The following is a 144,179-nucleotide window of genomic DNA, read 5'->3' as shown; positions in this document are numbered from 1 at the left end:
TGGAGTACTAGCTAATTTGATTCTAAAAACAAATCAGATGTTTGAAATTCAAAATGGATTTTATTTCATTTTCACTTTATTAAAGCCCGCTTAATTTTCAGGAACAGTGGCTGTATGTCAGATATTTCTAACCATCACATCAGTTCTGCATTTATTGTTTATATCATTAGTTTCTCACAATTACAAAAATATAGGCCTAAAATAGTTTAAAAAAATCTTTTGAAGTTCATATATCTAGTCAGAGGCAAAAGTGGAATTTTATCTTAGACACTCCCTCTCCAAAGCCTAGCTCTTAGTTTTCATTTTTATACATTATCTCATAAATCATATTTTACTTTATTTATTCATTTATTTATTTATTTAAATTGTATTTTTTATTATGTTATGTTAATCACCATATAGTATGTCATTAATTTTTGATGTAGTATTCCAAGATTCATTGTTTATGTATAACAATACATAAACAGTGCTCCACACAATACGTATATACCCATCACTGGGCCAACACATCCCCCCATTCACCCCCTCTCTAAAACCCTATGTTTGTTTCTTGGAATCCATGGACTTTCATGGTTTGTCTTCCCCAGCAACCCCCTCTTCATTTTTCTCTTCCTCCTCCTAATATCCTCCATGTTATTCCTTATGTTCTACAAGTAAGTAAAACATATAATAATTGATTTTCTCTGCTTGACTTATTTCACTCAGCATAATTTCCTCTAGTCCCATCCATGTTGATGCAAAAGTTGGATATTCATCATTTCTATTGCCTGAGTAATGTTCCATTATATATATGGAAGACATCTTCTTTATCCATTCATCCCTTGAAGTGCATCTCAGCTCTTTCCACAGTTTGGCTCTCATGGACATTGTTGCTATGAACATTGGGGTCCATATGGCTCCTCTTTTCACTACATCTATGTCTTTGGGGTAAATAACCAGTAGCGCCATTGCCAGGTCATAGGATAGTTCTATTTTTAATTTTTTGTTTGTTTTCCAAAGTGACTGCACCAACATGCATTCCCACCAACAGTATAAGAGGGTTCCCCTTTCTCCACATTTGGTCCAATCTCACTTGTTTCTTGCCTTGTTAATGTTTCCTTTTCTAACTGGTGTATGGTGGTATCTCAATGTGGTTTTGATTTGAATTTCCCTGATGGCTACTGATGATGAACATTTTTTCATGTGTTTGTTATCCATTTGTATGTATTGTTTGGTGTCTGTTTATGTCTTCTGCCCATTTTTTTATGTCATTATCTGTTTTGTAGGTGTTGAGTTTGTGAAATTATTTATAGATCTTGGATATCAGTGCTTTGTCTGTAGTGTCACTTGCAAATATCTTTTCTCATTCTGTGAATTGCCTCTTTGTTTTGTTTTTTTCCTTTGTTGTACAGAAGATTTTTATCTTGACTAAGTCCCAAAACTTCATTTTTGCTTTTTTGTCCCCCCTTGCCTTTGGAGACATGTCTTTAAAGATGTTGCTGTGGCCTATGTTAAAGAGGTTAGTGCCTATGTTCTCCCCCCAGGATGTTGATGGATTCCTGTCTCATATTGAGGTCTTTCAGCCATTTTGAGTTTATCTTTGTGTATGGTGTAAGAGAATGGTCTAGTATCATTCTTCTGTGTATAGCTATCCAATTTTCCTAGCAGCATTTATTGGAGACACTGTTTCCCCCCCCCCCATTGGATATTTTTTCCTGCTTTCTCAAAGATTATTTGACCATAGAGTTGAGGGTCCATATCTAGGCTTCATACTCTGTTCCATTGGTCTTTGTGTCTGTGTTTGTGCCAGTACAATGCTGTCTTGATGACCACAGGTTTGTAATAAAGCTTTAAGTCAGGCAATGTGATGCCCCAGCTTTTTTTCTTTTTCAACATTTCTTGGAGATTTGGGGTCTTTTCTGGTTCCATACAATTTTTTTTTTAATTGTTTGTTCCAGCACGTTGAAAAATGCCAAGGATATTTTGATTAGGTTGGTGTTGAAAGTATAGATTGCTCTGGGCAGCATATACATTTTAACAATGTTTATTCTTCTGATCCATGAACATGGAATGTATTTTCCATCTTTTTGTGTCTTCAATTTCTCTCATGAGTGTTCTATAGTTCCTAGAGTATAGATTCTTTGCCTTCTTGGTTACGTTTATTCCAAGGTATCTCATAGGTTTTGGTTCTATTGTAAATGCAATCAATTTCTTTAGTTTCCCTATCTACAGTTTCATTTGGTGTATTAGAGAGCAACTGATGGGGCACCTGGGTGACTCAGTGAATTAAGCCTCTGCCTTTGGCTCAGGTCATGATCTCAGTGTCCTAGGATCTGGCCCCATATTGGGCTCTCTGCTCAGCGGAGAGGCTGAATCCCTCCCTCTCTCTGCCTGCTGCTCTGTCTACTTGTGATCTCTCTCTCTGCCAAATAAATATTTGACAGACAGAGAGATCACAAGTAGGCAGAGAGAGGGGGGTAGAGGGAAGCAGGCTCCCCACTGAGCAGAGAGCCCTATGTGGGGCTCTATCCCAGGACCCTGCAATCATGACCTGAGTGGAAGGCAGAGGCTTTAACCCACTGAGCCACCCAGGTGTCCCAATAAATAAAATCTTATAAAAGAAAAAAAAAAAAAAAGAAACTGATTTCTGTGCATTGATTTTGTATCCTGCCACATTACTGAATTGCTGTATAAGTTCTAGAAATTTGTCAGTGGAGCCTTTTGGGTTTTCCACATAAAGTATCATATCATCTGTGAAGAGAGAGAGTTTGACTTCTTCTTTGCCAATTTGAATCTTTTATTTATTTGATGTTGTTGTTGTTGTCTGATTGCTTTTGCTAGGACTTTTAGTACTATGTTGAACATAGTGGTGAGAATGGGCATCTTTGCCATGTTCCTGATCTTAAGGGACAATTCTCAGCTTTTCCCCATTGAGAATGATATTTGCTGTGTGTTTTTCATAGAAGTATTTTATGAAATCGAGGAATGTTCCTTCTATCCCTGTACTCTGAAGAGTTTTAATTAGGAAAGGATGCTATATTTTGTCAAATGCTTTTTCTGCATCAATTGAGAGGACCATGTGGTTCTTTTCTCTTCTCTTACCGATTTGTTCTATCACATTGATTGATTTGTGAATGTTGAACCATGCTTGTATCCCAGGGATAAATCCCCCCTGGTCATGGTGGACAATCATTTTAATGTACTGTTGGATCCTATTAGCTAGGATCTTATCAAGAAACTTGGCATCTATATTCATCAGGGATATTGGTCTGAAATTCTTTTTTTTTGAAAGGGTCTTTGCCTGGTTTGGGGATCAAGGTGATGCTGGCCTCAGAACGTTTTCCTACTGTTTCTATTTTTGGAAAAAGCTTCAGGAATTATTTCTTCTTTGAATGTTTGTTAGAATTCCCCAGGGAACCCATCAAATCCTGGACTCCTGTTTTTTGGGGATTTTTTGGTCATTGCTTCAATCTCATTATTAGATGCTGGTCTATTCAGGTTGACAATTTCTTCCTGTTTCAGTCTTCAAAGTTTATAGGTTTCCAGGAAGTCATCTATTTCCTCTAGTTTGCTTAACTTATTGGTATACAGCTGTTGTTAGTAATTTCTTATTACTGTTTCTATTTCCTTGGTGTTAGTCATGATCTCTCCCTCTTTATTCATAAATTGTATTAATTTGGGTCCTTTCTCTTTTCTTTTGGATTCGGCTGGACAGTAGTTTATCAATCTTATTAATTCTTTCAAAGAACCAGCTTCTAGTTTCATTGATGTATTCTACTGTGTCTCTGGTTTTTAATTTATTGATTTCTGCTCTAATCTTAATTATTTCTCTTCTTGTGCATGGGTAGGGTTAATTTGTTTTTGATTGTTCAGTTATGTGAGGTGTAAAGAGAGTTTGTGTATTAGGAATTTTTCATTTTTTTGAGTGAGGCTTGGAGGCTATGTATTTCCCCATTAGGACCACTTTTGTCGTATCCCTTAGGTACTCGACCAATGTGCCTTCATTCTTATTGGTTTCCATGAATTGTTTAAGTTCTTCTCTGACTTTATAGTTGATCTAATCTTTCTCAAGGAAGACAGTCTTTAGCTTTCAACTATTTGAATTTCTTCCAAACTATCTTGTGGTTGAGTACCAGTTCCCAAACATCTGAAAATATGCAGGGAATAATCTCAATAATTTGCTATCATTTGAGACCTTATTTGTGACCCAGTATATGGTCTATTCTGGAAAAATCTCTATGTGCACTTAACAAGAATAAGTATTCTGTTGTTTTAGGGTGGAATGTTCTGTATGTATCTGTGAGGTCCATCTGGTCCAGTGTTTCATTCAAAGCTATTGTTTCTTTGTTGATTTTCTACTTAGATTATCTGTCTGTTGTTGAGAGTGGCATGCTAAGATTCCCTACAATTAATGAATTATTATCAATATGTCCCTTTATTTTTGTTAACAGTTGACTTATGTAGTTGGCTGCTCCCATGTTGGGGGCATTGATATTTACAATTGTTAGATATTATTGTTGGATAGACCATTTAAAAATGATAGTGTCTTTCTGCATCTTTAACTACAGACTTCAGCTTAAAATATAAATTGTCTGATATGAGAATTACTGCCCCAGTTTTCTTTTGAGGTCCATTGGCATTAAAGATGACTCTCCATCCCATCACTTTCACTCTGGATTTATCTTTAGGTTCAAAATGAGTGTCTTGTAGACAGGATATGAATGGGTCCTGAGTTTTTAAAAGTGCAAACCTGTGCCATTTTATGGGAGCTTTTAGGCCATTCATATTGAGAGTGATTATTGACAGATAAGACTTTATTGTCATCATGGTGACTGTGAAGTCCTTGTTTCTATGGACTGTCTCTATATGTCTCTATTCTGTATCACTATTGGGGTCTCTTTTTATAGAATCCCCCCCCTTAATACTTCTTACATGGCCAGCTTAGTGGTCACATATTCTTTCAGTCTGCCATCCTGGAAGTTTCTTATCTCTTCATCTATTGTGAATGACAACCTTGTCAGATAAAGAATTCCTGGATGCCTGTTCTTCTCATTTAGTGACCTGAATATGTCTTGCCAGACCTTTCTGGCTTGCCAGGTCTCTTTGGACAGGTCTGATATTATTCTGATGTTCTTCCCTCTCTATGTAAAGAATCTCTTCCCTCTGGCTGCCCTTAAAATTGTTTCCTTGGTTATAAGATTGGGAACTTTCACTTTAAAATTCTGGGGGGTTGGTTTACCCTCATTGATATTGCATGTGTCCTCTCTGACTCCAGGACATAAACATTTGTTCCATTTCCCAGATTAGGGAAATTCTTACTAGGATTTAGTCAAAACTATCTTTTTTTTTTAATTATAATTTTTTATTTTTTATAAACATATATAGGCCTCTCTCTCTCTCTCTCCATCCCCTCAGGGATTCCCATAATTCTGACATTGGAATGTTTCGTGGAATAATTTATTTCTCTATTTCTGTTTTTAATGGGTTCTAAACTGCTTGTTCCAGGCCCCCTCCTGATCCTTCTTTTCTATCAGTTTGTCTTCTAGATCACTAACTTGATCTTTTGCCTCATTTACCTTAAGTGTCAGAGTATCTATATTAGATTAGATCTCATTGATAGCATTTTTAAGTTCTGCCAGATTTGCTCTCACTCTGTCCTTAACAAATCTATATTGCCATTAATAGTTTTCTCTAGCCTGACTATTGTCTTCATAACTATTACCCCAAAGTCTATTTCTGCCATTTTCCTTAGATCTGTATCCATTGGATGTGTTGGAGAAGCCATTGTCTCTGCATGTTTTCTTTGTTGGAAATTCCACCTCCTTGTCATTCTGTTGAGTTGTGTTTGAGGGGATGTGTAGCTGAAAATATCAACCACAATCCAGACAAGGTGAACCCTGGGAAGTTTTGGAGCAACTGGAAGTCATTGCCAAAAAGAAAGGAAAGAAAAGAAAACAAGAAAAGACACTCAGTCAAAATGAGCCCCATGAGTAAGATTTGTAAACTACAAAAACTAAAACACACTAACAAACAAAAAGACAGACAAAGGAAAAAGAAAAACAAAATAAAAAGGGGGAATGACAGGAAGGAGGTTATAATCTTTCAATGTGAGTGAGGAAGTGTATTTCAGTATTTCCTGGGTGGATCTTGTTATCTTTATTAGAGGACTCAGCTTTCCAGAGATACAGTGAAATTAAAACTGGTATGTTTATAAAGGCAATATTGAACAGGCAGAAAAGGACTATGTGTGTGTATATATATATATATATATACACACACATACATATACATATTATATATATTTATAAAAAAAGAAAACAAAAAAAGTATATGGATAAAAAATTTCAAACAAAATAGTTACTATGGAATATGTTGTATTAAACAGCTAATTGAAATACAAGTAGGTACAAGAAATTAAAGAGGAAGAATTATGAAAAAGAATTAAAAAGAGATAGAGAATTGTATTTAAGAAATACACAGGCTGTGAGGCAGTACTAAGAGCTTAATATACTGTTTTCCCATGGTGTTGGGGTTTTACAGTTTTATGGGGACCCTGTGGTTGTTGTCCTCTTGTTCTTTCAGCTTGTATTCTGGGGAAGGGGCCTGCCACATTGTTTTTCAGTAAATCCTGCTTGGGTGGGGTTGCCCTGACAGGTTTTAAGGGGTTGGGCTCCATGGAAGCCAATTTTTTGGTCTTTTGTTCTCTGGAGCTTTTGTTTTCTGGTGGCTTTTCTGTGCCTTTTCAGAGGGTCAGAGCAAAGTAAACTGTCAGCACCAGGCCTCCACCTCACAGATAAGTCACAGTCTGCTCCTCTCTGAGTGGTCCAGAAAACACAAACTCCCCCTCTGCAAGCCCCATTGAATACCACAGCCTCTCACAAGTGGTGTGCACCCCCAGCCACCATCTCAGTGGTCACTAGAAGCCTCTACTTGTCTGTGTACCCCCATGCCAACAAAACAATGAGTGATACTGGTCTGGGCAAGCCCAGTCCTGGCAGCTGCTGTTCCCAGGACCATGGACTTAAGTCCATGCCAAGTCCTCTCAGCCACATTAGAGGCAGAGGTGCTGCTGTGGTAGAGGTGGAAGCCACAAGCCCTAGGGACTGCTGACTCAAGTTTGTTCCATGTTCTCTCAGACACAAGAAGGCAGTGGCTGTTGCTGGTCCTGGGACCAAGGGATTAGGTCCACACTTACTGCTGCCTAGTCCCACACTTGTCCATTAAGTCCCTTTGTTCTGTTTGAGTACTGTTATCAGTCGCTTCTCATCCCACAGCGACCAGTCTCCAAGCTATTGCTGGTCCCCAAGTGCAGAGCACCTTCATACAAAGGTATTACATTCTTTTCTTTTTTTTTTTTAATTTTTTATTTTTTATAAACATATATTTTTATCCCCAGGGGTAAAGATCTGTGAATCACCAGGTTTACACACTTCACAGCACTCACCAAAGCACATACCCTCCCCAATGTCCATAATCCCACCCCTTTCTCCCAAATCCCCTCCCCCCAGCAACCCTCAGTTTGTTTTGTGAGATTAAGAATCACTTATGGTTTGTCTCCCTCCCAATCCCATCTTGTTTCATTTATTCTTCTCCTACCCACTTAAGCCCCCATGTTGCATCACCACTTCCTCATATCAGGAAGATCACATGATAGTTGTATTTCTCTGCTTGATTTATTTCACTAAACATGATACGCTCTAGTTCCATCCATGTTGTCGCAAAAGCAAGATTTCATTTCTTTTGATGGCTGCATAGTATTCCATTGTGTATATATACCACATCTTCTTGATCCATTCGTCTGTTGATGGACATCTAGGTTCTTTCCATAGTTTAGCTATTGTGGACATTGCTGCTATAAACATTAGGGTGCATGTGCCCCTTTGGATCACTACGTTTGTATCTTTAGGGTAAATACCCAGTAGTGCAATTGCTGGGTCATAGGTCAGTTCTATTTTCAACATTTGAGGAACCTCCATGCTGTTTTCCAGAGTGGCTGCACCAGCTTGCATTCCCACCAACAGTGTAGGAGGGTTCCCCTTTCTCCACATCCTCGCCAGCATCTGTCATTTCCTGACTTGTTGATTTTAGCCAATCTGACTAGTGTGAGGTGATATCTCATTGTGGTTTTGATTTGTATTTCCCTGATGCCGAGTGATATGGAGCACTTTTTCATGTGTCTGTTGGCCATCTGGATGTCTTCTTTGCAGAAATGTCTGTTCATATCCTCTGCCCATTTCTTCATTGGATGATTTGTTCTTTGGGTGTTGAGTTTGCTAAGTTCTTTATAGATTCTGGACACTAGTCCTTTATCTGATATGTCGTTTGGAAATATCTTCTCCCATTCTGTCAGTTGTCTTTTGATTTTGTTAACTGTTTCCTTTGCTGTGCAAAAGCTTTTGATCTTGATGAAATCCCAATAGTTCATTTTTGCCCTTGCTTCCCTTGCCTTTGGCGTTTTTCCTAGGAAGATGTTGCTGCTGCTGAGGTCGAAGAGGTTGCTGCCTATGTTCTCCTCAAGGATATTGATGGATTCCTTTCGCACATTGAGGTCCCTCATCCATTTTGAGTCTATTTTTGTGTGTGGTGTAAGGAAATGGTCCAATTTCATTTTTCTGCATGTGGATGTCCAATTATCCCAGCACCATTTATTGAAGAGGCTGTCTTTTTTCCATTGGACATTCTTTCCTGCTTTGTCAAAGATTAGTTGACCATAGAGTTGAGGGTCTATTTCTGGGCTCTCTATTCTGTTCCATTGATCTATGTGTCTGTTTTTGTGCCAGTACCATGCTGTCTTGATGATGACAGCTTTGTAATAGAGCTTGAAATCCGGAATTGTGATGCCACCAACGTTGGCTTTCTTTTTCAATATCCCTTTGGCTATTCGAGGTCTTTTGTGGTTCCATATAAATTTTAGAATTATTTGTTCCATTTCTTCGAAAAAAATGGATGGTACTTTGATAGGAATTGCATTAAATGTGTGGATTGCTTTAGGTAGCATAGACATTTTCACAATATTTATTCTTCCAATCCAGGAGCATGGAACATTTTTCCATTTCTTTGTGTCTTCCTCAATTTCTTTCATGAGTACTTTATAGTTTTCTGAGTATAGATTCTGTGCCTCTTTGGTTAGGTTTATTCCTAGGTATCTTATAGTTTCAGGTGCAATTGTAATTGGGATTGACTCGTTAATTTCTCTTTCTTCTGTCTTGCTGTTGGTGTAGAGAAATGCAGCTGATTTCTGTGCATTGATTTTATATCCTGACACTTTACTGAATTCCTGTATAAGTTCTAGCAGTTTTGGAGTGGAGTCTTTTGGGTTTTCCACATATAGTATCATATCATCTGCGAAGAGTGATAATTTGACTTCTTCTTTGCCGATTTGGATGCCTTTAATTTCCTTTTGTTGTCTGATTGCTGAGGCTAGGACCTCTAGTACTATGTTGAATAGCAGTGGTGATAATGGACATCCCTGCCGTGTTCCTGACCTTAGCGGAAAGGCTTTTAGTTTTTCTCCATTGAGAATGATATTTGCGGTGGGTTTTTCATAGATGGCTTTGATGATATTGAGGTATGTCCCCTCTATCCCTACACTTTGAAGAGTTTTGATCAGGAAGGGATGCTGTACTTTGTCAAATACTTTTTCAGCATCTATTGAGAATATCATATGGTTCTTGTTCTTTCTTTTATTGATGTGTTGTATCACATTGGCTGATTTGCGGATGTTGAACCAACCTTGCAGCCCTGGAGTAAATCCCACTTGGTCGTGGTGAATAATCTTTTTAATGTACTGTTGAATCCTATTGGCTAGTATTTTGTTGAGTATTTTCACATCTATGTTCATCAAGGATATTGGTCTATAGCTCTCTTTTTTGGTGGGATCCTTGTCTGGTTTTGGGATCAAGGTGATGCTGGCCTCATAAAATGAGTTTCAAAGTTTTCCTTCCATTTCTATTTTTTGGAACAGTTTCAGGAGAATAAGAATTAGTTCTTCTTAAAATGTTTGGTAGAATTCCCCGGGAAGCCGTCTGGCCCTGGGCTTTTGTTTGTTTGGAAATTTTTAATGACTGTTTCAATCTCCTTACTGGTTATGGGTCTGTTCAGGCTTTCTATTTCTTCCTGGTTCAGTTGTGGTAGTTTATATGTTTCTAGGAATGCATCCATTTCCTCTAGATTGTCAAATTTGTTGGCGTAGAGTTGCTCATAATATGTTCTTATAATAGTTTGTATTTCTTTGGTGTTAGTTGTGATCTCTCCTCTTTCATTCATGATTTTATTTATTTGGGTCCTTTCTCTTTTCTTTTTGATAAGTCGGGCCAGGGGTTTATCAATTTTATTAATTCTTTCAAAGAACCAGCTCCTAGTTTCATTGATTTGTTCTATTGTTTTTTTTTTGTTTGTTTGTTTCTATTTCATTGATTTCTGCTCTGATCTTTATGATTTCTCTTCTTCTGCTGGGCTTAGGGTTTCTTTCTTGTTCTTTCTCCAGCTCCTTTAGGTGTACGGTTAGGTTGTGTAACTGAGACCTTTCTTGTTGCTTAAGAAAGGCTTGTACTGCTATATATTTTCCTCTTAGGACTGCCTTTGTTGTGTCCCACAGATTTTGAACCGTTGTATTTTCATTATCATTTGTTTCCATGATTTTTTTCAATTCTTCTTTAATTTCCCGGGTGACCCATTCATTCTTTAGAAGGATGCTGTTTGGGTTCTTTCCAAACTTCCTTTTGTGGTTGAGTTCTAGCTTTAGAGCATTGTGTTCTGAAAATATGCAGGGAATGATCCCAATCTTTTGATACCGGTTGAGTCCTGATTTAGAACCGAGGATGTGATCTATTCTGGAGAATGTTCCATGTGCACTAGAGAAGAATGTGTATTCAGTTGCTTTGGGATGAAATGTTCTGAATATATCTGTGATGTCCATCTGGTCCAGTGTGTCGTTTAAGGCCTTTATTTCCTTGCTGATCTTTTGCTTGGATGATCTGTCCATTTCATTAAGGGGAGTGTTAAAGTCCCCTACTATTATTGTATTATCGTTTATGTGTTTCTTTGATTTTGTTATTAATTGGTTTATATAGTTGGCTGCTCCCACGTTGGGGGCATAGATATTTAAAATTGTTAAATCTTCTTGTTGGACAGACCCTTTGAGTATGATATAGTGTCCTTCCTCATCTCTTATTATAGTCTTTGGCTTAAAATCGAATTGATCTGATATAAGGATTGCCACTCCTGCTTTCTTCTGATGTCCATTAGCATGGTAAATTCTTTTCCACCCCCTCACTTTAAATCTGGAGGTGTCTTCGGGCTTAAAATGAGTTTCTTGGAGGCAACATATAGATGGGTTTTGTTTTTTTTTATCCATTCTGATACCCTGTGTCTTTTGACAGGGGCATTTAGCCCATTAACATTCAGGGTAACTATTGAGAGATATGAATTTAGTGCCATTGTATTGTCTGTAAGGTGACTGTTACTGTATATGGTCTCTGTTCCTTTCTGATCTACCACTTGTAGGCGCTCTCTTTGCTTAGAGGACCCCTTTCAATATTTCCTGTAGAGCTGGTTTGGTGTTTGCAAATTCTTTCAGTTTTTGTTTGTCCCAGAAGCTTTTAATCTCTCCTTCTATTTTCAATGATAGCCTAGCTGGATATAGTATTCTTAGCTGCATGTTTTTCTCGTTTAGTGCTCTGAAAATATCATGCCAGCTCTTTCTGGCCTGCCAGGTCTCTGTGGATAAGTCAGCTGCCAGTCTAATATTTTTACCATTGTATGTTACAGACTTCTTTTCCCGGGCTGCTTTCAGGATTTTCTCTTTGTCACAGAGACTTGTAATTTTTACTATTAGGTGACGGGGTGTGGGCCTATTCTTATTGATTTTGAGGGGCGTTCTCTGCACCTCCTGGATTTTGATGCTCGTTCCCTTTGCCATATTGAGGAAATTCTCCCCAATAATTCTCTCCAGTATACCTTCTGCTCCCCTATCTCTTTCTTCTTCTTCTGGAACCCAATTATTCTAATGTTTTTTCATCTTATGGTGTCACTTATCTCTCGAATTCTCCCCTCGTGGTCCAGTAGCTGTTTGTCCCTCTTTTGCTCAGCTTCTTTATTCTCTGTCATTTGGTCTTCTATATCACTAATTCTTTCTTCTGCCTCATTTATCCTAGCAGTGAGCGCCTCCATTTTTGATTGCACCTCATTAATACCTTTTTTGATTTCAACTTGGTTAGATTTTAGTTCTTTTATTTCTCCAGAAAGGGCTTTTATATCTCTCGAGAGGGTTTCTCTAATATCTTCCATGCCTTTTTCGAGCCCAGCTTGAACCTTGAGAATTGTCATTCTGAACTCTAGATCTGACATATTACCAATGTCTGTATTGATTAGGTCCCTAGCCTTCGGTACTGCCTCTTGTTCTTTTTTTTTGTGTTGAATTCTTCCGTCTTGTCATTTCATCCAGATAAGAGTATATGAAGGAGCAATTAAAATACTAAAAGGGTGGCAACTACCCCAGGAAAATATGCTTTAACCAAATTAGAAGAGATCCCAAATCGTGAGTGGGGAGAAAGGGGATAAAAAGAGGTTCAAAAAGGAAGAAAGAAAAAAAAAGAAAAGAAAAGAATTTTAAAAAAGAAAGGAAATAAAAAAATATAAAAAAAGAAAAAATATATATATTGGATAAACTAGTTAAAAAACATTAAAAAAGAAAAAGGTAAAAGTTAAAAAAAAATTTACCAGACGGCGAGAAAAAAAACAAAAAATGAAAAAGAAAAAAATTAAATTAACTGCAAGACTAAAAAAAATCACAGGGAAAAAGCTATGAGTTCCATGCTTTGCTTTCTCCTCCTCTGGAATTCTGCTGCTCTCCTAGGTATTGAAACTGCACTCCTTGGTAGGTGAACTTGGTCTCGGCTGGATTTCTTGTTGATCTTCTGGGGGAGGGGCCTGGTGTAGTGGTTCTCAAATGTCTTTGCCCCAGGCGGAGTTGCACCACCCTTACCAGGTGCTGGGCTGAGTAATCCGCTCAGGTTTGCTTTTAGGAGCTTTTGTTCCCTGAGCACTTTCCGTAGAGTTCCGGAGGACGGGAATACAAATGGCGGCCTCCTGGTCTCCGGCCCGGAGGAGCCGAGCGCCCAGGGCCCCACTCCTCAGTGTGCCCTCAGAGAACAGCGCCCAGTTACTCCCGTCTGCCTGACCTTTGGCCGCGCTCTGAGCTCACTGAGCCTGCGACCGGTTCAAGGTAACCCGGAGCTGTGAGCTTACTGTCGGGTCTGTCTCTGTAGCCGGCTTTCCTGTTCCAATTCCCGCAAGCTCTGTGACACTCAGACACCCCCGATCCTTCTGTGACCCTGAGGGATCTGAGGCCATGCTGACCCCGCGTGGGCTTCGCCCCGGTTTAGCCTCTGGAGCGATGTCCCTCAGTGGAACAGACTTTTAAAAGTCCTGATTTTGTGCTCCGTTGCTCCGCCGCTTGCCAGGAGCCGGCCCCTCCCCCCGGGGTCTATCTTCCCGTCGCTTTGGATTCACTTCTCCGCCGCTCCTACCTTTCAGAAAGTGGTTGTTTTTCTGTTTCCAGAATTGCTGTTCTTCTTCTCTTCGATCTGCGGATGGATTTGCAGGTGTTTGCAATCTTTAGATAAGCTATCTAGCTGATCTCCGGCTAGCTGAAGTAGTCTCAGCCTGCTACTTCTCCGCCGTCTTCGAAATGTAGGCTGCCCCAGGGAGCGGCGCAGGGGCGGCAGGTCCCCAGGCGTCCAGACTGTTCTGAAAGATGCTTATTTGCTAATCTGAAAGCATCCATGGGAGGAGAGGAGGCCTGTAATTTAAGACTCATTCAGGGGATGCTGGTGGAAGGACAGCAACTGCACGCTGTCCTCATGCCAGGCTCTAGCAGCCGCCACCATCTTTATAACTCTCAGGTATTACTTTCTAATGTCTCACTTCTGGTGGCTCCCTCCCCCTTCTGTTTATCCTTTGATATCTGTCTTTGCACTCCTAACTCTCTGTACCTCTCCACTGATGATCCTCTGCCCTTGTAGAGATCCAGAAATGTATAGCCTTACATCTCAGACTGATTTCATGGGTTTCCAGAGTGCACTGGTAGATATTTAGCTCAATTCTGAGGACTGGTTGAAAAAGGGTCCCCCATTCTTCTGTCATCTTGCCCTTTACCTCTCATATATCATATTTTAGCAAATTATAGGATGTTATATTTTTGCCAAGTAAGTTATTCCATAATTCTTTTCTCACATATTGATTGTAGAAGGCATCTTCCAGAGATGTTAATATATGAAAGAAGTAAGCCATGTGACTTAGGAATTAATAAAATAATGTAATTAGAATCCAAGACTGAGTGAAGTAATATCAGTTTTATGCACTAAGGAACCAAGTAAAATATATTTAATCATTTTGCTTTGGGAAATAGTTAGTGAGAGAGCAGTTGAAAATATATCTTTCAACACCAAAAGTGATTCACTTAAACACTAAACTCGTCCTTACTGCAGTAATGATACCCTTGAAACTAACTAACCTTGTATACATTTCCATTACATATAAAATTAAGGGCTAAACAAAAATCTTTTTTTGCTTGTTTGTTTTGATTTTGTATTGCAGCAGAATGCTTTAGTAAGGAATAAACACACACTGGTTCCCACCTTCTTCTTTCACCTTAAAACATTAAAAGAAACTCATTTTGTGGAGCTATTATAGAAATTAAGGATACCTGTCCTTAAAAGGAGCTTTCAGACTTAAAAATTACCACCATTAGAAGAAAAGTACTAGATCCACCATTTAGGAAAAAGTGATAGAATTAACTATTTGTGTTTCAAGAGTTAAAAATAGGCCTCTTAAAAAAAAAAAAAAAGACAGGGTATTGATTATTAGTTTGATATTAAGAAGAAAGATCCTACCTCCCCTAAATATGAATGCCACAGTTGAGTCTCAAGATGAGAAATACTTGAGCAGCTTTCCATATGGCACAGTGAAGCAACATAGCGCAAAGTAGACCCTGGCCCAGTAGGATCACAACCCAGGCCATTATAAATGGGCACTAAGAAATCAGATGCAAGACTTTTGGGAACTTTATAAGCCTCTGGATTTGGATGGACTTGTTGATGTTGTTGCTTTTTATTTTTGGTTTGTTTCCTTATTTATTATTTAAGGTAGTCTCTGATCTAAAAGAAAATAATGTTAAGCATCTTAATTTATCTGTGATTTAGGTATTCCATGTGATTTTCATTTAATTTAGAAAAGGAAGAGAAATGTGACCATAATACCAGTAATGTAGAAAAATGACCTTCTAGATACCTTTTTTCATTGGCAGAAAACAAAACAAAACAAACAAAAACAAACAACAACAACAACACACAAACACAGCCAAAATAGGAGATAGATTCATATATTAGAGCTGGTCCTGGTAGTTAGACATGACAATGTATAGAGTGGAAGGTGACAGTAATAAAGAGAAAAGGAAGCAGAGTGAGTCCCAGAGGCTTTGAATAAGACAGAAAAATGAACTCAAAAGTCAAGCAGGGCTAAAGAAGCTGACCCTGGCAGTTAATAATAGAAAGATGCTTTTGGGGTTTTTAGAGCAGGGAGCTCAATAAACTATTTATTTGGTTAAGTTTCAGAAAAAATATCTAAAGCTCAAAATAAATACAGAAGCAGTTGTAGGCATTTGATTTTATTTTCCTTCTCTCTCTCTCTCTCTCTCTCTATATATATATATATATATATATATATAATCAAAACAGAACATAGTTGCCAGATGTGACTCTTTTACTATTGAAAGGGGCTTTTTATCCTGTAGACCATATATGATCTTTGAGTTTGTAGAGCAATTCTACTACACTTTATTTATATACAAAAATACATATGAACGGAAATGAATTAGTGGTTAAATAGAAGAAAAAGAATTAGTGATTGTCAAAATGTTAATATAAAATATAAAAATGTTACATGTTTAATTAAAATGGTCATTTACTTATTTATTTAAGAATTAAGCTTTTAGCACAGAAAAAGTGCAACACAGCACTTGCACAGAAAAAGACAGCTAGATCAATGGAATAAAGCAGAAAACCCAGAGATGAACCCACAGTTTTATGGTCAATGGACTATTGACAAAAGAGGAAAGAATATCCAATGGAAGAAAGACAATCTCTTCAACAAATGGTGCTTGGAAAACTAGACAGTAACATGGAAAAGAATAAAACTGGATGACTTTACTACACCATACACAAAAATAAATTCAAAATGGATGAAAGACCTAAATATGAGATAGGAAACCATCAAAATCCTAGAAGAGAACACAGGCAGTTACTCTTTGACATTGGCCTTGCAATTTTCTTTTTTTCCTAGGTAAGTCCCAGAGGCAATGGAAACAAAAGCAAAAATAAACTATTAGGACTTCATCATGATAAATAGCTGGGGTACCTAAGTATCTCAGTGTGTTAAGCCTCTACCTTTGACTCAGGTCATGCATCACCTCAGGGTCCTGGGATGGAGGCCTCATTGGCCTCTCTGCTCAGCAGGGAGCCTTCTTCCTCCTCTTTCTCTGCCTGCCTCTCTGCCTACTTGTGATCTCTCTCTGTCAAATAAATAAATTAAATATTTAAAAAAAAGATAAGAAGCTTATGCACAGTGAAGGAAACAACAAACAAAACCAGAAGGCAACCTACAGAATAGGAGAATATATTTACAAATGACATATTAGATAAAAAGTTAGTCTCTAAAGTATAGAAAATTTACAAAACTCAACACCCAAAAAACAAGTAATTCAGTTAAAAAATGGGCAGAAGACATGAATAGACATTTTTCCAAAGAAGATATCCAGATGGCCAACAGACACATGAAAAGATGCTCAACATCACTGATCATCAGGGAAATACCAATCAAATCTACAAAGAGATATCACTTCACACTTGTCAGAATGACTAAAATCAACAATACAAGAAATAGTAGGTGCTGGTGAAGATGAGGAGAAAGGGGAACCCCCTTATGCTGTTGGAATGGCAGCAAACTTATGTACCCAGTCTGGGAAACAGTGTGGAGTTTCCTTAAAATCTTAAAAATAAAACCAACCTCTCATCCAGCAATTGCACTACTACATATTTGCCCAAAGGATTAAAAAATACCCATGTGAAAAGATACATACACCTCTATCTTTATAGCAGCATTGTCAACAATAGGTAAATTATGAAAAGAGCCCAAATGTCCATCAATTGATGAATGGATAAAGAAGTGGTGTGTGTGTGTGTGTGTGTATCTTAAAAAGCAGCATAAATTTTGATAGCACACACACTATTTCATATATATAATTATTACTTAGCTATATTACCATACTAATACAGTATTAATATTAATATAAATATTACTCAGCCATAAAAAAGAATGAAATCTTGCTATTTTCAATGACCTGGATGGAGCTAGAGTATCATGCTAAGTGAAATAAGTCAGACAGAAAAAGAAAAATACCATATAATTTCACTCATATGTGCAATTAGAACAAACAAACAAACAATCATAGGGGAAAAAGGGAGATAGGCAAAACAGGAAACAGATTCTTTTTTTTTTTTAAAGATTTTATTTATTTATTTGGCAGACAGAGATCACCAGTAGGCAGAGAGGCAGGCAGAGAGAGAGAGAGGAGGAAGCAGGCTCCCTGCTGAGCAGAGAGCCCGATGCGGGACTCGATCCCAGGACCCTGAGATCATGACCTGAGCCGAAAGCAGAGGCCTAACACTCTGAGCCACCCAGGCACCCAAGGAAACAGATTCTTAATGATAGAGGACAAACTGATGGTTAGCAAAAGGGATTTGGAGAGGGATATGGGTATTAAGGAGTGTAGTTGCTGTGATGAGCACTGGGTGTTGTATATAAATGTTGAATCATTAATTTGTACACCTGAAAACAAACAAACAAAAAAAGGAAAGAAAAAGAAAATGCTAATGTCAAGTGTATAACATGGAAATATAATGCTCCAGAATCTAATATATCTCTGTAGCATATATAGACACTCAATTAAACCTGCTTGAATTTCTTTTTGTGTGAAAAACAGTAATATGGGCCCTGAAATCATGATTTTCCTCATTTTATGATGATTGTATGAAAATATCTGGATACATTCAAAATCAGCAATTTCTGACATCAGAATACAATCTATGCTAACATAGGGATAAAAAGTTATCTATATGGGTTTTAAAAATTGATGGCACTAAAAAACTATTCAATTCAATTTATATAATATTTTAAGTGACTGGAAAAAATATAAAGAAATGAAAAACTCATGATATTTAATATTTGTTTGAAGGCTTGGGAGATGACTATATTTTGCAGGTCTTGTAAAATAGAAAGTTAATTAAGCCAGTAGAAGCCTTATGTAATGAAGTATCTGCTTACAAATAAATGAATACCTTAATGCACCCATCTTTTGTTAATGAAACATTCATTAGGGAATGAAAGAAATCAAGTGTTTAAACAAGCTTAGGAGTTATCCAAACTGGTTTTTTTTCCCCAGCTAGAGCAGCTAAATAAATGATCCAATCACTATATTTTATAAAGCAGATTGCTTTATTCCTGAAATTTCCATGTATTATTTAGGAAGACACCATTTAAAAAATCATATCTGGTCAATTATAATTCATTTGCATATTAATATGAAATAGTCACAAGTTCAGACATGCAACACTGATAACAATACTTAGAAGGATGTTGATGGTGATGCTGAAGTGCCAGAGATGATGATATCTATATCCATATATATCTATATACTTATATATAGATATATATACATATTTAAGATTTATTTATTTCTTTAAGACAGAGAGTACAAGAGAGAAAAGGGAAAGAGCATAGGAGAGGGACAGACCCCATGCTCAACTTGGAGCCAGACATGGGGACTCCATCCCAGGGCCCCAAGATCATAACCAAGCCAAAATCAAGAGTCAGATGCTCAACAAGACATCTGAACAACCCAGGTGCCCCAGGATGATGATATCGATAGCTAATATTTACATGTGCATAATCTATGCCACAGTAATCCTTTGACATAGATGATAGAATAGTTTACTTCGCAAATAAGAAAGTCTGATATAAAGTAAATAAATTGCTCAAAGTTACACATGAAGTTGTTGAATAGGGCTGGAATTTGTACTATGTCTATATGATTCTAAAGCCTGTGTGTTTACCTAAAAACAAATAAAACTACTATAACAGTAATTATATCCCTTTGTTCTCTGGTGATCCAAAGGAAAATTATGCTGCTGGTCTGGTTTTCAAATAACTTTTCTAGTCTGTTTTTTAACAATAATATGATGGGATTAGAATGCCATGAATTCAAGATAGATTCTAAGTTACATATCAAGTCAAAGACTACTTGTGACTGCACATGAAGTTTATAATTCTGTTTTCAGATTAAATATGAGCTAAACTCTTGAGCTGAATTTGCTTTGGTATAAATATTAAGTTATGTTTGTTTTCTAATCGCCTGTTAAATTTTAGTTCATTACAAATTCGATATAGGTAATGTTGTTATTACTACTAGCAGATATTGTTTACTATGTAAGCATATGACCTGACATTATGTTAGAAGCTATAAAATCATTATCATTAACACTAACCAGGATTCTGGGTGCCTGGGTGGCTCAGTGGGTTAAAGCCTCTGCATTGAGCTCAGATCATGATCCCAGGGTCCTGGGTTTGGGCCCCACATAGGGCTCTCTGCTCAGAAGGGAACATGTTTTCTTCTCTCTGCCTGCCTCTCTGCCTACTTGTGATCTCTGTCTGTCAAATAAATAAATAAAAATCTTTAAAAAACAAAACAAAAAACCTAACCAGGATTCATTTTGTAGAAGAGGATATTAAAGGCCTGAGGTTGGTTGGTTGGTTGGTTTTTTGCTTAGTTTTTGTTCTGTATTTTGTTTTCTAAAATAATAACTCAAGATTCTAGAACTGGAAAATGGCAGAGGTAGGATTCAAAGATATTTGACCACAAAATTCTTGCTCTTTAACCTATACTATACATCTTCCTTTAACTGTAAAATGAGTTTCTTAAGGGCCAGCATAATTTTTGATAGAACACACAAACTATTTCACACTAAATTCATTATTATAGAACTTAGTACCACCATATGAGGAAACAAACAGGTGAGAACCAAGAAAGCAGAGAGGACATCAAAGCTTGGAATGGATACTGAGGCCAGCAAAACATACAAATAGGTCATGACATACTTTCTGCTTAAAATCAGTACTAGATTTTCCTTGAAATGAAGGACATAAGAGAGAACAAAATTTATTTCTGTGGTGTTGCAGCAGAACTCTTAAAAGAGAAAGTTTCTAAATAATACCTGAGTTTGATGGCCTTATATTTAGTTGCATGACCTTAGAGTTGTAGACCTTCAAGAAATTGAGTTTCTCACCTAAAATGCAATGGATGTTTTCTGATGTTCTCTTAATATGACACAGGATAATGATGATATGTATTTATAATCAGTTCACACATTTGGTAAGAGTCACTAAGACCCTTCTAGTTCAATTTCATACATGATAGTGAATTCCTTTTGATACCTCTCTGTTGTGCATTAGAGTTGACATTAGTAGATAAAGATTGAGTTTCTAATCTCAACTCTTAACATGACTCTTAACATGAGCAAAGTTTTTAATATTTCTGAATTTTTATTTTTTCTATGAAAAAATAGAGAAGGTGGTAACACTGACCACACTGCATATGCTTCATAGTTTGTACTCTTTCTGATCCACAGTGGGCTCTCAAAAATTGTACCAATTATGATGATGATGATATTGATAATTATGATTATGACTGTTAAGTTATCTGTGAATTACTTATTTATCTGTTTTGGCACTATATTCCCTTCTGCCCAATATTTTTTTTTCTCTGTGCTATAAATTTCTTTCATCAGATTAATTTAGACAGCATAATATCCCTTATATCCTACTTCTTTCAGACTAGCTCCTTTCACCCAAACAATATATAATTGAATTCTTTATCCATTCATTCTCTTCATGACTTATCATCATCAAGTCATTGACACACTTCACTATTCCAGTGCTTAGAGAAAGACTTTCACAAGTACTTGAAAAAAAAAGATTGTTTTTCCTGGGGCACCTGGGTGGCTCAGTGGGTTAACACTTCTGCCTTCAGCTTAGGTTATGATCCTAGGGTCCTGGGATTGAGCCCCACATCTAGCTCTCTGCTCAGCAGGGAGCCTGCTTCCCCCTTTCTCTCCCTGCCTGCCTTTCTGCCTATCTGTGTTCTCTGTCTGTCAAATAAATAAATAAAATCTTTTAAAAAATAAAAAAAAGATTTCTTTTCCAAATATATAATTCCTTTACATCACTGTGCTTATATTTTCACATAAATTTGTCCTACTAATTGCATAATATATATTCTATCTCTCTCATAGCATCACCTTTAATATTCGAATGATGCCATGCTTAACAAACATTCACTGAGGATGCCTGGGTAGCTCAGTCAGCTGAATATCTGCCTTCAGCTCAGGTAAGTCAGTGATCCCAAGTTACTGGGATTGATTACTGCATTGGACTCCCTGCTTCATGGGCAGCCTGCTTCTTTCTCTGCCTCTCTCTCACTCTCTCATGAATAAATAAATAAAATCTTTTAAAAAATCATTTAAAAATATCTCCTTAAGTTGTTTTCAATACATGATAATAGAAAGGACTAAACACAGAAAGGAGTAGTTGGCTTTCTGAGTGAGTTCAGACAGAGAAAGCAAGGTAAAATTATAGAAGTTAATGTAAACTTGCAGGAAAAGGTGCATTGCAGTAAGGACTCTCTCCTGTCTTAACTCAATAAAGACATAGGGGTTGTTTAGGTATCAGAAGATGTATAAGAAAATCTGTTCGATATGAATCTATTTCCTTCTGAATAGGCATAATAAAAACATTTGAAAATTATTTAAAAATTTAAAAGTCAATATATTAAAATTTGCAATATTAGGGTTTTAATATATTTTTATATCAAAATAACTCTATGTTACTTTTTATTATAATTTTATCTGAACTTCTTGGAAGCAAATTCATCAATAATATTTTCAAAATCAACCTTTTCTACTTTAATGTTCCGGAACGAAGCTAGTTCCTAAACTAAAACTAAAACTAGATTAAATGGGTTTTTAGAAGTCCGCAGTTTCTCTTTATTGCCTTAGGCTCTGTTACTGTTTTGCATGGTACTGCTGTGTGCAATCTATTTGGAATTTTTATTTCATTGACTGTGATTTTTTAAATTTATTTCGAACTATTTTAAATAGTGAATTTAAATTATTATTTATCTTGATTTCTGATTTTTAGGGACCTCTTTATTTTATTTTATTTATTTATCAGAGAGAGAGGGGGGAAGAGAGCGAGCACAGGCAGACAGAATGGCAGGCAGAGGCAGAGGGAGAAGCAGGCTCCTTGCTGAGCAAGGAGCCCGATGTGGGACTCGATCCCAGGATGCTGGGATCATGACCTGAGCCGAAGGCAGCTGCTTAACCAACTGAGCCACCCAGGCGTTAGGGACCTCTAATTTTATGCCTGAAGTGAGTTCTGCATTTCTTTCTAGCTCCAGGTCCTTAATTTACAAGAGAACCAAATAAAAAATCCAATCTTGCTAACTGACAATTTGTTAGAGGGATAAGTCAGTAGGTACAGTGAGAGAGGTATTCAATCTCTGGACAGTACTTAGTTGTGAGTTCCTGATATCTGACAAAAATCCAACTTATAGGTAGCTTGCCTAACAGCCCACATATTTTAATCTTCATATTTGCCTTACCTAGCACAGTGACTAAAGAATTATAAGTGATAAATGATTATCTCAGTGTTGAATAAATTAAATTATTTTAACAATTATTGAATAAAGCAATTGATTTATATTGATAGTTCTTCCAGAGCAAAATTGAAGTAGTCTAATTGATGACATTTTTATTTCATAGTGGAACCACAGTAGAAATTAGGAAGAAATAATAACCTTTTTATATTTAAACACTCAATTAGTGTATTTATTTCCAGTTTAAATGGCAAAAATAGTAATCGAACCTGAGGAAATAAGTATCATTTCAAACATTTCATATAGCTATTCTAGGATCTCAGTTTCTTTTCTATGATGAAAACCTCTAATGAAATCATGCAAGTTTTGATTTTGAGAAAGTTATTTATTAATATAATGCCAAACAAAAGTCAATAAAAATGTATCAAATTATAGCATTAAATAATTAATTAATATCTGCATTCTCACAAATAATGAAATTAATTAATATCAAAAACATTAAGTAGTATGGAATTAAACTGTTAAATGAATTACAAATAAATATATTTCTTTTCATGCCCTCATGAAAACCTATTTCCAAAATTTTTGAATTTCAAAATGTTATGTATAATTTATATATATTTGTTATTAATATAAATATATAATGAATATATAAAAATATGTATAATTTTTATATGCATATGTGTGTAGAACTACATATATTTATATATAATATACATGGAAATCATATATAAAATATGTATGAATGCATGTTAATGAATTATGTCATTAATATAGGTGATTTTACTGTGGAAGGCCTTAGTAATTTATTAAATGAGGGTCTAATTTAAAGATCTTCATTTTTAATAGTTGCATGGAGAGTATTTCATTAGTGGACATGAAATTTTGGAAGGTAGCATGATTGAAGTATTACCTTTCTTTAATTATATTTGTATCTTTATTTGAGATAAGATTGATTAGATACTTTTTTGAGCTTTTGTTATATAGCCGGTACATTCTAGAACCTTTATATACTGACTTAAGTACATTTATAAGGAATGAAAAATAGTGAAAAGTAAATAGACTAAACTCAAAACACGGAAAAACAACAAAAAGGGTAAGCTAAAAAGAATACAAAGTATGTAGGGGAAAAATTGCAGATATCTATTTAAATTAAACAAAATACAAAAAGAAAATGTATAATATCAAAATATACTTTTATTTTTCCCAAGTTTTTTTTTTAAGATTTTATTTATTTATTTGACAGACAGAGATCACAAGTAGGCAGAAAAGCAGGCCCTGGGATCGAGCCCCGCATTGGGCTTTCTGCTCAGCAGGGAGCCTGCCTCCCCCTCTCTCTCTGCCTGTTTCTCTGCCTACTTGTGGAAGAATGTGTTGATTCTGGGTGCAGGCTGAAGATTTGGTTTTCTCACTCAGAGGAGTTCTCAGTGGGAAAACAATCAGGGAGAACTTTAGTAGTTGTATGGGGTTTTCCTGATCTGTAAACTTGGTGGGGAATGTTACAGAAACATTTTTATCACCTCATGAAATATATGCTAAGTTTGGGGTTATATATCAGAACATGTAGAGGAATATGCCAATGCTTTCTTTCTTTTTTTTTTTTAAGTTTTCTTATTTATTTATTTGACACAGAAAGAGAGCACAAGCAGGAAGAGCAGCAGGCAAAGGAAGAGGAAGAAGACTCCCTTCTGAACAAAGATCCCCATGTGAGACTCGATCTCAGGACCCTGAGATCTTGACCTGAGCCGAAGGTAGAGCCACCCAGGTGCCCTGGTCAAGGCTTTTTTTTTTTTTAATTTGAGATGGATAGATAGATAATGATGATAATTAGATAGATGGATGATGGATTAGATCAATCAATCGATCAATAGATAGAATGAGAGGAAAAGTCAGATGAGTGGTAAGAGGGAGTGGGAGAAGAAGACTTCCCACTGAGCAAGGAGTCTGATTTGTTTGGGGGCTGAATTCTAGGACCCTGAAATCATGACCTGAGTGGAAGGCAGATGCTTTTTTTTTTCTTTTCTTTTTTTTTTTTTTTAAAGATTTTATTTATTAATTTGACAGAGAGATCACAAGTAGGCAGAGAGGCAGGCAGAGAGAAGAGGGGAAACAGGCTCCCCCCACTGGGTAGAGAGCTTAATACAAGGCCCGATCCCAGGACTCTGAGATCATGACCTGAGCCAAAGGCAGAGGATTTAACCCACTGAACCACCTAGGTGCCCCAGAAGGCAGATGTTTAACCAACATCTATAGGTGCCCTATAGGCTAAGGCTTTCTAAAGTCAAACTGAGTCTAGTTTGCAATGCTTAGATGATAATATGTGGTTGGAAGGAGAAACATTCTTCAATTCAAACACAAAATTAAAGGCAGGAATTTAACGAGTTAAGGTTAAATTTTCCACCAGACAGAGGTGAATATCCCACAGTCTTTCAAGTTGAAGATAAAAAGATGCACCAACTCTTAATTAGGAGACTAGAAATAAACATTAAGATAATAAAAATAAATAAATAGTATAAAAAGTGATGAAGAGATTAAAATTTCAATAAAGCCCAGCTCAACTCGTATCTTGAAGGAATCAGTCCTTCACCATTTCTGACATACACAAATGAGAATCTTCTCTATCTGAAGATGTCATCCAGAATGTTTGCAGCTATTTTATAAAAGAAAGACATCCAGCTAAATATTAACCATTACTAAACATATGAAAGGGAGGAAAATATTAAAAAATTATTTGATCTCTTTTATCACATAAGGTCTTAAAACAATCATTTATGTTATATAAAGTAAATAAATATATCAACAAAATAGATGAAATCATGGAGAATTTCAACACAAATTCATCCAAAACCTTCATGATCAAAACACCAAAGGCACGTAGAAATAAAAGGAAATTAACTTAACAGTAAAAGCTATATATGAAAAAAAAAAACACAGCAAACATCATATTCAATTTAAGATTTTCTTCTAAGATCTGGTCTGCTTCTACTACTTCTCTTCAACATAGTATTGGAAGTTCTAACGAGGAAATTTAGGCAAAAAAGGAAAAAAAAAAAGGAAGGAAAGAAGGAAGGGAAAAAAAAGGAAGGAAGGAAAGAAGGAAGAAATGTATCCAAATTGGAAAGGAAAAAGTAAAATTGTCCCCATTTGCAGACAATATGATCTTATATGTAGAAAACCCCTAAGATTTAAAAAAAAAAAAAAAAAACTGTTATAACTAACAAATTTACTCAGCAAAGTATCAGGGTACAAAGTCAACACACAAAAATCAACTGAATTTCTATACACTAATAGTGAACAATCTGGAAAGGAAATTATGGAAACAATTCTATTTATAATAGTATCAAAAAGAAAATTGTGAATTAATTTAATAAAGATTGTCAAAATTTGAACACGGAATGCTACAAAATATTGCTGAAAGTCATAAAAGTATATATTAAATGACATCATATCTTATGTTCATGGATTAGAAGATAGTATTGTATTCTATAGATGTGATGCAATCCCTCTCAAAATCTCATGACATTTTTTGCAGAAATAGAAAAACGCATTCTAAAATTCACATATAACCTCAAGAGACTCCAAATATCCAAAACAATTTTGAAAAAAAAAAGAGCAAAAACTAAAACAAAAACAAACAAACAACAACAACAACAAAAGTGAAATGATTTATACTTCCTGATTTCAAAACTTATTGCAAAGCTGGAGTATCAAAACAGTGTGGTTCCACCATAAAAGTAGATATATGAATCAATGGAATGGAATAGATAGCACAGGAATAAACCCTCACATCTATGTTCAAATAATTTTTGACAAAGGATCCAAGAATATTCAATGAAGAAAGCACCATCTTTCCAACAGTGGTGCTGGGAAAACTGGATATCTTCTTGAAAAAGAAATAATTTGCACCATTATCAAATACTGTATACAAAACTTAACTCAAAATCACCTAACGCTTAAACTACAACTTAAACCATAAAATTCTTTGAAGAAACCATTACTGTAAAAGCCTCATGATATTAGACCTGGCAAAAATTTCTTAGATAGGACAGCAAAGTCACAGGCAACAAAGGAAAAAAAAAATAGACAAACTAGACTTCATGAAAATATTGAAATTGTGTGCACCAAAAGGCACTATCAGAGTAAAAAGTCAACCCACAGAATGAGAGAAAATATTTGTGAATCAGAGATTATTAAAAGGATTAATATGCAAATAGATAGCAAACTCCTAAAACCCAAAAACAAAAAACCCAGTTCAGAAGTGAGCAAAAGACTTGAATGGACATCTCTCTAAAGAAGATATACACATGGCCTGTAATCACCAAAAAATTCTCATCATTACTAGTTATTCAGAATATGCAAATGAGGAGGATTCAAGATGGCGGAGAAGTAGCAGGCTGAGACTACTTCAGCTAGCAGGAGATCAGCCAGATAGCTTATCTAAAGATTGCAAACACCTGCAAATCCATCGGCAGATCGAAGAGAAGAAGAACAGCAATTCTAGAAACAGAAAAACAACCACTTTCTGAAAGGTAGGACTGGCAGAGAAGTGAATCCAAAGCGACAGGAAGATAGACTCCGGGGGGAGGGGCCGGCTCCCAGCAAGCGGCGGAGCAACGGAGCACAAAATCAGGACTTTTAAAAAGTCTGTTCTGCTTGAGGATATCGCTCCAGAGGCTAAACCGGGGAGAAGCCCACGCAGGGTCAGTGTGGCCTCAGGTCCCACAGGGTCACAGAAGGATCGAGGGTGTCTGAGTGTCGCAGAGCTTGCGGGTATTGGAACGGGAAAGCCAGCTACAGAGACAGAGCTGACAGTAAGCTCAAGGCTGGGGGTTACCTTGAACTGGCCACAGGCACGGTGAGCTGGGAGCGCCGCCAGAGGTCAGGAAGACGGGAGATAATGGGCGCTGTTCTTTGAGGGCGCCCTGAGGAGTGGGGCCCTGGGCTCAAGGCTCCTAAGGGCTGGAGACCAGGAGGCCGCCATTTGTATTCCCAGCCTCCAGAACTCTACGGAAAGCGCTCAGGGAACAAAAGCTCCTGAAAGCAAACCTGAGCGGATTACTCAGCCCAGCACCTGGTAATGGCGGTGAAATTCTGCCTGGGGCAAAGACATTTGAGAATCACTACAACAGGCCCCTCTCCCAGAAGATAAACAAGAAATCCAGCCAAGACCAAGTTCACCTACCAAGGAGTGTGGTTTCAATACCAAGGAGAGCAGCAGAATTCCAGAGGACGAGAAGGCAAAGCATAGAACTCATGGCTTTCTCCCTGTGATTTTTTACACTGGCAGTTCATTTAATTGGTTTTTTTTTTCATATTTTTTTCTCTTCTTCTGCTAAATTTTTTTTTAACTTTTACCCTTTTCTTTTTTAACGTTTGTTAACTAGTTTAATATATATATATTTTCTTTTTTATACTTTTCTTTATTCGTTTTCTTTTTTAAATTCTTTTCTATTTTTTTCTTTTTCTTTCTTCCTTTTTGAACCTCTTTTTATCCCTTTTCTCCCACCTCATGATTTGGGATCTCTTCTGATTTGGTTAAAGCATATTTTCCTGGGGTTGTTGCCATCCATTTAGTATTTTACTTGCTCCTTCATATACTCTTATCTGGACAAAATGACAAGGCGGAAAAATTCACCACAAAAAAAAAAAAAAAAAGAACAAGAGGCAGTACCCAAGGCTAGAGACCTAATCAATATAGACATTGGTAATATGTCAGATCTAGAATTCAGAATGACATTGCTCAAGTTCTAGCCAGGCTCGAAAAAAGGCATGGAAGATATTACAGAAATCCTCTTGGGAGATCTAAAAGACCTTTCGGGAGAAATAAAAGAACTAAAATCTAATGAAGTTGAAATCAAAAAAGCTATTAATGAGGTGCAATCAAAAATGGAGGCTCTCGGGGCGCCTGGGTGGCTCAGTGGATTAAGCCGCTGCCTTCGGCTCAGGTCATGATCTCAGTGTCCTGGGATCGAGCCCCGCATCGGGCTCTTTGCTCAGCGGGAGCCTGCTTCCTCCTCTCTCTCTGCCTGACTCTCCACCTACTTGTGATCTTTCTCTCTGTCAAATAAATTAATAAAATCTTTAAAAAAAAAAAAAAAAATGGAGGCTCTCACTGCTAGGATAAATGAGGCAGAAAAAAGAATTAGTGATCTAGAAGACCAAATGACAGAGAATAAAGAAGCTGAGCAAAAGAGGGACAAACAGCTATTGGACCACAAGGGGAGAATTCGAGAGATAAGTGACACCATAAGACGAAACAACATTAGAATAATTGGGATTCCAGAAGAAGAAGAAAGAGAGAGGTGAGCAGAAGGTATACTGGAGAGAATTATAGGGGAAAATTTCCCCAATATGGCAAAGGGAACAAGCATCAAATTTCAGGAGGTTCAGAGAACACCCTTCAAAACCAAAAAGAATAGGCCCACACCCCATCACCTAATAGTAAAATTTACAAGTCTTAGTGACAAAGAGAAAATCCTGAAAGCAGCCCGGGAAAAGAGGTCTGTAACAAACAATGGTAAAAATATTAGATTAGCAGCAGACGTATCCACAGAGACCTGGCAGGCCAGAAAGAGCTGGCATGATATTTTCAGAGCACTAAACGAGAAAAACATGCAGCTAAGAATACTATATCCAGCTAGGCTATCATTGAAAATAGAAGGAAAGTTTAAAAGCTTCCAGGACAAACAAAAACTGAGAATTTGCAAACACCAAACCAGCTCTATAGGAAATATTGAAAGGGGTCCTCTAAGCAAAGAGAGAGCCTACAAGTGGTAAATCAGAAAGGAACAGAGATAATAAACAGTAAAAGTCACCTTACAGGCAATACAATGGCACTAAATTCATATCTCTCAAAGTTACCCTGAATGTTAATGGGCTAAATGCCCCAATCAAAAGACACAGGGTATCAGAATGGATAAAAAAACCAAAAACCATCTATATGTTACCTACAAGAAACTCATTTTAAACCTGAAGACACCTCCAGATTTAAAGTTAGGGGGTGAAAAAGAATTTACCATGCTAATGGACATCAGAAGAAAGCAGGAGTGGCAATCCTTATATCAGATCAATTAGATTTTAAGCCAGACTATAATAAGATGAGGATGCCCCCTACGTGGGAGCAGCCAACTATATAAACCAATTAATAACAAAATCAAAGAAACACATCAACAATAATACAATAATAGTAGGGGACTTTAACACTCTCCTAATTGAAATGGAAGATCATCCAAACAAAAGACCAACATGGAAATAAAGGCCTTAAATGACACACAGGACCAGATGGACATCACAGATATATTCAGAACATTTCATCCCAAAGCAGCAGAATAGACACACACATTCTTCTCTACTGCACATGGAACATTCTCCAGAATAGATCACATCCTCCATCCTAAATCAGGACTCAACCAGTATCAAAAGATTGGGATCATTCCCTGCATATTTTCAGACCACAATGCTTTGAAGCTAGTACTCAACCACAAGAGGAAGTTGGAAAGAACCTAAATACATGGAGACTAAACAGCATACTTCTAAAGAATGAATGGGTCAACCGGGAAATTAAAGAAGAATTGAAAAAAATCATGGAAACAAATGATAATGAAAATACAATGATTCAAAATCTGTGGGATACAACAAAGGCAGTCCTGAGAGGAACATATATAGTGGTACGAGCCTTTCTCAAGAAACAAGAAAGGTCTCAGGTACACAACCTAACCCTATACCTAAAGCAGCTGGAGAAAGAACAAGAAAGAAACCCTAAGCCCAGCAGGAGAAGAAAATCATAAAGATCAGAGCAGAAATCAATGAAATAGAATCCAAAAAAACAATAGAACAAATCAACGAAACTAGGAGCTGGTTCTTTGAAAGAATTAATAGGATTGATAAACCCCTGGCCAGTCTTATCAAGAAGAAAAGAGAAAGGACCCAAATAAAGAAAATCATGAATGAAAGAGGAGAGATCACAACTAACACCAAAGAAATAGAGACCATTATAAGAACATAGTATGAGCAACTCTACGCCAACAAATTTGACAATCTGGAAGAAATGGATGCATTCCTAAAGACATATAAACTACCACAACTGAACCAGGAAGAAATAGAAAGCCTGAACAGACCCATAACCAGTAAGGAGATGGAAACAGTCATTAAAAATCTCCAAACAAACAAAAGCCCAGGATCAGACGGCTTCCCAGGGGAATTCTACCAAACATTTAAAGAAGAACTAATTCCTATTCTCCTGAAACTGTTCCAAAAAATAGAAATGGAAGGAAAACTTTGAAACTCATTTTATGAGGCCAGCATCACCTTGATCCCAAAACCAGACAAGGATCCCAACAAAAAAGAGAACTATAGACCAATATCCTTGATGAACAGAGGTGCGAAAATTCTCACCAAAATACTAGCCAGTAGGATTCAACAGTACATTAAAAGGATTATTCACCACGACCAAGTGGGATTTATTCCAAGGCTGAAAGGTTGGTTCAACATCCGCAAATCAATCAATGTGATACAACACATCAATAAAAGAAAGAACAAGAACCATATGATACTCTCAATAGATGCTGAAAAAGCATTTGACAAAGTACAGCATCCCTTCTTGATTAAATCTCTTCAAAGTGTAGGGATAGAGTGCACATACCTCAATATTATCAAAGCCATTTATGAAGTGCCACCACAATTATCATTCTCAATGGAGAAAAACTGAAAGCTTTTCTGCTAAGGTCAGGAACACATCAAGGATGTCCATTATCACCTCTGCTATTCAACATAGTACTAGAAATCCTAGCCTCAGCAATCAGACAACAAAAAGAAATTAAAGGCATCCAAATCAGCAAAGAAGAAGTCAAATTATCACTCTTCTCAGATGATATGGTACTATATGTGGAAAACCCAAAAGACTCCACTCCAAAACTGCTAGAACTTGTACAGGAATTCAGTAAAGTCTCAGGATATAAAATCAATCCACAGAAATCAGTTGCATTTCTCTACACCAACAACAAGACAGAAGAAAGAGAAATTAAGGAGTCCATCCCATTTACAATTGCACCCGAAACCATAAGATACCTAGGAATAAACCTAACCAAAGAGGCAAAGAATCTATACTCAGAAAACTATAAAGTACTCATGAAAGAGATTGAGGAAGACACAAAGAAATGGAAAAATGTTCCATGCTCCTGGATTGGAAGAATAAATATTGTGAAAATGTCTATGCTACCTAAAGCAATCTACACACTTAATGCAATTCCTATCAAAGTACCATCCATCTTTTTCAAAGAAATGGAACAAATAATTCTAAAATTTATATGGAACCAGAAAAGACCTCGAATAGCCAAAGGGATATTGAAAAAGAAAGCCAACGTTGGTGGCATCACAATACCGGACTTCAAGCTCTATTACAAAGCTGTCATCATCAAAACAGCATGGTACTGACTCAAAAATAGACACATAGATTAATGGAACAGAATAGAGAGCCCAGAAATAGACCCTCAACTCTATGGTCAACTAATCTTCGACAAAGCAGGAAAGAATGTCCAATGGAAAAAAGACAGCCTCTTCAAGAAATGTCATTGGGAAAATTGGACATCCACATGCAGAAAAATGAAATTGGACCATATCCTTACACCACACCCAAAAATAGATTCAAAATGGATGAAGGACCTCAATGTGTGAAAGGAATCCATCTAAATCCTTGAGGAGAACACAGGCAGCAACCTCTTTGACCTCAGCTGCAGCAACATCTTCCTAGGAACAACGCCAAAGGCCAGGGAAGCAAGGGCAAAAATGAACTATTGGGATTTTATCAAGATCAAAATCTTTTGCACAGCAAAGGAAACAGTTAAAAAAACCAAAAGACAACTGACAGAATGGGAGAAGATATTTGCAAATGACATATCAGATAAAGAGCTACTGTCCAAAAACTATAAAGAACTTAGCAAACTCAACATCCAAAGAACAAATAATCCAATCAAGAAATGGGCAGAGGACATGAACAGACATCTGCAAAGAAGACATCCAGATGGCCAACAGACACATGAAAAAGTGCTCCATATCCCTCGGCATCAGGGAAATACAAATCAAAACCACAATGAGATATCACCTCACACCAGTCAGAATTTCTAAAATCCACAAGTCAGGAAATGACAGATGCTGGCGAGGATGCGGAGCAAGGGGAACCCTCCTACACTGTTGGTGGGAATGCAAGCTGGTGCAACCACTCTGGAAAACAGCATGGATGTTCCTCAAAATGTTGAAAATAAAACTACCCTATGACTCAGCAATTGCACTACTGGGTATTTAGCCTAAAGATACAAACATAGTGATCCAAAGGGGCACGTGCACTTGAATGTTTATAGCAGCAATGTCCACAATAGCCAAACTATGGAAAGAACCTAGATGTCCATCAACAGATGAGTGGATAAAGAAGATGTGGTATATATACACAATGGAATACTATGCAGCCATCAAAAGAAATGAAACCTTGCCATTTGCAACTACATGGATGGAACTAGATTTTATCATGCTTAGCGAAATAAGTCAAGCAGAGAAAGACAACTATCATATGATCTCCCTGATATGAGGAAGTGGAGATGCAACAGGGGGGTTAAGGGAGTAGGAGAAGAATAAATGAAACAAGATGGGATTGGGAAAGAGACAAACCATAAGTGACTCTTAATCTCACAAAACAAACTGAGGGTTGCTGGGGGGAGGGGGATTGGGGGAAGGGGGTGGGGTTATGGGGTTATGGGTGGGGTTGTGGAGTGTATATACTATTGTGAGTGCTGTAAAGTGTGTAAACCTGGTGATTCACATGCCTGTACCCTGGGGGATAAAAATATATTAAATGTTTATAAAAAAAAATTTAGAAGATGCACTTTTCTTTATCTGTGATTATTCTAAATGTGTATTGTTCTAAATAAGACTATTTATATATAATACACAATGTGTATTTTAACTGTATACTGAAGTTCATTAGTTTTTTACTAAAATATGATTATGATAAATTAGCAAAATGCTTGATTAAACTTTATACTAGATTCATGTAAACATTGATTATTCTTTTTAACAGACAGAATAACTTATTATGAGATATAATGATCTGTACAGGTGTTTGGACTTGAATTCTTAAAGTGTGATTATTTGTATGTGTTGTGAAGATATTCATTTACTTACTTATTCATCTCTAACTTTGGCTTTTTGGTCCTGGACAAATATAATTTTTTGAATTACAGATAACACAATATTATGGATCACCTCACACTTCACAAACAGAAATATATGTTGTGTGTATTTACATGGTAATATCTGAAGTACCTGTACTCTAGGTAGTCCCCACCACCAGAAACACACACTCACACACACATCCATAATGAGGCTGTCCCCTTAATATTTGCTGTATCTGAAGATTGAGAATGTGCAAACAGGAAGACGTCATTCTGTTTCAGTAACTATTCTACTGCTCTCAAGAGTTTAAGACGACTTTGAATCCCAACAATATTTTTTGGTAAAATTTTCATTTATGCATCCAAATTTGAAAAAAAATATGGTAGCCACTGTTCTTTGTACTGTTTTAGTATGAGAATAATTAGGTGAATCATTCATGATAAATAGGCTTACACTTAGATATCATATAGAACATAATACCACATCAAGCAAAATATGAATGAGTTTTTATTTATAAGAGAATTATAGGGTTCAGGATTGACTTTCAGGTTTTTCTATGCTTTACTAAAGGTTTATGTAGTATAAATATATTAATTGGTTAAAAGAAAAGAAACATATCTGTAATAAATGGCCCTTCAAAAGATTATAAGAACCTGATCAATCTTCCAGTTGGAGAGCCTCTGGTATGATAATAGGAAAACTATGCCTCTTACATTACAAGAGGTTGATCTACTTTTTCCACATTGTTGAACAAATCCAGCAAGAATAATCTTGAACAAAAGGCAGAATAAACAATCATTTGTGATTTGAATTTCGATCTAACAAATAAACAGCAACCGAAAAATTCCCTTTTTTTTTTTTTTTATGTTCTATAGAGGTTAAAATTGTGCTTTTCCAGATGCAATATATTCAGATAGAATAGTACCTTAAGAAATCATATGAAATAAAAATGCCAATTGTAAGAATAATAAATTTACTCTAACTTTCTGGCTGCTTAGGGCCTGTTTTGCTCACCATTATATTGCTAAAGCAAACCATAGGCCGAGCCAGGTATTAATTATTCAATTAAAGCATACATAAGTATCTTTTGGTAAAGATTCAGATTCCAGAAGCAAAATGATTTAGAGTTAATTAGTAGTTTCTTTACTTAGTATTATTTACTATCAGAACATTGTTTAATTTCCCTGTACATTAAAAGTCAAGCTGTAAAAATAGACATGATGATATAGAGATTCTAAGGTTGTTCCAAAGATAGAGGGACAAGTGGTGTGGTGTGGTGTGGTGGGCTATCAATTAATGATTATTTTGTACACCAACAGGGGTATCATTATCATCATGCTGGGTGACTGGGAGTAACAGAGAGGGCCTGAATGAGGTAGTAATACCAAAACAAAATTTGCCTGTTTCCCTGGACTCCTAAATTAGTGAAAAGTTGAGGAAATGTTTAGAACTGTTCTCAAACTCAACATTTTAATGCAGCTTTATCTATATGACACAAAAACTAAAAGTGTTATTTCAAGAAAAACAGGCAAAGTTTTCTGCTAAAGGAAGTTAAGTATTAAATAAGTAACAACAGAGGAGACTCAGGTTCTAAATAGAACCTAAAATCTCACAATGCATTAACTCAGCAGAAAACTCTCAGACTAGAACAAGGACTCTAAATTTTTTGGTCATTGTACGGAAACCATCTGTCTCTTTAGTCTTCCTGCCACACATGTCAGTCATTCATTGATTTTTTTCTGGTCATCATTATAATTTTGTGATTTGGAAACAATCACTAAATTAATCACATCAAGACTCAGTATTTAAAATATCCTTCCATGTAGTACATGCATAAAGCTTTGTTTGAAGTTTATTTCTGTCATGGAAAGAAGACATTTCAAAGAAAGATATTTACATTTCAAATAGATGTTTGCAATGCCTGTACCTTCTTCAGTCGTTTATAATTCAATCAGTTGGCTATGAAGTGCTGACATTGAAATACAGAAGCAGGAAGTTCCTATTAACTCAACTTTAAAAGTATCTAAATTAAATCTGGCCCTGGTCAGTAATGGATATGCCAACACTCTGAATGTTGCCTGGACTTAAAAGGAAGTTGTTTTAAAATGCCCTGAAGCTTAGGACAAAATATGTTTATACTAACACAAAATAAAACAATCTCAATTCTAAAATTTCATGTAGTATGAATAGAACCCATTTGTTATTTAAAAAGTCACTGAGGGATATGGAGTAAGGGAGTGTAAGTTCTTTGACTACCACAGTGTGCACATTCACGTGAGTGAGTGGGAGGATGAAGAGGTAGTCCCCATTTTGTGAGTTGTAATTAATTATTAAATAATTCAGTAACAAGTCAATGCATTATATGTAATTTGAATATATAATATAATATATGGTAGATATGATATTATGTAATATATGTTATGTGCATGCATATATAAATCTCTCTCTGTATATATATATATATGACATATATGTGTGTATATATATGTCATGCAAATATTTGGAGGAAGACAGCACATGGATTGAGTCTCTTTTTGACAGTCTAGAAGTAAGTTTTTATCCATTTTCTTCAGCTCCCATAATCCATTATGCATTTTTCTAACACAAGGTAGGTATTCAGTAAATATTTATTGAATGAATGTTTGGTACCCTTTTAAAAGTGATTCCAGAGTGGTAGGAAATTATTTTTGCTGATAGGTGACTTGCTGTTTCTATCCACTGCCATGAATAAATTTGGGTAAATGGATATAGAAATAGAATGTTGCATATAGGAAACAATAATTTGGCTGCATTAAAAAAAAAAAAAAGATAAAAAATAATACCCTGAAGATAAGCAACTGCTCAAGGACTCATTTCCTCCCAGTAAATATCAGGAAAATCAGCCCTGTAGTTGAAAGAAATGAGGCAGTACAGGGTTTTGTGAGAAATGTCATCAGTTCTGCAGTATAAAGCGAGCCAATAAAACTAATCTACAAGGAGCTTTTAGATTTTGATTAGATTGTAGATTTCAAGCATTTTGTGAAGTTTTTGTAAAAATAGCAATTGATTTCCCCTCTAACCAAGCAATTTAATCTATGGTACAAGTCACAAAGCCAGCTGTGGGATGGTGGGTTTCCCTGCAGGATCAGTGAGCTAGAAGCAATACACATACCACTAGGCTTCTAAAATAATCATTTGGCAAGGATAATTTTAATAGGCAGGAATAAAGGTTAACAACCTTTGTTAAGGCTCTTTAGAGCCAGAATGGTTCAAGTGCCACATTCATCTCCCCATCCCTTCCTCTTTCAGACATGTTCCATTCTGTGCTAAGCAGAAATTGAGACCAGCAGGTTTCAGTTACACAGTTCATCATGCTGATTCAAATATGCATGTATCCATGCAGAATATATTAAATATAAAGCATACTTTGAGCTCCATGCTAGAAAATGGAAAATGAATTTGAGAAAAGCAGGAGAGCTTATATTAGTGGTTATTTAACCTAGGCAGTGGGGGGAGGGGGAGAAGCTGAACCTGGACTGAGTGGCCAGACTGAGTGGAGAAGTTCCCATTTATAGACCTTGCTCTTTCCCTGAGTTAAGTGGGAATAGTGAGTGGTTAGGTAATTTCACTGGGCTAGAATCTGGGGATATAACTTTGACAGAACAACTCTTTCCCAGCCACTGCTGTGGAGTAGCCCCTTGCCTGGGTTACAGTTTTTCATCAGGAAGACATTTAGTTACAGGTTATGAGGCCTGTGCAAAGGGAGGAAAAATTGGACTGGAAAAGGACTACTAGAGTAAAGATTAGAGAATGGGAGTAGCAGGAGAAGACAACCAACATGAGCAGTGAGTTACACATACCAATCCATTGCAGCCACAACACCACTGATTGCTTGCACCACTGCCTCCTGGGAATAGGGGTTAATCTGCTCTCAAGAGGTCTTGCTGGGTTCTTGGTAACCAGCACTATGTTGGATAAGAAAGAAAACATGTTTTGGTAAGGCAAGACCTTCAGAAAGGTAGGAGCAAATCTACCATGAATTGCCATTGACTCTTGTCTATTCCTGATATTAATTCAATTGCCACTTTGAGAAACACATAGTTATATAAGTCTTTGTTTCTTTATTTAGTAACACAAAAAGAATGACTCTCCTATCCACATTCCTGTACAGAGATATTGACCACTGACTTTATAGCAATTAAAAAAGTTATCATTATTATTATGTTAACCTATTACTTATTGAACTCTTAAAATATTTCAGATATGAGGCACCCAGCTGGATTAGTTGGTAGAGCACGTGACTCTTGATCTTAGGGTTGTGAGTTTAAGTCTCATTGGATGTGGAGCCTTTAAGTGGAGATTGAAGTTGCATTGGATGTGGAGCCTACATAAAAAAAAAATACTGAAGACATTTTTTAAAAATTACAAATTTCAGATATTTCAAGCATTTTATTGGTATCATCTTAATTAATCATAAAAAAACCTATGAGGTAGAGTTATGAATATGTCCATCAATGAAAAAACATAATAATATAAAAATAATGTTGTTTTTCTGTTGTTATGAAGGTATTACAGTCAAAGATATAATTCAAAGCCAGGTGCTATAAGTCTAAATTCCATGTTCTTAATTGTGCTGATGAATATAAAGTAATGAATATAATGCTGAATATAAATATTTTGACATATGCTAAATAAAACCAAGTAAAATGTAGTATCACTTCATTTTTTTTTAAAGATTTTATTTATTTATTTGACAGAGAGAGAGAGAGAGAGATCTCAAGTAGGCAGAAAGGCAGAGAGAGAGAGGAGGGAGCAGACTCCCTGCTGAGCAGAGAGCCCAATGCAGGGCTTGATCCCAGGACCTTGGGATCATGACCTGAGCCAAAGGCAGAGGCTTAACCCACTGAGCCACCCAGGCGCCCCTATCATTTCATTTACCATGAAGAGCAGTATAGTTTTCATAGGATTTTTATCTCCTTTATATGGTAAAATGTTCAGATATTAAAAGTCAAGGGTATGATAATTTTACAGAATTTATTCTACATACTGGTTAATATGTTCACAGCTCCTGATGCTATGACCATCTTCATGCTCTCAGAGACAGAGATTCGCACTGCACCTACCATTGGTGATTCAATGCAGGAGTAACTCCTAAATAGATGGGTGCTTGAAAAGGTGTGTTTCTTCTGAGTTCTTGGTTTATCTTCTCAGGGATATGATGGATCTTTTGTTTTCTTCCTTTTTTTTTCTTTTTTAATTTTATTTATTTATTTGACAGACAAAGATCACAAGTAGGCATAGAAGCAGGCAGAGAGAGAGGAAGGAAAGCAGGCTCTCTGCCGAGCAGAGAGCCCAATGTGGGGCTCGATGCATGGGCTCGATGCCGGGGCTCGATCCCAGGACACTGGGATCATGACCTGAGCTGAAGGCAGAGGCTTTAACCCACTGAGCCACCCACTCGCCTCTCTTCCTTGTTTTGACTACAGGCAAGCTCAGAGCAAATGTTGCTGCTGCCTTCCTTTAGAAATTGTACCTAATTTTATGTAAAACTTTCTTAAATAGTAATTTTACCTTTGTTTTTAAATTAAATTTATATTCTATTTGTTCTTAACCCACATGTATTTATTAATTTATGTACTTATCAAATTAAGTACCTGATTTATTGTCATGAATGTTTTTCATTGTTGAATTATAGTATTGGTTTTTCTCTATGTGCCTAAGATGAGGTAGCTCATAATTAAATAGATATTATTCATCAATTCTTCCTTTAATTCTGGCCTGCCAATATTGAGTGGAAATGTTTCTTTTTTGAAATATTGTTTGTTTTGTTTTGCTTTTGACTACTTTTGACAAATGAGAAAATGTATCTAACTGGCAATCATTCTTATCAACAGAAGCATTTTTCTAAATGGACAATCAGCCTTACATCATTTAGCTCCTTCCAGATCAGTTTCCTGGAGACTATCAGGACTTTCCTCTGCTTCTTCAGATGAAAGGGCTTATCAAGTCCTGGCATAATTCATAAAGATTTTCAGAACTTCTATCAGATTTTTTGCCTTTTAGTATAATGGTCTCTAAATTCTTTTGTATAGCCCAACTACAGCTTATAGCCAAGTTTATGCTGCAGTTGGAGACACATGGAGAGTATAAGCTGGTTGTAGACATAGGTAAATTACAAACATAACAGACTTGGATATAATCCAGAGATGAGAAAAGAGATGTTAGAAGGCACAAAAAAAAAAAAAACTGAAAGCATATTGAATTATGTTGCCAACAGATCTAGTCTATAATGAAATTCTCTTTCTCTCAAATATATTTTCCCCATCAATGCAAAAGGTAAATATTCATTATAAATTTTGATTAATAGGGAATCTAGAAAGAAGGAATAAAAAAACACCCCATATCCCCACCATCCAAAGATAATTCTTAATACTTAATTTTATAAGAATGATGTACTATTAATATCTCTTATTTCTTGGGCCCAAGTAATGTTAATTTAGATGGCCAAGTTTATATACCAGGTCTCTGTTATATTTCACACTGTACTTTATAAGGTATACATGCTACCATAAGTTTGAGTCTGAGTTCATTTATTTTGATTACTGGTAATATAGGTTTCCATCCATTCCCACATATAGTTTATAAACATTTGTTTCCCTCCTTTATCTTTTTAAGAGAAAAGTCTGATGTTTATTAATATCTGGTTTTCCATATTCATTATTATGGCAATCAATAATTCCAAAGTTGTTTGGTATGGTACATTAAAATATAAAGATAGCATTAGTAAGCAGAACTCTCTTTGTTGTTGGCTTCTAATAAAGCTCAAGTATTTGCCATTGAGTAGTGTTTTTCTTAAGATTAGATATTTCATATCCTAGTCTTAATACCAAATTAATGATTTCTTTGACTTTGTGTAATAATCATTTAGATAACAGGATGATATAATGTCATGAAAGCTCAAATAACTTTAGTTTATACATTTTTTAAATAGTTTGGATACAATGTAAAGATGTAGCAAAGCAGAAGAAATTTAACTCATTGCACAAAAAGAGCATTTTCTAAACAAACTAATTTTATTTCTATTTCATAGAAGTCTTGATTTTTTTAAATTTAGATATTTTACAAATTTTAGTTTATCTGTATGAGGCATATTATAAAAATATTCTAGAGTTACTTTATATGAATTATTTATAAAATATACCACATGAATTTTGAATCTTATAAATTAAGTAATATCTTACTATATTCCAGATGAATGACCCAAAGTAATTCAAAAGCTGTATTTACTATCATTAACATAATGTAAATTCACTTGAGTTTCACTTTTATCATTTAAAAAATTCTTTCTGCAGAGATTCCTAAATAAGTATTTTGGAGCAAATTACTTTATTAACCCCGATACCTGAAAAGTTTGATGCTTAACAAAATACTCTTTTTTTATTACCTTTTTTTTTATTAGCATATTATGTATTGTTGGCCCAGGGGTACAGGTCTGTGAATCGTCAGGTTTAAATACTTCCTAGCACTCACTAGTAAGAAAACACTCTTAGCTGTCTCACGAAACTTTTGAAAGCATACCTCTTTCTACTTGTCCTAGTTAGTCAGATTTGACTTACTTTAATAGAAACCATGGTATATCTTTTAATTATGCCTTAAATTATCACTTGACAATTCGTGTTTCAAACCATCTTTCTTTGATGCTGATTGGTGAAAAATGTTGAATTTATAAGCCATTAAGAAGCCATTTTATGATATGCCCTGCAATTAATTAGAAGCCAAGTAATAATAAAATGCAATTAACTCAATGACTACAAGTTTAAAAAAAAAAATCATCTCATGAAAAAGAAAAAAATTAACATAAAGTCAGATGAAGAAATATAATTTTCACTCCAGGAAAGAATGTACAAAAAGCAATTCTCTGACTCCTTCAGTCTATCAATTTTTATCTTCTTCAGCCATTTTAATTAACATATTAATAAATTCTTGATAGATTTAATAGCAAGTGACAATTGCAAAGTACAAGCTGAAATAAAATCTAACACAGCAAATTTGTCACTTGTAAAAATATCATTATTGCTTAGCTGACTATAACTTGCCCCCCATTAAGGGAAAGTTGCTGTTGGGAAGAAAATTTAAGCTTTAGCTCTCACCTATTAAGAAGAATTAATGACCTATTTGCTTAGAAGCCATATATTAGCTCTAGTTTATCCATCCACTGGGTAAATGGTAGACATTCCTTGGTCACTGTGATAGATTTGAATGCAAGCAAAAGCATCAATCAGTGTCGGCAACTGATTAGTTGTTGGTGTCTTTGACAGGGTCTTCCATCTCCCTGAATGAAAGCCAGCTGATTGCTCTCACTGCTCTCTCTTCTGCCATCTCAGCCACTATATTGCATAGCTAATACTGAGGGTAGAAAATTCTGTGTGTCAGCTAACAGTGAATTTTTCTCCTTTGCTATTATTACATCCAAGTTTGTCTCCCACATCGAATTACAGAATGAGGCTGGTCAACAATGTGTGGTAATGTGAACCTTGATGAAGCACTGAGTAGTAATGGGTGAAAACAGTTGCATTTTGATAATAGCATCTGTTCTCCTTAAGGCAGAAAAGTGACATAAAGTGTGCATCTTTAGATGTCATGATAAAAATTAGGTATGTCAAGATTTAGATTTAGTTGATAGTTAAGGAATAAAATATTTTTATATGAGGAAAACATTACCCTTGAGATGAATTCAGGTTCTGTAGTACAATAGTAATTAGCACTAAAGTGATCATTAAATTTATATTCATTTCCTCTTAAAAGTTTGCTCAGGCCAATCTTTCATTACTAAGATATGTTTTCAAACTCCATTATGAAAACTGTAGCTTATCTGTGAGCATGAAGAACAGATGGAGTGAATTTATTTGCAGAAATATTTGAGCAAGTGGAAAAGATATGAATTTTGACTTTCTTGACACTCAGAATTGTCTAGCATATGTGCAGCTCTTGTCACTAAACACAAAGTCAGAAGGAACAGATCAAATAAAATCAGAATTAAAGAGTACTTAATCAATTTTAACTTCTATTTGTACATAGAAGTCAGTTTGACAGTATCAAGTACTAAGAAACCATTTAGATATAATTAAAATGATATTACATAGATTTAATAATAGTGTAATTCCATGTGTTTCCTGTTTTCCTTTATCTATATCTATCATATACTTATGTTCAGTGTTTGAGGTCATCACACAAATAAATATGGACACCCATTATCTTCAATACCAGGAATTACAATTTCTACTCAATAGTATATAACTAATAAAAATAAAAATTGAATACAAGTGTATAGTTATTAATTTTTAAATTTTGTTAAAATCACTTTTCTTCTCAGGAAATTAAAATATTAAAGTTAAATATAAATATGAATAATAAGTGTAAATATCACATAATAGCATTAATCTTAATTTCTGTTTGAATTATATAAACATCTCATCTGACAATTTTTTGGAGCAGGAATATAATATTTACGTATAAATGTAAAGCAATTTTATCAGAACTTTGAAGAGAGAATTCAAAGTCTATGAAGAGTATGAGGCTGATATTGGTCAATGGTTAACTGAGCTGATGATTTCCCAGACTGTGTTATTCAGAAATGATGCATTACCTAGGCAAGAATGTACAAAATATATTAATAATGGACAAGTATAAATTGAAATAATGGGTTACTAATTTCTAAATTTCAAATAATTTTGTGGAAAAATTCTATTTAGTTTAAATGGTTGAGAATCAGTTCAATTTTATATACTTTAAACATTATTTAAATATAAAATATTAAATATTACTTTAAATCTTTAAATTTATCATTAAATATCAATATTATTTTATATATTTATTTTAAATACTATCTTTAAATAAATGTTATTTGATTTAAATACAAAGTAAGCAGATATTTATTTTAAATATTTTACATTTTAAATTTTATATTAAATAACATTAAATATTATCATAGGGGAGAGGGATTTTTTTTTTTTTTTTTTAAATACAAAATCACGGACACTTGGGTGGCTCAGCCAGTTAAGCATCTGGCTTTGGCTCAGGTCATGATTCCAGAGTCCTGGAATTGAGACACACATTGGGCTCCTTGCTTAACAGAGAACCTGCTTCTCCTTCTGCCTGCTCTTGCTGTGAGCACACTCTCGCTCTCTCTCTCTCTCTCTGATAAATAAATAAATCTTAAAAATACAAAAATTCAAAATCAATGTCAGAAAATTTTTAAGAATGTTGCAATATTAGCACAGAATAAAATGTGACTATTCCATGCACATAGTAAGCTGTTAGTCCAAGGATTGTTAGATAAGTAATATCCAAGTTTAACTAGATGTATAGATCAGATTTCACCAAGCTTCAACCTACTAAAATATTCTCTGTTACGACCTGTGTAAGAAAGAATTCTTAACCCCAAATTATATCTAATTACTTACCTTATAATACATAGGCTAATTAGAATCATAATCAGAAATCACTAACTAGGGGCACCTGGGTGGCTTAGTGGGTTGAGCTGCTGCCTTTGGCTCAGGTCATGATCTCAAGGTCCTGGGATCAAGTCCCGCATCAGGTTCCTTGCTCAATGGGGAGCCTGCTTCTTTCTCTCTCTGCCTGCCTCTCTGCCTACTTGTGATCTTTCTCTGTCAAATAAACAAATAAAATCTAAATAAAAAGAAAAAAAGAAAGAAATCACTGACCAGTGAGAAGGAATTTATCTTAGAAAAATTGTTCCAACTAAGGAATTACTTGGCCCATGGGTTAGGGCCCCTCTTCTTCTTCTCTGTGGTCAGAGTGTCTGACTAAAATAGATTAAAAATTATGAAACAAGATGTGGACACACTAAGATCAAGTGAGCTCTCACTTTCAGGAGTTTTTAGCCTCAAAACAGTGATTAACTAAAGTCATTGTTTTTGCTAATATCACTTATCCATAATCAATTAACTGCATCAAGAAACTGTTTTCTAAAAAAAAAAAGAAAGAAAGAAACTGCTTTCTATTTTAAACTAAAGTCATAAATTATAGAATATCCCAACAGTATATGCTACTTTAACATCAATGACTTAGTTAGAGTAAACTTGTTGGAATAAGGGAACAGAGGCCAAATTATGATGAATTGAGATGTGGTAGAGTGATGGGTAGTTTTAGTTTTCTGGAAAGGTGGGTGATGTGGAAATGAGATAGAGATTTTAAATGCAGAGGACATTTATCCAAAAATACCATTTCATTTATTCAACAAATGTCCTAGAAAAATTGAGTGACTATGTGTTAAAAGTAAAAACCTAGATAGAGAGATTAGACTATTAATGAAAATTAATTCAATATGGATCATGGATCAAAATTTAGAATGTTAAAGTAGGGGTTCCTCAGTGGCTAATTGGTTAAGCTTGTGCCTTCAGCTTAGGTCATGACCTCAGGGTCCTGGGATTGAGTCCTGAATGGGGGCTCCCTGCTCAGCGAGGAGCTGCTTTCTTCTCTCCCTTTTCCCTCTCCCCCCACTCATGTTGTCTCTCTCTCTCTTTCTTTCTCTCAAATACATAAATAAATAAATAAATTTCTTTAAAAATGCTAAAATATAAAACTTCTAGAAGAAAACACCAGAGAAAACAAGGGTTTGGTGACAAGATTTTAGAGACAACATCAAAAGCATGACCCATGAAAGAAAAACAAAAAAAGGTATGTTGGATTGTACTAAAATTAAAAACATGGGATCTGCCAAAGTCGTTATGAAGAAGATGAAAAGACAAGTCATAAACTGGGAGAAAATTGTTTGCAAAACACGTATCTAATAAAGAATGATTCATAAAACTCAATGATTACAAGATTCAACACAATAATTAATGGGCAAAAGATCTAAATAGACATCTCATCAAATGATATCTGATGTATAAACATGTGAAAGATGTTCACTTTAATTTGTCACTTAGAAGTTCCAAATTAAAATCAGGCACCCTTACACATTGATTAAATTGGTTGAAATCCAAAACCTGATGATATAACTTTGTGACAAGAATATAGTACAACAGAAGTTCTCATTACTTGCCAGTGGAAGTACAAATTGATAGAGAGACACTGGAAGACAGCATCTTACAAAATTAATCAAAATCTTACTCTATAATTCAGCCATTGTACAATTACATAACTACCCAACTAGGTTGAAAAATTATGCTACCCCAAAAAACCATCAAGAAAACGTTTATAGTGGTAGCTTTTTAATCACCAATAACTGGAAGCAAATAAGATGTTCTTTGGTAGGTGAACAGGTAAACAAACTGAGTTGTATCCATTTAATGAAATACTATTTGCAATAAAGTGAAATGGGTTCTCAAGCCACTCGAGAACATAGATATGTCTTAAATACATATTGATAAGTACAAGAAACCAGTGTTAAAGGCTGTACACCATATGACTCAATTTAGATGACCTCTGGAAAAGACAAAACTATAGAGATGGTAAACAGATCAGAGGTTGACCAAGGTTTGTAGAGAAGTTATTGTAGAAGGGAAATTTTAGAGGTGGAGAAACTATTCTGGGTGATACTGGAATAGTGTACATGCAACACTATGCATTTGTCGCAAACCAAGATAATCTGACTGTACAGAATGGACTTTAAGATTTACCAATTTTTAACAAAATCACTTACTTGGTCAAAGTATCCCAGGATGGAATGGAGAATATGCCAGAAGCATTCAACTGTATTTCAAATATAGGAAACAACCTCAGTGAGGGCAGTGAAGAGAAAAGTTATGGTTCTAAGTAACTTCAGAAATTAATGGAGTCTGTAAGAATAAATGTAAAAATATATGTTTATAGTCAGAATATTCTAGTTGATATAGTTGTTCCCAAGAGTGTACAGGTTAGCAGTTATGAAACTATTTTATATGTATACTGAAATTGACAATTAAGTAAATAGATGGTTAAGTTTAGTTGTTGGAATGGAGTTATAGGTAAACATGGGGAGGAGACCAGAATGACATATATGGTAATGACTTTCAGCTGGAGGTGTCAGCATGAACAAAATTTAGCATTATTAATATAATTATGTGTGGTTACATACTTATATTAAATACATATTAAATATTTATAGATACATGTAATGCAGAGTTTAGCATACATACATGCATACATGAATTTCTTTGCTATATCAATTGAGAGTATCAAAGCAAACATTCCAATAAGAATGAGCTTATCTAATGGCCAGATATTAGTTTCTAATATCATTTACTTACAAAAGGAACTAGGGTTCGTGGACTGATTTTAGGACTAGCAGTGAATATACAAGATAAGCTTGGAGTGCATTATAAGGGGATGTAAGGAAAACCTTTAAAAAAAAAGTAAAAAAGACAAACACATACACACAACACACACACACACACATACACACAATGATGGGGTATGCTAAAGAGTCACAGGAGCAAATGAAAAAGCTCCCAACAGTTAAGCCTGGAACAATATGGGTGAAACAATAACATAGAGTATTGGATTATAGCTCAAAGAATTAGAAATATCTGTGTCAGTATTGACAGAATGAAAGGATTACATACATACCTATATAGATAGAAAAGTAAATGAGTAAATGCATATATAAGTAGAAGAATAAATTAAGATAGAAGTCTCACGCAACAGGTTTCAAAACTATATCTATATCTATCTATCTATCTATCTATCTATCTATCTATCTCTATATATATAATACTCATTCCACAAGATGGTGGAACATAAATTCCCTTCCTTATGTCTGGGCTACCCCCAACACAACTTTATCCTGGAGAAACCTGACAAATACTTCTTCAGCCAGGTAATCAAGGTTAACATATTCAGTGAAATCATGTTAACAGTATATGCACTTGATATTATTTGATGAAAGTGGCAGCTTAATTCTGTGATGATCTTTCTCCAAAAATCTCATAATCCCATTCTAATCATGAGAAAACGTCAGCCAAGTCTCAACTGAGGGACATAAAACAAAATACTTGACCAACACTCCACGCACAGTCAAGGTCATCAAAAGAAGATTAATCATGTATATATATATATATGGCATATGTAAGTAAGTCATTTAATTTTACATAAATACTTATGAATACGAACATATATACACATAATTTATACATATGAAAATAAATATATAGTTCTATATTGAAATTTATATGTATGTGTGTATATATGTATGTATGAGAGTGTCTCAAGTATAGTGATCTCAATTATATTATTCAATAGCTACTTCAGTGGCACAGTTGGTTAAGCATCGACCTTCAACTCAGGTCATGATCTCGGAGTCCCATTTTAGCCCTGCATCTGGCTCCCTGATCAGCAGGGCAGTGTGTTTCTCCCTCTGCTTCTCATTCCACTCATGCTCTCTCTCACTCTCTCTCTCTTTCAAATAAATAAATAAAATCTTTAAAAAAAATAAAGTATAGGGCGCCTGGGTGGCTCTGTGGGTTAAGCTGCTGCCTTCGGCTCTGGTCATGATCTCAGGGTCCTGGGATTGAGTCCCGCATCGGGCTCTCTGCTCAGCAGGGAGTCTGCTTCCTCCTCTCTCTCTCTGCCTGCCTCTCTGCCTACTTGTGATCTCTCTCTGTCATATAAATAATAAATAAAATCTTTTTTAAAAAAAGTATAATATAATTCATGATATGCTAGTTTTGTTAAAAAATAAGTAATTGAATAAATTTAAGTAAGATTTTCAAATGAGATGAACACGTTTTAGAGTAAGGACGATTTTGTCTAAAAAATAATTGGTAAATAAGAAATTTTAAATCATTGAAAACTCTAAAATTCCATTACCTCCTTTGTGGCAAAATAGTTATATTTTTGTTTAATGACAACTTTATAAAGTACCTATAATTTCTTCTAGTATAGTAAGATGTAAATTTTTATATTACCAATTCTTCATATTAAAAAGTTATGGCTGATTATGGGCAGAAGACATGCACAGACACTTATCCAAAGAAGACATACAAATGGCTAATAGACACATGAAAAAATGTTCATCATCTTTAGCCATCAGGGAGATTCAAAACAAAACCACATTGAGATACCACTTTACTCTAGTAAGAATGGCCCAAATTAATAATACAGTAAACAACATGTGTTTACACTATTGGTGGGAATTCAAGTTGGTGCAGCCACTTTGGACAACAGATGGAGATTCCTTAAGAAAGTAAAAATAGAGCTACCCTATGACCGTGCAGTTGCACTACTGGGAATTTACTCCAAAGATACTGATGTAGTAAAAATGAGGGCCATCTGTACCCCAGTGTTCATTACAGCAACGGCCTCAGTTGCCAAACTGTAGGAAGAGCCAAGATGCCCTTCAACGGACAAGTGGATAAAGAAGATATGGTACATATATACGATGGAATATTATGCCTCCATCAGAAAGGACTACCCAATTTTTGTATCAACATGGACAGGATTGGAGGGGATTATGCTGAATGAAATAAGTCAAGCAGTCAATTATCATATGGTTTTACTTACTTATGGAGCATAAGGAATAATATAGAGGACATTGGGAGTTGGAGAGGAGAAGGGAGTTGGGGGAAATCAGAAGGAGAGATGAACCATGATAGACTGTGTACTTTGAGAAACAAACTGAGGGTTTTGGAGGGGAGGTGGGTGCGGGGTTGGGTGAACCTGGTGGTAGGTATTAAGTAGGGCATATATTGCATGGAGTACTGGGTATGGTGCATAAACAATAAATCTTGGAAAACTGAAAAAAATAAATTAAATTAAAATGTCAAAAAAAATATGGCTGATTTTCACAATCATTAAAAACTTGCATTTTGGGGGGGGCAGGGGCTAGGTGGCTCAGTGAGTTAAGCTGCTGCCTTTGGCTCAGGGTCCTGGGATTGAGCCCAACACCACCACCCCCGTCTGTCTCTCTGCCTACTTGTGATATCTCTCTCTTTGTGTCAAATAAATAAATACAACCTTTTAAAAAAGCTCACTTTTTAAAAAAGATTGTATTCATTTATTTAAGAGAGATTGAGAGTGAGTGAGAGAGACTTTTTTTTCAAATTAGCTAAGATAGCAGTTAATAGAGTCAGATTACTCTTTTTGAAATTTAAATATCTGTATAAGTCAGTGAACTCTAACTGCAGTTTTTTCCAAAGATTTTTTATCATGACAAATTTATATAATATAAATGAGTTAGTATGGACTATATTCTACTATTGTAACAATCATCAGTGACTGTGTGGTAAAGTAGACAGTACTTTTGATTTTTGGTTTTTTCTTTATTCATAAATATTATGCTAATTTGTCAAAAATTAAAATGTGAGAGATGATAAAATAAATAACTTTTGCAATGAAGGACTGTAAGTACCAAATTAGTTAAGATTCATTGAATAGTTAAAAATATTTTCCAAGTAAAGTATTATGTAGCTTTTGGTTGTAATGATAATGTAATATTTAATATATATTTCACTTTGAAATAAAGGTAACACAAATATAAAGGCACCATATGTCTGGAAATTTCAGGATAAAAATACATAAAATTTTTTCTACTATTTTCAAAAATACATTAAAGAGTCCCCCTGATGCAAAAATTACAATTATGCCATGAGTTAAATTACAAAGTGTTTTTGTTTTACTTAAAAAGGAAAGAAAATTCACAATTTTTATTTATTATATAAACAAAGTGGCTATATGCAGTTTGGGTCAACCAGAATAATTAGATAAATGAACAAAGAAATATATAAGTATAAAAATATATAAATATAAGTATAAAAATATATAAATAGAAATATGCACAGAGCTATTGCCTATATATAATACATACAAACATATATAATGTAAATTACATAAAGCTATATGTAACTTTATATATTAACTTTTCAAAAATAAACATAAAATATAAAATTCAGGAGTATTTCTAGTTTGTTTGTTAGTTTGTTTGTTTCCAACATTGTAAGTTAGATAACACTACATTTTTCAAACGAGGAACCAACAAATGCTATTCACTAATCTGAGAAGTAAATAGTTTTTACTTTACTAGACTTTATTGCAAGGAGGATGACTATTTTAGTTATATCTTAAACTACCTCTCTGTGATTACAAACTGTATCCTTTGTTCATTTTATGTCCATTAGAGAGTTATTTACTTATTTTGTATTTTCACTGGTCATTCCTACTTTCTTGCTCAGAGATTCAGAGAATTAAGTAAGCCTGTGTATTTAAAATAGAAAGAATCTGGAAAAATAAGAGTGCCTTATTTATCTCCTTAGAATTAATTAAAAAACAAAATCTTGTAATACTATAAGGTATTTTCTCATCTCTAACTCAATTAAAAAAAAAAAAAAAGTGGTTGCTTCCAGGGTGTCTGGGTGGCTCAGTTGGTTAAGCATCTGCTTTCGGCTCAGGTCATGATCCCGGGGTCCTGGGATTGAGCCCCACATTGGTCTCCCTCCTGGGGGGAGACCTTCTGTTTCTCCCTCTGCCCCTCCCACACTCCCTTTGTGTCAAATAAAAAAATAAAATCTTAAAAAAAAAAAAGTGGTTGCTTCCTTGATTTCATGCAGACATCAGAGTACACCCAGTTTTGTGAATCCACACTTTGCCTATATCCTCAGTTCTTTACTCATAATGCTTTTAATTTATCTGTGTCAAGTTTCCGCCAAGGATAAAAAATAAACCCACAGCCCACTATAGAATACAGTGATTATAAAATTGGATCCCTATCCCAATATCTAATGGTTGAGACTACTAAACAATAATAATGTTTACATGAACAAGATATTTAAGCTCTTTAAATTAACCTCTTGTTCAATACTCCATGGGCTATTCAGTTATGGAAGCTATCAAAAGAGTAGGCCTTACTTGATTGGCAGAGAGACCATCAGGTTGGATTGTTATAGCAGAAAGTAAGGAGATTTTTTTAGGAGCAGAAACCTGGGTTCAGTAAATATTTTCATTTAAAGAAGTGAAATATATAAACTACTCAAGTGTACATTGATAGATGAATGGAGAAATATATATATATCCATCTAAAGATCTATACATAGATCTCTATATATATTATAAATATATATATATTATATTATATGGATATCTATGTTCTATATCCATATAGATATCTATATCTATATCTATATCTATCGATCTATAGATTGATAGATAGATCAATAGAGATCTCTAGAGATCTATAGATCGATAGATATCCATATATAATATGCCACATAGATATCCATATATCACAAGGAGATATATATATATATATGATGTATATATTTGCATATATAAAATATATATAATATAATGTAATATATAATATAATATATAATGGGTATTAATCAGTCATAAGAAAAGAATGAGATCTTGCCATTTGCAACACTATGGATGGATCTAGTGGGCATAATGCTAACTGAAATATGTCAGAGAAAGAAAAATACCACATGACTTCACTCATATGTAGAATTAAAGAAAAAAAAGAGAGAAACCAAAAAATAGTGGCTTAAATATAGAGAACAAATTGGTGGTTACCAGAGGGGAGGTGGGTGGGGGATGACCAAAGTGAAGGGAAGTGAAGAGAATTACGGGTACACATCCTAATGCACACAGTAATGTATAGAATTGTTGAATTACTATATTGCACACTTGAAACTATATGACAATGTTGGTGGAACTTAAATAATTAACTAATTTTTATAAAAGGATATGTGCTCTGTAAATCTAAATATAGAGAGGTGATTTTCTTAATATACCATCATGATAAAGATCATGTAATTTAAAAATGTCATTTATTTATTTATTTATTTAATTTATTTTTCCTAGCAAGGGCAATGAATTTAAGTCCTATTGTCTGGGGCATCTAGGTGGCTTTGTCAGCTAAGCGTCTGCCTTCAGCTCAGGTCATGATCTCAGGGTCCTGGGATCAAGTCCCTGTGGGGTACCCTGTTCAGGGCAGAGTTTGCTTCTCCCTCCTGCTCTGATGCTTCCCCTACTGCTTCCCCTACTTGTGCTCTCTCTCTCTGACTCTCACTTTCACTCTACCTCTCAAATAAATAAATAAACTCTTTAAAAAAATGTTATATTGCCTATATTCATGTGTCCAGACATCCCAGAGCATGTATTCATGTGACTTTCAGGCATGATTCGCTTGTACGTTTAAAGAACAAACTAACCCTAAATATTCTCTTCTTGGATTACTTACTGTCTTAATTTAAATGTCATCATTCTCAAAATATTTAAGCTTATTAGTTAAAATTTGAAAAGAAAAATACAAAAACAAACAAACAAAAAAACCCAGAACCCCAAAACAAAAACAGAACAAGTGATAGGACACAAATTTTGCAATTGCCATACAATTCTCTCTTCACCTTCCATTTCACCCTGGAAATTAGATGCCTATATTTTGTACCACAATTTTCCAGAAAATTCTCTTACAATTAACTCATCAAATGTCCATGTGGTTATAAAGCAATATTCAGGTTTATGAATGTGACCTGACATATCTGTTCATAGGATTTTGATTTAGCAAAGGCCGCCTACTTAAGAAAAGTCATTCAGAGATAATTCTCCAGAAACATGAAATTGATCATATCCTTGGTGTGCTAAATAAACTTGGAACACATTGAAAGCCAAAATGAGAGAAAAGTAAAACTGTGATAACACCGAGACAGGAAACATCTCTGTTATATAAAGCTCATACCTGTGATCTGACAGAATATTTTCTGTTTAGTTTTATGAGGTATGTTTTAATTTATATTTATATATTTTATACATACAATTCATATATATTATATAATTTATATTTATATAGAATAAATAATATATTTATATTAAATGTATATTATAATATTTAATTATAAAATATATAATATTTATAATAGATTTTCTCCTAAGTTTTAAGCTGGGAAGCTTTTTATCTATTATTGTGACAAAAAGTGCTTTTACTAGTGATGTCACTACACACTATATAAATGAAAAATTACAAAAAATTACAAATTATAACTGGAGTTAAACTGACAAATAAAATCCAACAGTGATATAAATACTTAAAAAAGTTATGCAAATAAAGAGCTGAAACAAGTCAGGGCTGCATACTTCATTCATTTATTATTTACATATAATTATTCATTTATTTATTCAATTTTTTGATTAATCAATTAATTAATTTGAGAGAGAAAGCCTAAGCAATTAGGGAGGGGCAAAGGGAAAGGAAGAGATAATCTTTTCTTTTTTTAAATTTATTTTAAAGATTGTATTTATTTGAGAATGAGCATGAGTGAAGGGAGGCACAGATGGAGAGGAGAAGCAGACTTCCTGCTGAGGAGGGAATCCAATGTGGGGCTTGACCTCAGGATGCTGAGATCACAACCTAAGCTGAAGGCAGACACTTTAATGACCGAGCTACCCAGACACCCCAAGAGAGAGAAAGGCTCCATACCCAGTAGAGTCCACCCAACACAGGCCTCAGTCTCATGACCCTGAGAATTTGACCTGAGCTGAAGCCATCAGTCAGACACCTACCCAACTCAGCCACTCTGGTGCCTCTACACATAATTATTTAAATATGAGCTATTTAGGAGGAGTCAAGATGGCGGAGAAGTAGCAGGCTGAGACTACTTCAGCTAGCCGGAGATCAGCTAGATAGCTTATCTAAAGATTGCAAACACCTGCAAATCCATCTTCAGATCGAAGAGAAGAAGAACAGCAATTCTGGAAACAGAAAAACAACCACTTTCTGAAAGGTAGGACCGGCGGAGAAGTGAATCCAAAGCGACGGGAAGATAGACCCCGGGGGGAGGGGCCGGCTCCTGGCAAGCGGCGGAGCAACGGAGCACAAAATCAGGACTTTTAAAAGTCTGTTCCACTGAGGGACATCGCTCCAGAGGCTAAACCGGGACGAAGCCCACACGGGGTCAGCGTGGCCTCAGGTCCCGCAGGGTCACAGAAGGATCGGGGGTGTCTGAGTGTCACAGAGTTTGCGGGTATTGGAACAGGAAAGCCATCTACAGAGACAGAGCCGACAGTAAGCTCGCAGCTCGGGGTTACCTTAAACCATCGCAGGCTCGGTGAGCTCGGAGCGCGGCCGAGGTCAGGCAGACAGGAGTAACTAGGCGCTGTTCTCTGAGGGCACACTGAGGAGTGGGGCCCCCGGGCTCTCGGCTCCTCTGGGCAAGAGACCAGGAGGCCGCCATTTGTATTCCTGTCCTCCAGAAATCTACGGAAAGTGCTCAGGGAACAAAAGCTTCTGAAAGCAAACCTGAGCGGATTACTCAGCCCGGCCCCAGGTAAGGGCGGTGCAATTCCGCCTGGGGCAAAGACACTAGAGAATCACTACACCAGGCCCCTCCCCCAGAAGATCAACAAGAAATCCAGCCAAGACCAAGTTCACCTACCAAGGAGTGCAATTTCAATACCAAGGAGAGCAGCAGAATTCCAGAGGAGGAGAAAGCAAAGCACATAACTCATGGCTTTCTCCCTGTGATTTTTTTTCTCTTTTCTTTTTTTTTTTTCACTTGTGATTTTTTTAGTCTTGCAGTTAATTTAATTTTTTTCTTTTTCATTTTTTTTCTCTTCTTCTGCTAAAATTTTTTAAACTTTTACCTTTTTCTTTTTTAACGTTTTTTAACTAGTTTATCTAATATATATATTTTTTACTTTTTATATTTTTCTTTATTCACTTTCCTTTTTAAAATTCTTTACTTTTTTTTTAATTTTTTCTTTTTTTTTTCTCTCTTTCTTTCGTTTTGAACCTCTTTTTATCCCCTTTCTCCCCCCTCACGATTTGGGATCTCTTCTGATTTGGTTAAGCCATATTTTCTTGGGGTTTTTGCCACACTTTTAGTATTTTACTTGCTCTTTCATATACACTTATCTGAACAAAATGACAAGACGGAAAAATTCACCACAAAAAAAAGAACAAGAGGCAGTACCGAAGGCTAGGGACCTAATCAATACAGACATTGGTAATATGTCAGATCTAGAGTTCAGAATGACAATGCTCAAGGTTCTACCCAGGCTCGAAAAAGGCATGGAAGATATTAGAGAAACCCTCTCGGGAGATATAAAAGCCCTTTCTGGAGAAATAAAAGAACTAAAATCTAACGAAGTTGAAATCAAAAAAGGTATTAATGTGGTGCAATCAAAAATGGAGGCTCTCACTGCTAGGATAAATGAGGCAGAAGAAAAAATTAGTGATATAGAAGACCAAATGACAGAGAATAAAGAAGCTGAGCAAAAGAGGTACAAACAGCTACTGGACAACGAGGGGAGAATTCGAGAGATAAATGACACCATACGACGAAACAACATTAGAATAATTGGGATTCAAGAAGAAGAAGAAAGAGAGAGGGGAGCAGAAGGTATATTGGAGAGAATTATTAGGGAGAATTTCCCCAATATGGCAAAGGGAACAAGCATCAAAATTCAGGAGGTCCAGAGAATGCCCCTCAAAATCATTAAGAATAGGCCCACACACCGTCACCATATAGTAAAATTTACAAGTTTTAATAACAAAGAGAAAATCCTGAAAGCAGCCCGGGAAAAGAGGTCTGTAATATACAATGGTAAAAATATTAGATTGGCAGCAGACGTATCCACAGAGAGCTGGCAGGCCAGAAAGAGCTGGCATGATATTTTCAGAGCACTAAACGAGAAAAAAATGCAGCTAAGAATACTATATCCAGCTAGGCTATCATTGAAAATAGAAGGAGAGATTAAAAGCTTCCAGGACAAACAAAAACTGAAAGAATTTGCAAACACCAAACCAGCTCTACAGGAAATCTTGAAAGGGGTCCTCTAAGCAAAGAGAGAGCCTACAAGTGGTAGATCAGAAAGGAACAGAGACCATATACAGTAACAGTCACCTTACAGGCAATACAGTGGCACTAAATTCATATCTCTCAATAGTTACCCTGAATGTTAATGGGCTAAATGCCCAAATCAAAAGACACAGGGTATCAGAATGGATAAAAAAACAAAACCCATCTATATGTTGCCTCCAAGAAACTCATTTTAAGCCTGTAGACACCTCCAGATTTAAAGTGAGGGGTGGAAAAGTATTTACCATGCCAATGGACATCAGAAGAAGGCAGGAATGGCAATCCTTATATCAGAACAATTAGATTTTAAGCCAAAGACTATAATAAGAGATGAGGAAGGACATTATATCATACTCAAAGGGTCTGTCCAACAAGAAGATTTAACAATTTTAAATATCTATGCCCCCTGGGGCACCTGGGTGGCTCAGAGGGTTGGGCCGCTGCCTTCGGCTCAGGTCATGATCTCAGGGTCCCGGGATCGAGTCCCGCATCGGGCTCTCTGCTCAGCGGAGAGCCTGCTTCCTCCTCTCTCTATCTCTCTGCCTGCCTCTCTGCCTACTTGTGATTTCTCTCTGTCAAATAAATAAATAAAATCTTTAAAAAAAAAAAAAAACTATGCCCCCAATGTGGGAGCAGCCAACTATATAAACCAATTAATAACAAAATCAAAGAAACACATCAACAATAATACAATAATAGTAGGGGACTTTAACACTCCCCTCACTGAACTGATCAGATCATCCAAGCAAAAGATCAGCAAGGAAATGAAGGCCTTAAACGACACACTGGAACAGATGGACATCACAGATATATTCAGAACATTTCATCCCAAAGCAACAGAATACACATTCTTCTCTAGGGCACATGGAACATTCTCCAGAATAGATCAAATCCTCGGTCCTAAATCAGGACTCAACTGGTATAAAAAGATTGGGATCATTCCCTACATATTTTCAGACCACAATGCTTTGAAGCTAGAACTCAACCACAACAGGAAGTTTGGAAAGAACCCAAATACATGGAGACTAAACAGCATCCTTCTAAAGAATGAATGGGTCAACCGGGAAATTAAAGAAGAATTGAAAAAAATCATGGAAACAAATGATAATGAAACTACAACAGTTCAAAATCTGTGGGACACAACAAAGGCAGTCCTGAGAGGAAAATATATAGCAGTACAAGCCTTCCTCAAGAAACAAGAAAGGTCTCAGGTACACAACCTAACCCTACACCTTAAGGGGCTGGAGAAAGAAGAAGAAAGAAACTCTAAGCCCAGAAGGAGAAGAGAAATCATAAAGATCAGAGAAGAAATCAATGAAATAAAAACCAAAAAGACAATAGACCAAATCAACGAAACTAGGAGCTGGTTCTTTGAAAGAATTAATAAAATTGATAAACCCCTGGCCCAACTTATCACAAAGAAAAGAGAAAGGACCCAAATAAATAAAATCATGAATGAAAGAGGAGAGATCACAACTAACATCAAAGAAATACAAACAATTATAAGAACATACTATGAGCAACTCTACGTCAACAAATTTGACAATCTAGAGGAAATGGATGCATTCTTAGAAACATATAAACTACCACAACTGAACCAAAAAGAAGTAGAAAGCCTAAACAGACCCATAACCAGTAAGGAGATTGAAACAGTTATTAAAAATCTCCAAACAAACAAAAGCCCAGGGCCAGACGGCTTCCTGGGAGAATTCTACCAAACATTTAAAGAAGAACTAATTCCTATTCTCCTGAAACTGTTCCAAAAAATAGCAATGGAAGGAAAACTTCCAAACTCATTTTATGAAGCCAGCATCACCGTGATCCCAAAACCAGAGAAGGATCCCATCAAAAAAGAGAGCTATAGACCAATATCCTTGATGAACACAGATGCGAAAATTCTCACCAAAATACTAGCCAATAGGATCCAACAGTACATTAAAGGATTATTCACCACGACCAAGTGGGATTTATTCCAGGGCTGCAAGGTTGGTCCAACATCCGCAAATCAATCAATGTGATATAACACATCAATAAAAGAAAGAACAAGAACCATATGATACTCTCAATAGATGCTGAAAAAGCATTTGACAAAGTACAGCACCCCTTCCTGATCAAAACTCTTCAAAGTGTAGGGATAGAGGGCTCATACCTCAATATCATCAAAGCCATCTATGAAAAACCCACCGCAAATATCATTCTCATTGGAGAAAAACTGAAAGCTTTTCCGCTAAGTTCAGGAACACGGCAGGGATGTCCATTATCACCACTGCTATTCAACATAGTACTAGAGGTCCTAGCCTCAGCAATCAGACAACAAAAGGAAATTAAAGGCATCCAAATCGGCCTCGAAGTCAAATTATCACTTCGCAGATTATATGATACTATATGTGGAAAACCCAAAAGACTCCACTCCAAAACTGCTAGAACTTATACAGGAATTCAGTAAAGTGTCAGGATATAAAATCAATGCACAGAAATCAGTTGCATTTCTCTACACCAACAACAAGACAGAAGAAAGAGAAATTAAGGAGTCAATCCCATTCCCATTTACAATTGCACCCCAAACCATAAAATACCTAGGAATAAACCTAACCAAAGAGGCACAGAATCTATACTCAGAAAACTATAAAGTACTCATGAAAGAAATTGAGGAAGACACAAAGAAATGGAAAAATGTTCTATGCTCCTGGATTTGAAGAATAATTTTCATATTGTGAAAATGTCTATGCTACCTAAAGCAATCTACACATTTAATGCAATTCCTATCAAAGTACCATCCATCTTTTTCAAGAAATGGAACAAATAATTCTAAAATTTATATGGAACCAGAAAAGTCCTCGAATATCCAAAGGGATATTGAAAAAGAAAGCCAAAGTTGGTGGCATCACAATACCGGACTTCAAGCTCTATTACAAAGCTGTCATCATCAAGACAGCATGGTACTGGCACAAAAACAGACACATAGATCAATGGAACAGAATAGAGAGCCGAGAAATAGACCCTCAACTCTATGGTCAACTAATCTTCGACAAAGCAGGAAAGAATGTCCAGTGGTAAAAAGACAGCCTCTTCAATAAATGGTGTTGGGAAAATTGGACAGCCACATGCAGAAAAATGTAATTGGACCATATCCTTACACCACACACGAAAATAGACTCAAAATGGATGAAGGACCTCAATGTGCGAAAGGAATCCATCAAAATCCTTGAGGAGAACACAGGCAGCAACCTCTTCGACCTCAGCAGCAGCAACATCTTCCTAGGAACGTCACCAAAGGCAAGGGAAGCAAGGGCAAAAATGAACTATTGGGATTTCATCAAGATCAAAAGCTTTTGCACAGCAAAGGAAACAGTTAACAAAATCAAAAGACAACTGACAGAATGGGAGAAGATATTTCCAAACGACATATCAGATAAAGGACTAGTGTCTAAAATCTATAAAGAACTTAGCAAACCCAACACCCAAAGAACAAATAATCCAATCAAGAAATGGGCAGAGGACATGAACAGACATTTCTGCAAAGAAGATATCCGAATGGCCAATAGACACATGAAAAAGTGCTCCATATCACTTGGCATCAGGGAAATACAAATCAAAACCACAATGAGATATTACCTCACACCCGTCAGAATGGCTAAAATCAACAAGTCAGGAATTGACAGATGCTGGCAAGGATGCAGAGAAAAGGGAACCCTCCTACATTGTTGGTGGGAATGCAAGCTGGTGCAGCCACTCTGGAAAACAGCATGGAGGTTCCTCAAAATGTTGGAAATAGAACTGCCCTATGACCCAGCAATTGCACTAAAGATATTTACCCTAAAGATACAAACGTAGTGATCCAAAGGGGCACGTGCACCCAAATGTTTATAGCAGCAATGTCCACAATAGCCAAACTATGGAAAGAACCTAGATGTCCATCAACAGATGAATGGATCAATAAGAAGTGGTATATCTACACAATGGAATACTATGCAGCCATCAAAAGAAATGAATTCTTGCCATTTGCAACAACATGGATGGAACTAGAGCGTATCATGCTTAGCGAAATAAGTCAAGCAGAGAAAGACAACTATCATATGATCTCCCTGATATGAGGAAGTGGTGATGCAACATGGGGGCTTAAGTGGGTAGGAGAAGAATCAATGAAACAAGATGGGATTGGGAGGGAGACAAACCATAAGTGACTCTTAATCTCACAAAACAAACTGAGGGTTGCTGGGGGGAGGGGGTTTGGGTGAAGACGGGTGGGGTTATGGATATTGGGGAGGGTGTGTGCTTTGGTGAGTGCTGTGAAGTGTGTCAACCTGGCGATTCACAGACCTGTACCCCTGGGGATAAAAATATATGTTTATAAAAAAATAAATAAAATTAAAAAAAATCCTTATCAAAATACTAGGAAATAGAACCCAATGACACATTAAAAAAATAATTCACCACACTCAAGTTGGATTTATTCCTGAAATGCAGGGGTGGTCTAATATTGATAAATCAATCAGTGTGATAAATCACATCAGTAAGAGAAAGGATAAAAACAATATGAACATTTTAAGAAGCATTTAACAAAGTACAACACCCTTCTTGATAAACACCCTCAATAAAATAAGTGTAGAGGAAACGTTCTTCAACATAATAAAGGCCACATATGAAAAACCCACAGCAAACATCACACTTAAGGGAAAAAAAAAAAAAAACAAGAGCTTTCTCCCTAAGATCAGGAAGAAGACAACACTGTCTACTCTCACCACTTTTATTCAACATAGTACTGGAAGTCTTAGCCACAGCAATTAGATGACAAAAGAAACATAAATATCCAAATTGGTAAGGAAGAAGTAAAACTTTCACTATTTCTGGATGACACGATATGTTTATATAGAAAATCTGAAATACTCCTCCCAAAAAAACTAGTGGAACTGATAAATAAACTTAATAAAGTCATAGGACACTAAAATCAATGTGCAGAATCTGTTGCATTTTTATACACTAATAATGAAGCAGCAGAAAGAGAAATTAAGAAAATAATCACATTTACAATTGCACCAAAACACAATAAAATAACTAGGAATTAACCTAACTGACGAGGTAAAAGACCTGTTCTCTGAAAACTATAAAAAGATGATGAAAGAAATTAAAGGTGACAGAAAGAAATGGAAAGATATTTCATGCTCATTTATTGGAAGAACAGATATTGTCAAAATATCTGTGTTACCCAAAGCAATCTATACTTTTAATGCAATTCCTATCAAAATACAAGTAACATTTTTCACAAACCTAGAATAAGCAATCCTAAAATTTGTACGGAATGACAAAAGACCCCAAGTAGTTAAAACAATTTTGAAGAAGAAAAGCAAACCTGAAGGTATCAAAATTCCAGACTTTAAGTTATATTACAAAGTGGTAGCAATCAATACAGTTTGGTACAGGCACAAAAATGGAAACATAAATCAATAAAACAGAAAAGAAAACCCAGAAGTAAACTAGTTAATCTTTAATAAAGATCAGTCAGTTAATCATTAACAAAGCAGGAAATAATATCGAATGTGAAGAAGGCAGTCTTTTCAACAAATGGTGTTGGAAGGGGGCCTCAGAGGCTCAGTCAAGTGTCCAAATTTAGGTTTTGGCTCAGGTCATGATATGATGGGTCATGAGATTGAGTCCCATTTTGGACTCCATGCTCAGTGGGGAGTCTGCTTGAAGATACTCTCCCTCTGCTCCTCCTCCACTCCCTCTTTCTTTCAAATAAATAAATATATTTTTTAAAAAAGCAGTGTTGGCAGAACTTGTCAGCTACATGCAAAAAATGAAACTACCACTTTCTTACACCATACACAAAAATAAATTCAGAATGGTTGAAAGACCTAAATGTAAGACTTGGAACTATTAAAATTCTAAAAGAGAGCACAGGCAGAAATATCCCTGACATTAGTCATAGTAACATTTTTTCTAGCTATGTCTTCTGAGGCAAGAGAAACAAAGACAAAAACATTGTTACTACATTAAAGTAAATAGTTTCTATACAGTGAGGGAAATGGTCAACCAAACTGAAAGGCAGTATAATGAATGGAGGAAGATATTTGCAAATGACTTGTCTGATAATGGGCTCATATCTAAAATACATGGAGAAATGATACAAATCAACAACCAAAAACAAATAATCCAATTTAAAAATAAGCAGAAGATATGAACAGAAATTTCTCTAAAAATACATCCAGAAGGCAAACACAAGAAAAGGCACCAAACATCATTTATCATCAGGGAAATGCAAATCAAAACTACAATGAAATTTCTCACACTTGTCAGAATGGCTAAAATAAAAAACACAAAAAACAATGCATTCACAAGGATGTGTAGAAAAGGAATTCTCCAGTTTTTGAGAATGCAAATGTGTACAGTCACTGGGGAAAATAGTATCAAAATTCCTTATAGAGTTAAAAAAAAACTACTGAACAATCCAGTAATCATATTACTGGGTATTTACCCCAAAACTCCAAAAACACTCATTCAAAGCAATATGCATACCTGTATTTTATAGCAACATTATTTACAATAGCTTAATTATGGAAGTGGCCCAAGTGCCCATCGATTGATGAATGGATAAAAAAGAAGTCGTGTATGTATACAATGGAATATTATTCAAACATATAATGAATGAAATCTTGCCTTTTGCAATGACATTGATGGAGCTAGTGCATATAATGCTAAGCAAAATAAGTCAGAGAAAAACAAATGCCATATGATTTTACTCTTATGTGGAATTTAAGAAACAAAGCAAAGAAGCAAGGGAAAAAAGAGAGAGAGAGACAAACCAAGAAACAGGCTCTTAATGGTATAGAGAACAATCTGATGTTTATCAGAGGGGAAGAGGGTGGGGAGATTGGTGGAATAGATCATAGGGATTAAGGAGGGTACTTGTGATCACCACAGGATGATGTTGGGGACTATTGAATCACTGCATCATACACCTGAAACTAACATAACACATATTTGAATTAAATTTTAAAATTTAAAAATCAGAAAAAGAAGTTTGGAAAGAGTTTATGCCATTTGTTTTCAAACTAAATATACATTACCCTATAACCAAAAGCAATTCCTCTCCTCAGCATTTATTTAAGAAAATGAAGACATAGGTTTACAAAACAAAAACTGTATAAGAATGCTGATAGTAGGTTTATTTACAGTTTCAAGAAACTAAAAATATCTCAGATGTCCACTAAAAAAAATGTTTTAAAAATGTGATGTATTCATATATTCATATATTCATGCATACAGCTACTTGAATAAATCTCTAAAATATTTTGCTGCATGCAAGAAGGCCTATACAAAAGTGTAGACACCATATGATTCTGTTTATATTAAGTAAAGAACAAACGAAACTAAACCTTTGTGAAAAAACACCAGAAAAGCAATTGCTTCTCTAGGGTAAGGTGGGGAATACGTATAAAGCACTAGAGAGAGATTTCTTAGGGATAAAAAAAAAATGTTATTTTTTATAAGGATTTGGGGTACCAGTACCATCCCTGCACTGGGTAAGCAGGTCCCTCCCTGAGACTCCATACCTCAGTACACCCACACTTTGGGGTACCCTTTTAAAAATTATCTGGATACCATGGGTCTAGCTGTACCATCTGAGTAAGGTGATCCAAACCCCATTCTGCATCTGTGTTGAACTTTGTTTTTATTTGGTGGATTTGTGGGGGGTGTTGGGGGACGGGGGAGAGGGGCTGTGCCTTACAATCCTCTACTGACACGTGAGATAGAATTGATAGCCCAACAGTCTCTTGTTGACTTGGACAATGTAATTCTCTTAAAGCCCTGTGGACCTGTAACAAGGTGTGCAAATTGTCCTACTTACCAGAGAGGTATTTCTTTCATATAATTGCATAAAATTGAACAGTTTGAATGTTTCAAACATAATGGTTTAAAATGATTAAATTTGTTTATAGAAAGGTGCCCCACAAATAATAATTACTACAGTCCCATACACCTCAGCTGTCCTTCTGGACATCACAGGTGCTCGCATTCATCAAACTCAGTTAATTCATAGTTAAAAGATATGAATAACATTATTTGTTGATTTTACATGAAAAGAAACCCAAACTTTTAAACAAATACCAGGCTCTAGTTAGTGCTATTCCTGTTAATTATTTAGAGTAAAGTGCACTAATAACTGAAAATTCCTTTGAGGTGCATTAAAAATGATGATGGAATTTTGGATAAATAAAAGGAAAATAGATGTATAGATATATTAATGTAGTGTGTTAATAGAAAGTGGTGGATATGAGTATTTATGGTAAAATTCTTTCAACTGTGCTCTATATTTGAAATTTTTCATTAAAAAAGTTAAAAATAATAATTATAATAAATATACATAAGGATTGAAAAACGTGAATGGAATAGGGATGGAAAAAGGAAGTAAAAGAAATTAAGATGTGTCCATTAAGTTCTGAGATGGGCAGAGTTTAAGATAAGCCCCAAGATTCCTGCTCCCTATTGTACACACCATGTATAAATTCTCCCCTGTAGTGTGGTGAGATCTGTAAATATAATGGTATATAATTTTTGGTATAAGAATACAGATTAGCTGAGTTTGAGTTAATTAAAAGATTATTCTGGGTGAGCCTGGACTAGTCAGATGAGGCTTAAAAGAACATGAAGAGTCAGAGAAAGGAGTTCTTGATGGCCCAGAAGGAAGCAAAGAGCCATATTATGAATTGTCTATGGGGCCATGTGGTAAGGAACTGCAACCTCTAGGATCTAAGTGTAGTATCTGGCTAAAAGCTAGCCTGGATCCAAACACTTTAAGCATACAGTTACAAGGAAATGAATGCTACAAACAATCAGTGAGTTTCAGTGGTTCCTGAACCTCAGCTGAGAATCGGAGCACCAACTGACACCTTGATTTCAGCTTGGCGAATCCCTGAAAAGAGGCCCCTCCTAACCCATACCCAGACATCTGACCTAATAAAATTATTAAATAGTATATGGTGTGGGTTTAAGGCACACATTTTTTGGTAATATGCTGCACAGAAATAGAAAACAAATACAGATGCCTATTGCTATTAGAGTGTCCCTGCTCCAAAGCCATCTCAATGGACGGTTAGGTTGGTTTCTTTTGTTTGTTTGTTTGTTTTGTTTTGTTTTGTTTTTGTTTTTGTTTTTTGTTTTTTGTTTTTTTATTAAATCAATTTATTTATTTTCAGAAAAACAGTATTCATTATTTTTTCACCACACCCAGTGCTCCATGCAATCCGTGCCCTCTATAATACCCACCACCTGGTACCCCAACCTCCCACCCCCCCGCCACTTCAAACCCCTCAGATTGTTTTTCAGAGTCCATAGTCTTTCATGTTCACCTCCCCTTCCAATTTCCCTCAACTCCCTTCTCCTCTCTAACTCCCCATGTCCTCCATGCTATTTGTTATGCTCCACAAATAAGTGAAACCATATGATAATTAACTCTCTCTGCTTGACTTATTTCACTCAGCATAATCTCTTCCAGTCCCGTCCACGTTGCTACTAAAGTGGGGTATTCATCCTTTCTGATGGAGGCATAATACTCCATAGTGTATATGGACCATATCTTCCTTATCCATTCGTCCATTGAAGGGCATCTTGGTTCTTTCCACAGTTTGGCGACCGTGGCCATTGCTGCTATAAAGATTGGGGTACAGATGGCCCTTCTTTTCACGACATCTGTATCTTTGGGGTAAATACCCAGGAGTGCAATTGCAAGGTCATAGGGAAGTTCTACTTTTAATTTCTTGAGGAATCTCCACACTGTTCTCCAAAGAGGCTGCACCAACTTGCATTCCCACCAACAGTGTAAGAGGGTTCCCCTTTCTCCACATCCCCTCCTACACATGGCGTTTCCTGTCTTGTTAATTTTGGACATTCTAACTGGTGTAAGGTGATATCTCAATGTGATTTTAATTTGAATCTCCCTGAGGGCTAGTGATGATGAACATTTTTTCACGTGTCTGATAGCCATTTGTATGTCTTGATTGGAGAAGTGTCTGTTCATATCATCTGCCCATTTTTTGATATGTTTGCCTGTTTCATGTGTGTTGAGTTTGAGGAGTTCATTATAGATCCTGGATATCAACATTTTGTCTGTACTGTCATATGCAAATATCTTCTCCCATTCCGTGGGTTGCCTCTTTGTTTTTTTGACTGTTTTCTTTGCTGTGCAGAAGCTTTTGATTTTGATGGGTCCCAAAAGTTTATTTTCGCTTTTGTTTCCTTTGCCTTTAGAGACATATCTTGAAAGAAGTTGCTGTGGCTGATATCGAAGAGATTACTGCCTATGTTCTCTTCTAGGATTCTGATGAATTCCTGCCTCACGTTAAGGCTGGTTTCTCAACACCATGATACGGTATAAGGAATCACAAGTCCTGGCACAATTGCCTAATACAAGGGTTGAAATTAGGAAATACAAGATGAGCTTAGAGTATGTTTCTATGCTAGAAGCAAGGGTGTGTTTAAAAGATGATCTGAGGGGGTACCTGGGTGGCGCAGTGGGTTAAAGTCTCTGCCTTCAGCTCAGGTCATGATCCTGGGGTCCTGAGATTGAGCCCCGCATTGGGCTCTCTGTTCAGTGAGGAGCCCGCTTCCCCTTCTCTCTCTGCCTGCTTCTCTGCCTACTTGTGATCTCTCTCTCTCTGTGTCAAACAAATAAAATCTTTAAAAAAAAAAAAAAAGATGATCTGAGTATGCCACAACCATATAGAAGTAAGCTTGAAAGGGAGGACTTCCAAAGGGGGAAATATATATATATATTCCATATATATATATATGGAATAATTTCAGCCTCAAAATAAATATAGTTAGTATTATATTATTACCCAACAAATTAAACAGGAAATAATCCATCCATATTTATATAACTCAATCAATAAATTTAAAGATTAATGAGGCATAAAATATATACATATTTTCAAATATCTCTCTAAGAATACAAGCTATTTATAGAATATAAAAGGGTATCTTTTTAATGCAATGGAGAATCCTGGCAGACAATACCTTAATCAAGTGATCAAAGTGAATTCTATCTGCATTGGGACAAATTGTATCCTGGTAGGGTACAATGAGAAGAATCCACTATTATTCTATGATAACTCACTTGTAGTTTCACAAAACCTTGAATCTCATAGTGAAGAAATCTTTAAAAGTAACTCGCTATAAATCACCATTGTATAATATTTAATACATACCAAGACCATGAAATTCAATGAAAGACTGAGAAACTTGTCCAGATGAAGTTTGATTAAAGATGTATGTCAACTGAATGCAGTGATGATTCTTTATTGGATTATTTTACTATAAAAAATGTGAGGGTAATGTGAATGGAGTCAGAGAAATATACATATCACTAATATGTAACTGTTTAATGTCCCTATTTTGAGGTTCCTGTTTTGGTTATGCAGGGGACGTTCCTGTTTATAGAAAATACACACTAGGTCAGCAAATTGTTCCAAATCGATTTGAAAAAGAGTTTTTTTACACTTCTGTTTGCAATTTCCTGTGAATTTGATACTGTTTAAATGATTAAAAATTGGTACATTAAAAAGAGTATAAAAAGGAACACCAAAAACTAGAAAAATACATTTTTAATACATATATATGTGAGAGGACTTATATATTCAGAATTTTAAAGAACTCTTACAAAATCAAAAGTAGGATGGCTAACAACCCTTTTTTTTTTTTTTTTCAAAAGAAAAATACAACAGACACTTCACAGGAAAAGTATTTTAAAAAATCAAATAATCACATGAAAAGTTGCTCAGTATCATTAGTCATCAAGGATATGCAAATACAACAAGGTACATCTAGACCCTCACTACATATCCATAGTGGCTAATAGTTCTTAGAGCTGTCAGTTCAAAGTATTAGAGTGGGTGTGGAGCAATTGTAATTCTCATGCATTGCTGGTTTTATTTTTGGAAAACAATTTTAAAACATTTTATATGTTAAAGTTACACTTGCTATATGACCCACTGATTCCATGTCTAAGATTTACCCAAGGAAAATGAAAACCTGTACACAAATGCCCGTAACAATTTTATTCATGTTAATCCAAACTGAAGAGGGCACAAATGCCCATCAACAAGTAGGTGCATGAACACATTGTTGTGTATTAGTATGATAGAATATGGGCTGACAATAAAAATAAGCACATTATTCATTTATGGAGTTCTTTTTATGAATCTCCAAAACAATGTATTATGTGTACAAAGCCAGAAGTTAAAGAGCTCATGGCGTATGCTTCTGTTTCTATAATATGCTGAAAAGGGGGAAAACAAGTTCATAAAGGCAGACTACAGGTTGGTGTTTGCCTTTGCTGGTGAGGTGGGGTTGACTCTGCTGAGACACAATGGAAATTTTTAGATGTATGGATGTTTTATAAAATGGTTGAGATGGTGGCCACATAAGTTTATATACTTGCCAGAATGCACAGGGAAACTGGTTTATCTTATCTATATAACTCATATGATAATAAAATAGATTAAGTGCTAGATGTTGTGATATAGACTAGACATCAAAATAGATGACATAGGTCATATGGAGTTGGTCATGAAAGTCTATATATTAAAAATCTGTAGCTTTTGTTTTGTCTATTTCTTGACAAGTGACAAACTATGTTGCATGTTTAACTTTGCAGTTGTGAGTTCCCTGCTGGATGCACGATACTCATCATCATTCATAGACTTCATTCTGGGGCTTAAACTTACTCATCAAATGTGATCATCTTTCCATCACTTGACATTAGTGCAAAACTACAGAGGAAACCTTTGTGGAAAGTGGATAGATTTCCCTGTTAATGCAATGATGCATCGGATACTCATGGATAATTTGATAAAGAAAGCAGATTACTTTTTTTTTTTTTTTTTTTTTTTTAGGACTTTGCTGCTTTATCACAATCTGGTCAGGGCTCCTGCTAGTAATGAAAAACCTTTGGCAACAAAATTTGCAGTAGGAGTATTTACATATCCAGATAGCTAGCCTAAGAGCATTTAGATGAAATTAATTTCCATCAGTGTGCATGCTGGAGCATTTATCCTCCTTAAATGAAAGTGAAAATGTGTCAAGGTCTATTGGAAATTTGCCTTTTAGGGTTAGAAAAGCCAACACAGAAAAGGTAATGAATAATATTAGAAATGAAAAATGCATAGCAGAGGATTTGTTAGAATTCATGCAGAGAGAAAAAGAAAAAGAGATACTGTTGTATTTATTAGAGCTTTTTAAAAATATCTTACTTAAGTCCTATAAAATTATTGAATAGAAACTACATTTGGTATTTCATTTCATTATTGTATTTTCATTTAACAAAAATAAAGTCAGTTTCATAAGGATTATGACCAGCTATAGTTTCATTAAAAGTAACTTTTATTGTACGACTATTCTTTTTTTATATAGCAACTGATACTTGTATTATTGTTTCTCCTTTCCAAGCCCTCAAAGCAATTTCTCTTATTTCCTTTTTTTTTTTTTTTTTTTTTCCAAAAGGATGATTCCCTCTTGGTGTCTCAAAGTGAGATAGCTAGAGGCTACTTTCACAGCCAGTGGTTACCTTCGGTCTGCTTGGTTGAGCAGCAGAGATTGGAATTGCAAGCAGCTATATTATTTTTCCTTTTTTGTAGTTTTCCCATAACTGCTGTTCTACCAGAGTGGAATCATTGCTTTCCCTGTCCTCACATGCATCTTCCCTGATCTTATACACTACAACCACATGTCTGACAGCACAACAAAGAAAGCAATAGCAACATTTAACTCCAAATGTTAACTAAATATTGCAATCAAAAAGATGTGAAACACAAGTTATATATACATTAAAAAAAAAAAGCTACGAGAAACTCCTGTCAATCAGGAAAAATAAATTCTTATTTCCTGTCTTGCAAATTCATTTTCTAAGACAGACAATAGCTGCCACTTATTACTTTCATTATATGTCCATGGATGGGGAAAAGGAAGAATTGAAGACAGAAAGGAGTCAGGTTGAATAACATACCACAATTACTGAAGAAAAATGAATAAATAAATAAATAAATAACTGAAAACAACTAATAATTTATCTGGGAGTTTTTAAAAAAATAACATGGTATTTCAATATAATACGCATCGCATCACAGTCACTTCACAGGAGGTAAAAAAAAAAATCCTAATTTATCTTATATGCTGCTCAACTAGACAGCACAATTAGAGTGATTATATATTCAATTTGCAAGAATGTATATGCAGCCCATGTGTCATGGGCACAAATTGATGATACAGAACAAATTACTGGGAACACATCTGAATTCTAATACAAAGCGTTTGGGCCCTGTGTTATTTTTAAATCCATATTTCACCTTAAGCCTAAAAGAAATAGAAAAATAACCCCTTTCACTTCATACCAAGAAAAATGCAAAATGAGAAAACAATGGTTACAAAGTACACAAAATATTTAATTTATAAATATTAGCTGTGGCATCTGGAGAACAGAGACTAAATGAAAAGAAACAATGTCACCAAGCAACAAATTAGTGTAAAGTAGTCTGAAGCAAATAACAAAAAGGAGCAACTTACAAAACACATCTCTCTTCTAATTTAAATAAGGACTCAGAGGTTAAGTTTTTTGTTGCAAGAAAATATCATTGCAGAAGAGGTCTCTTAGAGTAGAAACTCAATCATACTGAAATAAGAGAAATCCAAACTAAACAAGAACCACGACTTCTCTCTTACTCCAAATACCTAGAAACCATTTGTTCTTTTGTGAATATGAACTGGAAGCTTACTCCTGGAAAGCACTATTATTTATGTATTAGATTCATTCATCCAACAGTGCTTTTAATGTTGTTGTTGTTGTTGTTGTTGTTGTTGAGCCAAATAATGTGCTATGTCCTCTGGAAGAATTCTTATACCAGATAGACAAAATTCTTTCCTACATTGAGTTTTTTTTGTTGGAGATTACACTATAATAATACCAAATAACGACCAAGAGAATCTTAAAATTATTCTCAGCTTGATTAAACTTGAGACATGGCTTCTGTCTGCCTTAAGGCAGAGATCTCCCTTCCTTTAGAACATTTACTTTAGAAAACTTATAATTGTAAATTCTTTGTCAGCCCTTTAGAAATGTAAATCTTTTGAAAAGCCTCTTGCTAGTTTTACAATCCAGAATGCTTTTCTCAAAGACCAGGGCTATCCCTTTAAAATGCAATCACCAAGGAAAATAGCACCCTTATTTCCAACTCCCTGGGATGAAGCTAGGATCCTAACTTCTGGGACACTTCTCTAAGTTATAAAACTACCTGCAGTCATGAAGATACTAAAAACTTTACTTTTCTTTTGGGTAAAGCCAATTAGCAAATACACGTGGCTAGAGATCGTCTCATCCCAATGAATTACCAGAAGCTAAAGGAGAGACATGGAACATGGTCTTTTTCACAACCCCTTTAATGAACCAAGCCTTTTGATAACTTGATTATAGACTTTAAGGTCCAGAACTGTGAGATGAAAAATTCCTGTTGCTTAAACCACCCAATTTAGGTTACCTTGTTGCAGCAACCATAGCATACTAATACACAATAATATACATACATCTAACAAGGGTTTTGTGAGAATTATATGAGAGTATAGAAGCATATATGCAGCAACGCTATTAATTTTGTCTCTGAAGTTTGAAACAGGGTGCTCGGCCCAATTCAGTTGTATATGAATACATTAAAATCTATTTAACAACTTAAGGAAAACTAAGGAATTATATACTCAGAGTGGAATTATCATCAGTGTTTAAAAACATAAGAAAGACCTAGGTGATCCAGGTTAACTCCCTGTTACTTAACTCTGAGTTTTCTTTCTGTGAACACTATTTATGATATAATTTATTTTCTCTGATTTTGATAATTTCAGCTGTGTGTTAAAAACAATGATCTCTCATTGAGAATGATAAATAGAGCTACCCTATGACCCTGCAATTGCACTATTAGGTATTTACCCCAAAGATATAGATGTAATGAAAAGAAGGGCCATCTGTACCCAAATGTTCATAACAGAGATGTCCACAATCACCAAACTGTGGAAAGAGACAAGATCCCTTTCAACAGACGAATAGATAAAGAAGATATAGACCATATATACAATGAAATATTACACAGCCATCAGAAAGAATGAATACCCAACTTTTGTATCAACATGGATAGAACTAGAAGAGATTATGCTGAATGAAATAAGTCAAGCACAGAAAGTCAATGATCATATGGTTTCACTTACTTGTGGAGCATAAGGAATAACATGGAGGACATTAGGAGAAGGAAAAGAAAAGTGAATTGGGGTAAATTGGAGGAAGAGATGAAGCATGAGAGACTGTGGACTCTGAGAAATAAACTGAGGGTTTGGGAGGAGAGAGGAGTCAGGGGATGGGTGAGCCTGGTGGTGGGTATTAAGAAGGGCACATATTGCATGGAGAACCAGGTGTGGAGAATAAGCAATAAATTTTGGAACACTAAAAACTAAAATTAAATTTAAAAAATAAGAATTAAGAAAAGGAATGTAATTTAAAGAAAAACTGATCTTAGCTGTATGTTTAAGTCTTTAAAACATTTGCTTTAGTGTTAGCAGTTTGTATAATCAAATTACTGCAAATCACAAGGTATTTACAGTTTTGAAAGAAGACATATTAATATAGAAGAATAAATTACTTAGGATGGAATCCAGAATTCTAGCAATATAGAACCAAGGGTATTCATCACAGTCTTTTCTTACTATCATCAAATTGTGTTATTATATTCAGGATTTTTTTTTTTAATTCTCCATGTATATAAGACTTAAAAAACATTTGTAGAAGTAAATGAATTCTTTGTTCCTGAGATGATATGTTATGGGAAATCTTTGAGTGGTATTGAAGAAGGAGGCCACAAAATTAGAAAAATGACCTTAAAGATGAACACAATGATGAGTATTTGCCAAAGAATATGTGAACATAAACAATGAAAATAAGAGAAGGGAATGAACAGATTTTACTCATTTTCTGAATGAAAATAAGAGATTTCACCTTATCTATAATCATTTTTGAAGTATTTTGATGTTTTTGGAAAAGGAATTTATTATTTGTAATTTCATCAGTCAATGGCCCTTTGATACTCTTGCCTATTGTTACTCTACAGCACTTAGCTGATGACAATAATCACAAATTAATTAAAATCATTCTGATCTTTGGGATTCAGAAAGGAAGAAACAGAGTAGATAGAAGCTTTGATGTAATTAGGCTAATTTCAATTAAATAAACTTTTAATGAATAACCTATTAGAATATGTACAGTGGAATAGTGGTTCTCAGTAAGCATAATAAAATTAAATGACAGCATAATTTCATTTTCTTTTGAAAATGGAGAGAAGTTTACACATTGTTTTAAAAAGGATGCATTCCAGTCAAATGTTTTCATTGTGTTTTGTTCTTCACAAAATCAAAATCCAAAAGTGTTAAGAAAAAGTATATCAAAGTTGAATAGAGTGCCCAAAACGATTATTTAGAATTTAAATGCAAGCAATGTGAGGATTTACTCTCTATGGACAGTGAAGAGAATGCATATTGCAATGTATAAAATGATAAACCTCATGGATAGAAATAATACACTCATGATACTTCAGAAAATGAAAGCTTTGGTTCACTCCTGGAAGTAAATTCAAGATCAACATTAACATACATTCACATTGTAAAATAAACATCTGCATTTCCCTAGAAAATAATTCAGAGTCAGAATGTCCCATAGTAATGTTTATAGACTGTTTCATAGCAATTTATATTACTGCTACAACAATTTGAAAAGTGATTTATTTTATTTATGCTGAAAGGTAAAGATAGAATATAAAAACTTAAGTGATATCTGTGTTCTGCAGAGTGAATTAAAACATGAGTCTCACACACTAATTGATATGCTGTATAATATAATTTCCCACAAATTTAGCAATCATTTGTAATAATCTATGGTCAGTGCCAAATTCCAGCACAAGAACAATTTGTCATGCATCAATCTTTCTTTAATATGTGAAAATAACAGTAATAAAATATTATTTAAGACATGAAAAGAATAATAATAAAATTCAGCTCTATGAAAAGAATAGTGGTTAATTACATCCCATTAAAAAAGGAAATTTTGTATGTTTTAAGTAATTTGTTAGTAGTTTGACTGTTTTTTATAACATATATTGTTTATTTCACTATTATTAGCAAATTACACTAAAAGTTTGAATCTTTAGAATAATACAAACATGTACATTTAGTAAAACTCAGAAGTGTCAAAAAAAGACCTTGGTATTGAGAAAAATATAATAATGCAATTTAAATGGTTTATCATTCTAACAAATATCCTTTATCTTTAGTTTTAATTAATTGGCCATAGAATCTGGTATTAGATCTTTGTGTACTTAAGTGAGTGTATATGTGTGTGTGTCCCAGAAGTTTAAAAATGTAAAAATATGAAGTTATATTGGTTTTTTCTTCCTACATAATTCAGACATCGGTCAATAGTTTACACTTAATCTCTTAGATCTGCTTGTAGATCTGCTGAAAAAAGACAACCATATGTAAACTTTGGCTTTAAAATGTGTATATTACTCTTTAGAGATATGAAACATAGAATATACAAATAATATATTTACATTTTAGGGCTTTATTTTCTCATCAGATCGCAGGGCAATATATTTGCTTATCTTTTTTTAAAGATTTTGTTTATTTATTTGACACACAGAGAGAGAATACAAGCAGGCAGAGGGAGAGGGAGAAGCAATCTCCCCACAGAGCAGGGAGCCTGATGCAGTGCTTGATCCCAGGACCCTGGACTCATGACCTGAGCAGAAGTCAGATGCTTAACCGACGGAGCAACTCAGGTGCCCCAATCTTTGTATATATTTATTAATACACCTCTTTCATTTTTTTCTGAAGATTTATAATGCTTTGTTTTGGCAGAATCTTTGAGCAGTACCAATGTGGAAAAGGTGAAATGGTACATAGGCTGTAAAATATCAACTTAATTACTTTGAATTTTTTAATAATACACTTTTCAAAAACAGATAACAAAATAAATATTTGAATTTTAATTGTTTTTAAATGTTTAAATGTTTATAATTGTTTTAAATGTTTATAAAAGAAGACAAATAGTATTTATTTATAGAGATTAGAATCAATTATTACCATACTAATAACTTTAGCCTTTTATTTTTTTATTTTTTTTAAGATTTTATTTATTTATTTGACAGAGAGAGATCACAAGTAAAGATCACAAGAGAGATCACAGGTAGAGAGAGAGGGGGAAGCAGGCTCCCCACTGAGAAGAGAGCTCAATGTGGGGCTCAATCGCAGGACGCTGGGATCATGCCCTAAGCTGAAGGCAGAGGCTTAACCTTCTGAGCCACCCAGGCACCCCAACTTTAGCTTTTTAAAATATTATTCTTATTATCAAATCGGTATGGAGTATAAAATGATTTTTTTTCTTTTGCAAAATTGAATTCTTAAAGGAAAAAAAAAGAATAACTGCTTTTATTGAATACCAGAGTGAAAAAAACAAAAGCTTATATATTGTTTAATTTTCTAAATTATTATAGGTCCAGGGTATTCCTACATAAATTTTGGCAGTGCAAATGATATATCATGGTCCAATTTAAGAAGGTAAGTGCTTGGATCCTAAGATATTGAAAAGTAAAGAAGTTTAAAAGTTCAAATTACTCTGTTACATGTCTTTAATCTACCATCTGATACATCTTCCATGTAAGCAATTTTATTGTTTAAGGGAAACTTAAAAGAGAATTCATGTCTTCTTGACCTTATCTCTGTCAAACTAAAGAAAACTATGGCACGTGGGTGGCTCAGTGGGTTGTGTCTCTGCCTTCAGGTCATGATCTCAGGGTACCAGGATCGAGCCCCACATCTGGCTCTCTGCTCAGCGGGGAGCCTGCTTTCCCTTCTCTCTCTGTCTGCCTCTCTGCCTACTTGTGATCTCTCTCTGTCAAATAAATAAAATCTTTAAAAAAAAAAAAAAAGAACTGAAGAAAACTGATGATTGTGAAGAAACTAAACCTGGTTTTCTCCTCCATAGAAGTTGAATTAAAATTGTTGATGACCTTTTTCGAGCCCGGCTAGAACCTTGAGAACTGTCATTCTGAACTCTAGATCTGACATATTACCGATGTCTGTATTGATTAGGTCCCTAGCCTTTGGTACTGCCTCTTGTTCTTTTTTTTGTGTTGAATTTTTACGTCTTGTCATTTTGTCCAGATAAGAGTAAATGAAGGGGCAAGTAAAATACTAAAAGGGTGGCAACAACCCCAGGAAAATATGCTTTAACCAAATTAGAAGAGACCCAAAATCGTGAGTGGGGAGAAAGGGGATAAAAAGAGGTTCCAAAAGGAAGAAAGAAAAAAAAAAAAAAAAAAAAGAAAAGAAGAAAAAAAAAAAGAAAAGAAAAGAAAAGAATTTTTTAAAAAAGAATACACCTAAGAAAAATGTAAAAAAGAAAAAATATATATATTAGATAAACTAGTATAAAATCGTTAAAAAAAAAAGGTAACAGTTAAAAAAATTTTACCCGAAGGCGAGAAAAAAAAAAATGAAAAAGAAAAAATTAAATTAACTGCAAGACTAAAAAAAATCACAGGAAAAAAGCCATGAGTTCCGTGCTTGGCTTTCTCCTCCTCTGGAATTCTGCTGCTCTCCTTGGTATTGAAACCGCACTCCTTGGTAGGTGAACTTGGTCTTGGCTGGATTTCTTGTTGATCTTCTGGGGGAGGGGCCTGTTGTGATTCTCAAGTGTCTTTGCCCCAGGCGGAATTACACCGCCCTTACCCAGGGCCGGGGTGAGTAATCCGCTCAGGTTTGCTTTCAGGAGCTTTTGTTCCCTGAGCGCTTTCCGTAGAGTTCCAGAGGACGGGAATACAAATGGCGGCCTCCTGGTCTCCAGCCCGGAGGAGCCGAGAGCCCAGGGCCGCACTCCTCAGTGCGCGCTCAGAGAACCGTGCCCAGTTACTCCCGTCTGCCTGACCTCCGGCCGCGCTCCGAGCTCACCGAGCCTGCGACCGGTTCAAGGTAACACAGAGCTGTGAGCTTACTGTCGGCTCTGTCTCTGTAGCCGGCTTTCCCGTTCCAATACCCACAAGCTCTGCGACACTCAGACACCCCCGATCCTTCTGTGACCCTGCGGGACCTGAGGCCACGCTGACCCCGCGTGGGCTTCGCCCCGATTTAGCCTCTGGAGCGATGTCCCTCAGCGGAACAGACTTTTAAAAGTCCTGATTTTGTGCACGGTTGCTCCGCCGCTTGACGGGAGCCGGCCCCTCCCCCCGGGGTCTATCTTCCCGTCGCTTTGGATTCACTTCTCCGCCGGTCCTACCTTTCAGAAAGTGGTTGTTTTTCTGTTTCCAGAATTGCTGTTCTTCTTCTCTTCGATCTGCCGATGGATTTTCAGGTGTTTGCAATCTTTAGATAAGCTATCTAGCTGATCTCCGGCTAGCTGAAGCAGACTTACCTTAAGAAATAAGAGAATACAAGCAGGCAGAGGGAGAGGGAGAAGCAATCTCCCCACAGAGCAGGGAGCCTGATGCAGTGCTTGATCCCAGGACCCTGGACTCATGACCTGAGCAGAAGTCAGATGCTTAACCGACGGAGCAACTCAGGTGCCCCAATCTTTGTATATATTTATTAATACACCTCTTTCATTTTTTTCTGAGGATTTATAATGCTTTGTTTTGGCAGAAAAATCTCAAATAAACAACCCAAACTTACACCTAAAGTGTCTAGAAAAAGAACCACAAACAAAGCTGGAAGCCAGTAAAAGGAAGGGAATAATAAAATTTAAAGCAGAAATAAATGATATAGAAACACTACCCCCTGAAAAACAAAACAAACAAACAAACAAAACAAAACAAAAACTAAAAAATAACAGATCCATGAAACCAGGAAATTGTGATTTGAAAAATAAATAAATAAAATTGATAAGCCCTTAGCCAGACTTATAAAAAAGAAAAGAAAAAGGACCCAAATAAATATTATCACAAATGAGAGAGGAAAAATAACAACCAATACTATAGAAATACAAACAACTGGATGATTATGAAAATCTACATGCTAACAAATTGAACAACCTGAAAGAAATGGAGAAATTCCTAGAAACATATAAACTACCAAAACTGAAACAGAAAGAAATAGAAAATGTGCCAAGATCAATAACCAGTAAAGGAAATGAATCAGTAATCAAAAATCTCCCAATAAACAAAAGTCTAGGGCCAGATGGCTTCATAAGCAAATTCTACCAAATATTTAAAGAAGTCATACCTATTCTTTTCAAACTATTCCAAAATATAGAAATGGAAGAAAAACTTCCAAATTCATTCCATGACAGCAGTACTCTAATAACAAAGCCAGACAAAGAGTCCATTAAAAACAGAATTATAGGCCAATATCCCTGATGAACATGGATGCAAAAATTTTCAATAAAATACTAGCAAATCAGGGGTGCCGGGATGGCTCAGTGGGTTAAGCCTCTGCCTTTGGGTCAGGTCATGATTTCAGGGTCCTGGGAGAAAGCCCCTCATTGGGCTTTCTGCTCATTGGAGAACCTGTTTCTCACCACCCCCATCTGCCTCTCTGCCTCCTTGTGGTCTCTCTTTATCTGTCAAATACATAAATAAAATCTTTAAAAAAAATACTAGCAAATCAAATACAACAGTACATTAAAAGAATCATTCATCATGATCAAGTGTGTGATTTATTACTGGGCCGCAAGTGTGGTTCAATAGGTGCAAGAGAATCAACAAAAATCATTTAAATAGATGCAGAAAAAAGCATATGACAAAGTACAACATTATCCATGATCAAAACCCTCAGCAAAATAAGGTTAGAGGGAAAATATCTCAACATAATAAAAGCCACATATGAAAAACCACAGCTAATATCTGCAACGGGGAAAAATAGAGCTTTTCCTCTGTAGTCAGGAACAAGACAGGGATGTCCACTCTCACCCCTGTTATTTAACATAGTACTAGAAGTCCTACCTAAAGCAATCAGATAATAAAAATAAATAAAAGGCATCCAAATCAGCAAGGAAGAAGTCAAGTTTTCACTATTTGCCAGATGACCTGATACTCTATATAGAAAATCCAACTCTACCAAAATATTGCTAGACCTGATACATGAGTTCAATAATGTCAAAAGATAGAAAATCAATGTACAGAAATGTGTTGCCTTTCTATATATCAATAATTAAACAGCAGAATGTAATCAAGGAATTAATTTCATTTACAATTTCACCAAAACCAATAAGATACCTAGAATATACCAAACCAAACAGGTAAAAGATCTATACTCTGAAAACTATAAAATAATGATGAAAATAAGTAAAGACGATTCAAAGAAATGGAAAAACCTTCCATGCTCATGGATTGGAAAAACAAATATTGTTAAAATGTATATATTATCCAAAGCAATCTACACATTTAATGCAACCCCTATCAAAATACCAACGTTTTTCACAGAGCCAGAACAGTTTTATAATTTGTATAGAACCACAATATATTCCAAATAGCAAAAACTATATTGAAAAACAAAAGCAGAGTGGAGTCATCTCAATTCCAGACTTTAAGTTACATTACAAAGCTGTAGTGATCAAGACAATATAGTCCTGGCACAAAAAATAGACACATAGCTCAATAGAACTTAAGAGAAAAACCTAGAAATTATCCCACAAGTGTTCAGTTAATCTTCAACAAAGCAACAAAGAATGTGCTGTGCATATAAAGTCTCTTTAACAAGCGGTTTTGGAAAAACTTGACAGAAGCATTCAAAAGATTGAAACTGGAACACTTTTTTACAGCATGCAGAAAAATGAATTCAAAATGGATGAAAGACCTGAATGTGAAACAAGGAACCAATAAAATCCTAGAAGAGAAGAGAGGCAGTAATCTCTTTGATATCAGATTACTCACTTCTTGCTAGATTTGTCTAAATTGAGGGAAACAAAAGCAAAAATAAACTATTAAGACTTCATCAAAATAAAAAGTTTCTGTCCAGCAAAGGAAACAATCAGCAAAACTGAAAATCAGCCTACTGACTCGAAGAAGATATATGCAAATGACACATTAGATAAATATATAAATATCCAAAATACGTAAAGAATTTATAAAACTCAATACCCCCAAACAACTAATCCCTTAAAAATGGGCAGAAGAGGGGCGCCTGGGTGGCTCAGTGGGTTAAGCCGCTGCCTTCGGCTCAGATCATGATCCCAGGGTCCTGGGATTGAGCCCCGCATCGGGCTCTCTGCTCAGCTGCAAGCCTGCTTCCTTCTCTCTCTCTGCCTGCTTGTGATCTCTCTCTGTCAAATAAATAAATAAAATCTTAAAAAAATATATTTAAAATAAAATGGGCAGAAGACATGACACATAAAAAGATGATCCATCATCTGGGAAATACAAATCAAATAGACAGGGAAACATCACTTCACACCTGTCAAAATAGCTAAAATGAATGACACAGGTAGCAACAGGTATTGGGGAGGTTGCAGAGAAAAGGGACCACTCTTCCACTATTGGTGAGAAAGCAAAATGGTGTAGTCACTCTGGAAAACATTACGGAAGTTTCTCAAAAAGTTAAAATTAGAATCATCCTAGGATCTATCAGTTGCACTACTATCTATCCCATACAATAAATAAAATTAAATTTTAAAAATGCCTTGGCCAGGTCGCCTGGGTGGCTCCATTGGTTAAGCATCTGCCTTCAGCTCAGGTTATAATCTCAGGGTCCTAGGTTCCAGCCCTGTGTGGGGCTCCCTGTTTTTCAGGGAGACTGCTTCCTTCTCTCTCTCTGCCCCTTCTTCCACTCCTGCTTATTATAGCTCTGTGTATCAAATAAATTATTAAAATCTTTAACAAAAAGACTTGAAAAAATACATAAATAAATAACAACCTGGGGTTAAAAAATCCATCTTATTTGTATAAGTTAAAGTGTTTATTTTTAAATATCATATTCTGTTACCTATTTGAAAATTAAATATTATTTGAGTTGTTATCTTCAAAAATTGAACCTGTGTGGTTGACTTTAATTAAAAGTAACTAATATATGTTAGCTAACTTTCTCTACAAGTATACAAATCTTCCTCAACTTATGATGTGGTTAGTTCCAATAAACTCATTGTAAGTTGAAAATATCCTAAGTTGAAATTCATTTACTACACCTCACCTATCAAACATTGTATCTTAGTCTAGCTTATCTTAAACATGTTTAGAACACTTACATTAGCTTATAGTTGGGAAAAATCATCTTTATTTATATTATTTATATTATTTCATAATAAAGTATTGAATACCTCATGTAACTTATTGAATATTGTATTAAAAGTGAAAAAAGAATGCTCATATTGGTCTAGAATGGTTATAACTGTATTGGTTGTACACCCTTGTGATCCTATGGCCAACTGGAAGCTGAGGCTTGATGTCACTGTTCAGTATCATAAAAGGGTATCCTACTGCATGTCACTAACCTGGGAAAAGATCAAAATTCAAAATCTTAAGTATAGTTTAGACTGAATGTATATCATTTTTGTGCCATTATGAATTTAAAAAAAATTTTAAGTCAAGCCACTGTAAGTCTGGGCTGTTTGAACTAGAAATACCTGTTATCATCCATATTTTACAGACAAAGAAGCTGAGTCTGAAAGAGTTTCAGTGATTTGAACACAATTTTTAGTTTGTTCCAATTTCAAATCACATGATTTTTTTCGGTGTGTGTGTGTGTGTGTGTGTGTGTGCGCGCGCCTGTGTGTCTTTTGTTTGTTTTACTTCCCAGGCATTAGACCGAGTTGTACTTTCAAAACTGTGTTGAAAATAATTGCTGTTCTAACTATTTTATAGTTTGATATGTGAATAAATTAGATCATGTATAACAGAAATTATGTAAAATTTAAAATGTTTATCATGTGTTATTGCTCAGATTATCCAGGTTGCATTTCTCATGATGATTATTGCAATATTTATAAAATCGGCGGTTTTGAACTTGAATTTAGTTTGGGAAGATGGCTTGTACATACTTCTATGAAAATGTCCAAGGATGATTCTCTAGTGGAGTGTCTAACTGAAAGTTAAAGCACTCATCCAGCTATGACAGGATAATATTTTCTAATATTGCATAGAAACCAAAGGGGTACTCATTGAACAGCAGTCAACAAAAGCACAAGTTTAAGTGACTTCCCTGCCTTTATTTGTTAGACAAAATCATCTTTCATTAGGTACCAGACTTCTTTGTAATTCATTTGCTTGACCCAGATGGTGAAGTCTAAATGTAATTTGCGATATCAGCCTAAATCACTCCATGCTGTTTTGGGTGACTCACATAGGCTATACTATACACAGTTAACAGGAATAAAGCAATACTGAGTTGAAACATTTCCCAAAGAAATGAGCACATGGGGCACACTGGGTTCACAGAGAATTCTCATTAAAACCACTGAACATTTTGCACTGGTAAGGATTTTGGTATTGTGCCTGTGATGTCCATGTTACTATGGCAATAACTATTATCACTTGATGTAATGCAGTTCTCACCTGCAGTGTTTAATAACACTCACCCACATCAAAGAGATGTAATCAGAATTTACTAATTTTTGTAAAACGGTATCAACTTAAATATTCAGTGTAAAGATCTAAGCATTATTTTTTTTTCTCAGTGTACCTTAAAATTTATCTGTGGGACAAAATTCCATATACCCTACAGCATCAATTAAAACTTTACATCTTTGATACTAGTGCTTCTTTGGTCTCCCTTTTAACCGAGAATCTTCAAAAGAACAGCTCTGCGATTTCTGGTCTTATACTTATTTGAGCTTTGCATTCAATACCTTCCATCCTCTGCTTTTCTCTTCTAGAAGAAAAACTAAGAATGCTCTTTTGAAACTTAGAGTGACTTAGTCCACTTTTAAAAATCAAGATAGAAAATTTATTACTCTTGCCATTACATATTACTGTGGGACTAATACACTGAATTTAATATATATCAGGGCATTTAATTTAATATATATCTGGGCAGCTATCTATCCCAGAAAAAAATTATCCTTATAAATTACTAGTGACATTAGTAAGTCATATATTAATGAGCAACATGTATGGAACTCAAATAAAAAGCCACTTTAACGACCCAGTAGGGATAATGTAAAATAAATTAAACAGTTACAATCTAGCATTTGGCTAAGCTGTATTAGGTATAATATATTTATATTTATACTTGATACTTTTGAGCATGTAGTCAAATTTTGAGCATATGTTTATAGATTAGCAAATTAGTAATTATTTTAAGTTTTCCTTATTGTCTACTGCTAGGCATTAAAATATCACTACCAGTTTACAAGTTTATGGCTAGGAACCCAGAATAAATTTCATGGGTGTATAGTAGACAAAGAGATAAGGGGAATCCTAAAAGCCTTACAGAAAGGGAATTTTAAAAAATCTCAATTATTAACATTAGCTCTTTGTCCAACCAACACAATGCCTTTGGGGAAGTCATTTTGGATCTGCTTGCACAACTCTACAATGAAGTTCATCTTAGAAACTACTCACTTGTACCTTCTGGGTTTAAATTCAAGGGTTCCTGCTCATGATATAGTGTAGAACACTGAGAAAACCTAAAGAATGAAAGAGGATACAAGAGAGAATCTAAGTACAGAGTAATATTCACACTTGGTGATGCAATCTAGCCACCAGACCAGATGCAAGCACTGCTAGTAATGTCTTTCCATTTATGTGAGAGACAGAAAACTATTGCTATAGATGTTCTAAGCTCATGGGATGCAAAAGTGGGAAGCTAAGAAGACTATTTCTGTGGAATAATAACAACCAGTTGGAAGGTGGAGGTGATCAGTAGACTTGAAATAGAGAAAACTGGGTGATTTGGCCATTCTGCAACTGTGGTTTTACAAACTATAATTTCATATTTAGAATGAATAATTAATAATTTGAACATTCTTTTAGTTTAACAAGTTCAAACTTCATAAAATGTTAATTTTTTTGCAAGCAGCTCTATCATTTTCTAATAATTATCCTTTAATTTCTTCCTCTCCATTTTATGTATGTATATATGTATGTATGTATGTATGTATGTATGTATGTATGTATGTATGTTTTTTAAGTAGGCTCCATGCTCAACATGAAGCCCAAAATGGGGTTTGAATCCAGAACCGTGAGGTCAAAACATGAGCTATGATCAGCTTAACTGACTGAGCTTCCCAGGTGCCCCTCTCCATTTATTATCTTTTACCCTTCCCTCTTGCTATTTACATTGGTTATAATCTTTGCTATAATGACTAATACAAGTGGAAATGTCAGGTTCCATTCTGTTTCAATTTTCTAGGAGAAAAGACAATTAGTCAAAACTAAGTATAATGTCTGTGTTATATTTTTTGGAAATATTTTATTATAACTCTATGTAATTATATAATACATATGATTGGCCATATATATATATATATATATATAATATGTAAAACCATACATATATGTAATATACATGTGTGTGTGTGTATAAAGAACATCATCATGAATGGTTACAAAGTGAATACATTTGTATAGGTAATCTAATAATTCAAGAGATAGAATATTTTTAGATTCCAAAAGCCTCCTCATGCTATCTTTACAATTCCCTAAATGGAACACATTTTTTGACATTTATACATGTAGAATCATCCACTATATATTCATTTATGTTTTGGCTGTTTTCCTCAATATTATGTCTATCTGAGTCACCCATGTTGTCACATACTTCTTATTTCACTCTCCTCCATTTTAGTATAGTCCTCTACAATATGAATCTATCATATTTTATTAATTACATTGTGTTTTAGGGGTGTTTTGTTTTGTTTAGAGAGAGAGAGAGAGGGAGTGACAGATGGAGAGAGAGAATCTTAAGCAGGCTCCATTCCCAGTGTGCAGCCTGATGCAGAGCTTGATCTTACAACTCGGAGATCATGACCTAAGCTGAAATCAAGAACTGGATGCTTAACTGACTGACCCACTGAAGCACCCCTATTTATTCCATTGTTAACTGAAATATTTTTTCAGTTATTTTCAGTTTGACCCTACAAAAAGAACAAAATAAAATGATGCTATAGGACTTCCAATCATGGGAATTTGGAGAAGACATACTTTTCCTTTTTCCCTACTAAGTACAATTAAATACCCGTACATCAAAATACACACACACACACACACACACAATGTATATATGCATATATATATATATATATGCATATATACACACACACACATACATATATACATACACACTGGACATTATATATATATGATACTAATATATATAATATACTAATAATACTACTAATAATACTAATGCTAATTGTACTTATCTATACATAATACCAATACAAATAATATAATAATACACACACACACACACATACTCACACACTAATAAGACCCTGAAAGGTGAAGAGAAAAAGACAGGTTAATGACTTCAGGATTCAAGGAATAATATAATTGTGATTTCCTTCAGATTTTTTTTGTCTCATGTATCTCAAAACTGGAGATGAAGAAGCTGGCAACCTAGAAATGTATGAATATGAATGCAGACCAAAGGGGGAAAAAAAAAGCCTCAACAAACTGTATTTGCACTAGCTAAAAGATGAAGAAAGGGGCAACCTAAGAGGACAGAAAACTTTAGATAAAAATTGTTCTATTTCAGCATAACATAAAACATTTAAAAGAGCTGTAACCCAATTATTTAACATTTAAGGAACTCATTAATGACTATGTTTGTTTGTAGTGTACAGTGATCTTGTACATTATCAAATGTAAATTGTTATTTCCATTTGCATAACAATAATCACAATAATCATGTACTATAAAAAATGAAAAATTTTAGTTACTAAAAATACAGTCTTCATTGAGTATTGGTTGATGATATTTCCCCAGTGTCTAGCAGAATTACATTTTGGGATCTATGAGAGGCTAACTCTCAAGAAAACGTTGGGGAAGATCATAATAATAAATGCATGATACACTTTTTTAAAGATTTTATTTATTTGACACAGAGAGTGATCACAAGTAGGCCGAGAGGCAGAGAGAGAGGGGGAAACAGGCTCCTGGCCGAGCAGAGAGCCTAATGTGGGCCTCAATTCCAGGACCCCCAGATCATGACCCGAGCTGAAGGCAGAGGATTCACCCACTGAGCCTCCCAGGTGGGTGATACATTTAAATGGCATGAACAGCAAATGGAAGCTTCCTGATAAAAAGCTGAGAAGTAACTGCAGAGCCCTCTGCATGTTCTATTTGTGAACTTAACTAAAGCATGTTGCACTCCTGGAATGCATGTGGCTTGATTACAGCAGAGTTTTTAGTCACATATTCAATTTTAAAGAAAAAAAAAGTTATAGAAACTGTTTTGATGGTGAGAATTTCAATAGCAAGAAGTAGGTATATTTTGGGAAAATGATTTTATGATTTTAAATTACCTCATGAGCTTTGCCCAGAAGTATTAGTTATAAGTCACCCTTATATCCTAATTATGACCAAGTGAAAAATGGTTACTTAAATTGTTAATGTAATCAAATACAAGAAATATATATATTCAAATACATTAGCATTTCTGAGTCCTAACTACCTGACTTGGATTCCCTGAATTAATGTTTATCAGGAGACTCAAACCATGTGTTGATCAGTAGATGCCCTAAAAAGTACAATATTCTATGGTATAATGGAAGGAGTCATGAAGCTAGAATCAGGAAAATGGGACTTATTTCATGATGCAAGACATCCAAATTTCAAAAAGTGTTTTATATCCATGGAGCAGCTATTTCTTATCAGCAAAGGTATTTCTAGAACTTACAAAATTTTAATGGTGACAAAATAAAATAATGTAGAAGTATATTTTATACTGAAAAGTGCTAGATAAGTGTAACATGTTTAACTAGAATGAAGATGATGTACTTCACATCATACATGAGGCGTAAACAATGTTTTTCTGTGTTACTCACACAACGACTTTTTGTCCTAGGTTGTAATGCACACCAAAGATGGATATGGAACTTTAACTAATATAGTAAAAGAAACCCATGCCTACTATATGTCTTGTTGGATAACATAAACAATATTGCATCTGTTTCGCCTGTTTTGATGAATTTGAACCCCAAAAGAGTCAATATTAAAAAGTTAACATGTCTTAGAACTATGTTAGGCAAGTTGCATATAAAAGTATAATTTGATTAATCAGAAGAATTTCCTATTTTTATTTTTTATATTAAACCTACATTTTAATCAAAAGATGTTCTCTGAAATGAATATTGACACTGTTTAAAATAAAATCCTATCACCTAAGAGTGCACATATAAAGTTTTCTTAAAGAGATGGAAAAGCATTCTACATAATATTTTATTTTAACATGTTTTAGTTTTTCAGATTATACTTAGATTATATATTTATATATCTTATATCTATATATAATATATTTCAGATTATACTTATAATGAATTTGTACTTGTATTGTCTCATACACACTCTAAAGATGAAATTTATGGAAATCCCAGTTTTTCAGATTATACTTAGATTATATATTTATATATCTTATATCTATATATAATATATTTCAGATTATACTTAGAATGAATTTGTACTTGTATTATCTCATACACACTCTAAAGATGAAATTTATGGAAATCCCAGTTAGTCAACCATAACAGATATGACTTGTCATAGCCCTGAAATCTCTGATAAAATTTATCCTGAGCTAGCAAAATGGAGATCATGTTTTAGTACATCTGATATTAGAAGCCCATCTTCCTCTAGCTTTGAGCCTGATGACAGATGTATGGAATCACATTTTTAGATATGTGTTTAAGAATGGAAGCAGAAGAAAGAATCTTAAATCCATTTTTGGATGGATTTAACATCCATCCAAACAGGCTCACTTTCAATTGAAAATACCTCTACATTGGAATTCAGAAGTTTCGTTCATACTCCTAATACAACAGCAGTGCTAATGCATTGTACTACACCAGATTTGACTCTATTACTTTATCCAAAACAACTCACTGTGTATTATGGTGCCAGACCAAGCATCTGTAACTTAAAACAAGTTTATAGTTTGTACATGAAAAATTAACACAGAAGTACTTTAATGATTAATTTCTATTGTATGTTTTTTTAATTTAGATTGTTAAAAGTCAGAATATAAAGTCTAGAGTTTCCATTTCAAGTAATGCTGATTTTGGCATAGTAAATTTATTTATTTATTTGGCTAATAAAATATTGGATGAAAATGATATTTTGATAGAAATGCATTTATCATATTCTACTCATTTGGGGAGCAGAGCGACAAGAGTCAGAAAAGTGAAGCTATGTTAGTAATCAAAAATAGAGTTTACCAGATATTTTTATTATTCCTCCTCCACTTGTAGTGTAGAATTGCTTTAAACAGCTCCCTTGTATTTAGAAGCAGTTATAACCTTGGTTCTGGACCATGGCTTATGAGTACAGTGGTACCTGCCATTTTCAACTTGGATACTCAATGTTAGTATGAGACATGTCAGAACTCTCTTTTCTTTTGCCACTCTACTTGTTCTAGGTTAAGGAGATGTATACTAGAGTCTCTGGGAGAGCCAAAATGAAAAGGTAATGCAACCAAGAAACAGACTCTACTTTTTTTTTATTAATTTTTTATTTTTTTATAAACATATATTTTTATCCACAGGGGTACAGGTGAAACAGACTCTACTTTAAACCAATAAGATCTGGGGATTGTTGGGACGCCTGGGTGGCTCAGTTGGTTGGGCGGCTGCCTTCAGCTCAGGTCATGATCCCGGTGACAAAAAAAATAAAATAAAAATAAATTAAAAAATAAAAAATAAATCTGGGGATTGTTTATTATTGACACATAACCTATAAGCCTTGGTTGATTAATACTAGAATTGTAACACTGCTAATAACAGGAAAACTCTACAGAATGTAGCATTGGCTAGAAGTGTGATAGTGACCAGAAAAGGGTATTTTTGATGGACAACAGAATAGCTATCTATGTTATATAGTTATAAGATATTTTGGTTAATAGTATCTCATGATTTGTTTCCCTTCTGATCCTCCCCTTCATTTTTCCCTTCCTTTTCCTAATGCTCTCCATGCTACTCCTATGGAGTCCAAGAAACTGAGATTTACAGGACAGAGAGGTAAGGGGATGAGTTAGCCTGGTGATGGATATTAAGGAGGGCAAGTATTGCATGGATCTCTGGATGTTTAATGCAAACAATGAATCTTTGAACACTACATAAAAAAATAATGATGTACTGCATGGTGACTAACATAACATAATAAAAAAATTAAAAAGAAATATTTGGTCAAAACACCACCTTTGGTAACATGGAAGGTATTTAATATAGTTAGTGAATACTTCAAAGGGAAAAGATTGGAAAACAGAAGTCTAATTGTATATATGGATTGTCATTGACTGAATCTATAAAGGATTGGATGAGTTACATGAGTTATTCTAAGCTAAATAAAGAAAAAAGTCCAAATTTAAGAAATATAAAGGTAATAACAAAAAGAGTAGAGAAATTATAGGCACTTCAAGTTGAGAAAACAGCTTACAACTTGTAAATCTTTGACAAGCATCAAATCAAGGATATAATAATCACTTACATTGTTGAAATCTCAACATATATATGATCAAGATGGCCTTAATGTTAACTTTAGCTTGACTAAACTTTAGACAGTTTTCTTCCTCACGCTAAGCCTTTGACATTCCTATTTTAGAGTACTGGCTTTGGAAAACTTCAGCTGTAATTTCTTTCTCTATCTCTTTGTATGTAAATCTTTTTCCAGCATATTGGTAGTTTTAGAACCCAGGAATGTCTTTCTCAAAGGCCTGAGCCATGTCTTTGAAGTGTAATCATAACCTTAAGTATACAAAAATTTTATTTGTCAATTATACCTCAAATCTGGGGAATAAAGAAATATAGGGCTCCTGTCTTTTGGTATATGTGGGGCAACAGGAGTCTAACTTCAGTAAGCACCAATTAGCAAACAATTTATCTAATCGCATTGACAAAATCTTTCCCCTAATATCCCCCAGTACTTTTCCACTAGCTCAACTTAGTGCTTAAGAACTCCCCCATCTTTTAAGATAAGACTTAGATAATGAATAAGTTGTCAAAGAACTCTTCAGAACTTACACTGGAGAATTAATATGAAATAGATCTTCTTAAATTGATTTGCAGTGCCTATCTTGAAGAACAATGAAGATAGGGACATATTAAGAGTTGTCAGCCAGGGGACCTGGCTGCCTCAGTCAGTGGAGTGTGTGGCTCTTGATCTCGGGTTTGTGAGTTTGCACCCCACATTGGATATAGAGATTACTCAAAAATAGAAAAAAAAAATCTTCCTATTAAGGGGGAAAAAAAGTAACTAATTAACTATCTGGGTGGTTCTTGTTTAACTTAAATTATAGGCAGTACATAGCGTTTTTTGTTTTTTTTTGTTTTTTTTTTTGGTTTGGTTGTTTTTTTTTTTTTTTTAAACCAACAGTAATTATCAAATATATATAAACCATGATTAAAAGCCTTCCTTTTCATTCCAAGTAAGATTTGAAGTTTGTTCATTACAACAGCATAATTTATGTTACCTAGATCTAAGCATTACTTAATATGAAAAAGAAAGAACAGCAAATATGTCTGGATCGTATTTTTAAGAGAGTGGTCCCATGAAACAATCTTTCAAACATAGAATAGCATATTATTTTAAATAGAAGTATAACAAAAATGTTCTGAATAAAGCAGGGTCATTACAACTAGTGATATCCATAACTGAAAAGTTTATCCTTAAGTAAACATTATAATAAAGAGGAAAAAAGATTCTCATCAAAGACTTTTAGAATTATTTTGAAATTCCTCACATCACTCAATTTTTAAAATATGTTTTGATTTAAAGGTAAGAAAAACAATAAATTATCATATTTTAAGCTACAGGAACAATTCCAAATATATAGATGTGTATATATTTAGAAGCAAAACCAGAGTGCTATCATCTAATATAACTACTGTTTTAGAAAAATTCTCCCCAAACTACAGCTACATGTCTCTTTATTTAAATTTATAGGCATGCATTATAGGGGATACTGAACAATAGATCATAAAAGAAAAAAGTCAAATTACAGAGAAGGTGTGGTTACATTCAAACCTGTCTGCATGGTTAGATATGCTACTTCCAAAACTGAAGTATTACTTAGATGTTATTAGTTTCACAAAGCCATTATGCTTGGTATGGCTTTTTAAATTCTAAAATATATCACACCATAAAAATGTGTTTTTCTTTCCCTCCATTTCTCCCAACCTACCCAATATATTCTTGGAACCTACAATTTTAATTAAAAATTAAAGTGTGTGTTTATCTAAGAGAACTGGGGGATATTAAAGACTAACTGTAACCTTTACAGTTTGTGATATATGTAAAGATATATGTAGAAGTATCCCTAAATCCCTTGTATACCTTAGTATAAACACTACTCTAAAAATACATCTTTAATGCAACATATTGATAAACTGATTATAATGATCACTTATTAACTTTTCTCAATGCCATATACAAATTTCCTTCTTGGTTTTTAGGAATGCTACATTTCATTGATATCTGCTTTTGCACATTGAAGAAAGGGAAGCAAACCAAGGATTTTCTATGAGTGTTGAAACATGGGAACATTAGTTAAACTTGGCCAGGTGAATACCCAACTGGGATTTTGTTGAACAAGTATTTATTTTTTTTTAATAAAGAGATGGCAATATTAGATTCTCATCAGCAGTATTAGCATCAGATAATAATGGCAAGATCCTGGCCGAACATTTTTGCTGCTTATCCTCCTTTGATTCCTATTCAGTAGTGGAGCCTGGTCCAGTTAATCAGCCATTCCTTTTCCTAACAATGAAGTAACCCAAATAATACAATACTTATTAAAAATACGTCCAAGAAAAACTAATGTTTAGAGCTGTGCACAACAAAAAGAAATTCAACAAGGCATGAAAAAATAGCTCTGAGTGTTCTCACAAGCAGAATTCCTTAACCTCATCAAATAAATAGCTCTTATAAAATCGCTGATAACTACTTTATCAAAGTGTAGTAAAAAGATATAGTTTCTCTAGCACAGTTATAATTTTACACTTAGTCACTTGCAGTTGTTTAAGCACTCAGAGACCTACTATATAATTCCTATAGTAAGACTGAAAAATCTTTAATTCTTTCAAGATGTCAACACGTAATAGAGTTAGACTCTAGCTTGATCTGTTTATCTCTAGTTTTTTGTTATATCAGGTAGTAAATTTTAACTTACATGTATGTGTTAAAAGGGTGCTAGGTGCTGTAACAAGCAAACCTAAAAATCGAATATGGGTCAAATATGATGGAAGCTTGTTTTTCACTCACATAAATTCTAAAATGTATGTTCCTGATAAGGGCGGGGGCGGGGGTCGTCTATCTTCCAAACAGAGACTCAGGACCCAACTCTTCCCTTCTAGGAACTCTCCTTTCCAAACCCAGCCTGAAGAAGGAAAAATAATTATAAGCCATTATTGTAAAGCCTCTAGGCTCAGGCCTGGAAATGATGCAGCTTAACCTTCTACTGGCCAAATTTCAGCTATATATGGCCATTTCTAACTGTCAACAATCTGGGAAATAAAGATTAGCTGTGTTCCAGAAAGAAGATTGATTTGACGAATAGCCTGCTTATACACTTCACATGAAACTACTGTTTCAATCTACAGTCAGAATGAGCACCATAAAAATGCAAATCCATACATGTAATTCTCTAAACTAAATCTCTAATGTCATTATGTTGTTTTCCGTATGAAGTCTAAACTCAATAACATTATATAGAAAGTTCTGTAAGGTCAAGTTTTCTTCTAAATTGCTTAATCTCATTTCCTGTGCACATTAAACTCCAGTAATTTCAAACTAAATAATTAAACAAATGAATCCACAAATTTTCAAATTTTCAATCTATGTCTCAAATCTGACCTATTGCACATACTATTATTTCAATATGAAATGACTTGATCTTCCTCCTCATCTGATTAACTCCTCTTTATTCTTCACATCTTAGATCAGATTAATCTAATTTAGCAAACATGTATGGATTCCATTCCTTTCCATGATCTCAATTTCTGTTTACTACATATCATACAACCCCCTGTGTAATTAGACAAAAATGGAGCTCTCTCTTCTTCCTGTACACTAAAGAAAGATTCTAGGTTTATGTCTTTATTTACTTGTTTTGATTCCTTAGAGATAGAATTTCACCAGCCAAAAATGAGTCCACAAGCTTTTGTGAATAAAATCAGAAGTATGTTGGGCAAGAACACCACTGAGGACCATTTCTTGGGAAAAACAAGAACAAAAACAAAAGAAAAAGAAATATGTTGGGCAGGGAAAATACCCGTTAGGTGGGTTCTTCCAGGAATACCAAGCAAAAGGAAGCTAATCTCATTGCTCATATGTGGATTATAGATTAAAACAACAACAACAATGACAACAACAACAACATTCCTCCTTATGAAAGCAACAAATTTGGAAGGGCAGGGAGAAGAAGATGGAGAGATCACAATAATGAACCTTATGCATGAGGAAAGAGAAAGTGTGAAGAGAAAAAAAGACATTAGAAAAGAAAAGATTATTGTTTTCCATGTTCTTAGAAGTCTCTTCAAGAGTGAAGGGAGGTAAATATCAGAATTCATGTTTGTATTATGCTCCTTTGAAAGTGAAATCACTCTGCAACTGGTCTACACAGGTCAGGACTTCATTTGAGTTGGATTTGTTCACTTGTCTATCCCATTAGACTACAGGGAACTTGAATTTCGAGTCTAGTGGCTATTTGGAACTCATAAATCTTCACTCAGATTCAAAGTAACAGTCTTTTAAGGAGAACTAATATCATACATGAGAGAACACAAATATATACACCATAGTCTTAAAGCTAGGTAAAGATAGAACTAGATGCAGAAGAAAATATAAAGGCTGACTGCTATGCATCCATTATATGGGAAGTCTATATTCCTCTCTCCCTATTTTCACAGAGAAGAGGGAAATAACACCCTCTTTCCAGAGGGAGTATTAGAAGAATAGCAATCCTATGGAATATTATTGGAAGAATAATTCCAGTCTAGCCCTCTTTCCTCATGGTTTTCTCTTCCTCATGGAAGGACTAATACATAATTGTTGAAATTGAGACAAAGCTCCAGCTTGCATAGCTCAAACATGTTTCAATTATGGAACTGGGGAAATCTGTCTGCAAACAATGTGGTTTCTTTTTGCTCTTATTCTCCTTTCAGTTAGCACTGGGGAATGGCAGGAGAAAATTCTAACATTCCCTTCTGCTTTGCATGGTGCTATTAAGAAAAAAATTAAGAAGCTTATTTTTCTTTGGATTCAAGCAAGACTCTCCAGTCTAGCTTTAAATGTAAGATAACTGATCCTTGGCTAAATCCAGTGTATATAATTTTTATATTTTAAAATGGTGAGGTGAAATTTATGGTTAAGTATGATCTTCAAGCTTCTCCCCAAATTTTAGGTACAAACCCAGAATTTTAAATCAGCAATTATTATTGAGGAGGACCTTTCTACTTTCAGGGGATTATAAAACCTTCCTCCATATCTGAATCTTATGGAGTTAATTATATAATACATTTTTAGTTGCCTAACACCTTTCACCTAAGACACTCAAAATTTGTATGGAAAAAAAAGTCTCTTTTTAATGTTAGGCTGACAAAATTGGACATGCCCTGCTAGACTGAGAGAACAATGTGGCTGAATTGCAATTCTCATTTTTGCAGGCAAAGTTTCTCTCTCTCATGTTAAAAGAATCTCTAATAAGAACTATTATTTGCAATGTTTTGTTGTAATATATTCTAACAGGTTAATTGTAATCCTTAGCAACCAGTTATATCATAGAACAAGGTTAAATTCGTATGATAGTGAGGGATAAATATTTTTTAAAATTACTATGACAGCTTCTGCTTATGAGAGAAGACAGCTGTTATCCATTTTTGCCTTGGAGACAACTACACTCCCAAATTTAAAGAATTTAAAGCATTAAAAATATGTCTTTCATCTCATGTATCACATAGAATGAGAAATTTGTCCAGCTATTCCTCACTCTCTTTCCAATTTCAGATTTTTCCATCTAAAAATTGGAACAATACGCAGGGTGTGAATTGAAATAAAATTGAAAAAGAAACAAGTGCTTTTTCTTCCTATATAGAGGTTCTGAGTTTTATATATACTATAATCTTGTGTGATTATTTTAATAAATCTAAATAAATATTCAAAAATGCAAGATTTGTTGAAATAACTTACTAAATAGTTATGGTGATTGGCTAACAAAGAAATATGAGATAAAACCAAATTTACTGATATAAACTATTAACTTGTATGAAAAAATATTATGAGAAAATTGCTACCTTGGCATCCATCATATTATCAGAGATTATCTGAGAATATAATGATAAAATTCTTTGATGCTATTAGCTAATAAAAGCAGAAATTCATATATTCTTTTAAAAAATAACTTCTCCAACATGAGATATTTGCAAATATCCCAACATTGCTTACATTCCTATACTTTGTAATATGTTAAGACATGTGTCATATAATTATATAATATAGTCAAATAAAATATCACATTTCTATTTGTTTCATTTTTCTATTAAATATATGTTTGCTAATAGTTATGCAGTGCTTCACTCTAGTTGTTCCCACTCACTATAAAAATTATCAAATTGTGTTGGAAAAACTAAGTTTTTGCATTAACTATAAACATTTTAATTTGGTAAAAGAAAAAAATATATATATACATATACATATATGTATAAAACAATAATACATATTATTGTAATATGCCATATCCCTAAAAATTTTAGCTAAAGGGACCGGGACATATTTAATGGTATTTGAAATGAAATGTATTTTAAAGAGAATTTAATAATATGTGTCATCATACCTAAATGTGTCCCACTCTTGGAAAGAACTACCAAAGTTTTATATCAACATCTAAGGGACAATAGGACAAATGACATTACAATAGAGAAATAATAAAATCCAAAGATTAGTTTAAAAAGAATGGTAAAATGAGAGTGTGGATTATTATATAACTGTGATAGCACTGTTAATGTATAATGAGGCTCCTAAAGATGAAGCTGAGCACACTCTAGGTTGATGTTTGGTTGAAAATGGATAATGTACAAAGTGAGAAAGTTTAAACCTGCTTGATATTCTTCTTTTTTTTTTTAAGATTTTATTTATTTATTTGACAGAGAGAAATCACAAGTAGACGGAGAGGCAGGCAGAGAGAGAGGGAAGCAGGCTCCCTGCCGAGCAGAGAGCCCGATGCGGGACTCGATCCCAGGACCCTGAGATCATGACCTGAGCCGAAGGCAACGGCTTAACCCACTGAGCCACCCAGGCGCCTAAACCTGCTTGATATTCTTAATACAATCTCTCATCTATGAAAGCTACACCCTTTATTTGAGAGGAAAGATGAGATTTTGGATTATGTCCATTTGAAATCAGACAAATGCGAGATTGAATATAGGCTGTGCCTTATCACTTAGTTTTCATTAATTCAACAAATACTTCCCAAGCCCCTGCTATATATCACAAACCTATAATTGCAGTCATAAAGTAATTGTGAACAAATCCAGTCAAAATCTTTTTATTCTCTCTAAATGTCATTTCCTCAGAGATTATTGATTGTAATAATTAAAAGTAAAAACTATAATACTGTAGTATAAAATAATAAAACAGCTGTAGCTTATATATGTAACTATTAACACAAACAAAATTTTGCAAGTAAGAATAATGTAGCAGAAAAGGATTTCACACATTCTAGACATCAAACACAAACAGTCAGAGTTAGTTATAAATAAACTTTGCATCCTCAGCACTGTTAAGAATGAACAGCTAAAAGTGAATTGTGGTTAAAAAAAAGTTTACTTTTCAAATATCACAGTGATTTTGACACATTAGCAGGAAAAATACTGACTTGATATGTGTGTTAATAATATGAATAGATGTATGTATATGTGTATGTGTATATACACACATATATACTTATTGTATATAGACACACACATATGTACTTACTGTATATAGACATAGAACATTTTTACTCCATTTCTGTTGTTTGATATATACACTTTTGTTATGCATGGAAGGACAGTAGGTAATACCATTCCAAACCACAGAGAGGTTAAAACGTTTGACAAAGACTACAAAATACACACCCAGTAAATTACAGAGCCAGTGTTTGAATCTAATTCTAATTTGAATCAAAAGTCCCTTTTTCTATATACCTCTCAAACACTAATGATAACTTTGTCATTAATTGACTCTCATATACTTGGTATTGTATAGATCCCACATTTTGGAATGGTCTTAAATGGCTAGAATTGAGCAATTGTAAATCAATGAGAGGGCACAGGAAAATATAAACAAAACATTAAAAAAGACTTGAAAAACTACTATATTACTTTATATATTTAACTCTTTCCTTCCACAGCCAAACACTCCTCTCACCAGGAACTGTGCCACTAGTAGGCTGCCAACATTTTTCCCATCTTACCTTCCGTGTATATTTCTGAGATGCTCATTATATCATATTTCCCTTTACCAGATACTCCTTCAGATATATGTTAAAAAGACATCAAATGTTCAAGTTTTTCCGGGGGGGGGTAATGAATAAAATATATTTTGATTGGTTTGACAAATAAAAATCTGGCTTGTGCAAAGTATTGTCACAAACAGATAACCTTTCCAGAATTTAAAACATGTAGGATGTTAGATATTAAACAAGTAATTAAAAATAAAGTACAGTGACCAATAAAAGAGAAAGAAATGTAATAAAAAGAGGGCATGAACAGAGAGATTTAATCTACACTAGGTAGAAGGGTTTACCAGAATAAACATAAAAGGCAATTAACAATAGGAAGCAGATGGTGGAAGGAAGGAAATCTTCAGACAGAAAAGATATATAAGTTCAAAGGCCCCATGCAATGAAGAAGCATGACACTATTCAGAATCTAACCCTCTGAGCCAGAAGCCCTGACAATGAGGGCAAGTGTGTGGACTTGTAAAAAAAGAAATAAACTAGATTGTTCCAGACTTTGAAGCTATGCTAAAGATTTTGGTCTTAGAAGCAAAGGAAAGTGATTTAAGGATTCTAAAATTGTATTAATACACTTTTGATTTTAAAATACTATTCTGGCAAAAGGTTTGGAGAAATTAATAGTGGATGTGATGGGACCAGTTCAAAGATAATTGCTTTTTAACTCTTTGGGGGAGAAGCATTTTCATGAGTTTTGAATTAAAGTAATAAACATGGAGAAGGCTATGTGTATTTAACATACATAAAGAAGATAAAATAGACAGGACTGCTCATGGATTATCCAGGGGTCATAAACAAGAGAACAGTGTTGTAGGTGAATCCTAGGTTTCTGCCCAAGATAATAAAATGAGGGATAAGGCTATGGTCTGAACTGGGAAGTATGTTTAATTTTAAGTATCATGAGTTTGTATTTAGACTTTAGAAACTCCTGAGGCAGAGTTTCAAATTTAACTTCAGGAAGTGAACAATGAGATGGAGATTAATATACAGATTTATATCTGGGATGTTCTTAGAATGATAACCTTTGGAAGGGAAGGAAGCAGCAGGTCTAGGCAGAGAGATGAAGGCTTCAGAACACACCATGAGGAATATGACACTGGGATAGACCTTCAGAGTTTTTCTGTGTTGGGGGACAGTGGGAAGGCCTTTATACCATTTCCACAGTCTTCTATACAATTGTGTCATTTTATCTCCCTTAGAGTCAATATTTATGTTTTCATGTTCCTATGAACTATCCTGTAGAACAAGTTTCTACCATCTCCCAACATTATGCCATCACATTCAATCTTGAATCCTGGGGAGTGTTCCCACATTAATAAATCCTTAACCAACCTCTTTTCATCTCACCAGTTCAGAATATGGTCCTGGGGTACTCATGGGACCATTGCTGATTCCTGCTGTTTAAATACTACAACTCTTTTGGTATATAGTCCTATGCATGGGTTACGAAGCCACATGACCTTAGTTATCAACATCTGCTGTATCATATTCAAGTAGGGTGTGGGTGTACTACCAATCTCTACTAGGGAGGAGTGAACATCTTCCTCAGGGTTAGTAGGTTCAGGACAATTTGGGAATTCAAGATTTTCGGGTGTTTTCAATCTAGATACTCTTATCCACATGTCAGGGTCACGTTTTCTTCTGTTCTAGCACCTTAATGACAGGACAGCAGGGCAGTATTGGAAGTTTAACACCTTTTGAATTTCTCTAGATTTTCGATTATGATAAGCCTCAAACCTTGCTTTTACCTTTTTAACCCTCAGGCTGCAAAAAATGATAGTCTCTTTGCAACCTATGGAGGAGGCCTTCTGGCTTACTCTTAGCTTTTTATTGCAGATTAATCATGCTTACCCTTTCATTATCTTTTTTCTAAGGCCTTGAATAGCAGTCAATATTAAGAACAAACACCAAATTTTTCTATTTTAAGTATTATTTCCTAGACATTTTTAACCATTTGATACATCACAGCAGTTAATGGCTTCTCCTGCATCAAAATATCATTCCAGTTCATCACTAGGGAAAGTTTTAACATTGTCCTTTGTGCTAGAGACTTTATGAGGTTGCTGGAGTAGGTGAAGGTGTCTTCACTGGGTGAGGTAGGATCTAGCTGTATATTTCTATCCATTTTATAGAACCACAATTAGTATGGATTGCCACAGATTGTGTTCTGTGAGAAGAAAGTTCTAGATAGAGAACCACCTATGGAAGGTAAAGAAAAAACAAAAAAAAAAAGAATTGGGCAGAGAAATAAGTTCCTTTATAATATAGTCTCAGCAGAACAATTCAGCTAACCACTCTGATTGTCTAAACATAGTGATCCTCACATAGGGAGAGTGGTGGACATTATGTCCTCTATACAGATGAGATTTTATGTGAGCTACTCTAGATAGAGGGAAAGATCTTGAGAGTGATGACTCTCTTCTGCTGAATATAGTTTTAAAAGACTAACAGCTAAGAGTTGGTTGCTGGTAGGATTTCTGGGAGTGTATAAGTCTCTTATTCCTAAGGAGCTATCCATCTGGGCCTTACAGTGTCCATTACAACAATGAAGCCAAGTTGGATAAGACAAGTGGCTATATGGATTTGGAATATCAAGAGGTGGATTTATGTTGGAAACCAGTGTGAGTTATCCCTGTACGTTTATCAGTGATGCCCTGACCTATTTAAAACTACCCCAGGAAGGAGTAGAAAGAAAGGACCTCAGTCTAAGTCTCAGGAAGTCAACAAATCAAGGCATATACATTTACAAAGGAGAGGGAAAGGGAAATCTAAGAAGTTTACAATTAATTCAACTTAAATTTAGAGACTTTACTTCTTAAAATTAGACTTTCATTTTCTTAATGATATTACTGTTTAACTCTTTTGAATTATGTGTGTGGGCTTTTAACAATATGAGACTCAGAATTTCAGAAACAAAATTTTTTTTTAAAATGTTATATTTACTTCAGGAGAGATAAGGTTTTATTTGAAAGAGCATGAGTAAGTTTAAAAGATCCTACACATAGAGAATTAGTGCAGAAACTTTCAATGAATGTGAGAAAAACAGAAAAAGAGGATGAATATCAATGCAAAAAAGATTCTATTGTTGCTTCAAATAGTTTTTAAATTATATATGATTTCAAGCCTGAAAAGCTCATTTGGAATCCTGTTCTAAGGTCTTTAGAAAAGTTAGGTTCAGGTCTTAGGGAGTTCTGAATGAACTAGAATCACCACCCATGCTTCTTCAGATTGAAGTAAAAATACAGGTGAAGAATTCTTGTTTAAAGCACATAAATTCATTCTTATTTCACAACCTAATATAGCTAGTTTTAAAATTAAGGAAGGGATATCCTTACCAGATGAATGGGGTTAATGCTTGGTGGACAATGTAAAAAGTTTTTATAATGTATGTTATGTATCTGTCTTTATTACATATACTATCTCACATGTAGAATTTCTTAACTCTTAATTTTAATATATAATATCATATAGATGATAATTTTTTTTTTATTTTTAGATAATTGTCAATTCACACACAGCTATATGGCGTAATTCAGAGAGATTTGCTATACCTTCCACCCGGTTTTTCTCAGTGTTAAGGTCCTGTAACTATGAACAATATCAAGATTTAGAAACTGACATTGACACAACGCACTCATTTTACTCAGATTTTACTAGTATCACCTATACTCATTTGTGTGTTTACATGCATTTAAATTTTAATTTTTAAAAACTTATTTATTTTAGATAGAGCAAGTGGTGAGAGAGGAACAGAGGGAGAGAAGCAGAATCTCCGCTGAGTCCAGAGCCCCATACTGGGGCTGGATCCCAGGACCCTAAGATCACAACCTGAGCCAAAATTAAGAGTCAGTCACTCAACTGGCTGAAAGACCCAGGAGCCCTCATGCATTTAATTTAATATAATTTTATAACATGTTTTATAACATGACACTATGTTTTTACAAGTATGTGTAAATAGACTTTATATCTTGACATTTGATGCAACTATGTTGATTACATTCCTTTTTGAAGAAAAGATGGAAACAAAAATAAACTCCCTGAGAATTTAATGTAATCAAATGATTACAGAGGTGATTTATAAAGCATATATCTAAGAAAAAGGAAAATATAAATCTATATATGCAGAGATATTATTCCAAGGTGACACCTTTTAACTAATACGAGGCATACATGAAAAATATATATTATTTAAATTTTATTCATAATAAATGCTTATATATTTAGCTTTTGTTATTATTTAGCAAATACTACTAGGTAAAGACACTCTGATAGTTATTAAATCACTCCAAACACCTACAAACTCAATAGGAGATAAAAGAGAAAAAGAGTAGTGATTCTAGGTACAGAAAACTGACCACTTCCTGGAAGATAGGATGTGTGGAGAAGTGAATCTGAAGTCACGGGAAGATTTACTTTTCCACACATCCTACCTTCCAGAAAGTGATGTGCCGGCTCCCACAAACAATGGAGCAGCAGAGCACAATTTCAGAGCTTTTAGAAGTCTGCTCCACTGAGGGACATTGCTCCAGAGGCTCGGTGGCGGTGGAGCCCTCACAGGGACAATGTGGTCTCAGGATCCATGGGGTTATAGGAAGACTTGGGTTGTCTGAGTGTAGCAGAGCTGTCAGGTATTGGAGCTGGAAAGCTGGTTACAGAGACAGAGCCAAGTAATAAGCTCTTAGCTCAAGATTACCTCAAACCATGATCTAAGGCACAATTGGACCACTGCTCTTTGAGCATGGAGCCCACAAGTGGCAGATCCAGAGAGAGGATCCTCCCCTGGGAGGAGAAGTGTGGGGCATGCTGTAGGAATCTGCTGAGTTGGCAGATGGGGCTAGGAACCAGATATAGAAATGCTTGGCAGAAGCTAAGTGAGCTCAGAGTGTGGCTGGAGACCAGGGAGACAGGAGGGATTGATTGCTTCTCTATGAGGGTGCACTGAGGGTTGGGGCCCCAAACTCTCAGCTCCTCTGGGCTGGAGATTGGAAGGCCCACCATTTTTGCTCCTGTCCTCCAAAGCTGCACAGAGGGAATTCAGAGAAAAAAATCTCCCAGGCAAACCAAGCAGATTACTTAGCCTGGCTGCTGGTAAGTGTGGTGCAATTCTGCCTCAAGCAAAGACTCTTCAAAGTTACAGCAACAGGCCCTTCCCCCAGAAGATCAGCAAGAACATCCAGCCAAGACCAAGTTCACCCTATCAATGAGAATTGTGGAACTCTAGAGCTAGGGGAAAGCAACACCTATAATTCATGGCTTTTTTTCCTCATGATCCTTTAGTCTTGCAAAGTTATTTTTTTTTCTTAATTTTAGTTTTTTTTCTTATTCTTTTTTTTTAATTTCCTTTCCTCCTTAAACTTTTTTTTAGCTATTTTATCTTAACAATACCTTGAAAAATAATCTCCTTAAATTTTCATTGTTCTAGTCATATTGTATCTCTTCATTGTAATTAACCTTATTTTTTGTATACATATAGCTTTTTTTTCTTTAAAATTTTGGGATACAGTTTCTTCTAATAGATAAAAATACACCCTAAATCTAGCATTGTTCTAGGCTCTAGCCTGATCACATTCTCTCCAATGAACTTTTCCCCAATGAACTTATCTTACCAATTCCTTCTTTAGAATCTTTTTTTTTTTTTAATTTTCATCTTTACAGTCATGTTCCATCCCTTCATCCTATTTATGTTTATGTGTGTGTGTGTGTGTGTGTGTGTGTGTGTGTGTGTGTATTTTCTTCCTTAAAATTTTAGGAGGTAGTTTCTTCTAAGAGATCAGAATACACCCAAAATCAAGTAGGTGGCTCTCTTCTATTCACCAGTCAGATAGATAGATAGATAGGTAGACAGATAAATAGATACCCTCCTTTCTTCTCCAGCCAGTTTTAGGTCTCTTCTGATTTGGTTAGCACATATTTTTCTGGGGTCTTTGAACCTCTTTTATTATTTTATTCTCTCGTTCATATATTCTTAACTTAAATGACAAGGTGGAAAAATGCACCACAAAGAAAAGAACAAGAGGCAGTACTGAAGGCTAGGGACCCAATAAATACAGACATGGGTAATATGTCAGAATTGGAGTTCAGAATAACAATTTCAAGGTTACTAGCTAGGCTGGCTCAAAAAAGGCATGGAAGATATTAGAGAATCCCTTTATGGAGAAAAAAAGCCCTTTTTGGAGAAATGAAAGAACCAAAATCTAACCAAATTGAAATTTAAAAAGTTATTAATGATGTACAATAAAAAATGGAGGCTCTTCTTACTAGGATAAATGAGGCAGAAGATAGAATTAGTGATATAGATCAAATGATGGAGAATAAAGAAGCTGAACAAAAGAGAAACAAACAACTCCTGGACCACAAGGGCAAAATTTGAGAGATAAGTGATACCATAAGATGAAATGATATTAGAATAAATGGGATCACAGAAGAAGAAAGAGAGAGAGAGGAGAAGAAGTATACTGGAACAAATTATAATAGAGAATTTCCCTAATATGGCAAAGGGAACAAGCATCAAAACACAGGAGGCACAGAGAAGTCCCCTCAAAATCAATAAAAATATGTCCACACCCCATCATCTAATAGTAAAACTTACAAGTCTTAGCGACAAAAAGAAAATCCTGAAAACAGCCTGGAACAAGTCTGTAACATAAAATGGAAGAAATATTAGATTTGCAGAAGACTTTTCCACAGAGATCTAGCAGGCCAAAAAATACTTGCATGATATATTCAGAGCTCTAAATGAGAAAAATATGCACCAAGAATACTATATCCAGCTAGGCTGTCATTGAAAATAGAGGAGAGATAAAAACTTCCAGGACAAACAAAAATTAAAAGAGTTTGCAAACACCAAACCAGCCCTATAAGAAATATTGAAAGGGATCCTCTTAGCAAAGAGAGGGCCTAAAAGTAGTAGACCAGAAAGGAAAAGAGACAAAATACAGTAACAGTCACCTTGCAGGTAATATAATTATACTAAATTCATATCTTTCAATAGTTACCCTCAATGCAAATGGACTAAATATCCCCAATCAAAAGAAACAGGATATAAGAATGGAAAAACAAAACAAAACAAACAATAACAACAAAACCAAAATCCATCAATATGCTGCCTACAGGTTATTCATTTTAGACCCAAAGACACCTCCAAATTTAAAGTGAGGTGTGGAAAACAATTTACCATGTTAATGGACTTCAAAAGAAAGCTGGGGTGGCAATTCTTATATCAAATAAATTAGATTTTAAGCCAAAGACTATAATAAGAAATGAGGAAGGACACTGTAGTATACTTCCAACAAGAAGATCTAAAAATTTTATATATCTATGCCCCTAACATGGGATGAGCCAATTATATAAATCAATAAATAACAAAATCAAAGAAACACATTGACAATAATGCAATAATAACATGGGACTTTAACATCCTCCTCACTGAAATGGACAGATCATCCAAGCAAATGATCAACAAGAAAATAAAGTCTTTATGTGACCCACTGGACCAGATGGGCATCACAGATATACTCAGAACATTCCATTACAAAGCAACAGAATACACAGTCATTTCTAGTGCACATGGAACAGTCCCAAAATAGAGCACATCTGCTGTCACAAATCAGGTCTCAACTGGTACCAAAAGATGGGGATCATTTCCTGCATATTTTTAGACCACAATGCTTTGAAACTAGAACTCAACCACAAGAGCAAAGTTGGAAAGAACTCAAGTACATGGCTAAAGAGCATCCTACTAAAGAATGAGTGGATCAACCAGGAAATTAAAGAAGAATTGAACAAAATTAATGGAAACAAATGAAAATGAAAACACAACTATTCAAAATCTGGGGGACACAGCAAAGGCAGTCCTGAGAAGAAAGTATATAGCAATATAAGCCTTTCTCAAGAAACAACAAAGGTCTCAAGTATACAACTTAACATTATACCTAACAGAGCTGGAGAAAGAACAGCAAAGAAGCACTAATCCTAGGAGGAGAAGAGAAATAATAAAGATCAGACCAGAAATCAATGAAATAGAAACCAAAAGAACAGTAGAACAAATCAATGAAACTAGCAGCTGGTTCTTTGAAAGATTGATAACCTCCTGCCCACAGTTACCAAAAGAAAAGAGAAAGGACCCAAATAAAGAAAATCATGAAGGAAAGAGGAGAGATCACAAGCAACACCAAAGAAATACAATCAATTATAACATAATATGAGCAACTATATGCCAGCAAATTTGACAATCAGGAAGAAATGGATGCATGCCTAGAGACACATAAACTACTACAACTGAACCAGGAAGAAATAGAAAACCAGAACAGGCCCATAACCTGTGAGGAGATGGAGGCAGTTGTCAAAAATCTCCCAACAAACAAGAGCCCAGGGACAGATGGCTTCTCAGGGGAAATTTACTAAACATTTAAAGAAGAATTAATACCTATTCTCCTGAAACTGTTCCAAAAAATAGAAATGAAAGAAAAACTTCCAAACTCATTTTATGAGGCCAGCATTATTGTGATACCAAAACCAGACAAAGATCCTGCCAAAAAGGTTAATTATAGACCAATATCCACGATGAACACAGATGTGAAAATTCTCACCAAAATACTAGCCAACAGGATCCAACAGTACATTAAAAGGAGTATTCACCATGAACAAGTGGGATTTATTCCTGGACTACAAGGTTGGTTCAACATCCACTAATCAATCAGTGTGATACATACATTAATAAAAGAAAGAACAAGAACCATATGATACTCTCAATAGATCCTGACAAAGCATTTGACAAAGTACAGCATCCTTTCTTAATCAAAACTCTTCAACATGTAAGGATAGAGGGTACATACCTCAATATTTTCAAAGCCATTTAGGAAAAACCCACAGCGAATATTCTCAATGGGGAAAACTGAGAGTTTTTCTCCTAAGATCAGGACATGGCAAGTTGAACTATCCTTGCACATTCTTTGGATAAATCTGACTTGGACAAATAATTCTTAGTTTACTTTTTTGGATTTGGTTTGCTAATATTAAGCTAAATTTTGTTTTCATAGACAAATACTATCTTCTTGTTGCATGACCTACATAATAGCTGTAAATTTTAAAAAAAAATTTCCATTATAACATTGCTTAGCAAAGACAATTAGTATTAATATATTATTCTCATTGAATAATAGCACATCTGGTTGTTTCAAGCCCATTCATTTTGTGGACTCAGCAAGCTGTAAATAAACCATAAATAAATTAGTGCTAATTTTGAATTAATGATGGAAATAGTAAAACATTGTGGATTTACTCCACTTTTAAATGATCTAGGTTCTACTAGTACTGATTTTAGTGTTATGCTTAAACCTTTTGTTGCTGAAGTTACTAAGGAATAGATTATTAGAATACCTTTAGTGATTTTCCCAACATTTATTCATCTTCCTTCCTTCCTTCATTCCTTCTTTCCTTCCTTCCTTCCTTCCCTCTCTCCCTCCCACCCTCTATCCAGATTTTTCCCTGTCCTAACATAATAATAATAATAATAATAATAATAATAATAATAATAATAGTCTAATATCCCCACATACCAATTTGCTCTACCTGGAAAGCTTAGAAACCAGTCAATTACTTTGAAGACAAACAGTATTTATTCCCACCTTTCTAGACAACATATTTAATTCAGTATTGTTCCAATCTCAGATCACACTTTCACATCTGCTACCAAATCCAATTCTACACTGAATATGAAAATTTCAGTAGAGTTTTCTTGAAATTTTTGAAAAAATTTTATCATGCAATGAAACTCTAAAAGTCAATTTAAAGCCCATACAGTTGAATCCAGTGACAGAATTAGACAAAAACAAAGCTAAACTAAACTAAAAAAACAAACCAAACCAAACAAACAAATTAAAAAAAAAAAAAAACCCACAAATGTTACTCTAGGAATTCAACCTTAAACTTGTTGCCTGAAACTTTGCTTTCTAATTAAAGAGCTTTGATTTAAATAACACCTTTCTTCTATTGACATATTAATCTTTAAAGATTAATTTTTATTATTGAGAGCTTTCAGTACCACGTATTTGGATATTTGTCACCCTCCATTTAAAATCACATTCTCAGTAGTCTTAGGGAAATACCATTTCCCAATGTTCTAATTAACAAGGTTTCCTGAGAGTATATTTATGGATTAAACCAAACCTCTCATTACAAACTTTAAATGTGTTAATGTGTTATTAAAAGATAGATGTCTTTAATAAATGAAGTATAGTATCCATAGAGAGTGGTAAATAACAAAGAAAATACAAAAATTATGAATTGATATTTATAAGTTTCTTGCTGCCTTTGTATTTCATAGTATGATTTAGTGGAAATACTACTAGAATGAAGAATTATCCTGTATTTTAGTTAAAGGACAAAAGAAGAAGGAAGAACTAGAAGAAATATTTATCTAGGACTGTTATGGTAACCAAAACATAAAGAATGTTTTCATTTAATAGCTTAAGAATTTGCTCTGCTTGTCAGGTTTATGACCAGTGTATTATATGTGTGAAATAATCATCTAAGATGCAAGAAGTAAGCATGGTTTTTATTTACTTTAGGAAAACATGGAGGATTTAGAGAAGAACTGTCATTTGGAGTCTTTGGAATTTTATTTATTTTATTTTATTTTTTTAAGATTTTATTTATTTACAGAGAGAATAAAAGAGCACAAGCAGAGGGAGTGGCAGAAGGAGAGGAAGAAGCAGGCCCTGAGCAGGGAGCCTGATGTGGGACTTGACCCCAGGACCCTGGATCATGACCTGAGCCAAAGCCAGACGCTCAACCATCTGAGCCTCCCAGGCACCCATCCTTTGGAATTTAAAACAGTTATTTACACCCATTCTGGAAGGAAGTGTCACAATATTGTGCTGGAGTAAATTACAATAAAGAGTTATCCATTTTTATGTCATTACTATAGTAATTGTTTATATCTAAAAACAAACTATAATGTCTCACATATAAATCTCCCTCATGTTACAGTTCTGTAGCCTGAGTTGGTATCACTGAAAGAAGTCAGTGCTAAGGTTGCTAATGGTCTAAGATGTAGATTGCTTCATACTCCCTTCTAAATTTTCTTTTTGCTATATCTAAGTACTTTACAGAAAAAGAAAATAGCAAGGTTTATTTTTTAAAGTAGACAATTCAAGAACCTAAAACCAGTAGGAGCAGTGACATGTAAAATAAATTTAAAAAGCTTTCCTCTCCTCATAATTTACCAGAATCTTTTGCTTCTTTTTGAATTTATTTAATAGTTTAGCCTAACCTATTGAATTACAAAAGCCCCTGGAGGTTTCATGAGTATTCATGTTATTGTTGTTCAATTTATAATTTTTCAAAACTAAGGAAAGTGTGAAGTAATTTAAAACATTTTCTAGTTTTACTTAGTATATGTAAACACCATGTTATCTATATATTTCATGTCTCAAGAATATATAAGAATGTATTTTTAAATTAATTGGGATATATATGTAAATAAATATTTTATGCATCTGTGTTTTTATATATTTTTTTTAATTTTTTAAAGATTTTATTTATTTATTTCTTAGAGAGAGAGAGAGTGAGAGAGCAAGCATAGGCAGACAGAGTGGCAGGCAGAGGCAGAAGGAGAAGCAGGCTCCCTGCCAAGCAAGGAGCCTGATGTGGGACTCGATCACAGGATGCTGGGCTCATGACCTGAGCTGAAGGCAGCCGCCTAACCAACTGAGCCATCCAGGCATCCCTGTGCTTTTTTTTTTTTTTTTTTTAAGATTTTATTCATTTATTTGGCAGAGACACAGCTAGAGAGGGAACACAGGCAGGGGGAGTGGGAGAGGAAGAAGCAAACTTCCTGCCACGCAGGGACCCTGAGGCAGGCTCAATCCCAGGACCCTGGGTCAATGACCTGAGCCAAAGGCAGACGCTTAATGACTAAGCCACCCAGACACCCCACATCTGTATCCTCAGATGATCTTGTATCTTTGTTATTTGTGTTTCCAGAAGGAATTTATCATGACCTAATGACCCAAAAACAATATTGTTGATTCCTCTATAACCTTTACTACTGCAATTTCACAGTCAGCATCTACCAACCTATGGAATAAATTGTCATGTATCTCAATCCTAGAAAAAAAAAAAATGTTTTCTGTTTGTCTTCAGAATTTCTTCTCTTCTGCCTCTTAATTACTTTTTTTAATCAAATTTTTGTTGTTGTTGATATTGTTTCTTATTTATTAACACATCATTAAAAGTATTGCAAACAGAATAATGCAAGCATTGATAATAGCTTAATAAGAAAAATGGATAAGTAGGCATGAATTTGATTTCATTTTCAGTAGACTTCACTCTGTGTAGAAATAAAGTAAAATGTCATTTTCTTTTAGCCCTATACTGTGAATGTATAACATTTTTTTATAAAAGGATCCATGAAAGACAACACACAACCATTTTACTTTTGGGTTATGTTGAAAGATATATATTTTGCTAATATTTACCTATTTTTAGACTTAAAGATCATCTACATGCAAATAAAGAAGAAAAATATATCGTTAGGTAGAAAAATACATCTTTATTGATTTTATGAAAATTCTAAGGAAATAAGCAAAACTTCATTTATCAATTATTAAATATATATGCATCCAACATCAGGTCAACTAAATATATAAAGGAAATTTTAAATCTAGAAAGAATAGGCAGCAATACAATAAAAATAGGAGACTAAATATCATACTTTCAATAAGGGATAGAACATTACAGACAGAAAATCTATAGACAGCAGACTTGAACAACACTATAGACCAAATGGACCTAACATACCTATAAAGAACTTTCTATTTGACAACAGAATAATTCTTCACAATCACATAGAACACTCTCCAGGCTACATCACATTTTAGGTCACAGATCAAGTCTTAACAAATTACCTAAGCTTGGATTGATGTTTATTCATGGCAATACTCCAAGCCTGAAATTTACTTGTTATGATTACTAACTTATTTTAGGAATCTTCTCTTTTCAAAAATTCCAAAATTCACTGGGAATGGATGGAGACAAAAAAAACTTAGTGGTTTTTAAATAAGCATTTCATAGAGTTCTGTAACTATCTCACTGATGACAATTTCAGTATTATTAAGCAAACAGTGAAAGTACATTTATGTATGATTTCTTAATATTCTTTACAAACATTTCATATCAGGAAATAGGTTGTGCTCCATAAAGATCAAATTGATTGTTGAAGGTTATATTAAAAAGTTGAATGCATTTTATTTTTGTACAATTACATTTGGAGAATCCTACTCATTTGTATTAATAACTAAGTGCTGCCACTGTTATCATTATAGATATCTCTCCACAATTATTGGAAAATTTCTATGAGAATACATATCAACTATAGTGAGGGCTGAATCTGTCTTGAAAAACCTTTGTTCCAAATCCACATATATAGAGTAGTGATGTAGTTCATAATGGCATCGGCAAAACTGCGAAATATTATACATAACAATTAAGAGAGATGGAATGGGTTGAGTAGGTGGTGGTTATTTAAGATTGTATTTATGATAAGTACCAGGTGATGTATGAAATTGCTGAATCACCTGAAACTAATATGACACTATGTAAGCTCATTAGAATTAAAATAAAAACAAAAACAAAATAACATACAACAAGAAGAAGAAGAGGAGGAAGAAGAAGAAGGAGGAGGAGGAGGAGGAGAAGGAGAAGCAGAAGAATGAGAAGAAGAAGAGGAGATGGAGGAGGAGGAGGAGGAGGAGGAAGAGGAAGAAAGAGGAGGAGGAGATGGAAAGGAGAAGTATGTACTTCAAGGTACTGTCAACCTAACCAGTTTAACTGGCTAAACTTTTCTGTCTTTAAATTAGGTTGATTGCAATCAAGAAATAGGCAGAGGACATGAACAGACATTTCTGCAAAGAAGACATCCAGATGGCCAACAGACACATGAAAAAGTGCTCCATATCACTCAGAATCAGGGAAATACAAACCACAATGAGATATCACCTCACACCAGTCAGAATGGCTAAAATAAACAAGTCAGGAAATGACAGATGCTGGCGAGGATGCGGAGAAAGGGGAACCCTCCTACACTGTTGGTGGGAATGCAAGCTGGTGCAACCACTCTGGAAAACAGCATGGAGGTTCCTCAAAATGTTGAAAATAGAACTACCCTATGACCCAACAATTGCACTATTGGGTATTTACCCTAAAGATACAAACGTAGTGATCCAAAGGGGCACGTGCACCCGAATGTTTATAGCAGCAATGTCCACAATAGCCAAACTATGGAAAGAACGTAGATGTCCATCAACAGATGAATGGATCAAGAAGATGTGGTATATATACACAATGGAATACTATGCAGCCATCAAAAGAAATGAAATCTTGCCATTTGCAACAACATGGATGGAACTAGAGTGTATCATGCTTAGCGAAATAAGTCAAGCAGAGAAAGACAACTATCATATGATCTCCCTGATATGAGGAAGTGGTGATGCAACATGGGGGCTTAAGTGGGTAGGAGAAGAATAAATGAAACAAGATGGGATTGGGAGGGAGACAAACCATAAATGACTCTTAATCTCACAAAACAAACTGAGGGTTGCTGGGGGGAGGGGGTTTGGGAGAAGGGGGTGGGATTATGGACATTGGGGAGGGTATGTGCTTTGGTGAGTGCTGTGAAGTGTGTAAACCTGTGATTCACAGACCTGTACCCCTGGGGATAAAAATATATGTTTATAAAAAATAAAAAATTAAATTAAAAAAATTAGGTTGATTGTTCCTCAGGGAAGGAAAATGTTATGAGAAGGAGGGAGGGTTGCTGTAGATAATGTATTATGCATTGGTTTGGTAATAATAAGCACTTCTTTGAGTTTATACTCCCTCAAATTTTGGAAAAATATGGAATAGCTTTAAATCTAGTAAAACAAAATTATGTATAAAAATTATCTAAAACCCCCAGTTATTTCTATCTGTTTTAATATCTGAAACACAGATTTTAAATTTAATTGGGATACATGTAGAAACACATATTTTATGCATCTGTGCCCTTAGATGATCTTGTATCTCTGTTATTTAGAGTTCCTGAGGAAACTTCTCATGATGTAATGAGCCAGAACTAATTCCATAAGCAAGATAAATTCTCTCATTTAACCTGTATTACTTATAACCACCAAAGTTAAATTCATGAGCTGATGTAGTTCTCAAATGCAGCTTTTTCTTAAAGATAGTTACAGTATTTCAAGCAGATAGTGCAATGTATCCAACATATCTAATAAGATGTGTAGTATAATATGAATTAGTAATACATGATATTTTTGTAGTTTGCTTAACTTCATTACCTTTCATCTATAATAAAATGTGAATTCCAATAGCATCTGAATGTGTATGCCTATTTTGATCACTTATAGATTTTTTAATTATTTATTTTTCAGAAAGAAAGAGTACAAGCAGGGGGAGCTGCAGGCATAGCATGCAGAGAGAGAAGGCTCCCTGCTGAGAAAGAAGCCCAATGTGGATGTGGATCCCAGGACCCCAGGATCATGACCTCAGCCAAAGGCAGAAGCTTACTGATTGAGCCACCCAGACATCCTGATCCTTACAGATTCTTACAGCGGGTTGTTAAAATTCATGAGTATACTCTATATATAACTCATCCTTGTATATTTAACTCTATTATAATACATTGTTTTCTAGACACAGATGTTCTTACTGTTTTTACAATTTTTCAAGCATCTTGGAAAACTAAAATACTTAACTGTGAACTACTGTGAAGGAAATTTAGTCAAATTACAATACCTTAAGTCAGTAGGCTGAACAAAACATTTTGCATTCCCACCAGCAAAATATGAGAGTTTTAGTTGTTATATATCATTGTTTGTTATTGGTGATATGTGTGTGTACTTTTACTTCTGTGGCATATCTTATAACTGGAAGTTTCTACCTCATAATCCTTTTTACCCGTTTTACTTATTTTACTCCCTACTCCCATCTGGCAACCACCAGTTTGGGTCTGATGCTGATTTTTGTTTTTATGTCCATTTGTTCTTTTATTTATTTATTTTAGTATTTTATTTATTTAAGAGGGATAATGACTGAGAGAGAGAGAGAGAGCATGAGCAGGGGGAGAAGCAGAGGGAGAGGGAGAAACAGACTCCCTGCTGAGCAGGGAGCATGATGAGGAGCTTGATCCCTAGGATTCCAGAATCATGACCTGAGCTGAAGGCAGACACTTAACTGACTGAACCATCCAGGTGCCCCTCATTTTTTCTTGTAGAGTTCCCATATGAGTGAAATGCTATGGTATTTGTCCTTCCCTGTTTGACTTACTTCATTTAGCATAATACCCTTTAGGTCCATCTATGTTGTCATGAATGGCAGGGTCTCATCACTTGTTGTGACTGAGTAATAGTCCAGTGTGTATGTGTGCGTGTGTGTGTGTGTATGTACATCTTTGCCCATTTATCTATTGATGAAGATTTACATTGCTTCCATATCTTGGCTATTGTAAATGATATTGCAACATATACTTATGATTTAGTAACCACATGCATATATATTTTCCCTAGAGAATTTAAATGTATGTCCACACATAAACCTGTACAAAATATTTATAGCAGACCTATTTACAACTGCCACAAGAAGGGGAAAAAAATCAAATGTTTTTTTGCAGGTAAATGGGAGAAAAAACCTGTGTAGCAATAAAATGTAATGGACTTTCGACCCTTGCAAAAATTTGAATAAATCCCCAAAATATATTGACATGAAAAAAAATAATAAAAGCAATCTCAAAGGCTAAATATTACATAATTCCATTGATGGAAATTTCTTAAGAAGATCAAAGTATTAGGATGAAGGATAAATGAATAGTTGCCAGTAGTTAAAGTTAGTGGTGGGGGGAGAGGGACACTAAAGGAACAGCATAGGGGAGTATTTTTGGTGTGATGGAGTTGTTTAGTACCACAATTATAAGAATAAAATAAACATAACTCTACAAATAAAGGTCAATTAAAGGTCAATTGTATAGTTAATTTAAAAACTTTTAAAAAATCTTAAAAATATAAGTCACTGAGCTGAGACCCAGAGAAGTTATGAGCCTTTCTCTTTTCCATAGCTAGTCTGTGGAAATCCAGTCCTGGAATAGAAGTTCATTGATGAAGAAGCCAAGTTTCTTTCAAATGTATGATTCTCACAAAGAGAATTTCGTAGAAGGTAATATTTATTGAATAAATCCCCTAATATGTGAATTTAGGTATTTCTTTGTATTTAGTAAGCTTTTTAAAAATAATGATGGTGGATGGACTAAAATTATCTTAATGGAAGAATCATGCCTACTAAAAGAAAATGAGGGTTTAAAAAATATTGTACACTTTAATTAACTAGGTTTAATAAGCTTCTGTAGGTGAAAGTTTCTGTGTAAATAAAATAACTAATGTCGGATGTAAGGGCAATCTGACTGTAACATCTGTCACCCCATTGGTCACCAGGATTGACTCCACTGATCTGGGTGGCTACGGGATGTCCCTTCCCTCCCTAACCACTCCATATGCACCCTTCCTGGAACTGCATGTTTGGTCCAAAAGGATGACCTTCCCTGATAGGGGAGGACTCTTTAATCAAGGGTATAGAAGTAGCTGTGCTCCCCAACTAGAACATTCAAACATGCTCTTAAGGTCCATTTGTAGGAGAATGTGCAGTAGTCAAACTTCTAAGGCTCCAGACACATCCAAATTAGACACCACATGTTGCAATCATCATTTTTAAAAATTAATTAATTAATTAATTAACCAATGTCTTCTGTTCTTGGAAAGTGAACTTTCAAACTTCCGATATTCATGGACGGACTGGATGGATTTCTGCCTTTTTCTTTTCTTTTCTTTCTTTCTTTCTTTCTTTGATAATTATTAAATATCTTTGAAGAGTTTTATAATAGATTATAAAAGGTTGAAGGATTAGCATTATTCTTTAACTAAAGTTTTTTCAACTTTGGGAATGCTTCATACACTGCTTCACTGCTTTTTTTTTTCCCCCTCTTTTTCCTCCTAACCTGTCACTTCATAAACCTCTAACAGTAGGTAAATGACAACCTAAAAACATTTCAACATAGATATGATTTTATAAATGTCAACTCAAATTTCGCTGAGACATCTTCTCAAGACCTGACATGAAACCAGTTTCAGTACATTAAATGAACAGGAATAGGAGTAAAAATTGTTTGTGAAGTATATTTTTTCAGGTATTGGTTGTTGATAAAGTTTAGACTGATTTTACTTTTTGAAATACAAGTATGTTTGTCTTAAAAAACAAAATAGGGGCCACAGAAAGTAAAGAAACTGTTTATTGAATCTTAATAGAGACATTGTGCATTAAATATTGAACACATTGATTTCATCAAATTCTCACAATAATCTACAGAAGTTATTTATATATGAAAACTGACAATACAAATTTTACAAAAATTTACTAGATGGGAAAAGATACAGTTGAAAATAGATTGCACTGTCAGATAACAGATTTAACCATTTCTGAGGAACTTCATTAAAATTCAGCATCAGGTTTATATGTTATTTATTTATTTATTTATTTGTTTTCAGCTTAACAGTATTCATTGTTTTTGCACCACAGCCAGTGCTCCATGCAATCCGTGCCATCCCCAAACCCACCACCTGGTTCCCCCAACCTCCCACCTCCCGCCCCTTCAAAACCTTCAGGTTGTTTTTCAGAGTCCATAGTCTCTCATGGTTTACCTCCCCTTCCAATTTCCCTCAGCTCCCTTCTCCTCTCCATCCCCCCATGTCCTCCATGTTATTTGTTATGCTCCACAAATAAGTGAAACCATATGATAATTGACTCTCTCTGCTTGAATTATTTCACTCAGCATAATCTCTTCCAGTCCTGTCCATGTTTATACAAAAGTTGGGTATTCATCCTTTCTGATGGAGGCATAATACTCCATAGTGTATATGGAACACATCTTCCTTATCCATTTGTCCATTGAAGGGCATCTTTGTCCTTTCCACAGTTTGGCAACCATGGCCATTGCTGCTATAAACATTGGGGTACAGATGGCCCTTCTTTTAACTACATCTGTATCTTTGGGGTAAATACCCAGTAGTGCAATTGCAGGGTCATAGGGAAGCTCTATTTTTAATTTCTTAAGGAATCTCCACACTGTTCTCCAAAGTGGCTGCACCAATTTGCATTCCCACCAACAGTGTAAGAGGGTTCCCCTTTCTCCACATCCTCTCCATCACATGTTGTTTCCTCTATTGCTAATGTTGGCCATTCTAACTGGTGGAAGGTGGTATCTCAATGTGGTTTTAATTTGAATATCCCTGATGGCCCAAATGATGATGAATATTTTTTCATGTGTCTAATAGCCATTTGTATGTCTTCATTGGAGAAGCGTCTGTTCATGTCCTCTGCCAATTTTTTGATATGATTGTCTGTTTTGTGTGTGTTGAGTTTGGGGAGTTCTTTATTGATCCTGGATATCAACTTTTCATCTGTACTGTCATTTGCAAATATCTTCTCCCATTCTGTGGGTTGCCTCCTTGTTTTGTTGACTGTTTCCTTTGCTGTGCAGAAGGTTTTGATCTTGATGAAGTCCCAAAAGTTCATTTTCAGTTTTGTTTCCTTTCCCTTTGGAGACATATCTTGAAAGAAGTTGCTGTTGCTGATATCAAAGAGGTTACTGCCTATGTTCTCCTCTAGGATTCTGATAGATTCCTGTCTCACATTGAGGTCTTTTATCCATTTTAAGTTTGTCTTTGTTTACGGTGTAAGAGAATGGTCGAGTTTCATTCTTCTATGTATAGCTGTCCCGTTTTCCCAGCACCATTTATTGAAGAGACTGTCTTTTTTCCACTGTATATTTTTTCCTGTTTTGTTGAAGATAATTTGACCATAGAGTTGAGGCTCCATATCTGGGCTCTCTACTCTGTTCCACTGATCTATGTTTCTGTTGTTATGGAGTACCATGCTGTCTTAGTGGTCATAGCTTTGTAGTAAAGCTTGAAATCAGGTGCTGTCATGCCGTCAGTTTTATTTTTGTTTTTTAGCATTTCCTTAGCAATTCGGGGTCTCTTCTGATTCCATACAAATTTTTGGATCATTTGCTCCAGCTTTTTGAAAAATAAAGCTCATAGCCTTCCCGTTGAGATCAGGAACACAAGGATGCCCACTCTCACCACTTTTGTTCAACATAGTATTAGAAGTCCTAGCAACAGCAATCAGACAACAAAGAGAAGAAAAAGGTATCCAAATTGGCAAGGAAGGAGTCAAACTCTCTCTCTTCACAGATGACATGATTCTTTATATGGAAAACTCAAAAGACTCCACCCCCAAACTACTAGAACTCATACAGCAACTCAGTAATGTGGCAGGATACAGTCAATGTACAGAAATCAGTGGCTATCTTATACACTAACAATGAAAATACAGAAAGGGAAATTAGAGAATCAATCCATTTAGTATAGCACCAACAACCATATGATACTTGGGAATAAACCTAACCAGAGAGGTAAAGGATCTGTACTCGAGGAAGTACAGAACACTCATGAAAGAAATTGAAGAAGACACAAAACGATGGAAGACCATTCCATGCTTTGGATCGGAAGAATAAACATTGTTAAAATGTCTACTGCCTAGAGCAATCTATACTTTTAATGCCATTCTGATCAAAATTCCATAGATTTAGATTTATCATGAAGTGTGACACATACTAACTAGAATTGCATATTGATAGATTGTTAAAAGGTAGACATCATATGCTAACAAATTGATACATCATGTATTTAAATGGAGAATCAGGTTAAATTAATATTATCATCATTTAGGAATAGATAAGATTAGGTTAGTTGGTAAAAAGAACAAGGCACTTAACTTCATGAGCAAGGCAGACAGTGATTATTGAGATCAAGACAGGAACTGTGTCCACTGGAACTTAGCATGAATTTTCTTAATAGGAATCACATTAGCCTAACCACATGGAATATAGCAGGTGATGTAAATCCTGCAGACATGTGTTCTTTCGTCACAGCTTTGAGGAAAGTAGGGGAAAAGTGGGCCTATTAACAATAGTTATATGGATGGTTTGGTAATTAGGTGTATGAATTTAATTTTAAAATAAAAATTTATGGTCAACTTTTTTTGAAATCTATAGGGAATTCTCCCCTTATTCTTGCCTTTTTCAAGTTTATAAAATACATTGACAAGAAACATACATCTCACAAAATACATAAAGGATAGATAACTGGGAAGGAAAACAAGTACAGTAGTCCCTGAAACAATACAAGGGTTGGGGTACTAACCCTCGTACAGTTGACAATCTGTGTATAACTTTTGATTCCCCCAAAACCTAACTACTAATAGACTACTGTTGACTGGAAGCCTTATTGACAACATAAACAGCTGATTAATACATATTTTATATGTTGTATGTAATATATACTGTATTATTTTTTATTATATACTGTATTCTTACAGTAAATAAGTTAGAGCATTGAATGTTAAGAAAATCATAAGAGAAAATATATTATAGTACCATACTGTAAAAAATACATATATTAAGAGGACCCATATAGTTCAAACCTGTGTGGTTCAAGGGTCAACTGTATATTGGATAGCATAATTAGGATCCAACAATATGATAATGTCTATAAATCCATTGATTCTGTGATGAAACATAGGTGATTGAACATATGAAAGTTAACTTCTGAACTTCTGCCCTAAAAACATGTACCTAAAAACAGGCGTATGAGTCTGCAGGCCATCCATCTTTCTCCATTTCTGAAAAAGTTTGTGTAAAGTTTTTCTGATTGCCTTAACATACTGGAAAAATTCATCATTTGAGCCATCTGCATCAGGAGTTTTCTTGGGAAAAAAATAAAATTGTAGACCCTACAACTTCAGTAATATGGAGCTATTCAAATATTTATTTCTTTTCTATTTCTGGTATGTTTTATTTTTTAGTGTTTTGTTTTGTTTAGTCTTGTTTTTTTAGATCTAAGTTGTCATATTCTTGGGCATAAAGTTGTCATAGTTTAGAAAATACAGTTGTAAAAATTGTGAGTCACTGGACATGTCTGTATGACAAGAAACATCGTTCATGATAAGGCAGAATTGTGATTTTCAATTAAGCTTGAAAAATAATGTGGTTAAATGATAAACACTGTTATATGGAGAAAAAAATAAATTCTTGATATATGTCCATCTCATTTATAAATAACGAAGGATTTTTTAATTCAAAGTAATATGATCTTGTGTTTATTTGTCCTATATTTGTAGTTGTCCAACCATATCATTTTTAACTGTTAGTTGATAATATAGAAACAGTCAAGCATTAGATGGCTGGTTCAATATAGTGTCCTTTAAATAACAATTTGGAGACTTAGATTTTTTTTGTTGTTTTTAACTAAAAGGAAGATAAAAAATTACACATTTCTTTTAGCACTTAGAGATTTTGAGAATATCACTTTGGGTTAGACATAATAGAAAGAATAAGCTAGAGTTCATTCAAGCTTAGCAAAATTATTACTGTATTATAAACAGTGGGCATAAAAGAGTATAAAGTGGAAATTTTGAATCCTCCCAGGGAAGGAAAAAAGCTTTTGGTACTAGATGTTGGTTATACATTATTTGACCGTAGGTCTTGTGCAGAGACTGGAATAGAATTTATGCGGCTATATCTTCATGAGTTCCTAACATCTGCATATGAGGATTATGACATTGTTATTTGGTCCACAACAAATATGAAGTGGATTGAAGCTAAAATGAAAGAGCTTGGAGTGAGCACAAATGCAAATTATAAGATTACCTTCATGTTGGACAGTGCTGCTATGATAACTGTGCATACTCCAAGGAGAGGATTAATAGATGTAAAACCTCTTGGTGTTATATGGGGGAAGTTTTCAGAGTTTTACAGAAAAAAAATACCATAATGTTTGATGACATAGGAAGAAATTTTCTAATGAACCCACATTAGTCCACAAAATGGATTAAAGATAAGGCCTTTTATGAAAGCGCACTTAAATTGAGATAAAGACAAAGAACTTTTAAAGTTAACTCAGTACCTCAAGGAGATAGCAAATACTTTAGAAAAAAATTAAAAATTAAAAATTAAAAAAAAATAGTGGGCATTTTAAGGATAAATAAAATGTGTAACTTATCTCTGAACTCTTTAATCACTTTTCATTGTAAATAAAGGGGAAATTAAATATATTTTTGCTTTTATACAAGTAAAATGAGGTGATTAGGAAAGATGAAGTGCCTTGACATCAAAATATTTTTTATAATTATCTCACAAAATATGTGTGGTGAAGTTCAGCTAAATGGCAGACAGTGATGCTTTTCCATAGCACTTCTACATTCTATTCTTTTGTGGAATAGAATAAGAATAAGAATATAGAATAAGGATATATATATATATATATATATATACACACACACACATATATGTGTATATATATAGAATAAGAATAAGAATATAGAATAAGTTCTTATTCTTATTAAATAGAAACAACAATATATGTGTTATTGGGAAAGGCTTAAGTTATATATATGTATATACACACACATATGTATGTATATATATAAATATATATACACATATATAATATATTATATGATATATATTTTATATACATTGTTATATATGTATCTGTGCATGTATAGGGTACATAGAAAATACTACTATTATCAATCATAATTTAATGTTTGTAAGCACGTTTTGTAATGTAAGCACAATGCTTGTAGTAAATTAAGAGATATGAAATTCATTTAATCTTTGAAGATATTCATTCGAAGATATGGTCAGTAGCTTGACCAATGGCAAATAGCTACTAAATTGTAGAATTTGCAAGGCAAGACAGATTTGTCTTGCTGTAAAATCTTCCCTTGTTTTAATATTGAACACTATCTTTCCTGTTATAAACTCATCATGTAATCATGAAAAAAAAATAATTCAACTTTCCTGTTCCAAAGTAAATGCTCAATTTAATTCAATTCATATTAAACCACGAGATCAGAAGAATAAAGTACAATTTTCTAACCCATATACTATAGAATGTAGCTATTTTTCTCTTGATTGAGAGTTACAACTCTTTCAGTAGTACTAAATTGCCTTCACCTGTCCTGGATTTCCAAACTAAACAAATATACATTGTCATGTAAACTATTATCTTTTTTTTAAAAAATGATGGAAATAAAGATAGAAGTCCTCAACTATATCACAGAATTTTGCCTTGTGACTGACATGGTTAGGACTTTGATTTGGATACAAGTCTGTCAGGACCCAATATCTGGGTTTTTTCCTCAGACTATTTAATAACTTGAGACTAAAGGGACAAGAATTACAGGCAAAATTAGAGAAAATATATTTTCTCTTGAGAATAATATGTTGTCTTTAGATATATGTAATGCTTATCTCTTCACATGTGGGGGGAAAAAGTACTCTGAGAAACATTAGCTATATAGATCAACAAAAATAAAAAGTCCTCAAGTCCACAAAAGGACTATTTTCACTGATGTTCACAACTGCTTTGCAGAATTATCCCAGAGCTCTATATATATTTTCTTTCTTTCTTTCTTTCTTTCTTTCTTTCTTTCTTTCTTTCTTTCTTTCTTTCTTTCTTTCTTTCTCTTTCTTTCTTTCTTTCTTTCTTTCTTTCTTTCTTTCTTTCTTTCTTGTTTTTTGCAATTTAAACTAAATATCAGTTTTCTGGGTAAAGATATAACATGGTCTCATTGAATTTAATTATTTTAAAATTTCCATGTAATTGCAAATAATATAATACAACTTGCCAGAAAACCATATTACACTGATTTAAAAAGTAGTTTTGGTGTGTTTAACGGTGTTTTAATATCTAATAAAGGCAACATTAACATGATTTTCCACTGATTTAAAATACCATCTTTAGCACTATGAATAATTACGTTATCAATTTTTCAATTAGTGTAAAAATCTTTCTTAATTTATCCTAGGAAGAAAATATACCATTGTAGATTGATGAGCTTAAGTTCATACCTCAGTTTGAAAATTAGTAAATCTGTGTGAAAAATCTGTGTGAAAACATCCATGGATGTGTATGTGTATGTGCTTATTTATACAACTGTAAGCACATACGGGGTTTATAAGATAAATGTACATAAGCATACTATAAGATCTTATATAAAAAATTGCAGATACAACAAAAGCAGCAAGATACAAGGGGAAAAGCATAGATTTTTGGAATTTACTTAAACTTAAAAGCCATAATTCCATAGTTTACTACTGATAAAATTCTGACAAATTACCTAATACACTGCTGAGACATATCTTCTTTAGAGTATTGCTGCAAAGATCAAATGAAATGTTACATGAAAATTGTATTACATGCGAAATAAAGTACTTTGATATAAAAGTTGCTGATTATGAATATATTTCTAACACAGTTGTGTTTTTCTAAAAACTTACACTTTTTAACCCATTTCCTGACTGTAATTTTTCAGGGTAGAATGCTGGCACACCTATTTATTCTATACACATATAAATTATTCTCTGGCTATTAGTTTGCAAACTGGCCTCTTACACAGAGGGAAAAGGTATATAGACAAAAGAGGCAGACAACTTCTGATTGGTAGGTAGTAGCTTTAATAAGGGAACTTAATAAGATTTATTTTAGATGGCTGTAAGATGAGATCTCCACTTCCCCCTTCCCAGCCCTAGGTACCCATCACTGAATCTTGAAAGTTTCTATAGAGACCACAACTGAGCTCAGTCATATATACCATCCTGGTGGTCTGGACAACCCTTTAATCCCTCAGGTTATGCTCTTGGAACAGCCCCCACTGTGGGAACAGTAAGCAGAGCATATATTCCAAGGATGGAGGGCGGGGGCGGTCAGGATCCACTGATTGTCTAGACCCAACTCAAGGGTCAACCTGCAGTCATGTTCTCTTGATTACTTCCTCCAAGGCCAGCTGGCAGGCAAAATTATTGGCCAAGAGTGTCCAGGTAGTTTGTTATACCAGTATTTTATGTGAGAAGGATTTAAGCTAGAAAGAATTGATCTACAATAAGAAAAGCATAAACATTTTTTTCTAACATCCTCACTGGCAGGATGACAGAAGGTTTTTAAATTTTTGAGTGCTTGGCTTATAAATAATTGATGAAATCTGAAGCAATAGTAAGTTTAATGGCTTGAGTGGAAGCCATCAATTTAGGTACACAGCTAACATAAGTAGGTAGGTAGATAGGTAGTAAGCAGATAGAATATGTTCTCAGTATATTCCCTCCAAGCATAACAACGTGTCTTTATAGGAGCTCCATAAGAATAAGCTGCTTGCAGGAACAATGATTATTTCTAAATGGTAAAATAAAAGTACTTAGAGTTGTGGATAATATTTCTAGAACCTGACAACCGGTTGATCTTCTCACTCAAGTGATGTATTATTTCTGCTCAAAATAAGTATTTTTTTTAAATCCAGTATGAGACATTTCATAGCTTCTGAAAAATTCTCTAAAGAAAAAAAGTCATAGTAAGATACCATGTGAATAAGCACAAGATAATACAACGAACTCCTCTCTCCCATTTTCTGTTATTCATAGAACATACCAAGGGGCCTCTAGTACAATAGGTAGTAGCTCTTACTCATCAGGCAAGACTCCAGTGTATGTTCTTCTTCAAGGGCATCTGGGTCAAAACCAAACACAGTAAGAAAGTCCAATAAGAAAATACTTTCATTCTATAGCACTAAAAGGACAGAGTTTTCCAGAACTATCTTTATTTTTTTTATGATTTGAATTTTATTTTTTTTTCTTTATTAATTTTTTATTTTTTATAAACATATATTTTTATCCCCAGGGATACAGGTCTGTGAATGTTGGCTATCCTTACCCAAGTCATGCCTTAACTAAGGCAGCACTACCGATGTAATTGTTAACATCAGAATAAATAAAATATCATTATTTTTTTGTTAGGGAAATAGAACTATGCTTCCCTGATCACCGTACTTTGCAGCCTGTTCAAGTCTTCCATTTATTTGGTTGCACCAACCATAGATGTTAATGGCTGCACAGCCTGCTGTTTCCATTTACTCTCAAGCTAACATGCATACTTCCTAAATAACTAAGATTCAGAGACCTGATGTCAAATGTTCAGATGGCAGGAGCAGGAAAAATTTAATAATATTAATATTTTTAGCAGTGCTTTAAGCCACACTATAATTAGTTAACAAAGACAGTTACTGTGTAATGAAGGGGAAAATTACTTTTATTGAATTAGTTGATGATATTTTTTCTAATTATAGCACTGCGGGTGTTTATATCTACAGATTGTATTGGTAAGGTAATTAGGTCCAGCAAGTATGTGAATTATGTTGGGTTAAATTAGTTTATCACCAGATAGGAATTTAATGAAGTGGAAATGTGTTCTTCCAGGTTATGCACTAGTCATCAGCAGTTGCAATGACCATTTAATATGATGTTAGGAAATAACCAGTTCAAATTAGGAAGCAGAATTAACTTAGAACAAATCTCATTCTTTAAGAGACTTTTTTGTTTTTCCATTTTGGGAAACATAAATCAAATGATGAATGGTGCAAATCTCTAATTTCCCTTTAATTATCCAATCACATAATATGATAATATCTTTCTCAACACCAGTTGACTGTATTAAGATACATATTGACTCTGTATATATTCAAGTAGAATAATCAAACCATTATCTTCTTGACAGAGTTACTTCAGCTACGGAAGAAATTTAGTAAGTTTCCCTAGAAGTCAAAACAAAATAGAAAAACACCTCAGTCATTGATTTGTTGTAATATTTCCACAAATACTAAAATAAGACTGGCCCATAAGGATGACTTCTCTAACACTCAGAAAACTATTTATATGAAAGAAAAATCAAGTTGGGGTGCCTGGGTGGTGCAGTCAGTTAAGTTTCAGACTCTTGGTTTCAGCTCAGGTCATTATCTGAGGGTCATGGGATTCATCACTCTGTTGAGCTCCCCACAGCATGGAGCATGTTTAAGATGCTCCCTCTCCCTCTGCCCTTCCCATTCATGCTCTCCCTTTTCCTCTAAAACACATAAAATCACAAAACAAACAAACTAAAAAAACAAAAACAAAAATAAAAACACCTCAGGTTATATTTTTGTCCTTATGTTCTCCGAAAGTAGCACACATAGTTATCATGTTTCTACTTTTCCTGCCTATTAAAACTACAACAACAACAACAACTGAATTTTACACTTATTTAAGGTTCTCATGCTCTCTCTCTCTCTCTTTTTTTTTAAGATTTTATTTACCTTATTCACTTATTTATTCGAGAGACAATGAGAGAGAACATGAGAGAGAGAGCATCAGAAGGAGAAGACGCCCCGCTGCACAGGGAGCCCAATGCAGAACTGCATCCCAGGACTCCAGGATCATGACCTGAGTTGAAAGCAGTCACTTAAACAACTGAGCCACCCAGCACCCTATTTAATGTTCTCTTAACACCATTTCTCCATGGGGCACCTGGGTGGCTCTATTGGTTAAGTATTTGCTTTCAGCTCAGGTCATGATATTCAGTCCTGGGATCAATCCCCGCATCAGGTGTCCTGCTCAGCTGGGAGTCTGCTTCTCCCTCTCTCTCTCTCTCTTCCTCTGCCCCTCACCTGTGCTCATCTCTCTGTCTTTCAAATAAATAAAATCTTTTAAAAATCATTTCTCAAGAACAAACAAACAAAAAAGTCATGTCAAGGTCCAGGCATTATAAGAAAAACTAAAGTTAACACAAAATTGAACATGCAGACATTTCATTTAAAGGCTAAAATTTCAAGTGGACATGGCTTACTTTGAACCATTCTCTAACCCCTACTTTGATGCTTTTTACCTTTTAATCAATAGTTTTAAGATAATAGTATTTGCATTTTATTATTCATCTTATATTCTAAATAGGTTGCTTCAAGCTTATTTTTAGCTCTGTGTGCATGTGTGTTTTGCAAAAGATCTAAATCCTAAACAAATAATGGAAAACTAAAATATTATAATCAGGGGCGCCTGGGTGGCTCAGTGGGTTAAGCCGCTGCCTTCAGCTCAGGTCATGATCTCAGGGTCCTGGGATCCAGCCCCGAATCGGGCTCTCTGCTCAGCAGGGAGCCTGCTTCTCTCTCTCTCTCTCTCTCTCTCTCTCTGCCTGCCTCTCTGCCTACTTGTGATCTCTGTCTGTCAAATAAATAAACAAAATCTTTTAAAAAAATAAAAAATAAAATATTATAATCATGTTTGTTGTTTCCTAGCAATCCTTTTACAAAACTTTTTCCAAGCCAAGATGGCTATATTAACTAGAATGCACTCATACAAAGACCAATAATACAGGAAAGCTACCAATTAAATGATGCTAAACAAAGCATCAGGTTACACATTGTCAGACATCTTGTTAACTTAGAGGAATATTAAGTCTCTGGTAAAATCAAAAGGAAAACATAGAAGAAAGTTGCTCATTACGATTATATAATGCTCACACTTGAAAAGTCTACGTGAGGTGAGTTTCTCTCATATTTTATAAGATGCTTGAAAGGATCACTAAGATAGGGATTTTTCCTTAATAGAGAGATCAATTAGAAATTAACTGGAGCAAGGTTAACACTCATTAGAGCATAAGATAGGTTTTGCAAGTATTTTGAGGCTATTTCTTGGTACCTCATCAACACTGTGAACTTAAACAAGACCAAGTTACAGATTTGAAACTACTGTAAAAATAACAATATACATGGGACCATGCATCTACATATGTTATTTAACACATGATTTCATAATCATCTCATCTGATCTATTCAGCAACTCTTGGAGGTAAATGAGGTTATATTTTAATATTAAAAGTAATGAAAATTGCAACCTAGTGATTGACATATAAAAGGCTGGAGATAGGGGTACCTGGGTGGCTCAGTGGGTTAAGCCTCTGCCTTCGGCTCAGGTCATGGTCTTAGGGTCCTGGGATTGAGCCCCGCATTGGGCTCTCTGCTCAGCAGGGAGCCTGCTTCTCCCTTTCACTCTGCCTGCCTCTCTGCTTACTTGTGATCTCTTTCTCTCTCTGTGTGTCAAATAAATAAATAAAATATTTAAAAAGAAAAAAGTTGGAGATATTGGAGGTTTAAGTGTAAAATTGGGGTTAGTTTTTTTTCAGTTCTAAATCATTAGAGTTCTTATCAAAGACTACATACCTTTTAACAAGACAAAATAGCTTTTTAAAATGCCTGTTTCTATGCAAATAATAAAACATACACAAAATTTTAGAGTTCAGAGTTTCAGAAAAATTCTAGTTCTTACTTTTTGTCATAGTCTCATAATTTTTATAATTTCTCTCCTTTTTTATTTGTTTATTTTTTGTTAAAAGGGCATGAAAGGAAAACCATGTGACAATATTACCTTAGAGTGTTATACTGCTCTAAGCATGGGAAATTTTATTATTACCCTTGCCTATATCCTTTGAATGTAAGACCAAGTTGAGTCTCTTTTTTTTCCCCTCTCAATTATAGTTTCTCACTATTGTATTGCCTTCTTATTGGTAAGTCTTACAGCATTCAACTAACACCTACACACTAAATAAAAAATGAGTTAAGTAATCCCTATAATAGTCCTTGCTTCATGGAATATATGAATTAGTCTTTCTTATCCATAGACATATCCCATTTTTGAGGGTAGGGGTTAAGAAGGGCAATTCAGAGAACAGATCCAGGAAAGAAAAAAGATAGTTAAAATAATAATGATAGTTTGAATATCAGGAATAATGGTAAGTCTTTTTCATAATTTATCACAATCATGTTGCAACTAGTTGATAGTTGATAAAATAATTTCTGTTCTGCAAGCCATTATGAGAAAAATAAAACATTTACAAATGTTGGTAAATTACAAATGCAATAGGTGGCCAATAAATTCTGGTTTATGTTCTCTATAGACTGATCATCACAAGAGATGAGACAAAGGCAAAAAAAAAAAATGGTTACTTTTTTATTATTATTATAATTCTTGAGGCAGAATTCTATGTGTTTTTGCTATGCTAGTACCTTCAACTGCACAAAATTGTCCATTCATAATACAAATAATCACTATATATTTTCAAAAATTGACTTTATTTTATAGAGCTTTTTTTAAGTTCACAGCAAAAATGAGTGGAAGATAAAGATTTCCCACATATCCTCTGCTCCCACACATTCAAGGTTATGCATTATCAAAATCTCTTATCAAAGTTGTACACTTTGATTCCATGGTTATCTAAGAGCAGACTTTGTACAATTTATCTTTTTTTAAATTTGAAATGTGGGGGCGCCTGGGTGGCTCAGTGGGTTAAAACCTCTGCCTTCGGAGGTCATGATCTCAGGGTCCTGGGATTGAGCCCCACATTGGGCTCTCTGCTCATCAGGGAGCCTGCTTCCTCCTCTCTCTGCCTGCCTCTCTGCTTACTTGTGATCTCTGTCTGTCAAATAAATAAATAAAATCTTTAAAAAAATTTGAAATGTGTTTTATGACTCAAAATGCTCAAAATGTGTTCTTAGTGAGTGTTCCATAAGAACCTGAGAAGAATAATCTATCTATTGTTGTTGGACAGAATAGTCTACAGATGTTCATTATTTGGCTGATGCTATTATTGAGTTTATTTCTTTACTGATACTCTGCTTGTTGTACAAGTTCATTTCCGATAGACTGGTATTAAGTTTCTGTCTAATAGTAGATTCATCTATTTCTTCTCAAAGTTCTATGCACACAGTTTTCCCCTCATATACTTTGACACTCTTGTTAGGTGGATATATTTCAAGTGCATTAGGTGCATATACTTCAATGTCTTTTTGGAGATTTGATGCCTTTACCATTATGTGATGCTCCTCTTTTTTCCTGATAAGTTTTCTTTCTTTGAAGTTGATGTATCTGAAATTAATAGAGCTACTCCCATTTCCTTTTGGTTAGTGTTAGAATGGTAAATTTTTCTCCTTCCACTTACTTTTATCTTATATTACTTGACAGTTTTGTTTTTTTCTTTTTTGTGAACAATATATATTTGGGTCTTGATTTTAGATCCATTCTAACCATCTCTGTCTTTTAATTGTTCACTTAGATCATTGAAGTTCAAAGGAATTATTGATACAGTTGGATCAATAACTGCAGCATCTGTAACAGGATTTTTTCTTTTTGTTGTCTTTACTCTTTGTTCTTATAATTACCTTCATTTTTTTTCTTCTTTTAGTCTTTTGTGGCTATAACTGAACATTTAATATGATTCCATTTCTTCTCCTTTCATAGCATGTATGCTGCTTTAAAAAAAATTCAATATATGTTTACAATTTTGTCCAACTCCAATATGAAGTAGCCAGACATGATATATTGGATAAAGGGAACTACTGTAAACAGCCTTTGTAATGTGGAGAAAATATGTAAGAGTTGGAAATGTTTTGTATTCTTATGGCTAAGTCTTAGCCTTTAAGTGATCTGGACTATAAGTATCTTATACCCTTATGAGGTTCCCCGCCCCTTCCTTCTTTCCAGTGGGACAGGATGGCTAGAACAGCCTGGAGTTGGTTATTTTCCTTCCCTCATATAGGCTAGAAGGCTAGAAAGGGAGCTGAAGTTAGGCACTTCCATTTCTCTAAGTAGAAGGATATCCATTTATAGTTGCATAATTCCCCTCCCCTTGACTAGTTATGCTCTGTTACTAACACAGTAAGCACAGGTTAATTAATCTCTTCTGAAGGTTTCTTATTGAGGAGAACAGAATAATTGAATATTCAAAATGGTCCATTTTCCCTTCCATATGTTGGAAGAATCTGGAGGGGATTTTTTCTTATATTTTGACTATGATAACTGGTTAGAGTTCCATGAGGTAAAATTCAACAAAGTGTGGAGGGTCTCCAATGACTGGGTCTCTCTGGATTTTTTTAAATACTTAGATTAATCTACTCTAATTCTCTAGCTATTTGTCAGTTATAGTCTGATTTCTCTTCCTAGCCCTGTTTATGGGAAGTTCCTTTTTGGTAAGCTGTGATAAGAGATTATGTGTCTCTCCAATTATATAGGCAGTGGTTTGTTTTGTAACCTCCCTTCTTAAAGAACTAAGGAGAGTTATTGATTTTCAATTTGTTTATCTTCTTATTTATTGTTAAAACAGCTTGGCAACTTCTAAGCTTTTTATGGGCCTGGATTATAATCTTTTTAAATTGATAAATTTTATTAAAATAAGTATAAAATAACAATGAGGGCCAGAGAGGACAAAAACTCAGAACTCTCATTTTATCCTCATTTAATACTTTGAATATATTTGAGAGTTGCATATAATTTGAAAGGTGGAAAAGGATTTGACAGTAACAGAGTGTCATCATCATAACATTTTATTTTCTTTCATGTTTCAGATATGACACATTAATATAAAAATGTGCTATATATTTATTATATTCTATTACTCTTCCATTTCCCAAACTGGAATTTGGGAAATGTTCATACATTAAGATAATAATCTCACACATGCATGCACACACACAAGAACATGCAAATCTGGTACAGATGTAAACATTGACAAAATCTTAAAAAGTGAAAAGCCTTTGGAAACCTAAGTTTCTCACCCATTAAAATTAATTGATATTCATAAAGTCCAATGGAGATTGTTTAAGTAGCAGCAAAGATTTGTACCATTGAGATAGAAAAAATTTTTTAAGGAAAACCTGGGTGACTCAGTTGGTTAAGCATCTGCCTTCGGCTTGGGTCATGATCTCAGGATACTGTGATCAAGTCCTGCATCAAACTCCTTGCTCCGTGTGGAGCCTGTTTCTCTCTCCACCTGCTGCTTCCCCTGCTTGTACTCTTTCTCTCTGACAAATAAAATATTAAAAAAAAAAAGAAAAAATAAGACTTATTTATTTTAGATAGGCATGATTGAGTGAGGGACAGAGGGAGAAAGAGAGGGAGAAAATCCAAAGCAGACTTCATGCTCAACATGGAGCCCAGCATAAGGCTGAATCCCATGACCTTGAGATCATGACCAGAGCTGAAACCAATTGTTGAACACTTAACTGACTGAGCCACCCAGGTGCCCCAAGATAGAAATTTTAATGCATGCCTTGCTCTTCTAAAGCCAACTTGTATTTTAACATAAATAGTAGAAAAGCATGTTCAGGATTGGAAGGACTATCGATGATTTCTCTCTATCTTCTACCTTTACACATTAAGAGAAGATATTTCTATTAAGACTGCATCTTGTTAACTCATCTTCCCCAAAGGAGAAAGTGTATAACCTGATTAATTGGTGTGTAATCTTTAATAAAATATGATCACCTTTTATTAAATTGTTTCAAAGAAGGATCCAGAAAAACTTTATAACCTCTTTCACTAAAATGCAATTTCTGATCTCTTCTTGGTATAGACACAATCTTCTTTTGTCCATATTCATAACATTCCACAGGCACAGGTGATAAATTTGATCTATTTTTCTAAGAGCTCCTGACAATTCAAAGGCAAAATTTATGATGAGGATTCAGGCAAACTAAAAGACTTAACCTGCCTCATTTAACTGAATTTTAGTAGTATGTCTTTCATAGAAGCATACATTTTTATATAGAGTAATAGAATTGATCATTATTTGTTTGGATTATAGTGCTTCATTAGCAAAACTTTTGAGGGATCAATGGTGGCTTTTCAGAACACCTGATATTTCTACTTGGAAGATTGTATTAATTTCATAATACATCAAATTTGCTTTTATAAGAAAATATTTATATGTATGTTCATGACAGTTAGTTAAAATTGGTTTATATCTAAATAGAATATTGAGTTTATGCTACTGTAGTTCATGTTGGTTTTTCAAAGCAAAGTTGCTATTATTTATGACATAAATAATTTTAAAATGTAATTAAATATTGCACTTATTTACATTCAACTTTCCCCCCTCAGTTCTCACAAGTCTCTTCATATTTCTACTTGAAATTTAATTATACACCTGTCTAACAGCAGCATTTGTCTTAACACAAACTATGTCTCCACTTTTTTCTGATTGCCTCAAGTGGGATGCATTTAGAAAATGTCAAATAAGTCTTAAGAGCTATCTCCAAATATTTTGGATTCTTTTATATTTTCTTTTCTTAAATATTTTATTTATTTATTTTACAGACAAATATCACAAGTAGGCAGAGAGGCAGGCAGGAGGGTGGGAGATGCTGGCAGGAGGGTGGGACCCAGATGCTGGGCTCCATCCCAGGACCCTGAGATCTTAACCTGAGCTGAAGGCAGAGGCTTACCCCACTGAGCTGCCCAAGTGTCCTAGGATTCTTTTATATTTCTTGAGTGATTTTTTTTGTTTGTTTGTCACAGTTCAAATTTTCTTAAAGAGCACAATTCAAGCTACAGAGATACTTTTATAACTAAAATCACCTTACAGTCCCATAAAATCACACATACAGTACCATGTATAAACTACTTTCTTATTCCAAATATTCATGATGTGTGTCAAATAACATGAAAATTGTTATTGACACATTTCTTTATATTTGAAATTTAAATTAAAAAAAAAAACACAATACATTTCATCAACCGAAAATAGCTTGAGATGAGGAAATTCAAAAAATAGTCCACACATGGTCTTTTGATTACCCAAGTGTTTTTGAGGTTTTTATGTTACAAGAAAGAAGAAAAGTGAGAAAAAGAAGCAGGAAATGAATCTACGACATCTATTATTATTAATTTAATGAAACAAGAACAGGTGTCACACCAAAAGTGTTATATAACTATTCCTATGTTTTCTCCCCTCTCCTAATTTGGTGAGCTTATTTTTCATGGAGACTGACAATACTGGCAACTTTGAGTTTTGTTTGAAATTGCTTAAAATGCTATTCAGAAATATTCACACAAAAGAGAGAAAATGCATAGACAATATTACATGCACAAAGATTAAATCACTGAAATAGAGTTAAATATGAGGTTTTGTTTTGTTTTGTGTTTGTTTTTATTTTTTTCTAATATTGTGCCTTTAAATAAAAAAATGATTTGAAGTTTTGTTAAATGATAAAAGCTCAACTAATGCTTTTAAGTAACTGAAAAAAAATGATTGAACTTATTCATGATTCTATAATCCTCAATAAGGAAACTGCAATTTTTTAAAATCTTGAAGTCTTTGCTTTCTTAGTGTTAACCTGTAACAAATGCTAGACATCTCATAGGAAGGGGAAACTTTCAAATAATACTCTATTGATTATAATCTAAATAAATATAGAATACCAGCACAAATCCCTACACACACCATGTCTTCCAAACAGAGAGTTCTGCAAGGCCAAAGTTCTGTTAGAGTTGGTTTTCAGTCTCATTTCACAAGCAGAACAAAGGAAACCTAGTTAAAACACACCGCATTCAGATTAGGAACCTCCACTGCACACAGAAGACAAGGATAACCTCTGTGGATAACCGGCTTGAAGAATAGGTCAGCCACAGCACAATAGCATAACAAATGTTGCACACACTGGAGACACTGCCTGAAACACAAGGCCCAGGGCACTACATGACTACATCATAAGGCCGTTACATCATAAGGCCACTACTTTCTGGGTCAGGAGACATAACTGCCCTTTCTAACAGAGAATCATATAGAGACTTAGATAATATGCCATGAAAGAGGAATTTATTCCAAAAGAAAGAACACGATGAGGTCACAGCCAGAGATCTAGGCAAAATAGATATAAGTAACATGGCTGATGGAAAATTTAAAGCAAAAATCATAAGAATACTCACTGGGCTTGAAAAAAATAGAAGACATAGGGAGACCCTTACAACAAAGATAAAAGGAATGATGAATGAAGAATGCAATAAATGAGATTGGAAACAGACTTGATGCAATGAACAGTAGGCTGAAAGAAGCAGAGGAAAGAAATAGTGAACTAGTAGACAAAATAATGGAAAATAATGAAGTTGAAAAAAAGGAGAGAAAAAATATGTAACATGAGGATAGACATAGTAACTCAGTAAGTCCATTAAATATATTAACATTTGTATTACAGTCCTAGAAGAAGAAGAGAAAGAAGGAGTAACAAATTTATATAAGGAAATACTAGCTGAAAACATCCCTAATTTGGAGAAGGAAACAGACATCCCAGTCAGGAGATACAGAGAACTCCCACTAAAATCAACAAAAGCAGGCCAATACTTGTATTATAGCTAAATTTCCAAAGTATACTGATAAAGAAAAAAACAATCTTAAAAAGCAGCAAGACAAAAGAAGTCCTAAACTTACAAGGGAAATCCCATAAGGCAAGCTGAAGTTTCTTCAACAGAAATCTGGTAACCCAGAAGAAAGAGGCATGATATATTCAAAGTTCTGAATGGAAAAATCTGAAGCCAAGAATACTTTATCCAACACGGCTGCCATTCGGAATCAAAGGAGAGATAAAAATCCCCCCCCCCCCAAACAAACAAAAACTAAAGGAATTCATGACCATTAAGCCAGCCTTGCAAGAAATATTAAAGGAGTTACTTTGAGTGCAAAGGAAAGACCAAAGGGGACAAAGAAAAGAAAGGATCAGAGAAAAAGTCAAGAAATAACAACAAAACAAGAATGGTACTAAGTACATGTCTATCAATAATTACTTTGAATGTAAATGGCCTAAATGTTCCAATTAAGACATAGGACGTTTTCACCTATATCCTGTCCAAAAGAGACTCATTTGAGACACTTGCAGACTGAAAACGAGATGGTGAAGAAACATTTGGCTTGTAAATGATGTCAAAAGAAAGCCGGAGTAGCAATATTTTTTTTTCGTTCAAACCAGACTTTAAAACAAAGACTGTAAAACGAGGTGCCTGGGTGTCTTATTTAGTTAAATGTCCAACTCTTGGTTTTGGCTCAGGTCGTGATTTCATGGTCATGAGACTAAGCCCCACATTGTGCTTCACCCTCAGTGGGAGTCCACTTTACTCTTTCTCACCCACTCCCTCCCTCTCCCTCTTCACTGCCTGCTCATGCTCCCTCTCTAAAATAAAATTTTTTAAAGAAATAAAAAGACTATAAAGACAAACGAGGGCATTATATAACCATAAAGGGGACAATTCAAAAAGAAGATGTAAGAATTGCAAATGTTTATGTCCCCTACATTTAGGTGGGGACACCTAAATATGTAAAATAATAACAAACATAAAGGAACTCATTGATATGAATCCCCTACATACATTCATTAATGGAAAGATCATCCAAACAGGAAATCATCAAGGAAACAATGGATCAGATGGACTTACCAGACAAAATTAGAACATTCCATGCAAAAACAGCAGATACACATTCTTTTCAAGTGCACATGAGACATTTTCCAGAATTGATCACATATTAGGTCACAAAAGACTGAAATCATACCATGCAACTTTTCTGATTATAATACTCTGAAACTAGAATTCAACGACAGAAAAAAATTTGAAAAGACCACTAATACATTAAGATTAAACAATACACTAGTAAATAATTAATGATGCAGCCAGGAAGTGAAAGAAGAAATTAAAAAAAAAAAAAAAAGGAAGGAAATGGAAATGAAAACAAGACAGTCCAAAACCTTTGGAATGAAACAAATTGGTCCTAAGAAGGAAATATATAGCAATATTGTCCTACCTCAAGAAATAAGAAAAATCTCAAATAAAAAACAGAACCTTATACTTAAAGAGAAAACTAACAAACAAAGCCTAAAACCAGCGGGAGCAGAGATGTAAGATTAGAACAGAAATGAATGATATAGAAACTTAAAAATTACATATTAGAATAGAACAATGAAAGCAGGAGCTAGTTCTTTCAAAAAATCAATAAAATTGATAACCCCCAACCAGACTTATCAAAAAGAAAAAAGAAAGGACCCAAAATAAATAAAATCACAAATGTGAGAGGAGAAATAACAACCAACACCACAAAAATACAATTTTAAGATTATAAAAAACTATATGCCAACAAATTGGACCATCTGGAAGAAATGGATAAATTCCTAAAAGTATATAACCTACCAAAAACAAAAGAGGAAGAAATAGAAAACTTGAACAGACCAATAACCAGAAGAGAGATTGAATCAGCTATCAAAAATCTCCCAACAAACCAAAGTCCAGGCCAGATGGCTTCACAGGTAAACTCTACCAAACATTTAAAGAAGAGCTAATACCTCTTATTTTCAAATTATTCCAAAGGTAGAAATGGAAAGAAAACTTCCAAATTCATTCTTTGAGGCAAGAGTTACCCTGCTACCAAAGCCAGACAAAGACTTTGCTAAAAATAAACAAACAATAAAAAACAAAATAAACAAACAAAAACAAACAAATAAAAAACAACTACAAGCCAAGATCTCTGATGAACATGGATGCAAAATTTCTCCATAAAATACTTGAAAATCAAATATGACAGTACATTAGAAGAATCATTTCCTACAATCAAGTGGGATTTATTCCTGGACTGCAACAGTGGTTCAATTTCCACATATTGATCAATGTGATATACTGCATTAATAAGAGAAAGGATAGGAAGCATATGACCCTCGCAATAGATGCAGAAAAAGAATTTGACCCTCTCCATCTACTGCTCCCCCTGCTTGTGTTCTCTCACTCTCTCTCAACTAAATAAATAAAATCTTTTAAAAAAAAAAAAAGCATTTGGCAAAGTACAACATGAGCACATGATAAAAACATTCAACAGAGTAAGGATAGAGGGAACATACCTCAACAAAATAAAGGCCATATATGAAAATCCCAGAGCTAATATCATTCTCAATAGAGAAAAACTGAGAGCTCTTCTTCTATGGTTAGGAACAAGACAGGGATGCCCCTTCTCACCACTGTTTGTTTGTTTATTTTTTTTTTTATTTTAAAAGTTTTGTTTATTTGTTGGAGAGAGAGAGAGAAAGAGAGACAGCACAAGCAGGAGGAGTCACAGGGGGAGAACCAGACTCCCCTCTGAAGGATTTGATCCCAGGACACTGGGATCATGACCTCAGCCTAAGGCATATGCTTAACTGAATGAGTTACCCAAGTGTCCTCATTAGCTATTTAGCATAGTACTGGAATACCTAGCCACAGCAATCAGAAAACAAAAAGAAATAAAATGAATTCAAATCATGTGTCTGTTGGGGGTGGGATTATGGACATTGGGGAGGGTATGTGCTTTGGTGAGTGCTGTGAAGTGTGTAAACCTGGTGATTCACAGACCTGTACCCCTGGGGATAAAAATATATGTTTATAAAAAAATAAAAAATTAAAAAAAAAAGAATTCAAATCAGCAAGGAAGAATTCAAACTTTCACTATTTGCAGATGGCATGATAATTTATGTAGAAAGCCCAAAAGACTCCACCAAAAAATTGTTAGAACTAATATGAATCCAGTAAAGTCACAGGATACAAAATTAACGTAAAGAACCACCAGCGTGGTTTGGTCCTTTAAGCTTCTCTGTTTGGGTCAGGTCATGATTACAGTGTCCTGGGATCCAGCAATGTGTCAGCTGTTCTACTCTGCAGGGAGCCTCTTTCTTCCTCTTCTCCCTACTCATGTTCTCACTCACTATCTCTGTCTCTTTCTCAAACAAATTAATAAAATCTTTTAGGAAAAGAAATCTGTTACATTTCTTTTTTTTTTTTTTAAGATGTATTTATTTATTTATTTGAAAGACAGAGGTCTCAAGTAGGCAGAGAGGCAGGCAGAGACAGAGAGAGAGGGAAGCAGGCTCCCTGCTAAGCAGAGAGCCTGATGCGGGGCTCTATCCCAGGACCCAGGGATCATGACCTGAGTGGAAGGCAGAGGATTTAACCCACTGAGCTACCCAGCCACCCCAGTTACATTTCTATACACCATTAATGAAGCAGCAGAAAGATAAATCAAGGAATCATCTCATTTACAATTGCACCAAAAACCATAAGATACCTAGGGATAAAAGATCTGTATTCTTCAAACTATAAAACACTGATGAAAGAAGTTGAAGATCACACACACACACACACACACACACACACACACACACACTCGTACACACACATGGAAAACTATTTCTTACTCATGGCTGGCAGAACAAATATTGTTAAAATATCTACACTACCAAATCAATCTACACACTTAATACAATCCTTATCAAAATACCAATAGGATTTTTCACACAGTTAGAACAAATGATCCTAAAATGTGTTTAGAACCACAAAAGACGGGACGCCTGGGTGGCTCAGTTGGTTGGACGACTGCCTTCGGCTCAGGTCATGATCCCAGAGTCCTGGGATCGAGTCCCACATCAGGCTCCCAGCTCCATGGGGAGTCTGCTTCTCCCTCTGATTTCTCCTTGCTCATGCTCTCTCTCACTACCTCTCTCTCAATAAATAAATAAAAATCTTTAAAAAAAAAAAAAAAAAGAACCACAAAAGACCCCAAACATGCAAAGCAATCTGTAATAGCAAAGCAAAGCTGGAGGCATCACACTTGTGGACTTCAAGTTATATTTCAAAGCTTTAGTAATCAGGATAATATGGTGGTGACGGAAACACAGACACATAGATCAATTGAACAGAATAGAAAACCCAGATATGAACCACCAGCCTATGGCCAATTCATCTTTGAGAAAGCAGGAAAGAGCATCCAAAGGAAAAAAGATAATCTCTTCAACAAATGGTGTTGGGAAAACTGGACAGCTACATGTGGAAAAATGAAAAGACCACTTCCTTACATCACACACACACACACACACACACACGTGCGCGTGCGCGCACGCACACGCTAAATTCAAAATGGATTAGAAACCTAAATGTGAGCCTCGAAAACATAGAAATCCAAGAAGAAAACAGGAGTACCTTCTGTGATATTATTGTAGCAACATCTTTCTAGATACTCTTCTGAAGCAAGGAAAACAAAATCAAAAATAAACTATCGGGATTCCATGAAAATAAAAAGCTTCTGCACAGCAAAGGAAATCATCAACAAAACTCAAAAACAATCTATGGAAAGGGAAAATGTATTTTCAAATGACATATCTAATAAAGGATTAGTACCCAAAATCTATAAAGAACTTACAAAAACATCCCCAATATAAGTAATCCAGTTAGATAATAGGCAAAAGACATGAATAGACATTTTTCCAAAGAAGATATCCAGATGGACAACAGACACATGCAAAGATACTCAACATCACTAATTATCAGGGAAACACAAATCAAACTCCAAGGAGATATCACCTCACACCTGTCTGAATGGCTCAAATCAATGATACATGAAACAACAGGTGCTGGTGAGGATGTGGAGAAAGGATAACCATCTTACACTACTGGTGGAAAAACAAATTGGTGCAGTCACTGTGGAAAACTATGTCGTGTTTCCTCAGAAAGTTAAAGATTACCATATGATCCAGCAATTACCCAATTATGGAATTACACCCAAAACACTAAATACTATTTTAGAGGGATAAGTGCAGTCTGATGTTTACACATTATCTATTGTAGCTAAATTACAGAAATAGCCCAAGTGTCCATCAGCTGATGAATGTGTAAAGAAGATTTGTATGTGTACAATGGATAATTATTCAAACATAAAAAAGATTGAAATATTGCCATTGCAATGACATGGACAGACCTGGAGAGGATTATACTAAGCAAAATAAGTCAGCACAGGACAAATACCATATGTGGAATATAAGAAACAAATGAGCAAAGGGGATAATAAAAGAGAGATAGGCAAACCAAGACACAGACTCTTAACTTAGAACGAACTGATGGTTACCAGAGGGGAGGTGGGCTGGGGGATGGGTTAAACGGGTAATGGGAATTAATGAGTGCATTTGCTGTGATGAGCACCAGGTGTTGTATGGAAATGTAGAATCACTATTTTGTACACATGAAAGTGATACTACATTCCATGTTAGCTAACTAGAATTAATTTTTTTAGAGAATTATTTAACTTAGAAGAAAAAAAAGAATGAGCCCTGTTTGAGGCTCTGCACTGAGCAGGGCATCTACTCAGTATTCTCTCTTCTCTCTATTTACTTCTCCTTCATCCTTTTCCTCCCACTCTCTTCCTTCCCTTGGACTCTCTCTCACTCTCTGAAATAAATAAATAAATATATAGCATGTTTTTTAAAGGGAATTTCAAAGCAAAGTTTTCAGGACCTTGAAGGGTCATTTGCTATTATCTAGTAAAACCTTAGTCCTGAGACCCTTCAAACAAAATCTCAATGTAGGTTCACATGACTGCTGTCCTGTTAAAATACTCATGAATGAAACTAATAGGCACAGCTAAGTAATATACTACTTGACACTCATAAAGGAGTGCGTTTGTGTGTATGTGTGTGTGTGCATGCATGTATGTGTGTGTATTTGGTAAACACAGGAATGCTAAACTCAAACTGAAACATAAATGTGAATTTTAAAGAATTTTAAATATCATTTGGGAAAATTATGTATGTGAGTATAATTACTTATATGTATATATTATACATATAATTACTTACTTACATGTAAGTAAAGTATTTAGATGCATAGTACATTTCATTTGTCAGATAGAATATCATTGTATATTATCTAGCTTTCTAAACTCATATTAGAGCAATAATTTCAAATATTCATCTTTAACCAATCAGCACAAATATAAAATTTATATATTTTTGATTTAGTAAATAAAGGATAATACATATTTATTGATTAATCTTTTCCATCAAATAGCAAAACTTTAAATGCTATTTGTTTTACATTTGTTATTTTTGTGACCTATGTAATCATTTGAAACATATTTTGGGTTGTTTTAAAATAATAAAAATAAAATTTCTTTCTCTTAAAAACGAAAAAAATTAATTTTAGTAATCTATTTGAAGTATTTATCTCCTTCTCAAGACAATTATCTGGCCTTAGTCTCTCATAATAAGCTCTTTTCAGCATTTCTTCTTTTAGAATTTTTTCAAGGACATTTTTTTCATATCTATCTTCCCCTGTTTCTTATTGAACGTATTTTTCATCATTTCTAAAAATGTATTTGACATGATTTTTTCATTACTAGGCCTCTGCAACATAAAGTCAACATTTAGTATTTAATGCAAGCATCAACTTACCAACAGTGTTAGAAAAGTTACTCATGGGGTGCCTGGGTGGCTCAATGGGTTAAAGCCTCTGCCTTGGGCTCAGGTCATGATCCCAAGGTCCTGGGATTGAGCCTCGCATCAGGCTCTCTGCTCAGTGGGGAGCCTGCTTTCTCCTCTCTCTCTGCCTGCCTCTCTGCCTACTTGTGATCTCTGCCTGTCAAATAAATAATAAAATCTTAAAAAAGAAAAGAAAAGTTACCCATGCAATTGTTTTTCAGTTTCCAATGAGCCAAGAATTATAGGAATAAATGTGATTTAAAATTAAGTCAAATAACTTGGTTATGTTCTTGTTTACCTAGAGTGGGTTTGGGTGTTTTGTTAAAACAATATTGTTATTTCTCTAGTGAGATTTTGAAAATTAATTGTTCTCCCTAGCTGTTCAATCATTACAGAAGTAAGTAAAGGATTTTAGTTGTTCTGTTATCTATTAGAGATGTCATTATTGTACCCAAGGTAACATTTTACAAAGAAGTTGTGGATAGCATAATGAACGTTTTATGCCTAGTATATCCTCTGATAGGAAGGAAACAAATAAGTATTTATTTTATTTTTAAAAAATAAAGATTTTATTTATTCTTTTGTTGGAGAGAGAGAGAGCACACAAGCAGGAGGAGCAGGATGAAGAAGGAGAAGCAGGCTCCCTGCTGAGCAAGGAGCCTAATGCAGGACTCCATCTGAAGACCCTGGGATCATGACCTGAGCTGAAGGCCGATCTTAACCAACCGAGCCAGCCAGGAGTCCCATAAACATTTTACTTTAGAGAAGGAGTGGTGATTAACAGACTCTCAGGACAAAGATAGCCAGAACCCAAAGCTGCCTAACAATGAAGTTGGGAAGATAGTAACCTGAGGAATGAATGAAGTACACTCTACACTTCTGTGAGATTGTAGAGAATGCAAAATGTCACACTGTAGAATACATTTTTCTGTTCTTTGAAGTTTTACATTTGACATCTAAAATGATTTAGCTTTGATTGAATTTTGATTAGACATTTTTAAAAAGGTTTTATTTATTTATTAGAGAGAGAGCAGGAGCCAGGGGGAAGAGCAGAGGGAGAGGGAATAGGAGAAGTGGGTTCCTCATTGAGCAGGGAGCCCACATGGGTCTAGATACCAGGACCCTGAGGTCATGACCTGAGCTGAAGGTGGATGCTTAACTGACTGATTAACCCAGGCACCACTTGATTAAGAATATAATACAGGCTGCAGACTTTCACGTGTTTATTTGGATTAATGGAAAATTCACTTGAACCTATAATTACAAAATTTAATATACTTTTTAATAAGTGAGTGTAATTAATTAAGTAATATCTTATCTATAGAAATTTGGTTGGTTAGTAGCCACTGTGTTGTAGTAGAAATCTTACTTCTTTTGTGCTAACCATGATTTTGATTTAAATATTTGGGTAAAATTTTGTTCATTTTTGAGAATATTGATTAACTATGTCAGTAACAGTTTTAAAATAAGCAGTAATGAATATAATTCTTATGTCATGCAGCAAAATATTTTTAGGTATATTTAGTATTAATATTATTTGGAGATAATATTTTATTCCTATATATAACTTGAATACCCTGTTAAATATCATTTTTATTTGATCAAAGAGTCACAATTTGGATAAACAGGGCGCATACTATGGACTCTGTGTATTCTAAAAAGATTTTCAAACTGTTTTTTTTTTTTTTTTAATGTCCTTGCCCCATATATTTAATCTTCTCCAAAGCAAGCAAAATTTGCACAGTAAGTGTAAATGTCAGAACTTAATTCCAGGCACACCTGGGGGGCTCAGTAGGTTAAGCTTCTGA

The 144,179-nt window shown here is 34.7% G+C and overlaps 1 pseudogene; it reads left to right on the top strand.

The window, feature by feature from the left end:
- The first annotated feature begins 38,941 nt into the window (after positions 1-38,941).
- Positions 38,942-121,430, top strand: LOC131812137 (ubiquitin-like domain-containing CTD phosphatase 1; annotated as a pseudogene).
- The last annotated feature ends 22,749 nt before the right edge of the window (positions 121,431-144,179 follow it).

This window comes from Mustela lutreola, chromosome 12 (genome assembly GCF_030435805.1).
Source record: "Mustela lutreola isolate mMusLut2 chromosome 12, mMusLut2.pri, whole genome shotgun sequence".
In the NCBI taxonomy this organism is placed as follows: domain Eukaryota; kingdom Metazoa; phylum Chordata; class Mammalia; order Carnivora; family Mustelidae; genus Mustela; species Mustela lutreola.
This window is presented reverse-complemented; position numbering and strand designations above follow the sequence as displayed.